This window comes from Camelus dromedarius, chromosome 15, assembly GCF_036321535.1.
Source record: "Camelus dromedarius isolate mCamDro1 chromosome 15, mCamDro1.pat, whole genome shotgun sequence".
In the NCBI taxonomy this organism is placed as follows: Eukaryota; Metazoa; Chordata; class Mammalia; order Artiodactyla; family Camelidae; genus Camelus; species Camelus dromedarius.
In genome coordinates this window covers 15697641-15841819 of record NC_087450.1, presented here as the reverse complement: position 1 = coordinate 15841819, position 144179 = coordinate 15697641, and the positions used below count along the sequence as shown (strand labels likewise).

At 40.5% G+C, this 144179-nt stretch overlaps 1 long non-coding RNA gene across 1 annotated transcript; it reads left to right on the top strand.

Annotated features, from left to right (window-relative positions):
- Positions 1 to 38294: 38294 nt before the first annotated feature.
- Positions 38295 to 105297, top strand: LOC116157505 (uncharacterized). Its single transcript, XR_010384026.1, has 3 exons — positions 38295 to 38607; positions 51220 to 51309; positions 104611 to 105297. It is a non-coding gene; the product is annotated as an uncharacterized LOC116157505 (long non-coding RNA).
- The last annotated feature ends 38882 nt before the right edge of the window (positions 105298 to 144179 follow it).

Below are 144179 nucleotides of genomic sequence, written 5' to 3'. Positions count from 1 at the left end.
TAAGAAAAATCACATAATCATATCAATAAATGTGTAAAAAGTTTGGCAAAATTTAATGCTCACTTAAGATAAAAACTCTCCGCAAACTAGGAATGGTTGGGAAATTCCTCAACTCAATAAGGAACATCTACAAAAAAACCTACAGCTAGTATCATACTTAATAGGGGAGAAACTAGAAACTTTTCCTGCTAAAATTATGAATGAGGCAAGGATGTCCCCTCTCCTGACTTCTTTTCAACATTGTACTGAAAGTCCTAGCTAATGATATAAGTAAAAAAAAAAAAAAGGGAATAAAAGACATACAGATTGGGAAGAAGAAATAAAACTGTCTTTGTTTTTAAATAAATGTCTATGTAGAGTATTTGAAGGAAGCTGACTGAAAAGTTGAAACTAATAAGCAATTATAGCAAGGTTGCAGGATACAAGGTTAGCATACAAAAGTCAGTCACTTTCCTATATAACAGTGGTAACAAGTGGAATTTAAAATTTAAAACAGGAAACCACTTACATCAGCACCTAAAGATAAATATTTAGGAATAAATCTAACAAAATATGTACAATATGTATATGAGGAAAGCTACAACATTCTAATAAAAAAATTAAATGAGAAATAAATAAATGGAGAGCTATATTCCATTTACCTGAATAGGAAGACTCAATATTGTCTATACCTTGATCGACTGATTCAAAACATCCCAACCAAAATCCTAGCAAGTTATTCTGTGGATATTGTCAAACTGATTCTAAAGTTCATATAGAGAGGGAAAAGACCCAGAATAGCCAATTCAATATTAAAGAGAAAGAACAAAGTCAGAAGACTGACACCACCTAACTTCAAAACTTATTCTAAAGCTACAATGATCAAGACAGTGTATTACTGGCGTAAAATTTGACAAATAGATCAATAGAATAGAATAGAGAGCCCAGTAAAAATCCATATAAATATAGTCAACTTTGTTTTTGACGAAGGAGCAAAGGCAATACAATAGAGAAAACAGACTTTTTAACAAGTGGTGCTGGGAAAACTGAACATTCACATGCAAAAATACGATTTTAGACACAGACTTTACATCATTTACAAAAATTAACTCAAAATGAGTTATGGACTTAAATGTAAATGAAGAAGTATAAAACTAGGAGATAACATGGGAGAAAATCTAGATGACCATAAACATGATGAGTTTTAAATACAAAGGAATGATTCATGAAAGAAACAACTGATATACTAGACTTCTTTAAAATTCAAATCTTCTGTTCTGCAAAGACACTAGCAAGAGAATGAGAAGATAAACCACAGACTAGGAGAAAATATTTGCATGAAACATACTGGACAAAGGACTGTTATCCAACATATAGAAAGAACTCTTAGAACTCAACAATGAGAAAATGAACAGCCTAGTTAAAAAATCGGCAAAAGACTTGAACAGGTACCTCATTAAAGAAGATATAAAGATGGCAAATAAGTGTATGAAAAGATTCTCATCATCATTTGCCACTAGGGAATTGCAGACTGAAACACTGAGATACCACTACACACCTACTAGAAGGATCAAAATTCAAAACACTGACACCGTCAAATGCTGGTGAGGATGGAGAACAACAGGAACTCAGGAGTTCATTGCTGGTGGGAATGCAAAATGGCACAGTCACTTTAGAAGGCAATGTGGCAGTTTCTTACAAAACTAAACTTACTCTTGCCATATGATCCAGCAATATCACCCAGGAGGTGTTTATTCAGATGAGTAATGTCCATGCAAATGAGTTTATGCCCACACAAAAACTTGCACACAGATGTTTATAGCAGCTTTATTTATAACTGCCAAAACTTGTAAGCAATCAAAATGTCCTTCAGTAGGTGAATGGATAAGCTATACTTTATCAAGGGAATGGAATAGTATTCAGTGCTAAAAAGAAATGAGCTATCAAGCCATGAAAAGACACAGAGGAACACTGAATGTGTATCCCTAAGTGAAAGATACCAATCTGAAAAAGCTGCGTACTGTATGATTCCAACTCTGTGACACTCTGGAAAAGGCAATACTATGGAAACAGTAAAAAAAAAAAAAAATACAGATATATCAATGGTTGCCTGGAGCACATTTTTAGGGCAGTGAAACTACTCTGTGTAATACTATCATGGTGGATGCATGTCACTATACAGCTGTCAAAGTTCATAGAATGTGTAGTATCAAGAGTGAACCCTAATGTGAACTAACTAATGTAAACCCTGATATAAAGTATCATTCATTACTTTTTATTGGTTAAGTCTGGCAACTCTATTCAATGTATATTAGCAGAATAAATGTTCAGTACATCTGCTGTGTGCCAGGCAGTCTACATCTTCTTATTAAATTATTTGTGCAGTTACTTGTTTTAATGGCTGTCTCCCACACTGGAAGTTAAATTCTTGAAGGGCAAGGACTATGCCTGTCCTTGATTGATAGTGATGTGTCAACGTAGGTTCATCGTTTGTAACAAAGGTACCACTCTGGTGGGGGATGTTGACAGTGGAGGAGGTTGTGTGTGTTGAGGGGGAGCAGGCGGGATGTGGAACCTCTTTGCATATTTTGTTCAATTTTGCTGTGAACCTAAAACTTTTCTAACATATCAGCCTATTTAAAAAAAAAAAAAAAAGGAAGTCTACGTAAGTCTCAGTGTTTACTCAGGTCAAACTGGAGAAGCACTGTGGTCTGTTTATAGTCCTTGTTTTCATCCAGTTTAGATGAGCTCTCTTTCAGTCCACGTGGCCCTTCCTCTGAGTAACGTTTCCCCAACTTCCCTAATACATAGAATTCATAGCCTTTCTTGGCTCCAAAGACCTATGGTAATTTCCTTTATCCTAGACGTGAAAGTAATATTGCCACAATTTTGAAGTGAAAGAAAGCACTGTTAATAATTATACCAAGACAACAGGCATACGCTTGGACTGTCCAGGGCAAAACAGAAGGAACGTCCCCCAACCTGTTGTGCTGAGCCTTCCAGGGAGAGCTGAGCCAGGCGGTCGTGTGTGTCTCTGTGGGTAGTGGGTGAGTTGAACTAAAATTCATTTTAGTAGCAACTCTTATTATTTTCCCCCTTAAGAAGTGGGCTCCTTGGGGGTGGGCTGTTTTATTCTTCTGTGTACCTCCTTTACTTTTGATGGGTCTGACATGTTTCATTACTTAGCAAGTGTTCATTGAATGAATGAACCTGCTAAAGACTTAAGTTACATTTCTCCTTTGTTTCTTCTGCGTCGCTCCCTCATTGGAATTTCTGACTTCATTTCTGAGTCTCCTGTTTCCTTCAGCATCCTTCCCTCCACCCTAGTGATATCATTCCTCTTTAACACGACAAACTTTGTAGCATTTATCGCTCATGCTGATTTTTCTTTCCGATTTCTTGCTTTGCTGGCTAAAGCCACACTAACCTGGTAATTGTAGTAGATATGTGTGTCAGGATTTGGAGTTTGGGTTGGTGAAGTTTGGTAGAGGAAGGCTTACAATATAGTGCATTTAGGGGCAAATTCCAAAACACTCCTCTCAATTGGGAGGAATGGCGGACTGGAAAGTCACAAAAGGTTTTGAGATTGCTATGGTTATTGTATTTAGTGTGTATATTAAAAGGGGAAATCAGAAGTGGAGCTTATTTAGAGGCTCCTGCAGAGTTGATGGAGAAAAAAAGACATGATGAGGCCTTTTTTTTTTCTTTTGAAGGAGGCTAGATTTGCATTTTATTTTAAATTTTTTTTGATTGAAGTATAGCCAGTTTACAATGTTGTGTCAATTTCTGGTGTACAGTGCAATGCTTCAGTCATACATGAATATACATATATTCGTTTTCATATTCTTAGCCATTACAGTGAAAAAGAATATGATGAGGTCTTGATAACACAAAATACTTTTAGCCAACCCCCAAACAAACAGATAAAATAAAGCATCCTATTCTTATTACATGGGTTAGATATAATTGTAAGTCTGGATTAAGCTAAGCATAGGCGAGATACAGTATGACTAACTGAGAATCTGGAGAAGTACCCTGGGTTGCCAGCTAGGAAACCTAAATCCTAGCCTTGGCTGGGAGGAGTGGCTCTGTGACTTAACCTCCAGGGGTCTAATTTGTATTTATCTGTGACATGAGGTGTTGAGATCACTTACTCTTTATGACCTCTTGTAGATTTAGCAGTCTCTTTTCACAATTTTTGGTAGGTACTTAGGCTGGAACACTGCAGAAGCAGAAGAGGCAGCTCATACTGTGACCTAAATCCAAAGAGACATTGACTTTCCAGACCCGTACAACTCTGCTCGTAGTTGGTAACCTTGGACCTTTTCGTGTCTTTTTTTTTTTAAGTGACCAGAAGGGACTATTAATAACTCTTAGAGATGGGCTTAGAATTTCCCAGCTTGGAAACATTTAATTCAACCCCATAATTTCTCAGGAGAGAAGCTGATGTTCAGAGAGGAACATATCTAAACCTGCAGGGTCATGTCATAGAAGAATATTTGGTAAAACCTATGTTTCCTGATGTAGCTCAGGTCTTCTAACCCATTCATTCATTCATTCATTCAGTACTTTCTGAGCACCTGCTATCCGGTCAACATCTTTTTCACCTGTCAGGAGTCAAAAAGACATAAGAAATATGATCTTTGTTTAGAAACATGGTTTACTTAGGCATATGCATTGATGAAATCTCATTGTTGGCATTTTTTAATTTTTAGTAGTTGTTTTTATTCAGCACCTGGTTGCCTTAGCTTTCTCACTGAAGAATATTTTACATTAGTTTTTCTGGTATATGGGCAGTAGGGCAGAATGGTAGATATTGCTTGTATTAGTTAAGATACACTAAGCTGCATATCCCCTTCTCCTTGTTCCCTGCCAAATATAATGGCTCAGAGAACAAGAATTTTATATATTTCTCATTTAACAGGCAAACAGTTCTGCTCCTGGTGGTTTTTATCAGGGCCCCAGATTGGCGGAGGCTATGCCAGCTTCAGGACATCCTTGCAGGATTACCCTGGGTACCAGTATCTGACCAAATGGAGGGAAGGGGCACAGATGACTGCCTCGCCATGGCGCTGAGCGCTTTTGCTCACACTCTGTTGGCTAGTACTTAGTCACATGACCACTTGTAAAGGGAAGGTAGGCTGGAAAATGTAGTCTATATTGTTGCCAGAAAGAGGAAAAAATTGCCAACAGTCTTTGCCACATGGCTTTATGCTTGGCCACATGTTGAAAAGTGTCCCCCAGCATCACCCTCCATTCAGTCAGTGCATGAATTCCAAGTTAGATTTAGTTCAAGTTTGTGGGGGATGATTTGCCTCAATTGTTAAGGGGTGTATGAATTCATCCTCATTGAAAGTCATCTTACTTGCTTCTTTTCCTATGGCTCATACCAGATATTTTTAGAATTCTGCAATAAATTTAAGTTTCAATAAAAAAATAGTCCAAAAAATTTTTAAAAATAGTTAGACACAGAACATAAGTTGTAAAGTTTTGTCTTTATGTCTCTCAATTTTTTTTTACCATAGACAATGAAACATAATTACAGAACATCTTAAATAACCTACGTATTACCCTTTATTAGAACAAACAAACAAAAACAACAACAAAAACACTGCTTTACCTTCAAGGTAGTCCTGAGGGATTAAAGAAAGATAGCCTTAACTACACATATTTAAAAAAAACTAAATTCAAGTTTACTGGAGAAATAACTTCTATTTCACAAGAGGAATACATTTGTATAATCATGGAAACATGATTTTGCCTGCCACTAACAATTCAACATTAGAAAATTCTCCAACTTACCAAGAATATTTTCAATAACTCATGTGACTAACCATTAAATCTGAAATGTGGAGGTTTGATAATGACATAGACATGAGGTAGTGGCAAGATTACTCAACCCCTTCAAAAACACGCAAAGGGAATCCTGGACGGAGGTCTTCATGGGGGTCACCTGAATATAATTTTAATTTAAAATATCCCATTAAACAGTTAGGACTATTTCCCTAGATTTCCCAATGGCTCACTTCTGTATTTTAGTTTCTGCTCAAATCTTTTGCTGAGCAAGGCCATCTCTGACTACTCTATGAAATATAGCCTCCCGCATTACGCTCTGTCCCTTTTCTGGCTTTATTTTTGTTTTGTAGCCCTTTTTTGCTATTGTGCATCATATTATATATTTACTCTTTTATTTGTTATTGTTTCTATGAGTCACTAAAATGTAAGGTCAAGGAGGGCAGGAACTTGGTCTGTCTTGTTCATTAAAATATTCCCAGCACCTTGAACAAACAGTACCTGAATGAGATTAGGTGCTCAATAAACTTAGGTGGAATAAATGACCTGCTGATTTCATGTAGAAACAAGGATGCCCTACACATATGACCCAGACATTGGTCATTGGTTATCACCCACTCTGCTGTCATAACCTCGTGTCAGTTAGCTTTTGGTGCTAAAATAACTGCCCCAAAATGGAGTGACTCAGAATAGTGATTTATTTAGCTTATGATTTTCTGGTTTTGTAATTTGGGCTGGGCTTTCAGCTGGGTAGTTTTCTTGGTGTTGGCCTCTTGGTCTTGGCTGGGCTCACTCATGCATCTGTGGGCAGCTTAGAGTCAGCTTGGTGACTCTGCTTCTGGGAGTTGGCTGGCTGTCACCTGTGGTGATGGGGGTGATGAGGAATGTGTCTTATCATCTAGCATGATGGCCCCGGCTATTTGCATGGCAGATGCTCAGGATTTCAAGAATGAGAGCAGAAGGTGGACAGACATTTGAGGCATAGGTTCAAGACCATTACAGTGAACCTCTGTTAAAATCTATTGGTCAAAGCCTGTTGTCATGGCACCCAGATTCAAGGAATGGAGAAATAGATTGCACCTCCACAATGGATGGAGCTGCAAAGCCTACTTTTAAGAACGTAGATACAGGCATGGGAAGGTTTTGTGGCCACTTTTGGACTCTTATCACCAAGCCATCGATGTTTTGGCCTGGAGGGCCTACTGACCCTGATCCTAAACAAGTGCCTCTTCCACTAATGCATCATAAAATCAAAGCAGCCTAATACAGAAAGTTCAAATGCACATCTAGGGGCAACATCCTCATCTGCATATTTGAAAAGCCTTCCCTGTGAAGGAGGACTGATTGTCAGCCATCTAACAGCCATCTCCTTTTTTTTCTCCCCCACAATATTAATTATGTTCAATGCTGCACGCATCTCTGCTCAGCTATCTACCTTACCTCTCAATAAAAAGAGATGCTGTTTCAAAATAAATAGCCTGATACATTGTAAAGAAGCCACAAATACTTAGGAACAATGTTTTCTAAATATTTATAAACTATATTTCAAAATCTGTTACATTCAGTGAATTGTGTAAATAAATATCAGACCTGCAAGTCACCGTCCCACAGTGCCAGTGCAGCTAGTCCAAGTACTCATCTATAAACAGACAGGTCAACATTTAAAGCTCTGTCCTCTGTCTTACAGCTGTCTTTGGATTCAAACCAAAGAAACAAACCCAAAGTGTAAATTTATTTTTTATTACTAAAAAAAAAAAAAAGGGTACCTTCACTTCACTATGAAGAGGAATGGCAGTGTTTTTTTGTGTCATTTATTTTCTAATTGCTGTAGGACATAAGGGAAGCCATCCAGTTAAACTGATCCAAGTCTCAGTGGGAACAGAGCAGAGGGACACAGGGGAGGGAACAGGAGGTGGGAATAGGACAGAAGAAGCAGAGTCTTTTTGCATAATTTCCTTGAAAAGTTCCAGCCTTGCAGGGCTGCAGTCTGGAAGGACAGGTCAGCCAGATGTGAATGCTGTGGTCACTCTTCTGGAACAGTGTTCCGGTTCTCTCACATGGGATGGCTGCAGGATGAGGATGAAAGGGAAGCAGGAATAATTAGTAGAGAAATGCAAATCAAAACTACAATGAGGTATCACCTCACAGCAGTCAGAATGGCCATCATTAAACGAGGGTGTGGAGAAAAGGGGACCCTCCTACACCATTGTTGGGAATGTAGTTTGATGCAGCCATTATGGAAAACAGTATGGAGATTCCTCAAAAGACTAAAAATTGACTTACCAAATGATACAGCAATCCCACTCCTGAACATATATCTGGAGGGAACTCTAATTTGAAAAGATAACATGCATCCAATGTTCCTAGCAGCACTATTTATAATAGCCAAGACATGGTAGCAACCTAACTGTCCATCAACAAATGATTGAATAAAGAAGTTGTGGTATATTTATACAATGGAATACTATTCGGCCATAAAAAGAATAAAATAATGCCATTTGCAGCAACATGGATGGACCTGAAGATTGTCATATTAAGTGAAGTAAGTCAGACAGAGAAAGAAAAATACCGTATGATATCACTCATAGTGGGATCTAAAAAAAGACACAAATGAACTTATTTACAAAACAGAAACAGACTCACAGACATAGAAAACAAACTTATGGTTACTAGGGGGAAAGGGGGTAGGAAGGGATAAATTGGGAGTTTGGGATTTGCAGATACAAACTACTATATATAAAATAGATAAACAATAAGTTTATACTGTATAGGACAGGGAACTACATTCAATATCTTACAGTAACCTATAATGAAAAAGAATATACATATGTACATGTATGACTGAAACATCATGCTGTACACCAGAAAATTGATACAATATTGTAAACTGACTATACTTCAACTTAAAAAAAAACCCCAAAACCCAATATGCATATCAAAAAAAAAAAAAAGGACGGGGAAGCAGGAAGACCCACAAGTAAGTAATTCATATTATGTGCCTGTGTAGAGCATCCACACTGTGACTTCTCTGTCTGTCCTGGTTACACTCATCTTCCAAGAGACCGGATCCAGATCTAAACACAGAGACAAGGTGTGCAATCAAAGCTTGGCTATAGTGAAACTAACATACGGAGTTTAAACACAAGTCTGCAAGGTTTGGGGGAAGGATTGCTCAGTGTGGTGTGGAATTGTGGAGGTCTTCAATGGAATCTTCAAGAGTAGGTTGCAGATGAACCAGGAAAAGACATCTCTGGCAAGATGGGGAATATTGAAAAGATAGGAATAAATTAGGGTATATATAGACAGTGAGAAAGTGGTCCTGAACGCAGAGGACTTTGGTCTGAATGCAGAAGGGTTTGTGCTGGGGGGTGATGAGAGGTGCAAAAGCAGAGTACAAGGTGAGGAACCTGGAACTTACTCTAGCTGTAACTGAAAACCACTGAAGATTTTTAAACCACTGTCTGGAAGTGAATGTGTGAGAAGATGTGGACAGGAATGCTGTGCTAGGCCTCCTAGTGGAATTTAGAGTCTGAGCACCAGGATCCTCATCCTCAGTGATGAGTGTTGGCAAAGGTAGAAGGAACAAAACATGCCCGTTGACCACCTGTAACCCACCAGATTGAGCAGAAGTTCCTGTGTCCATGCAAGATACTCATTAACAGGGGAAAGAGGTTGAGTCTCTCTCTGCTTTCTTTCATGTTCTCTTTCTCTGTCTCTTACCTGAGAGGTTATACTTCAGGACACAGTCAGATGGACTCTTCTACCGGAAGCTCACAGTACTGGAAAACTTGAAGTAATCTTTCACTTTAGTCTCCATGTCCCTCCGTGTTTGATGCTGGTATCGCACTGTAATTCTCTCTAGGCATGATCTTCAAACAAATATAAGAGCAAACAAGCAAGCCTTCTGAGCTAATGAAATACCCTCACCATCCTTCCTCACGCTGGCTTCTTTTCTGTTAATTTGTTCAGATCAATCTTTTTCTAATTATTTATATTGGCTCTCTGTTTTCCACTTATTCTGAGGCCGTTTACTGCCTGGTACACGTCCCTACTGATATTTTACCTGCATTTTTTCACTCTTACCAGTTCATCCCATGTGTTTCCACTGTCCCCAGTGCAGACACAACTTCTAGAAGAAGGGTAATACTTTCTATTTTGTGAAGAGATTTAAAAACTCCCTTTAACTGATTTTGGAAATTTTGTTAGAAAGTTAGAACCAATATTTAAAAAAAAACTTTCCTTATTATGAAATAATTATCATTTATCATAAAGATTTAAATTACAAGAAAGTAAGAAATAATGAAATTACTGAGAATTCTAATTTGCAGAGATAAGTGTTAATAATATATGGATTATCATATCTCCTCTCTTCTTCTATAAAGTTATATGCACAGACATACCCGTATACATACAGATTTTGATCTAGGAACCAGAGAGAGAGAGAAAAAAAAACACCCTAGTTTTATTTTTCTATTTTTTAGGGAAAAAACCCTAAGTTATAGTCATCATTACTTAAAATGAGGGGAAAAATATACGGCATGAATATTTATACAGAGTCCATCATGGACTTGAAATTCCAGTCTTTTCCTGTTTCACTCAAGCTTGACAGAGCTTAGAACTTCTTTACCAAGTTCAATAATACTACCTTAAAAAAAATCAAGGTTATAATAAGTGCTTCTGGAGAGGGAAAAGAGAACACCAGACAGGCTGGTAATTACAGTGGAGCCAACTACCAGAAAGGGTTAGGGGTCTCAGTAAGTCTGCTAGCATTTGTGGCATTGCCTGCCCCCCTTCCCCAGTTTGAGACTTCACAGGCTCCACGTAAATACTTTTATTAAAGACCCAAATTGGTTCTTCAAGGTGTGAATGACAGAGGGAGTTTCCTTTGTTAAAAAAGTATCCCATTGTTTAGAATCAGCTGACTGCTTAGCCTTAAAGATGCAGTTTCTGCAAAGAAGAGAAACTTTGATCAATATAACCTATAACTTTATTGATAACATTTTCCTCTGCAAAAATGTAGGAGTTAGTGAAAGCATCTATCCAGAAAATTAAACTACTTAGAATGCCATAAATCTATGGTCTTATTTCCTAAAAGGTTTATTCTGAGTAAAAGATGCCTTTGGAATGTAAAGGAAAAACACTTTGGAAATTAACATAAACTAGGAAGAAAGCTGGTGGCTGTAATTAATCTATACTCTCAAGGAACAGAGCAAAATGTCAGTATGGGGTGGGGCATATTTTTGTCTGAACTCAGTTCTAATTCAATAAAAGAGTTTTGTTTTTGTTTTTTTGGTTTTTGGAGGGTTTTCTTTTTTGTTTTGCAACAAGTCATACTAACGCAACTTAAAAAAGTTTCTGGAAATATTTATTGTATACAGCCTAGAAGATGAAAAGAATGTAACTATTACTCTTGGTTTGTTTTGAGGTTATTTACTTAGGGCTAAGCACCTCATTTTTCTTGTGTACAAAAAGTAATTATTCAGTCAAAAGAAATATAGCTCATATACTTCAAAACATATGAAAAATGTAAAACTTTATTACACACATTAATTTCTAACAAAGGACATCTCTAACATCAGTGTAACTGGGACAAGCCAGATAACTGATGTATATATATGGATGGCTCTCCCAAATGGGTTTTATAAAGGCAAACAAACAAATAAACAATTTCTTGTTTTATGTTTGCCTCTCTTTTATAAATTTTTACTTCCCAATATAGGCATTAGTTTTGAGGAGGTTTTTTTTTGTTTTTGTCGTAGTTTCGTTTTTCTGGTGTTTGTGTGTATATTAGGATATTCTATTCAGACTCATCTCTGTAGCCTCTATTCCACCACCTACCCCCCACCGCCATTTTTAGTTTTATTGTTTCAAGCTACTCAAGTGGAATACATTTCTACACTGAGCAAAGCAAAGACATGAAAGCTTACAAATGATCAACTACATAGGTTGATGGTTTTTCCAGCTTGGATCTTGCCTGTTTCGACCTTCCAGAAATGTCAGCATATTCTTGGAAAGCCAATTTCAGTGTGAGCCAGGTCTGCTCTGTTTTCCCTCATGCTTTCATTCCCCAAGGAGCAGCTCCCAGATAACACGATTTGGATTCTTGCCACTCTTGGTGGGAAGACTTGTGGGTTGACTTCAGTTGTCTTGGGGTTCAAGACCACTCAGATGGCCGATTCGCTAGGGACATCATGCTGCACCTTAGGGTACTCAGCTAATGTGAAGAATGGAGGGGCAGGGGTGATGCTCACCTTGCATGTACTAACTCATAACTAGAATAATCATTTTATCACTTAAAAGAAAACAACTGAAATAAAAGCAACATAGCAAAGCTGATCTCGTGTAGGGCAGCAGAACTTGACATTTGGAACTGTCAAGCCAGCAGTTCAATGGAATCTTCTCATTCTGGTTGTCTCCATGTTGGAAGCAATTTTTTTTTTAAATTAAACAAACTAGTGAATAAAACAAAAAAGAAACAGATTCACAGATCTAGGGAGCCAGACTAGTGGTGACCAGCGGGGAGAGGGAAATGGGGAGGGGCAATAAAGAAGTAGGGAATTAAGAGGTACAAATGATTATGCATAAAATAAACTACAAGGAGATATCATACAATATGGAGAATATAGCCAAATACTTTATAATAACTATAAATGGAGTATAATCTTTAAAAATTGAATCACTATACAGTTCACCTGTAACTTATAATATTATATATCAACTGTACTTCAATTTTAAAACAATTACAAAATTTAAAAAAATTTAAAGACTGCTCCTCAAGTTTGCCTAAGTTTTCGTTGTCAGGTTATGAGCCATTGGTGGGGATGACTCCAGGAAATGTAAATTTTCCCATGGAGAGATCCCTGAAGTCCTTCATTCTCCATTCAAGGCCAGCTGTCTATTATATATAATGCCGAGAGCCACAATACTTTTAGGGGCCCACAAAAAAATGTCTTAATTTCTTTAAAAATTAGAACAAAAAGTGAGCTTATAGGTCAAAGAAAATGTCTTAATATGTAACATTAGGATATTCTTTGTACCAACACAGTCATAAAATATAATTTAATATTTCTCTTCAGAGGACATGGTCCGCAAAGGCAAATGTGTCTTGAGGGCCCGTTAGAATCTGAAATTCCTAATGTGGCCCCATCTCCATTCACTGCTTTCCACCCTAAAATCTGCCTCCCAGTTGAACTTTTTAAATTCATGGACTTCAAGTTCTTTATCTGCCAAATGCAAGTATTATGTCATAGGGCTATTCTGAGGATTAAATAAAATAGCAAACTCAAGAGCATTTTGTAAACTATAAAGAACTTTCTTAAGTGAGATCACATTATTGTTTTCTTGGTCATGGTCATTATCATCCATCTAGTCACTGAAGCTAGAAATCTGGGATTAAATTTGAATCCGGACTCTCCATCTCTTCTTCCAAATAGCTGCCAGCATCGTGGATTTCTACCTCTGCCATGGCTCTGAAATCCATGCCTTCTTTTCTGGTCCCACTGCAAGAGTATTCTCTCTATTTCTCTTTCAAACTTTTATTATGGAGAATTTGGACTTACACAGAAGTACACAGAAGAATGTAATAAACCCCACATAACCTGTTATCCAGACCCTCAAATCAGTCCTGCCCTATGTCCACATCCCAAACTACCTTGGAAGCAACTCTCAGGCATTATATAATTTTATCCATAAACATTTCAATATGTTTCTATATGGGATAAGGATTCTTTTAAAAAAACAAAACCACATGATACTATACTCATTCCTAAAAATAGCAATAACTTCTTAATTTATCAAATATCTAGTCGGTACTCATATTTACAGTTGCCTTATAAATGTCAAATGTTTTTTAAAGTATTTTCCAATTAGACTCCAAATAAGATCCTAACATGTTTTATTGATCTGCGGGTTCCTTGCTAATCTCTTTTTTATTTCTCTCTTGTTTGTTGACTGACTAATCTCTTAACTACACTGTTGCTGTAGTTCGACTTCCTGCTTCTACACGTTTTCTCTCTGATTTACTTCCCATCTTGCCACTGATGTTATCTAAGATGGATTCCATCACATGATTCTTCTCATTAAAAAAAGAAACTCCACGGGCTTCAAAATGTATATAGGGATGAAGCCCATTTGTTGATTTGTTTGTTTATTCATCCATTTATGCAGTCTGCTGAAAGCCTTCAGTAACATGGTATAAATACACTTTTCCAGACTAAGTTTCCAGTTCCTCTCCTGTGCCTTCCCCCACAGCCCTCCACGTTCACCCCTTACTCTCTGACCCCCGGTGCCGTATTCTCTTTCAGGAACTTTGCTCAAGCTGTTTGTACTGACTTTGCCAGAAAACCCCTCCTCTTTCTTTGCCTGTCAAAATCCTGCTTGTCCTTTAGAGGCCTTTGCATTTCACTTCCTTTCCAGTGCCTTTCCAGGAAGCTAGGTTTAAATCAACCTTCAGCCTCCCGGTTCCTGATAGCATTTTCATAGTACATCTCTAACGCTGATTATTGTAATGACGGCTTCAAAAATCTTTAAATGCCTAAAGTCATTTGATGTTCTCAACCACCTTATGGAGAAGGTACTATTATTATTCCTATTTACAGATTAGGAAACAATATTAGCTAATGTTTACTCAGTGTCCATTAGGTCCCACTCACTGTTCTTTCTGAATAAAATTTTAGGTTCTGTTATTATGTCCATTATATATTTGAAAGCAAATGAGGCCCACTCTTTTAGCCAAAGTCTTACAGCTAGTTAGTGACAGAGTAAGTCCTAAAACACAGGTGGTTTGGCTCTGGGAACCATACCCTGAACCACCGTGCTAGGCTGCTCTGATGAAGAAATACAGCTTTTATAAAAAAAAAAATGTGTGTGTGTGTGTGTGTGTGTGTGTGTGTGTGTGTGTGTGTGATTTTACAGCTCACCCTCTGGAGTGTATCTTCTCCAAGGCCAGCCCTTGGCTAATTCTCAGCACAGTCCTGCATACATACAGTTTAATGTTCGATGAATTAACTATCTTGAATTAATCCTCAAGTATTTGGTAACTGTAACAAAGAAAGATTACTCGAATGAACAGCTACAATGAAATTCAATAAAATTCAATGAAAAATCAAGACCAACTTTACTAAAAGCTTAAAAAAGGGGAACGACTTAAATACACATTCTAGCATCATGTCTATTATGTAAAGCAATGCCTCCTACCATAGAGCCAGACTATTCCAATAACTGAATTGCATGGTTTTCCTCTGCAGTTCTTTTAAAGAAATGTGCAGCAGAAAATATGGACCATTAAGCTATAAAATCATGCCTATTCCCAAGTTTGCCCTGATAGGAGGTATTTCAGAAGCGGGCCCATTGCCATTATGTAGGTGTCCAGACTGTAATATATGGACTGTTTCTTCAGAGGTAGACAAACTATTTCATTTACTCAAGTGGCAATCAGGGCTGAAACTTGAAAAAATTTGGGGGAGGGGTTGGGATAAATTGCAAAATTGTTTTCAAGACTGCTTTGACTACTCCAATTTAAGAAAGAAGCAAAGCAACCCATGTCTCCTCCCAGGCTCTGAAGCTGTCATTCATTTGAAATTAAGATGGATTATGAAACTACAGATTCACTGGTTTTAGGATGATTGAGAAGCAAGACAGATGCCTTTTGCATCAGTCTTGGCACCATCTTAGAAGACTCCCCAGCGTGATTCTTGCAGCTTGCCAAATTCTGTAGGAATATCATTGCTTTTCTAAAGAACAATAATTCAGTTTTCTTCTAATTGAAAAAAAAAAAAGAGTTGGAGAACTTTACAGGTTAGAAATAGGGGCCCAAAGTGATTATATAGGCTTTTAGCTCTGAGATGTCAAGTTCCCCAATGACATTTAACTGAGAGGTTTTGTAATCTGTCCTCTGAATGCTCTTCAAAGACAAGGACTATGGCACGGAAAAGCCCTCAGCCCCAGCTACCATGGGTAGGATCTACAGCCCTGATTCCTAATGTCTTGACTTCACTTTGCAGGAAACATTTTCTACTTTTCCAAAGCATCAGGAGAGAGAGGGAAAGCCCTGATATTTGCAGACCCCGTCTCCCTGAAAAAAACTTGGCCTAGAAACAGAACTTCAAATCAGAACAATTTTGGAATCCCTGATGACTGATATCAGAGCAAAACTCTTCTTCGCTTTCTGTCTTCTTGATTTCCCAGCAGGCAGTACCCCCTTAATAACTACCTTTAGATGATTTGCACCTGCTGGCATGGGCCCTCCTACATGTCTTTTTCCAGGATGTTGCCAACTGCCAAACTTCCTAACTATGCCAAGTCTATAAAAACACTACTTCTGTTGCCCGTCCATCTTTGGTTTGAGTCTAACAAATGGAAGCAAATTAAAAAAAACTAATTCATCATTTGCTAGGGTTTGAGACCTGACTGGATCCCTGGCTGTATATCTTCATCTGGGTCGTCAGGGAATAAGAGTCAAATTTTTAGTTCGTTTTGTTCTAAGAAATAGATAAAAACAATTGGTTAGTGCATAAGGATGGTCTTTTGTGGACATGTCACTTGATTTCCCATTAATAACTGATACTCACTTTGACAGAAAATTTTTTAAGCATTTTTTTAAGAATTACCAGGTTCAGTATTATATATAATGTACAGGGATTATGTGTTTTCAAGGTTTTTAGAGCCAATTTCACACTGTACTCAGGTTTCTTTAGTTTTTATATAATGTGCTTATGCTGTGCTAAGGATCCCATCCAGGATACCATGTTACATTGATTTGATTTTTTTTTTTTATGGATAAATTCATCCATCAGAAAAGTATCTTTTGTCAGACCATGGTGTTGGCCTTTTTTTTTTTTTTAACATTTTTTATTGATTTATAATCATTTTACAATGTTGTGTCAAATTCCAGTGTAGAGCACAATTTTTCAGTTATACATGAACATACATATATTCATTGTCACATTTTTTCCTCTGTGAGCTACCATAAGATCTTGTATATCTTTCCCTGTGCTATACAGTATAATCTTGTTTATATATTCTATAATTTTGAAATCCCAGTCTATCTCTTCCCACCCCCTGCCCCCTTGGCAACCACAAGTTTGTATTCTATGTCTATGAGTCTATTTCTGTTTTGTATTTATGTTTTGTTTGTTCGTTTGTTTGTTTTTTGTAGATTCCACATATGAGTGATCTCATATGGTATTTTTCTTTGTCTTTCTGGCTTACTTCACTTAGAATGACATTCTCCAGGAGCATCCATGTTGCTGCAAATGGCGTTATGTTGTCGGTTTTTATGGCTGAGTAGTATTCCATTGTATAAATATACCATATCTTCTTTATCCAGTCACCTGTTGATGGACATTTAGGCTGTTTCCATGTCTTGGCTATTGTAAATAGTGCTGCTATGAACATTGGGGTGCAGGTGTCATTTTGAAGTAGGGTTCCTTCTGGATATATGCCCAGGAGTGGGATTCCTGGGTCATATGGTAAGTCTATTCCTAGTCTTTTGAGGAATCTCCATACTGTTTTCCACAGTGGCTGCACTAAACTGCATTCCCACCAGCAGCATAGGAGGGTTCCCCTTTCTCCACAGCCTCTCCAGCATTTGTCATTTGTGGATTTTTGAATGATGGCCATTCTGACTGGTGTGAGGTGATACCTCATTGTAGTTTTGATTTGCATTCCTCTGATAATTAGTGATATTGAACATTTTTTCATGTGTCTATTGATCATTTGTATGTCTTCCTTGGAGAATTGCTTGTTTAGGTCTTCTGCCCATTTTTGGATTGGGTTGTTTATTTTTTTCTTATTAAGTCACATGAGTTGCTTATATATTCGGGAGATCAAGCCTTTGTCGGTTTCATTTGCAAAAATTTTTTCCCATTCCATAGGTTGTCTTTTTGTTTTACTTCTGGTTTCCTTTGCTGTGCAGAAGCTTGTAAGTTTCATTAGGTCCCATTTGTTTATTCTTGCTTTTATTTCTATTGCTTGAGTAGACTGTTCTAGGAGAACATTTTTGAGATGTATGGCCTTTTGATTTCATCAAGAATTGTCATTGTATTTGGGAAGCCTGCCTTCAAGAAACTTATAATCTAATAATTGTGTTTAACAATTCCATATGAAATTTAACAACTTCCTGATATGTTACATGCAGATAGTTGTGGAAATCATGAGTGACCCAAGAGGTGGTGGTGTTTGGCAAAGTAAGACAGAGTGGAAAATAGGTAAAACAACAAGGACCTACTGTATAGAACAGGACCTGTATTCAGTCTCTTGTGATAACCTATAATGGAAAGGAATCTGAAAAAGAAGATACGTATGTATAACTGAATCACTATGCTGTTTGCCAGAAACTAACACAACATCACAACATTGTAAAGCAGCTATACTTCAATTAAAAAAAAAGGAATGGAAGTGATATATCCAAATAGAAAAGACGACAAAATAGGGCATTCCTATGCACCAGAATAAGCCATTTGTATTTGTAACAGTGAAACTAAAAGATGAGAGCCACCCAAGATTGACACCACTGAAGGCAGATGCAAAGAGGAAGGTAAAGTTCAGGAAAGTCCTTAGAAATACAGGCCCCTCTTGGAACTTCTTCTCCAGAAACATTCTTCTCAGCAAAGGGGGGAAGATGAATGTGCAGAGTTTCTGGCCTACAGCCGAGAGCTTCATTCCTTGAATTTACACTCCCTTTTCTCCCTTTTGGCTAATCTTCAAACGCTATGAAAGAATGGAGGGGTTGAGGTCTTTCTTAAATACGGCCTCTCAAAAGTTGATTTTTGTATTTGTTTTTCCTGTAGGACTTTGGTTGATGATGGAATGCTCCAAAATTCTCTTTCCAAATTCCCAGACCATCTGCACTTTCTACCAATTGTGATTTAGGACACTTGATTTTCTTGAGTGTGTGTCTGTTTAAAAGAATGAAAAAAGTATTACTTAGCTGTTTTGAAGACAACCAAGAGGAGGTTTTTGTTCTCCCTTGATTTACGAAGGTCTTCAGGTTTAGGGAAAGGATGTAGGTAAGAGAAAGTGGGGTACTCTTAGAACCAGCTCTCAGCTGGCATTGAAGAGAGCAAAAGAGATTTTTAACAATTTTTTTTTCCCTCTTTCCTGATGAACTCCGTGATCAAGTCTTTCCTCCAACAAATTTTCCTCACTATATTCATTTTGCAATGACCAAAAAAAGGAAAAATATCACCAAGGAGTCTCAGCCTTAACTTTTAATTTCCTGGTTTTTGTCAGTTTATGTCACAACATTAATTTTATTTCCACAAAAGAGGGAGGGTGGCAGGTAATTAATAGTACTCTTCTGTACTCCTCCCAGAGGAAAAATACCCTGTCATTAACACCGAGTTGTTAAAGCACAGAACAAAAGATAAGTGAGTCTGAGATGTAGAAAGAACTTTCCCCACGTGTCCTTATACACATGAGACCGGGTGGTAGCTCACTGGCAGTGTGTTACTGGACTCTGGACTTGGCTTATCATTAGGCACTCCTACTTGCTAATTAGATAACATCCCAGCCAGTGCTGTGAAGCTACGTAACCCTTTTAGAGACCCTGTCACACCTTGGTGGGTGGGGAATTTCTTGCTTTCCATTCTTCATGTCCCCATCCTTTATGGACCAAACATTGTACACCTGAAAATTGAATTTGATGGAACTTGATGGAGCTCTTAGAGGGATTTTCGTCCTCCCCTTTCTGAATTCAGAGAGGCTGAGCAAAGCCACGTGTTGATGTGTTGATGCAGTCCAGGGTGCTCAAGCATTTGTAAAATGCCTTCAAATGAAAGAGGAGTGTCCTGGTATCCTGCTAAACCCTGTCTGTAATCTGCAGCCTTACAAGGGGACAAAGGAGCTCGGGCACGTCCTCCAATACAGTTGCAATGAAGATAGGATGATGGGCTTCCAAGTAAAGATAAAATAATTGTACGTAGGGGCTTATGCAAAAAGGCTTTGTTCCTAAATACTGGAAAGGCAGTCACCCTGAAACAATGGGGCAAATTAGCATGCAGCCAGCCCCAGGCTCTTAGCTGCACACACACACATACACACACACACTCTCACTCACTCACTCACTCACTCACAAGCTCGCAGTGACGGATGCTTGCTGCTTGCTGGGAGGTCAGCATGAAGAATCTTTCTTGGGAAGGCAGCATGTCAGATTTCAGACACTCTCCCTACAAATGGCTTTCATTGCTCAAAGGGGGGGGCTTTCTGATCCAGATAATAAAATCCATTTACATGAAAAGATGCCGCTTTCAATGACATGATTAATTTCGGAAATACCTGGCATGTGAATGAAGCCGAGGCTTCAAGAAATGACGGATGATGAGAAAATATAATTAGGCAAATGTCAAGAGTTTTGCTTGGTGACGGAGGGGCTGGCCTGTCTGGGTTATCATATACTCTTTCCAGATGGAAATGAAAGGCCTTTGTGGGAAGTTGGGGATGATCTACCCACAGTTACACATCAACTCTCCTCAGCTCGTGTTTCTCCGGGTTTTACTCCATCCTGACCAGTGGGCAGCCGGCGCTTACCTTCAATGACTTCTCAGTGAATCCTAGACAAAGCTGGCGTTGTTTTCCACGAGGCCTGAAAAATGTAAATTTATCTTGCTGTCCATGTCATTTGTTCAAAAGTGACCTCTCTGTTCTGAGCCTTTTCAGAAATCTCATTGACTTCTCCTCCCCTCCAAAAAGAGGAAAACAAAACAGGGAAAAAGCCAAACACCATTTAATACTCTGCAGAAAGGACTTTGAAGACAAAGGCTGAAGTGGGAGGTAATGCAAATCTACTCCCCCACACTCATTGTTTTTGAAACCTTTCTTCATTTTTTTAAAATAATTTTTTAAAACGGTAGCTTCTTTTTTGTTTTTACTATTTAAAAATGGTTGGGTTTTTTTTTTTGTTTGTTTGTTTGTTTTTTCTTTTCTTTTACTATTTCTGAAAAAATGGTAGTTTCTCCATTGGTGAATTGGAGGATGTCAATGGCTGGAGATTAGTGACCCCACCTCCCCCCCAGTGTAGAGCTGACAGAAAGCAGGGCACTCCTAGTGGACTGATGGAGTAATACTCCAAATATTTTTAGAATTAAGTCTTTAACAGTGGCAAGAGAGAGGGAGTTTCTTTCCCTATTTTTTCTGTCTGACAGTACATCTGAATTCCTCCAACAAGATAGTCATTATATATTAAATATTTGTAGATATACCATGGTCCAACTTCTCCACTTTATTCTTTTTTCTTCCACCTGGTTGGCATCTAAAGGAGAAAAGTTCCTCCCTCTATGATGCCAATTCCAGGCCATGGAACTCCTCCAAGAAGAGGGGAAAATCCATAAAAACGTCCTAGCTGGCAATTTAGTCCTGAGTCTACCAATTTAGGTTTACATCTGCTATTGATTAATCATCACTGTGGGTTGAATTGTGTCTTGAAAGGGCCTCAGAATGCGACTTTCTTTGGAAATAGGGCTGTTGAAGATGTAACTAAGAAAGATGAGGCCATTGCTGGTGTAGAGTGGGCTCTTAATCCAATATGGCCAGTGTCCTTATAAGAGGGTGATGTGAAGACACACACGGGAAGCCACTCTATGACTTCAGAGGTTGAGACTGGAGTTACATTGCTGCAAGCCAAGGAAGGCCGAGTATTGACGGCCACCACCAGAAGCGAGGAAGAGACAAGGAAAGAGTCTACCCTACAGATTGCAGAGGGAGCAGGACCCTATGGACTGTTCTGGACTTCTGGCCTCCAGAGCTGTGAGACAGTAGTTTTCTCTGTGGCCCTTTGTTATAGCAGTCCTAGGAAACTAATTATGTAATTTAACATCGCAGGCCCTGTGCTGAACTGGCAGTCTTCTCTTTTATCCTGTCTTGAACACTTACAGCCTTTCCCCAGCTCCATCATGGTGGACAGATACGGGTTTACTAAGAGACAGTATCACCTGCCACAAATGGTGAAAGAGGAATGGCTCCATATTCACCAGGAACAGAGAATCTGTCTCGAAAAGGCTTGACTGACTTTGAGCATACTCCCAGTCATCAATGTAAAACGGCTCGCCAGTGTCACGGCAGCAGCCCCCCCAAACGGAGTGCTCAGTGTACTTCCTGAAATACTCTACGCTGAGTACATTAAGCGCACTGTAAGACACTCATTACTCTATGTCATAAAACACCCAGACATGAGGGGATAAACAAACCTGTGTGTCAGCCAGCTTTATTCCTTGGGAGAAAATACATTAAAATACATTCATAGCAAATATGTGAAGTCTTTGGTGAAATCTGTTTCTACTAGTGCGATAAAGCTGGAAAGAATTGAAATTACCTATTGTGTGGAAATTTCTACTTAAAAAGGGGCAATTCCATCATCGCAGTATAGTTTTAAAAAGCTATTTACCCCAAATAGGAAAGTGTGATTAGTACTATACTAGTAAATAATATGTGTAACTTGATATGAATTAATTTCCTTCAAGTTTTCAAAACTTGCTTTAGAAATGACATTGCTTTCTGGCAGTTTTGTGCAAATGACAAAATATTAGCAAATAAAAACAAAAAAGGTTATTCTACTGTTTATAATTCATTTAAATGACATAGCATATACATATTTACTGAAATATGCCATTTCTTTGGTTTTGAGTGTTTGCTACTGTTCAAACCAACTATCATGACAGCTCAACAATATTAAAATATAAAGATGCTTTTCACTTTGGGGAGTAGAAAATTGCAGAGATGGGAGCGGGTCCCACAATCCAAATACAATATGGTTGTGTTGTCCTATTTGCCTTTAATCATCTGTAATTCCTGAGATACTTAACATTTTGTGTTTAAATATTATCTCAGTACAAAGCTTTCTCCTGCTTATGCATAATTTCATCTAGAAATTAATATCTCCCACTTATAATGCATCAAAAACTAGAAACATTTTCCTTCCTTAATGGTGTAGGAATTAGTGTAATTTTAAAGCACTCAGGATGTAATTATTTACATGTACTAGAAATATTAACTAGAACTATCTGATCAAGGTATGTGGAAAGTTGGAGAAAAGAAAAAACATCCCTTGAAGTTATAAATAGCTGGTTATTTTAATGTTACTTAAAAAGAAATAATTAGGTTATGTGAACATTCCAGATTGTAGAAAAATGTGTTCCTGGAATCCTTTGAAAATCAAATGTTTCTGTATTTTTAAAATACTGTAAAGTACTAAAAGATTATTTATTTTATTTTCTGTTAAAGTTAATAGGTAAGTATATATGGCTTTGGTACTGTTGGAAGTGATAGAAATAAATGAAGTGTTAATAAATGTGTTGCCAGTTGTGCTAAAATTGAATGTAATGTGTATATGTCAATTGGATGTATATACAGTTGTAATATTTTTTTATCATTATTATGAAGTGTGCTTAGTTTTATAAATGCATCTGCTCATTGTGATGATTCCCGTGCTCAGCTTAAATGGAAGTTATCATTTTTCTTCTTTTGTTTATAAAGATACAGTTTATATTTCTTCTGTGATAGATTATATTCCTGGAAGGTCTTGTGATTAACAATATAGTATATATTTTTATTGAGTTATTTCACACACAAATGGCAGGGCCCAAAGGGTATTCTGGGTTTGCAGGATTTTTCTGATACATATGTTCCCTTCTGTATTAAAGCTGCTAATTAGTGCTTTTAAACAGCTCAACATTGAATTGTTGGAAGGCACCTTATCAGGGGTTAATATAAAACTGTTTATGTGGAAGGATATATTAAATAAGAAGGTGTTAAACCCAACACAAATTGAGTGGCAGTGGGTTCCCACCAGTGCGAATTTTATGTTTGTTTTGTCTCATTTAGAGTTAAGATGCCTGTGTTATCATTGTGATGTGGGACATGCTGTACATACAGATGGACTGAAATGTGTCAATTTATAAGCTGCATTTATCTGGCAGAGAAGTCAGTGAGTAGCTTTATCAGGAAATAAGTATTCCTAAGCAACACTGGTTTTTTGTTTTTAACAGAAGGACATATGGGCATATATATATGTGTATATATGCATATATATGTACATATGTATATATGCTTTTAAATATGTTGGTTATGCAAGACATACTAAAAGTTCCAATTCCTGCTAAGCATGTTCAGTGAGCTTTTTTTAAAATAGCATTTTGATATGTTTGTCTAACAGGGCATAATCCATTAATAGAATTTTGAATTTTTCAAGGTAGTTTCACTACTGAAATTCAATGTACATGTGTTTAAATAAATCCAAAAAATCTCAATATTATAAGTCAGATTCTATTCTCAGTATTAAGAATGAATCAAGTGAGAGGAAGCCTTAAGAAGTCATCTATTTCAATCCAGTACTCCCAGCTTCCACACAGATAGACCAGTTAGAGAACTTTCTATTCTTAAGATCTTCCAGGGAACTTTATGGGTGTCCCTCATCATCCCTACCAGAGTTTACTGATTGCCTTCAGGGGATGAGAACTTCATCATTTTTGTACTTCCCTGACCAGACTATCTCATATCAAGTGAAGCACAGAGGGACCACTGGACAACCTACAGGAAAGCATTTTTACTAGTTATCATCACTTCTTGCATCAAAGCACACTAGCTTCTGTCTGTCTGTCTTTATTCCTTATCATAATGCCTTCCATTGCTCTCTATATAAGTGCTCAGTGTTAAAAAGGGGGTTTTATTTGATTTTGTTTCATTTTTTAGTGTTTTTTAAAACTCTAATGCTCTTTTGAATATAAATACTTGGGAAGTCCATGATACTGGATGTGGGAAAGGATATATTTCTTTGGAATGGTCAACTAGATTTTAGAAATGTTACATGGCAACCACAAACTGGATCTTAAAAATAAAAAAAACCTCATAATTGATAAACTCTTAGCAAGTATGATGAATAAAAAAAGAGGGCAGTTGTAAATAACCAACATCAGGAGTTAAAATAAGACATCATTACAGGTTCTTAGCTATCCAGAACATAGAAGACATAGAGCTCCTTCATGACAATAAGGTTGAAGATTTGGAATAAAATTAATCACAAAAAATGCAGAATATACCCAACCTGACAAAAGATGAAATGGAAAATATAAATAGTCCTAGATATACTAATACTAATGAATCTGTAATTTAAATCTTAGCACAGGGAAATATTTTGACCTAGATGGTTTCACTGACCAATCCTTCTACAAGTTTAAAGAAGAAATAATGCCAATTATTACACATGCATTTTTAAAGAATAGGAAAAGAGGAAACAATTCACAAATTAATTTACGGGATCAGTAATATCTTGATATCAAATCCTGACAAATAATATGAGAGGTAAATTACAGGTCAACTTCTCTCATGAACCTAGATACAAAAATCATAAAAAAATCTTTAGAAAATTTAATCCAGTGACTTATAAAAAGGATAATACATCACAAACAAGTAGAGTTTATTCACATGTTGGTTTGACATTTGAAAAACATCACTCAGTGTAAAGTTACCCCCACTCTCACTTCTATGTCTTTGGATGAAGTTCACAATAGGTAGCCCACACTTAAAGACTGGAAGTTTATGCTCCCCTTTGTTGAGGACTGGGTCCTACCAAAATTATTTTTAATTCTTCTGCACGAGAGACTTGTCTTTTCCCCTTCATTTGTTTATTTATCTACTCTATGTTGATATCAGTATGGACTTACGAGTATTTGATTGAACTTAGGTGTCAGTCGAATACTGCTTTACTTTCCATCTGTCCCAGCTTTGGGAGCTCTTTCGGTTGGCTCCTGTGTCTTTTAACAAACTCATCCATGTTGCTTTTTTCCCCCACTTTCTTACTTTTTGGCACTCTTAGTTGCTCTAGGTTCATCTTGTATGTTTCTTGCTCCAGTTCTAGAATTAAGCTTCTCTCGAAGGATCCCTGGCATTTTTTTATTGTATTTTTGTGTACTACAGTGGTCCTCCTCATCTACAGCTTCACTTTCCCTGGCCTCGGTTACCCACTCTTAACCATGGTTTGAAAATATTAAGTGCAATAAGAAATAAACAGTTCTTAAGTTTTAAATTGTGCAATGTTCTGCGCAGTGTGATGAAATCGCGTACAGTCCTGCCCGGGATGAATCATCCTTTTGTCTAGCGTATTCTGCCCGTTAGTCAGTAGCCCTCTGGGTTATCAGATTGACTGTCAAGGTATCTGATGCTTGTGTTCAGGTAACCCTTATTTTACCTAATAGTGGGCCCCAAGTGCAAAAGTAGTGATGCTGGCAATTCGGATATGCTAAAGAGAAGCTGTTAAGTGTTTCCTTTAAGTGCAAATGTTGCAAATGTGAAAGTTCCCAACTTAACAAGAAAAAAAATCACATGCTGAGGTTGCTAAGATCTATGGTAAGAATGAATTTGCTACCTGTGAAACTGTGAAGAAGGAAAAAGAAATTCATGCTACTTTTGCCGTCACATCTCAAACCGCTAAAGTTACGGCCACAGTATATGGTTCAGTGCTTAGTTAAGATGAAAAAGGCATTAAATTTGTAAAATAAGATATTTTGACAAAGAGAGACCATATACATGCAACCTTTGTTACAGTATATTGTTATAATTGTTTTATTTTATTATTACTGTTGCTAATCTCTTATTGTGCTTAATTTATAAATTAAACTTTATTGTAGGTATGTATGAATAGGAAAAAGAGTTGTAGGTGCAGGGTTTGGTACTATCTGTGGTTTCAGGCATACACTGGGGGTCTTGGAACAGATCCCTCACGGATAAGAGGGGGCTAATATACTAACAAAAATAAAATAAAATAAAAATTTTTAGAATTAAAAATTTCCCAATACCTAAAAGAAAATATACCAAAACGAGATTCAATATTTCTATATGAAAAGCTTCAGAACATTGTTGAGAGATATTAAAGAGATAAATAAATAGAGGAACAGAATATGTTCACATATTAAAGTTAATTCCCCCCAAATCAATCCACAGATTCAATTCAATCCCAATCAAAATCTTAGAGAAACTGTTGTAGAAATTGACAAAGTGATTCTAAAATTTATAGTTGAAGCAAAGGGCTGAAAACAGTGAAGATAATCTTGAAGAAGAAGAATTTAATGTAAAGCTAAGATAAACAAGATAGTGTGGTATTAGCTGAAGAATAAATAAATAACAGAATAAAACGTTATCATTTAACAAAGCTTGGTTGTCAAGTATTTTTTGTCCATTCAGTCATCATATATTTATTGCATTTCAAAGTAAATTACAGATATTACATATCCTAAATATTTCAACATGAATACAATTAACTAGAATTTAATATTTCTTTTCAGTTCTTTACTTCTGATGTAAATTTTACATATAATGAAATGAGAAGTTAAATCTGTTATAATATATTGGAAGTAATGTTTGCCTCAACCAATGTGTGGTTTTTAGGGGTAGTTTTATTCCTGTCTCACTTTGAAAGGCAAATAAATTTATAGGACATTTCATAGAAATTTGTTGGTTTGCTAATTTCAGATATTTAGTCATGACTTACTAGGGCATCTTAATGATGTGGTTGAACTGGCAGTTGCCACTAAAGCATGGTGCATTGCTTTGCTTCTCATGTTGACCTAAGTGCTCCTGGAGATTAGGTGGTATGCTGAGTAAAGAGGGCTGGGTGTCATGTAATGAATGCTACAGGACAAACATGGCAGTGTTTCCAGGAGCATCTACCTTATGTAAAGATCTGAGAGAAAAAAATTGGGGGAGTAAAAGTGGTTTTGCATATACAGAAAAATTAGCAGAATTCCATTTTCCACGTCACACAATTTTGAATTCTTCATAAAAGCACAGAAAATAGGACACTTATGCACAGGGAATAACTGCAAAATTTAGTACTTTGGCATTATCCACTCATTACAGTAGTGCTGCAGATCCATCATCGAGAACTGAGGATTCCTTTGAGGGAGGCCATACAACTATGACATAGGTCCAGTGGGCTGGTGCTCCGTCTCCTGATATAACAAGCTAGAAGGGTGATTTCCTTGTGGGACCCAGAAGGTTTGCATGGCTAGAATTTTGAGAACATGAGTTTGTCCCCCGAGATCTAGTGTATTTAAATTTGATTATACACATACACAATGTTTCCCATATATCTGTTCAACTTTCTGCTATAATTATACTCAAATGTCTATTTACAAACATTCCCATTTTTAGTTCTGTTTCCTTCCACAGTGGGTTCCTTGGTAATATCAAAGAACTAATAATTCTAGAATTTGGCATTGACATGTTATATTTTATTTGCCTTTAAAAAATTAAATGATGTAAACACACTTGGAACATAAATGTCCCAACAACTGCTGAAGAGAATTCCTCAATGAGCAAAACAGCGATGTTTAGAACCCCTGGAAACCACGGAGGGTGTGGCAGGTAGTACATTACTGCCTGATGATCCTAATAATGAATTTGAAAAGGCTGATGAAGCTGAGTAAATAACATCTTGAGAAACTATAATCAAGATAAATGGCAGTAAACCTATGGAATGTATTTAGATGCTTTTTTCATATTTTGTTGTTAATAGAGAGGCAAATTGCACTATACTTCGGTATTGCACAAGAAACTTGTGAGCAAAAACTACAAAGCATTGAAACTATAGATCAATTTTAGGAGAATTGGTGCTTGCCTTATCATTATCAAGTCTTCTAACCATTAACATGATATAGCTTTCCATTTATTTAAGTCTTATTTGATTTTTTCATCAGTGTTTTATAGCTTTCAGAAGACAGATTCCGAATATGTTTTATTAGATTTATATTTAGAATTTCATTTTTTTATATCCATTGTAATAGGTATTTTTTAAAATTTGTATTCCAATTGCTCATTGCTAGAATATATAAATACAATTTATTTTTGCTTATTGACCTAGTATCATGCAACTTTTCTGATAAACTCAATTATCATACCTAGGAGCTTTTAAATAGATTCTTTGGCATTTTTCATGTATATGAGCTTGTAGTCTGTGAATAGAGAGAGTTTTATTTTTCCCTTTCCAGTCTGTATGAATTTCATTTCTTTTTCTTGCTTTATTGCACAGGATAAGGATACCAATATAATATTGAACAGCAGTGTTAAGAGAGGGCATTCTTTCCTTTTTCCCAGTCTCATGGTAAAAGCAATGAATCTTTCAGCATTTCGAGATTCCAATTATACACACATTAGGTTGTTTGTTATTGTTCCACAGTTCTTGGATAGTCTGTTCTTTCATTTTAACAGTTTTTTCTGTTTGTGTTTCATTTTGAATAATTTCTGTTGATCTATCTTCAAGGTCACTGATTCTTTCTTCAGTTCTGTCAAATTTACTTGAAGATCTCTTTGAAGGCATTTAAAAAATTCTGTTACTGTATTCTAATTAATGGCATTTTCATTTGGTTTTTTAATATCTTCCTCCATGTTGAAATTATCCACCTGATCTTTCTTGTTTTTTTCCGTTAGAGATTTTAATATAGTTATCATGGTTATTTTAAATTCTTTGACATTTCTAACATCTGTTCTATATCTGAGTGTGGTTTTGTTGATTGTATGGTCTCTTGATGATTTTTTACTGCTTTTTTTCATGTCTCATAATTTTTTTGTTGAAATCTGGAAATCATGTGTAGAATACCAGAGACTGAAGTAAATAGTTTTATGTATGGAAATGGGCACCTTTTGCCTCTCATATGCCCGAAATGGCTCTACAGCCTCTTGTCAGCCTACAAGCATTCTTCACAAATGTGCTAACAACCCCAGCTGATTGTTCCTTACCTGTATCTGTGCCTGCCCCAGGTAAGCAGGGCTTGCATCCTGTCACTCCCTGCAGCCACCTGTCTCTCTTTAGATTTCAGACTTGATAGCGCTGTGACTACAACTCTCTAATGGCTTTGAGAGAAGTTGTAAACTAGTGATTTTTCTGGTTTTTTTTTTTAATTGCAGTAGTGAAAGTTACGCTCTTTTTAGTCTCTTTACCCCCAACCAGCGGTTTAGATATTTTTTATTTTTTGAGAGATGATACAATTACATTACTCAAAAATATATAATACCAAGTTTGAAAAGTCAAAAACTGTTTAAATGAGAATCTCACTTTCACTCATTCCTCATCCAACCTATCCCTTTTCTCCCCTTCTAATTTTTAATTTCAGTGCTACTTTTTAAAAAAATTCAAAACTCAGCAAATACATGTGGATATGCTGTTTTTCTGTCTCCCTTTCTCCTACCAAAATTTTTGTCCCTTGCTTTTGCCTTGACGGTCTTTTCTAAGAGGCACATAGAGGCCGTCTTTATAATTTTCACAACTGATGGTATTCTTTGTGGGTACTTTATTCAACAGTTGCTTATTCTAGGCATTTAGATGGTTTCTAATCTTTTGCTATTATAAATAATATCACAATGGATAATTTCCTTACATGTGCGGATTGATCTGTAATACAAATCCACAGGAATGAGATTTTTTAGAACAATGCATTGATAATTTTACATGCTGTTGTCTGATTCAGCACCCTTTTTCACCAGTATCTTCCCTATTTTGCGGTGGAATTTCAGATGACAGCTAAATTAGGCACGTGTCCTTGGTCTACCATCGTTGCCCAGTTTTTCCCATTTATTCTTCGATCATTTCCACCCTAGTTTCTGCCCTCAGTGCTTCATTGAATCTGCTGTTGTTAAGGTCAACAATGACCTCCATGTAGCTAAATCCAACGGTTACCTTTTTAGAAGTTACCTTTTGTGACCTCTCAGCAGCGATGGAAAACTATATCACTTCTTGAATGTTATGCCCCCCCCCTTTATTTTTATCAGGCTTCCACTTTTTTGACAGTCTGTTTTCATTTGTCTTGCCAGCTGCTTCTGTGCATCTCAATCTCTTACAATTTAGAAGTTCTCATTTCTACCCACTCTCCTGCTAATACTGATGCGTATATGAATAGGAAGTAGATAAATGGAAGAAATTCCAGTTATTTTTGTAGGATTTAAGACTAGAAAAGAGCTGCATGTCATCTCCCAACTGGTGGCAAGCCTCACAGAAGTCCCTGTATCCACACAGCAGAAAAGCAATAGAGACAGGTGTAAAGTTTCTGATCAGACGGCTTAAAACAGCATCCCGCACACTCAGTGCTGTGCAAGACACAGTCAGATGTGTCCCCTGCTACCAGGAGGGGTAGGGGAGTAGCTGAAAAAAACAAAAAAGCTAGCAAAATGTACTTTCGTAACTGATTTGCCAAAATGACATAGGACTTTTTTTTTTTTTTTTTTTTTTTTTTTGGCTGAAAAGCTATATAAAATTCAGAGAGATTGTATTTTGACCAAGTTTCACACATATTTAAATCCAGGAGGAATGCTAGTTATTTGGAAGGCACAGTGAACGCTCTTCTATACCTCTGAGTTCTGACCTATTAAGAAATAAACCAAAAGATACACAAACAGTATGACAACTATGGGGAATCCTATTAATTCTTACAACATATTAATATAATGTCAGAACATTGAATTACTGAAGTGAAAGCGGTGGTGAGGTTTCAGCCAATTTCATTCACAGTTAATTTGAGTAACAGTATTTCTAATTATTGTGAAATTTTGTTTTGATGGAGCCCACGTTAGACAAAAGAAAACAAATACTTGCCATACATGTGGGCCCCTCTTTCTCTGCCGGGAGAGGACAGATTGTGGTTCCTGTTTAAGACAGTCTGTAGTTAATATTCGTGGACGGCTTTGTTGCTGTCACTATTTTTGTACCATTTCTTATCTTGGTGTGGACTTCTTGCATGGTACAGGAACTGTCTTCTACAGAGAAAAAAAGCTACTATAGGTCTGTTTTATAAAGAGTTTGTAACAATATGTGTTTACAAATTGGTTACTTTGAGATGGACAGGTGAAAGTTACTATGTAAGTGCCAAGTATTATTATCTGTCTAAATCTAGCTGAGCGAACAAATCTTTTTAACACCCATCTTAATGACACAGTTGCTCCATATGGTAGACTTCAAATGCATAAAACAATCCAGAGTTAGTACATTCCCTGGAGAGAACCAGATTGTCCAGGTGTGCCATATTTTAAACTCAGGGTGAAATTAAGAGACACAGCTTTTCAAAATTCAGGCTCAAACAGCAACCCAGACCAAGTTAATGTCTCTTTTTATTGTTTCAGACAACACAGGGCTCTTTCATTAATGAAACAAAACCATGTATTACCTACTTAAAAGCAGATCCTAATCATGTTATGGTGTTTGGGTCTGTATGGATTTTGATAAAAAGAAGTTCTCTGGAGCTAAGCTACCGGGATTGAGTTATTTGCCTACGTTTGGTTAAGTTTGGTAAAGACGTGGGTTGGGCTTCTTTCTGGGCAAGGCTGATTCCATGAAGATCGTATTTGGTGGTATCTTTTAGGTCTTGATTCATTTTGTTCCTTATGGTTCCAAGCTCCTTATGGTCTTTAGCTTGGCAGGTGGAATAACTAGACCCAGGCAATGAGGTTTGTCAACCTTTGAAAATCATGGTACATTCATAAAATAGAATTGGCTTGAAGAATAGTCTGATTTTCACTGGACAGATTTTTCCCTTCTTTTGCTTTGTATTTACTGTTAAAGTGTATCTCTCTTTTTCTGATTGATGTAACACTTCTCTTGCAAAATAACTCAGATGTCCTATGTGGCATCTTGGGGACACCGGCTAGTAGTGTGACCATGAAGGACAGGAGGACAAAATTCTGAGTGAGAGAGTGAAACCAAGGTGCTTGCTTCTTTGGGTGCTGGTGGAAGGCTCTGATTAGCTTGGTGGGGTTTATGTCTTGACTGCTCCAACAGTTAATGCACAGTCATAATGAGGTGGGAGTGAACCACAGTGATTCCAGATCATGTGCACAGATCACATTCTCCACCCTAGTCGGAAAACGTGTGCTTGAGTACAGAGAGGACCAAGGAAGAGATGTCAGGCCTTGAAACATGATTCAATGGACCTAATTCCTCATCCTTATTCTACAGCTGGATAAAATGGTCTTTGAGTTCCCTTGTAATTAGAACTTATTTGTGTACAGTTTACAAGGAGTCAGGTATCTTAAGCCCAATCTAATGCTTCAGCCACCATCCCATGTTGTGTACCTGTCTAAGAAGACCTTAAATGATATCTGCTCCAAAATTCAGAGAACTATGGCATCTCAGATGCAAAGGATAACCCCACGAATAATGATAATTATTATGATGGAGACAATGACTGCTAAAAATTTACTGAGCACTTATGATGTGAAAAGCATTCGCTTAAATAACTTGCCTTTAACTTTTGTGAGTCATTTGGTTTGTACACCACCCCACAATGAAGCTTGTGCTAATTAGCCCCATTTCACAGATGAGCCCAGAAAGTTGAAGTCATATTGCCCAGCTAATAGGTGTCGGGTCCAGAGTTCAAACCAGGGAGACTGACTCCATGTCATGGGCCCCTAAACAACTCATAATGGAATTGCCAAAGAAACATGGATTCCTAGACTGGATGGGGAGTTTTCTAATGTAACTTTGAAATAAAGTAAGGGTCATGGGGCAGGGGAAATTGACAAGAGTGATGACACAAGTCCTATTAACTAGTTTGTTGCAGGAAGGGAGGGGAGGTCTGGGCAGGCCTAAGAGCTCCACCTGAACAATGCTGTCTTCAGTCCAGATTCTTGCTGAATGAGGGGGAGGGACAGAGTGGTGAGGTGATCAAAGGCCTTTCAGAGAACGACATAGAGTGGCAGCCACCGGCTCTTCCCTGTCTCCAGAAGTTCACTGCAGTGCATTTAATAATCGCTTCCCATTATTGCCTGACTATCCTTTCTAAATACGTCCACCTGATTGTGATAGGTTTAGTGTGGGAATATCTGTTCCAGCCTATTAGCCAGCACCTTTCTTGACATTTTCCTGTCCACATTTATTAAGGAGACTGGGTGATAACTCTGGCTGGGTTCTGGTTCTTCTCCTGGGTTCAGAATTACAACCATGAGGGCCGATCTTCCACCTGAAAGTCAGCATTTTGTTTTCACACCATCCTTGTCCCTTCTGAGCTGCAGAGGCAGAAGCATCTTGCCTTGGGTATGAAACCAGATTATCAACAATCAGGGCTGTTGGTGCATTTCTGAGAGTGGGAGATTTTAGGGGCAAGTTTTCTTCTTGTTGCTTTTATCTTGCTCTCTGAAAGGGACTATATTTCTAGCTAAACTGGAAGCTTCCACTATGATCAAGGAGACTCTTAAATAAACCACTAGAGCCAGAGGAGAGGGCACCGGCGACTTTGCTTGGGATGATATAGAAAAAACCCTCTCTTCCATGTAGGAAGTTGAATCTTCACAGTGTCCAATACTCTGCTAGTTGCACAGATGTTTCTGGGTCTCCTCAAGTTCAGAACTCATCACCAATGCATGATCCAGCCTCCGGAAAAGTGGTGATTTTGTTCTAGGAATCATGGTTCCCATTACTATTGATATTATTATTATTATTAAGCTCTTAATATGAGCCAGATACAATTCAAATCACTCTTTGCAGTAATTATTCAGCATTCACTCTCCCCCTGTAAGTAGATATTATGATTGACCATCCCCATTTGGCACTGATGGGAGTCAAGGCTTAAAAAGACTAAGCACTTACCCAAGGTCATGTAGCAAGTCAACTGGCGCTCAAACATAGACCCACCAGACCCCGTGCTAGTGCTCTACTCACTCCCCTCTCCCACCTTTTAGCCCCAAATGGGTCATGGAACAACTTAGGTGTCAATGAAATGCACCTGCACAGAAGACGAAGTTAAAAAAAAAAAAAATGAAGAGAGCAAAAGAGAGAAGTGAAATGGGATCATGGCCATGGCAATCTAGAAAAGAGTTTTGGAATGTGGAAAATAATCCAGCCACACTGCCCATGAGATTACACTTGAAGAGAAGAAGTAATAAATCATAACATTTTCTGAGGCAGCAGCGCAGACACGCAGTTCCCAGGGGTAGCCATTATAGGCTGGACTTTTTCCTACCCATCTCATTTAATCCTCACAACCTCCCATCCCCATTTTACTGACAGAGACACTGGGCTGAAGTACTTATTTGCCAAGTCTGCAAAGTTAGAAAGTATCAGGGCAGTTACATAAGCCCAGACCGAAGTGGTTCTGGGAGAGTCCAGACGGGAGAAGGTGGAGTTTAGCCAGTAAATACTTCAAGAAATCATTCTGGGGTATGTTTCCATATAAATGGAGATAATTCAAAGAACCAGCATGAGATCTGTTTCTGTCCTTCTTTCTGTGTCTGTGTCTCTGCATCTCTCTCTCTCTCTCTCTCTCACACACACACACACACACACACACACGCACGGGCCTAGTGCACTTCAAAAGTAAAAACCTGAATGATGAGACTTTTGAAAGAGGAAAACAGTGTGGTGCTACTGTGTTACTTTTCAAGTTCTGTAATTCCTCACGGCATACTTAGAAAAGCAAGGAGGTTTCAGTGAGAGCGGTCACTGTGCTTTATCTAGAATGACCTTTGGTGATTTGATGGTAACTTTGATAGTGGAATTCAACTTTTTGACTCTTTGAATATGTTAGAATTATCCGTGGTATGGACCTAATCCCACGTAATGTAAAAGTCATATTTAATTAAATTAATGTAACTGAAATAGTTCAGTTGGCTTAACTTGTTCATTTCCTCTAACTAAATATCAGCTTACACTAAAAATTTTATTAATCACAGTAATGAGAATTTTTATATTAAATATATATATTACATTTAGTTTAAACGTTAATAGTCTACATTATTTTAATAAATTGTGCGAAGGGAGTATATATGAAATAAGTCTCTCATGCAGATTTTATTGGTTGCTGCATAGTTAATAGACACTAATGTGATCAGAGCCTGGATGTGATCATAAGATCAGTAGTTAAAATGATTGAAATATAAATTAGGAGCTGGAATAATTGTTTGTTAGAAGCTCAGATAATAACTGTTTGGTAATGCTTGGAGGGTCGAAGAAATAAAACATTCAAATGTGCCGCAGTAGCAGGCAAGAGAAGCACTTTGAGGCAGACAAAGGCATGGATGCTTTTCTGCTAATTGCTGCTCTCTCTCTCTCCCTCTTTCTCCAGGGAGGCCTGACATGCACCTCCCCCTCCTGTATCGCGCCCCATCTTGGTTCCTCAGTGAGCCTTCTTCCCAGCAACCAGACCTGCTCCATTCTTTCTCTCTCTTTTGCTTCTCTCCCCACAGTCCATAAGTCATCACTGATGATGGCAAACTATCTTGCCGCCATCTTGGTGTTAACATGGCTGATTCTTTGAGAAATGGTTGAAAAAACACCCTTGTTTTCGGTGGGCTGGTATTCTTTTTCTTCCACGGCTGGGATCAACAGGCTCTTTCTGTAAAGGGCTGGATGATAAATAGTTTAAGTGTTTTGGACCATATGATCCTTATTGCAACTACTCAGCTCTGCCCATGTAGACACTGGAAGCAGCTGATAGATAGCAGTAAGTGAGGGACATGGCTGTAGGCCAAGAAAACTCTATAGAAAAAGATATCAAGTTGAATTTGGCCCACTGGCCAGAGTTTGGCCATCTCTTGTTCTGTGTTATCAAATATTCTTCTGATCCCAAGACACACTGAGTTTTTTCTCTCAAAAGGATATTCTCAGTTGAAATATTTTTCTCAACAATAGGGCTGTAACGAATTTCTTATACCTGTTTGTGTACTGTGCAGTCCTGACGACGTAAAATTGGTGACCACTAATAAAATAGAAGCAATCAACACTCCACGACCCAGGAGGCCCAGAAGTTAATTAAAAAAGAGTGTGATCATCTTTAAGAGACTTGATCAACTTTTCTGTCTCGTGTAGCTGTGAGGACTTCTTCCAGATGGGATTTGATGGTGACCAGTTCTAATCCAGCAAACAGACTGGGTAATTTTGAGAGTAAATTTCTCTCTTATCTGAACTTTTTCTCCCAAATTCCTGATAGAGTTACTGGAAAACCATTTTTTTTTTTTTTTTTTTGGTTTTAGTTTCTTTGTTTCAGAGCCTTTGCCTGCTCCTCATCCTCTCCACTCCAATTAATTCACCTGCTTCCTTCACCTTTTGAAATATTTTTCTTTAGTTATTTATCTTGAGGGCTTGACTGGGCGGAATGTTCAGCCTTCTTTTCCATGGAGGATTTTTGGTGGTTTCGAGCCATGTGTCCCCTCAATCTCTTTAATAAATTCCTTCAGGAAGTTGGGGATTTCTGACAGCGATTTTTGAATAAAGAGCCCCCAACTTCCTTTTCTTCCACTCCTCCAGAAACCAAATAATTCTAACATTGTTTCCTCTTGATTGCTTCTACAGGTCAGCTATTTCAACTTTCGACTTTAATTATTCATGTCCAATGCTTGTGTATGTTAAATTCATTCATTTCTGTTAAATTCCCTTAATTGACCCACTCTGGTCAAAGTCCTGTGAAAGATGATATTGATGGAGACAAAGGCATTTAAAATAGTCTCTGCCCTCGAGGCACAAAGTATTAACCTAAAATACCAGGTTGCAGGTGATAGGCACTATAGGAGTGACACAAAGAAAATTAGGAAACGTATAAAGGATGTAAGGTCGTTGTTCTCTGGGGCTGGGATGCAACAGCAGACGCCGGCTGATTTTTCTGTGCGGTATCCATGCTACTTTTATGTACGGGCTGTACTCCAGCTTACTCTGAGGTTACCGTGCCTCTTCACTCCCAGCCCACATGCCCACGTGGTGCTGACTTTATTCCCAGGGGGATCACGTACTCCGAGCCATGCTGATGCTCCCAGTACACTCACCTGGCTCGAGCTGGCTTTGCTAGTAAGTACAAAACTCCAATCTGGACTCCAAATACTCTTTTTGTGCCATCCTGGAAATGGTTTCTTTCTCCTATTGGACTGGATTTTTGGGCAAAGGGAGCAAGAAGTTGCTGTGGCCCACCATGCCAGATCCTTGCATGTAGCCAACACAGGGAGGCTCAGCAGAGAGAGCTGGGTCCTGCTGACATCATTTAAATTCTCCACCAGCTTGGAACCGAAGGTGAATTAGACCCCTCAGCCACCCAAACCATATATATATATTTTTTTTCTTTTTTTTTTTTAGCTTAAGCCAGTTTAAGTTGGGTTTTCTGCCACTTGGACCTGTGCACCTGATAATGGAGCTTGGATTTGAAAGATGATAGAATCTTTAGAGGTAAAGACAAGGTCACAGTTTTCAAACAGTTTAATCTACATACAAACTTCTGCATCTGACAGTGTCGAGTGCAGTTTTCCATTTAGGGGAGGGTGTGGATTTAAAGCTTGCTGGTGTTGGAAGTTCCCTCTGTGCTGTACTGCGTTGCCCATGGGTGCTTAAACCCTGCTAGGAATCTGAAATAATCAAAGCTGGAAAGGGCATTTCTGAGCACTTCAGCACATTTTCTTCTGTGACCCACTCACTTTCCCTGGTGACGTCTCCACAGGCAATCTGCGTCATCCTTCAAATTCCCTGGAGACGGCTTAGTTTTCACCTGGCCTTTCTGAGCTTCCATCGCCAGGAGATTTCTGAGCAGAAAATAGCAGTTTTTACCCTTCTGTGATGTACGAGAGGAGGGAAGAAAATGAACATATTTAGAAATCTCTGTGTCATGATTTATATTTTATCTCATTTAATTTTTTTGCCAGAAGTCTAACAGGAAATTACTACTTTTCTCTTTGTGAAACGAGGGAGGCTTGAGCAAGGCGTATGTGACTCATCAAAGTTCCATAGCCAGGACACGGAAGCCTCCGGATTTGAGCCCAGGTCCCTTGGACACCAAAGCCCCGGCCGATTCCTCTGCATCATGCGCGTGCCATTTTCTGCGTTACCCCTGGATAACAAGCTGACCAAACCTCACCTTCTCCTTCTCCCCACGGACCAAAGCCCAGGAGCTGGTGAGATACCAAGGAGGGGTTTCTCTGGTTTGGCCCCTCTGACACTCCTCACAGGGTTAGGCTTTTATCATGGTCCAGTGTCTGCGCTCCTTTCCACACGTTTCAGGGGTCTCTCTGTACCTTGCATGTCTGTTTTGTGTCTGTCGTGGTTGGTGGGTGTAACTTAAGTGTTGTGACAAGGCGTAAGGCTGACAGTGTGGTAGTGGCCGTGGCTCCTGGCTGCCGTGAATCTCTGTCGTTTCTGTCGTCAGTGGCCGCAGCTGCTGGGGAGGGCGCAGGTCATCTCTGCAAGTGCTTCCGGGCCCCTCACAGCTGGACCGCCCGGATCCCGTCAACACTCCTCCGAGCGCTGTTCACAGCTGGATCCCTGCTCAGGCCTGACACCGTGCAGCTTTTTCAAACAACAGCACTTTCAAAAAACATGTTCAGAGTCTGCCCTCCCACCATCCCCCTTTGACTTGAGCCTTAGATTCATGTCCTGTCCCTTTACTGGCAAGCCTGAGGGACCCAGCGCGCCTGCTCAGTGCAGCCCAATGGAGGCTTCTAGGGAAGTTGGCAACTCTTCCTTATTCCTCCGACTTTATTAATCGTGCAAATCAAACCCCAGGATCAGCCTTGAATATCCAGCCATCTGCCGGGATAGACACAAACTAAATTTTGGTGATCCACAGCCCGGACTTGGAGCTGGGAGGATCTGGATTTGCATGCGAAGCCCAGCACTTAATCAATATGTTATTACTAGAGGTCTCAGAGGTATTTGTGGACAAAATAAGGAGGCATAGATCTTACTTCATAGGGTCTTTGTGAAGATTAACTGAAAAAGATACATAAAGGAACTAGGCACAGAGTATGTACTTAGCACAGAGTAACTATTTTTCCTGAGTGTCCTTGGTTCTACTATTATCTTTCCATCTTCAGTTGATATAAATTTCTTTAGTGAATGAAAACACAAATTGTCTCCCAACTTCCATGACAGATCTTAATGTTTTGCACCTGAACTTGCTAGAAGAGAGAAGGAAGGACTTTGACTGCTCTAGGGTATATCCTGAAGGTATCTTTGGTTTTGTTGAAATCAAACAGCTCTGTCCTAAGTGGCAACTGCCTGTTGTCGTATCACAGCCTATCCCTGGCAGAGGTGAAATACACCGCCCTGTAGAGTGTCTTCTGCCAGGACAGGTGAGTTTCAGGGCCAGTGATTAAGGCTTTTCTCTCTTGATTTGCAAAGTTCATGGTCCTCAAAGGGACAGCAAGACCTTTACCCCAAGTCCCGTTTGCTCTACAGGCAGAGTGATGCTTTTAAGTTGGTACATTTTTTTTTTTTTTTAAATTGAGGTCCTGTCATCTTGAGATTTCTGAAGTATTTATTGCTGCAGTATTTGTTAAACTGGAAGTCAGGCACCAGGTTCATCCAGGTTGCTGAGTAGAAGGAATCTTAAGTCATTGCTCTCAGCTTTGAGTCATGGGACAGGCGTGGCAAAACTGAAAGGGAAGGGCCTCGTGGGATTCCCTGGGATCTTGAGATGATTCTATCATATTCCATCTTTCTTGGGCCTGATTTCCAACTCAACCTTGGACTGATAGGAAACTATCACCTATTAAAATCGAACCCCTCCCAGGACGACAGGAGATACCTCTGTTCATCTTCTACATCTTGCCACCATGCCGTTCTTGGCAGTCAGACCCCAGGCTCAGCAGCATGATGCGGTACCAAAGAGCCTTTCGGGTAGTTTCCAGTTAAGTAAGAATTAGGCCGTGGGGTTGCTAGTACTTATAGGGCACCAGAATTCGGGCCGAGAAAGAATATTGTTTGATCCTCTGCTGAAAATGTGATGAGTAAACTGAGTGAAAGGGAGGATCATTTGAAGGGTTCTCCCTGTTGTGGAGACTGTAAGGCTGGAAGGAAATATAAAGCTCAGTTTCTGTCCTTAAGGAACGTGTGTTTGTGTTGGCCAGGCAAGAGTAAGGCACACGAAGCAACAAGCTAGATGAAGGAGTGTGTGATTAAGTGACAAGCCAACAGTTCAGACAGAAAGTGCTCTGGGGGCCGGGCCTTGGGAGACATGGCGGAGACGGCCAAGTGTTGACAGGTTTGCAGTGATCTGATGTTTTTGTGAGATGCTTGCCCAGGGTTAGAGATGCAGTTGTGACTGTGAACATGCCAATTCCAAAAACCACATCTCAGGGATTGTTTCATTTTCTCAAGTCCCGGATTCCTTTTGATTGAGGAAATTGCACTGGAAACTTTTCGGGGTCACAAGATAGTATTTTGTGCTTTCTAAGAAGCCATTTAGCTAAGAGTTTTAACAGTTCTCAAGCTCGGGGAGACTTGTAAATTTCTAAATGTATGAGATCAGGGTTGCCTTACAGCCTCTCACTGACTGCATGACCTTGAGCTTGTAAACCTGCTAAGATCCACTTTCTCTGCTGAACGAGAATGATAATACTATCCTTACAGAATTGTTAGGAGGACCACAGGAAGCTAATGGACACAAAGTGCTTGGTACATGGAAGGAATTAGTACAAAACAGGTCTATCATGGCCCCTGGTGGGGCTGGGAGGAAACACCTTTGAAATGAATCTAAAATCAGAGAACGTGGGAGCTGTGTGGGATCAGAGTGGTCACTTGGGCCAACTCCTCATTTTATAGATGAGGAATGGAGGCTAAGATAAACTGAATTATCTGCTCAACAACACACACCTCCCAGCAGTAGAGGTGGCCTGAGCCACCCTGTCTCCTAACCAGCATTCCACTGTATTTCTTTACTGTATGGCTTTCTGTGCTGGATTGATACAGTCACTGGGTTCAGCAATCCCCTCTTCCTATCTGCCTCTTTCTTTCACTGTCTCCCTCCAATACTGTCAACTACTTTGTGTTTGGCACTGGCAGAGGGGCAGGGCAGGATTTAAAAGTAAATAAGATGTAGTTCTTGCTGTCAAGGAATTGGCATCATAGATGGCTCAGCTGCCATGAAGGTTCTCAGATCGACGAGGGGTTAATGGGGAAGTGGACTGACATGGGGCTCAGGGGTAAATCAGGCACCAAGAGGGAGGTAAGCCAGTAGGGCGGTTCAAGTTGGAGTCTAGAGGCAGGCAGATTGGGCTCACATCCTTGTCTTAACCTTGAGCAAATTACTGAAACTCCATATCTGGATACCAAACAGAGATGATAAAAAAAAAATCTACTTTCTAGGATTGTTGTGAAGATAGATGAGAATGTAGTATAGTGCTTGGCACATAATAGGCATTCAGTCAATGAGAGCTGTATTGCTACAGGAAAGACACTACAGGAAAGACTCAGTGGAGAGGACAGAATAGTAAGCGTGGAATCACAGAATCACAATAAAGGATGTCTGATGCTAAGTAGTGAGTGATTCTGTTCCAACCTGGGGAGGAAAGTCCTTGCATAACGGTGACTGCTTTTCAGAAGTGAGTCCGAAGGTATTACACAACTCAGAAGACTCAAAGTTACCAAAGCTTTCTCCAAAGAATGAACCTGGCCCCCCACCACGCTTAGCAAATGCAAGACCACTTGAATTTTTTTGGGAAGTCAAAAGTGGTGAATCTGGACTCTTTAAAAAATTGTTTATTTTATTTTTTGCCAAACTGTGATTTTTAAACCAGTTTCTGATTAGCAGCTTCATCTGGGCAAATGAGCTCCCCTTGTTCCTTACAGGTCTATTTCAGATCCGTTTTTCATCAGCTCTGTTATTACACATTCTTTGCAGACTTGCTCTCAATGTAATAATAATACCCACCCTTTCCTTTACAGTGATTTATGACTTTATTAAAGCTCTTAGATTTCTGTTCAGATTTCTAATCTGTTGACTTGGGTCACTTTGTATAATTTAATTATCGTCAGAGGTTTTGCTATAGGTAGGGACACCTGAATTTAATTAATGCACTGTTTGCATATTTCACATCATAAATAATGATGTCCAATAAATTATATCTTAATATAAATCCCATAGTAGCCCTCAAAACAACTCCCTGCATTGAAATCCCAGCCATGGATCAAATCTTCACCGATGGTACTTGACATCTAAATTTTTCTCCAGGACCTTTCTGACCACTCTGATGCTTCTTTTCTTTCACTCACTTATGTAACAGTTACACCCAGAGCTTTTAGATGTTGACCAGGAAAGACAGAGAGCAATGCAATCGGATTTTCTTCTCTGAGATTTTCTTTTCTAGATATACAGATATCAAGAACGTAGAGTGGGTAGGAGCCAGCTCATCTCTTTCTGGTTTCTTAATTACAAATCTACATAAAGATGGCTGCGGGTTATAGCGGAGTGGATGAGCCACTGTCCGGAATCCAGTTCCTTCAGGCTGTACAAATCAAAGTCACCCCTTTAAGAAAGTATTTCAATTCTAGTCTCATCAAAGAGTTAAAAAGCCAAAGCCTTTTAGTGTCTCGTTTCACTTACACACATAGCCCATTATAACCTGCATAAACAAGGATGACAAGTTGAGATTAATGAGAGTCCCCAAGTGACAGAACAATTTAATTGTCAGAAATCACAGGACCTGAACCTTACCAGTGTATTTATATAAGACAGCCATCGTCTAAAAACTTCCCTAATTGATTATGACCAATAAGTAATAACTTGGAAAGCAGTTTTCTGGTATACAAATAACAAATGACTCATAATAGTTAACTGAGGTATTAAGATGCATAAGGGAAGAATATTAGATTGACTAGATAAATGATTCATAATGTAAGGCAAATAATTGGAGAGCTCATACTCCTAAGTAGGATACAGCTCATAAGCAATGCTGAAAGTACATCAAATAAAGGGAACTGTGTTTGCTAAATGAACTCCCAGCTAATTGGGTATCATAGCTACGTTGCCTCTAGGCTCTATTGGGTCCTTCCTTTCTTTCAGGCACAGAAGCCCTCTGATGGATTCTTCTAAGCCACAATTCTTATTTTGGATCCTGCTGCCCTTGCAACACTAGGGTTTGGGGTCTGAGAGTAGGGGTGGCGGGGAGAGCGCCAGACACAGGCAAAAGCTGGACCGCATTATGGCGGAGTGTGTAACATGGCACCCGATCCTTCCTTTCAAGGCTTGGACTCTGACTCACCACGGGTCCAGCTTTGGGGATGCAGGTCAACCAGTGTAATGTCCCTCAGCAACCTCTTTGCTGAACTTACTAGCAGATGGAGGCAGCTGCTCGTGTAACTTTGGGGATTCCCTGGACCCGAGTATCTCCGTACCTCAGTCTGTGCTAGATGGCTCTCCATCTCAGATCCCAGCAGGCTCAGCAGCTGGATCAAGGTCACAGCAGAAGTAAGTGGCTATGCCCAAGCTTTCCAACACCAGGTTATGTTTTCTGTAGTCTCCGCTGACTATAATTAGGAATAGTTCCTCAAAAATGGGGTTTAAGAGCAGAGATCTTTTTGGCCATTATCCCTCTTGCCTTTGTCTGTACGTTCAGGTTCTAGTGAGTGTTATACACTACTTACACGTTAGAGGGGTACTCGAGTTTCTCCTTGGGGATCTTATCTGGAATCCCACACTCCCAATGCACTCTGATTGACTTTACATTCTGGCTGCCCACAGGTTCCATGTTCTCCATTCTTTCTGAACGTCTTTTAAAATCCTATTCTGCTGATGGTATGTAGACGGGACTACTTTGCTAGTAAACTGGATACCTCCTTGGCTGCATCTTAGTTTAATTTTAAAATAATGACATCTTTCATCAACTCAGGGGAGAGATAAGCAGCATTTGTTAAGTGACGAGCTGCAGTATGTGTGTATGATGTTTGGAACCTGTGGGCAGCCAGAACATAAAGGTGTTTGACACATTATTCCATTCAATCCTCACCCAGTCTTTGAGAAATAAAAGATATTCTCCTTTGGATTTGCAAACGAGAAGCTGGAAATTGAGCAAAATCAAGTGACAAAACTGTGTATCGTACACCATCCTCCCAGCTCCCATGAAGATCTCCCAATCCAATGAACAAGTCTTCATTCCCAGCTGTGTCTGGTCCGTTTTCAGGCACAGGAGTGGGCACTTAACAAACACCATTAAAATTCAATTCTGCAAATGCTTGAGTTAGGCTTTAGTGTTAATGGGAGAATAATGTTTGATGGAGCAACACTGTCCTGTCCTTCCAACTAGAAAACCCATACTCAGTGCCTGATGGCAGTTTGGTAGGTATATAAGCGTAGGAGACTGTGCTTACATACATACGTATTTTAACTGTCCAAAGAAACCTTTATGGATGTTAATACAGGTTTTGAATTTAGAAAGATGGTCAGGTCACCACTCTTCTCTAGGCAAATCCCTGCAACAAATGGCTTCTTGTCCTCTTAGGGCAAAGAGCCACCGTCTTTATAGCTACCTGCTGTTCCTTCAACCCTAGATGCGCTCTCTCCCACATACCTGCATAGCTCACTCCCTTACCACCTAGAAGTTTCTGCTCAAATGTCAGTCATTTTTTCAATGAAGCCTCCACTGACCACTTTAAGAGAGCAATCTACACCAGTGCCCAACTCCAACTCCCAACTTCCCAATCCTTTAGGCTGTCCGACTTTCTCTTTCTTCCCTAGCACTTAACATGCTTTAATTTATAGGAGAATTGTCTGATGTCTTCTCTGTATTGTTTATTGAGTTTCTCCCACCATGAAAATGTAAGCTCCAGGAGGGCCTGGTTCCACCTCTCTTATTCACTGATGTATCCCAAGTGCCTAGAGAAATGCCCAGTCAATAAGGGCTGAATGAATGATTGGATGATAATAAATACTTGCTAGATGACTAGAGAGTAACCTGTTTTTTCCTTAGGTAATTCAGGGTTTGTAATGAGGTTTAAGCAGCACTTTGACCCCAGTATTCTCATTATCGTGGAGTTAGTAATGATGCGCCCTGGATTGGTGTTTCTTTTCAAACCTTCCTCATTTTATTAGTCATTCTGCCTCTCAAATTTCAGCTGAAGTTGTGAAATGATATAGACACTATTCAGTTCCTTTTTGAGCACAGGAAAACAAATATTAAACACTTGACGTCTCGTTTTTAGTAGCTACCAGATCCAGAGCTGACATGCCGCCATCTTGGTCTGTCCTGGTTGTTGCACAGACGAGGTGATCAAAGCACTAAGGCAGTGAGTGGGGCGCTCAAGGTGGCCCTGTTGGTGAGTCGTGGGGATTTGAGGAGACACTTGAATGCTGGTGGTTAGCCTCTCAGTGTATCCTTGTTGGACTGTATCATAACCTACCAATCTGGCTTGTGTGTTTATAGGGAAATTTATTTTTTAAATTGTATGAGTGTCTTTCCTCCCTCTTCTCTTCTTCCATCATCTCCAAGACAAAAGCTGCCATTCAAGTGACCAGAGTAGTGGGGATAGTTCGGCTCAAGTCTGGCCTATTTGCTTGAGAAGCTCAGAGCAGTTCTTTTTGACTGCTTCTTCTGGGCATGCCTGAAAAATAACCCAGCTAGCATTCCCCTAGCGCCCATCTATGATTTCATTGGGAAACTATGCATAAGATACTTTGGAAATAAATATACACAAGAAATTACAACTCTGTTTGAATGACCCTCTACCTTGGAATGTCTAGATCTGTGAGAATTATAAGGCCAAGAAATATGTCCAGGCCTGCTGGCTTGAAAAGTTACTCTTCCTTATATGGAATCTGAACAGCCAGGAAAGCTGAAGTTGTATAAACTAAATGGAGATTTTTTTTTTTTTTTTCCCAGCCACTTACGGGCCTCATCCTTGACCTACTTCATTTATAGGCTCCTTTAAGATACTAGGCCTTGAAAGTTCATTGCCTCCTTGATGGCCTTCCAACAGTGAATTTCAGAACAGCCAGTGCTCTACATGGACTTCATATCAGGAGGATCCAAGAATGGATGGACCCAGAAAGGGTCAGGCCAGGAATATGCACCAGTGCAATTATATCTGTAGAATGTGGGGCCTGCTAACCATGTGGGGGGCTGGTTAGAGCACCCCAGGTACAGTTTACTCATTACTGATGGAAATTTTAAAATGTAGACTTTCAAAATGTTTAGTCTGGTTTTCAGTAAGAAAGAAGGGCAAGGTGATTCAGACAAGGACCCACAGCACAATAAATATTTCTTTTACTTGGTTTCCTTGATAATGGAGAACATGGAGCAATGGGCTGCAAACCTAAAGCTAAAAACAGAAATTCTATTTTTTTTTAAAAAATAGGGGTAGTTCTTTTCTCTTACACAATGAATGGGAACATTTTGCAATTTTGGCTTGCACAGACTCTCTTAACATAAGCAACTCAGAGTACTGACAGCGTCTGTTGGAAAAGGTTGTGTTTTTACTAACCCTCACCGGCAGTTCTGAAGTCTGCCTAGGTTCGAGTCCCAGCTCCACCATTAACCAGGTTAAATTTCTTTTCCTCCCTAAGCTTCTGCTTTCTTATCTTAGACATGCATATTGAAAAACAGTTCCTGACTTACAGAATTGTTGTGTTTAGTAAGTTAAAGCAACAGAAATACAAAACCTGATGTGTACAGAGTGGTAAATAGATACAGTTATTACTTTTACCAGCCGTATTATAGATGGCCAGACTTGACGATACTGGAGTTTCTAAGAAGTGGAAGGTAGATCACAAAATGATTGCACACATATTGAAAATGGCCCCCTTAGTGAGAACTCATTTGTTACTCAGGATCCTTCTCCTTTTCTCCGTATAGGTCCACATTTTCAGTGAAAGTGGGGAAGCCTGATAGTTACCTAAATAATCCAAAGGAAGTGCTGATTTTGGCCTTTGTTGCTGCAAGTTTTTGGACGAGAGCTTGCATTTCATAGATGCTTAGAGTATGATCTTGTACTTCACTTCGCCGCATAGATATGTAGAGATTAATCTGCACATGGACCTAGAGATAGAGAGAAGATTGTAGCAGAGAGCCCATCGCTTCTCCTCCCCAGAGCCTACATGTCAGTGCTGGCTCACACTGCTTCCGCTTCAAGGCAGTCGCTCTTAGGCGGACTTCGTGCAGGGGACCCTGAAAGCACGGGGAGGCGTCCCGACCCCTCAAACAAGAAAAGCTCAGCTTTGAGGAACATACTAGAATTTGGAAATGAGTAAACCTACAAAGAAGATGTTTTGGGTTTAGCATACCTAAGAGGTCTGGGGTTTAAGCTTAGTGTTTTATTTGAAGTGCATGGCAGGAAGTGGAGTTAGTGCCGTGAGCTTTTCCTGTACTAGTGCCCCTGCAGATCTGAATCCAGCCCTGGTCTTCCAGATGATTGGAAGACTTTTATAGACATTTAGGTATTTTGTCACCAAAATAAATACATATTTTACATTTAGGGACGGCTAAAGGAAGGAATCTCAAATTGGTTTATAAGCTCAGTGATGGAAATAGAATGTGTATTAAATATTTCCATTTCATTTGAAAACACTATTTGCTGTTAGAGGCTTTGATATAATTCAGGCTCTGGGTAACTGACTTTGGTAAACCTGATTTTCTAGTTTTTAAATCTCCAATCACTAAGCATCTGGGTTTTGCTCTTTAAAGAAGCTAATACTCTGATAATGCTTAATATTTGCCATTTTCAGCAAAGCCAGCTTTAAATATTTCCGAAGGCTAATGCATGATTTGTCTAAGCATTTTAGCTACATCTAATCTTTCATTACTGTTGAAGCGCATCTCTATTTCAGACGGCTCATTTGCTGACTTTCTGCAAAGTTCAGTTTTTGCTACATGTCTGATCAAGCTTAACAGTAATTTCCTATATTATATTAGCCAAAGTAATGTTTGTTTATGAGCTTAGAGTCATATTTATTAACATCCATGATTAACTGAAAATTGCCCCATGTGGTATTTCAATCCACAAATGTGTTTTGATTAGAGAAGGGACAATTATTCCATTTGCATTTGATTCTAACACAAATGGTATAATTTTCAGCTCTCTTAGTCAAATAGATAGTAGTGGAGGAAAGAAGAGGTAAGGCCTTGGAAAGATCGCCCACATGGCTGCTGCTTTCTTTCTGATCATTTAGACCCTAACATAATTTTTTTTCTTTGTAGCACATTTCTGTAAAATAGTTTTTGGTATGGATAATTACCTTAATTGTTCATATACTCTCTAAAGTTTCACTGGGGCATTATCTATTACGCTGCTTGAAATTGGTCATTGTGTGCTTCCTAATATTATTCATCTCCTTTAGGATTGGATGTCTGACTATTTAGATTTAATACTTGACAAATATGATGTGTCTAGAAATCTGAAATAAGAAATAAGGAAAAACATACTTTGAAAAGATGATTTATGTTCTCTTTAATTCTGACTACTTTTCTCCGATGCTGTCTTGACCTGATACAAATCTCCAAGTCTGCTTTTTTTTTTTTTTTTTTATCCAGTAGAAGAGAATTTAGACTTGCACAGATTACTTGGACACACAGGGAGGATTCTGTTTGAGTGTCTGATACTGCTGGAGTCTGGAATCTGATTTTCTGATCAGAGGCTCGGGGTGGTATTTGGAAGCACTGTCGTTCCAGCATCGGGTATAACAGATGCCCAAGGCATGACTCGGGGGAGGGTGATGTTGGCCATCCCAGACCTGCTGACATGGCAGTCATCTGGTAGGAACTCTTAGCAGACTGTCACTTTTGCTGGAGATAAGAACCTCCCTTTGGGGCCAAAAATCTCTGTCCTTTCTGTCAAACAGAGGAGTCACTTTTATTTGCAATTCAGAATGGTGACATATAAGATGATCTGACTTTCATGGCCTTCCTTGGGCTGAGAGCTATATAGACCCTTAAGTTTTGTCCTATAATCTTTTAAAGCTGGGTAGAGCAGAAGGACAGAAAGACAGCAGTGCCTAGCACAATTCCCAGCCCTCCCTGTGAGGTAGATTGAATGAGTGAACGAATAAATACATGAACTGTTCAGAACATCCTATGTGGCCACAGGCCTGGTGCTCCCATGCCAAGCTTCTGTGCTTTGGATGTTTCTTCACTTTGTTTGTACAACCAGTTGTATCCAAAAGTTTAACTCTCATTCCTAAAAAAACTTCCTATGGATTGGGAGCGCTTCTTAAATTTGTTTTGATCAGCTTCAATCTGCATAGAACCCCCTTTTCGTGCCAGAATGCCAGCTTTAATAAATCAGCCGGCTCAAATTGAATAAATCTATTTAAATACTTATAAAATATTAAGGATGCATTTGGGAAAAGCCTCTAAGGTTATTGTGGCACCCATGTACCTCACAGTAACTAATTTATTAAGCAGTTTGCAAACCTGGGAAGAAAGGAAAAAGAAAAATGGTTTCATAAACCAAGAGCAGAAGCCAATTTTTCAGCTCAGATGATGAAAGGAAGCATGCATTTCTAATCAAAAAGACAGATAAGCCTTCTCTCTCCCACCATTCCCTCACCGGCAAAGTGCCTTTTCATCATCAACAACACTCCATTCCTAATGGCTGCCTGGGCCTTTCTGCACCTTCTCCATACGCTGGTAATGTACACACAGCATCCCTTTGAAACGAGAGCCCATTAGCTGTGGCAGACTACCTTTCCACATGACGTTCTTCTGTTGCAAGTCGTCAGCGCAGTGTTAAATCATCCCTACTGGGCATGCTCGGAACCCCATCAGAGGAATAAACTGATATTTAGAGCCATAACATGAAAATTGCTTTTCAGCCCCCTTGAAGGACAGTTAAAAAAAAAAAAAAAGAGGAAGAAAAGCAAAGGGAAAAGGTCATAAACTAGACAGGTAACACCAAGCTCATTCTTTTACCTTGGAGCTTTCCTTCTTTGGATTTCTTGGGGTGATCATTTGTGACCCTGAGTCTGATGCAGGTCATGGCTGTCTCTTTGTGCAAAGAGTAGGGTCAGGGCCCCCATATCCCTCTTGTTCCGTCTTCTAGGTCATCTGACACCTAATATTACCTCCCCTCCCATAACAGTGCCATAAACGTTTGTATTAGTGACAGATGTCATTTTAAATGTGTTTGGTCTGTCCTGTGAGGTTCTGAAATCTTGCCTTTCTATGGTTCTCCATGCTATCTTGCACACGCATTGCTGATTGCAGCAGTCGTGAGGGCCTCCGGAGAATCCTGTATACCTGGATCCTTCTTCTTAATGCCTTAATTGTCCCATCCTGTCCCACAGGCTACCCTGGAAGGGCGCTCACTTGTCCCTCCTGCCTCTCCCCACATGGGTTTATTAAGCGTGTACCGACATATAATAATAATTATATTATGTTTAATACAGCAGATGTGAAACACATGGAAATGGTGGGGGCAAGGAAGACAGAAGTTGTAGGAGTCACTTGGTGATTTCTTTCCAAGGGCCAGTATCAACAAACTGCATGCTACACCCAGCTCTGGCTTATCTTAGCATCATCTGCCAAGTTGGTGCAGGGAATAATAAACGTGGCGCCCAACGATGCCTCCATCAGGTCAGTGATGGTTTTTACAGACCCACTGCCTGGACAAAGAGAAGATTTTTCAGGGTAGCCCATACCTCCTTCTACCCAGGGTAAAGGTGGGGGGTGGGTGGGACTTGATTGCCCACAAGCTACACAGCTATTTAGAGTCAAAGCATTTGTTATTTTAGGTCTGGACTCCTAAGCACATTTTCTCAAGGTGTTTATGTCAAGCTCTTTTCCATGTTTTTCTCACTCCAGGAAATGGACATGCTTAAAAAACAAGACTTTGGTGAATTGTTTTCCTGCCAGTGACTGGTGGAAGGAACTGGACTCATGTTTACCAGCAAGGTAGGGTGACGGCTCCCAAATCCTCTGAGATTAAGACCACGCTGAGGCTTGCTGTTCCTGAACATAATTCATTTTCTTGTCATTGTCAGTGCCTTCGAACACACTCACCACATCCTGGACTCTTTGGAGGCACAGCCCTCCTTGGCTGTAGTGGCTCTGATCTGGGTCAGTCCGGTTCCCCTGAGCCGTCAGCACGTCTGAGAGACTGGGTCCCTGAGATTTTTGCCTTTGATGGGTTTTGTCCCTTTTGTGGTCGCCACTTGAATCAAAGTTTGGTGGAAGCTTTGAGCCAAGTAGAGGGCAGAGCTTTAAGATCAGGGCACTGGAACTGTCTTTTTCCACCCCAGGCAGCGACTCCCTGCAAGGGAAGTGGTAAGAGGACGTTCAGCAGTTTCTCTGGGCTTCTCTGATGGTAAGATTCCCGTGGTCTCTCCAGAGAGCCCCATCTCCCAGGGAAATTCAGATTCAGTAATTCTTCTTTGAGGCCTGAGAATCTGTTTTTAATTGGAGTTCCAGGTGATTTTCCTCAATAGGAAAAGTTCTTTGTAAGGATTTTGGGCAAGTTGTTACTGCTAAACACATGCTGAAAATTCCTGCCTCGACAGTAAATTGAAGAGACTTTTAGTGCATTGAAGGAAGGCAAGCAGGCAGGCAGGCAGGCAGGCAGGCAGGCAGGCAGGAAGGCAAACTTTTATTCCAAGTCCAGCGACATAGAGTCTACTGGATAAAATAGTCCCAAAGACAAGTCTGTTGTATGGGGAGGATAGAGGGAGGAGAGAAGGATGTGATTAGATGAGAAAAGTTCTGGAAAACACAAGGCAGTGTCAGGGATTGGGGGTGGGAAAGGGGGGAACTCAAGGAGACTTGAGCCCCAGGACAGTTATCTCTGCCTTTCACAAGGGCTGGTTTTAATCACTCCCTTGTACCTTTCGCTAGTGTCATTTGTCAAACCTTCGCATAAAAGTTGCAAAGTGAGGTTATTCAGCGGGTACCATCATCCATCTCCCATTATTGACCGGAGTGGGAGGTGGTGTACCATTCCTCTGTCTCCAGCCTGCCGCCAGCTTTTGTTCTGTCCTGAAACCCCAGCCCCACGCTGGAACAGAGTGGGGCCCCTGGGCCTTTCCAACAAAGCCCTTTGCAGCCCGTTGCGTGTGCCTCCTGGGTATGCTCTCCCGGTGCCTGCTTTAGAGACTTCCTCTGCTGGGGATTTATCCGATTTGAGACAAATCCCTCAGCTTTGGTCCCGAATCCCATAATTTTAAACTGTGATGATCAGAGTTGTTCATCAAACTCTAATAACAATGTGGTAGGAGCAACTTTCTTCCATCGCTGGTACGCTGCCTGCTCTGTCTTTGGTCACCCTGGCTGCTCTCTGCTGTCACGCTGATCTCCCCAGTGGGGGAGAGAGAATAGGCCCCAGTGCACGGGTGGATGAGAACAGGGGTGTATCCTCACATACATGACTTGCCCCCCCCCCTTTAAACCCAAAGACCACTGAAAATCCAGTACGAAGCAGCTAGTATGTGCCAGGCAGTATTCTAGGGGTTGCATCTGCGTTAATTTGTTAATCCTCAGAACAACTCTACAAAGTTGGTACTATCATCAACCACACTTTGCAGATCTGGTCCATGATCACAGGGAAACAGATTCAGGCCCCCAAGTCTACCGGCTTACCTACCTCTGAGGGCCTGGCCCCGGAGAAGTGGTGGGATTGCGATGGATGATGATACCACCAGTCAAAGGGAGGGAGGCACACGGGACATCGTGGGTTGGTTGGACAGGTAGTAAGAAAGCTCCCAGAGACTCATTCTGAATGACAAATCTGCGTAAGATTAAAAAAATAGTGCCAGCAACTGGAACTGTAAGTTGACTGGAAATTTCCCTTTGCCCTGGACCAGCTGAAATGCATAAAGGTGAGGCGAGTGGAATGATGGAGAAGGAGACAATGAGGCCCAGCAGCAGCTCCACCCAGGACACATTGTGGGATCATATAATTAGCATCTGATGTCAGTGAAGAGCGTACGCTGACATATGAACTTGATAATACATACTTTGAAACTCTTTTTTTTTTAATATTTGGCCCTTTACCAACTTTATAGTAACTTTATTTCTAAAAAAAGATTTCTTTGGTTTTACTTACATTTATTTTTTATTTGATAACAAAAGGTGACGATACTGGCCCCCTTGCTGAAGGTACCTATCTCCTGGCCCACAGCACGTGACTTTCCTTTTCAGCCTTTCTTAAAACTGATGCTTGGGGGGATAGTATTGTTTAGCACATCAATGCTTAATAGAAATTTAATGCAGAACACATAGGCCACGTTAAAACATTTTTAAGAAGATACAGCTGGTTTTAATAATATATTTTGTTTAATCCAACATATTCAAAAATATCATTTCAACAGATCTCTGGAATTTGGGAGTGTCTTTTACACTTACCACATATCTCATTTAGGACTAGTCACCCTCCACGTGTTCAGTGGCCACATGTGGCTCATGCTGTCATGTGGGAGAGTGTAGGTAAAGCAGTTACGGGGCAACCAAACTGGTCATATTCTGGCCCTTTTGGGTTTTTTTAGCTGCTCATCCTTCAAAAAGTTAGTTTACCTCCCAAGGCCTCATTTTTCTCACTGGCAAAATAGGGATGGTAATAAGGACCAAATGAATTCGTGCATGAAACCACACTGCACCCGGGCAGAAGCACTCGGGAAACGCCAGCAGCGCCAGGACTGTGACAGCCGGGCTCCCACCCTGGCTTCCTTCTCTCCGAACCTGTGCAGGCTAACGTTAACGCTCAACTTTTAAAAACATCGGGCTCCTTATTTCTGACTGTAACTGTTGATTATTATACATCTACACATTAGCTATCTATGTATCATTCTTATGTTCATCTGGTAACTCTCAAGGCAGGGCATCTAGTGAGCAGAGGCCAGGGACACCCTACAGTGCACAGCACGCCCCTACCCTCCCCCGGCTGTCATAACAAAGGGTTACCTGGTCCCACGTTTTCATAGTGCCACTGCTGACTGCCACGGTTGTTTAACCAGACTAACCTGTGTGCATGTGTACATATGACTGTATTATTCTTTGATCCTTTTGAAGCAATTTAGACATGGAAACAACCTAAATGTCCATTGATGTATAATTGGATAAAGAAGATGCAATGTATATGTGTATATATATATATACACACACACACATACACAATGGGCTAGTAGTCTTTTGTATGGACTCGACCATAAAAAAAGAATGAAACAATGCTGTCTGCAGCAACATGGAAGGACCTAGAGATTAAGTAAAGTAAGTCAGACAGAGGAAGATAAGTACTATATGATATCACTTATATGTTAAATCTAAAAAAAAAATGATTGTTTCTATGTTTCTATTGTTTCTATGTCTCAAAGACATAGAAAACAAACTTATGGTTATCAAAGGGGAAAGGTTGAGGGTCAGGATAAATTAGGAATTTGGGATTAGCAGATACAAACTACTATATGTAAAATAGATAAACAACAAGTTTCCACTGTATAGCACAAGGAACTACATTCACTAGCTTGCAGTAACCTATAATGAAAAAGAATATAAAAAAGAATATATATGTATAACTGAATCACTATTGCTGTATACCAGAAACTAACACAACACTGTAAATGAACTGTAATTCAATTAAAAAAATAGAATATAAATTATAAACAAATGCTGATAGAAGGTACCATCCCTGATCCTTGAGATGTCTCTCACTTATTTGTACAGAGGGATTCTGCACCCCAAATTCCAGAAATAGTCTTCCTCGGGCTTCCCAGAGGGGAAGTGCTGTGACTCATGCGGTCAGAGGCAGGAGGCGATGGGCCCCCACGCTCCTGTGGCCTGCCACCAGTCAGCTCCATCATTGTGGGGCTGATGGGATCACGTCAAGGGTTTGGCTGCCACTGGACTTGCTCCTTTGCCAGAACTGAGTGCCATGGGAAAGCTGACAGCGGCCTTCCTGGGGTCCACCAGGTCACAGGACCCAAGGAGGAGGAGCAGGAGCCCCGCGGTGCCAGCTCTGGGGCAGGTGGTCTGCCCCTTTCTCTCGCTTATGTTGTGACGAGCGAACTCCATTTACTCTGAGCTCTTGGAGGGACTCTGAGAATGATGGTTCTACCGCCCCGCCTTGAAGATAGCTTCTGAGTGCCAATTTCCTTCACAGGGGGTCCTCGAGGACTTTCGGACTTGCTTTTTCTCCTCTTTTTTTCCCCTCCCAGGCCTCTCGTATCATTGCCCTAATTCCCTTGAGGTCTTCCAGTGAAAGTCTCTGGGGTTTCTCAGATTCACCTTGGAAATGGCTTTGTACCTGGTGGAGGCATGGAGCCCATGTCACTGAAACCCCCATCAGGCATGGGTTGCAAGTCCCCTTGGCTCCTAATTGGACTGAAACCTCATTTGTGACTCTCCTTGCTGCCAAAAAAAAAGCCGCTTGGATGCCCCCTTGATTTCTGCCTTCCAAGGAGCAGCTGTTTTGTTTGTTGGTCTGTGTTTGCGGTTTCCTGGTGAGGCTCGCTGTGGATGGCGTCTGTCATCCCCGTGCCCAGAAAGCATCCCCCGCGCCGCTCGCTGCTCCGTGCGGGCAGACGTGGCACTGGAGAGGAACACACCATGCAGCTCCCTCAGCTGCTCACGCCACACCTGGCAGCCTGGGCTGAGGGGGGAAGAGATGCCCCGATGCAGACACCAGCTGCCACTTATCCCAGTGACCTAGTTAACTCCCCTGGTCCAAAGACCACTCTCCACAAAAGAGCACGAACTGACAGCAGAGTCCTCTGGCTCTCCATTAAAATTCAAAGTCAGTATGAACCCCAAGAGGAAAAGCTCTGGCTTGAAGACCACGTCTGGTGAACAGATGGATGACGGCCAAGTGGCTGGCTCTGTGCTCTTGCCGGTGCTGGGGAGCTGTTCCTCTCCCGATGGCTTCCTCTTTCACCAAACCATCAGCTTCCTTCTGGCCACCTGGAAAACACAGAGTCAAACACCTGTCCACATGGATATGCTGAGCACTGGGCCTGCCTCCGCTGCTCAGTCTGTAGTGCCCGCCTAACTCAGCATTCACCAGCTGCTTTCCTGAGCGCAAGGCGGGAGCTCAGGCTTTGATGAGGGCGTCAACGACACACTTAAACCACCACAGAGATGATGCTTTCCACGTCGTGGGGAGGTGCCGCCGGCTTGCAACCCGGGGCCCGCCAAGGTTTGCGCAGACCTTGGGTGGGGGAGGGAGGCTGCAGGAGCACAGAGCGAACCCGAGTCCAAGTCTGGGCCCACCCAACGCGGGCCTCCGGAGCGCTGGGGCTGAGGAGCAGATGGTGGCTTGTCTAAGCCGGCATTCTGCTCCCAGAGAAAGGAAGGCATTCTGTTGGAAGCAGCCAGGGAGATCATCATTTTATGTAGAGCACTTCTGTCCTTTGTCTTGGTGGAGCTCAGTTTATGGAGAAAGCCCAAGAAAACAGAAGAGAGGAGAGATGGTTTTGCCTCCGCCTTGATGAATGTGTGGCGTTTGCATCTCCTTTTTGTTTTTTTGGCAGGCTGCTGTTGAATCTGTGCTGCTTTCATCTCCTTTCATTTTCTTGTCACCGCTCTCATCCTGATAAAAATGATTGTTCAGCGTTGTTAACTGTGTGGTTCAAGGCGAGCAGCACGCTCTATCCCACTGTGAGATGCCCGATGTTCTCTGAAGCAGGATGCAATTTGAGGGACTGTCAGGTCATTTTGGACGGTGGTGGTACCAGAAGAAATACCAGAGTCTGGTTTGTGGAGACATTTATGAATAATTAGTGGTAAAAAAGGAATCATTGCCATCTTTTTCCCTGGCCTAACACCTGCATCAAAGTGGAGCAATGGATGGACCCCAGCATTCTACTGAGTGCTTACTGTGTATCAGGCACTGTTCTAAGTACTCAATTCTAACAATAAACTAATTTAAATCTTTACAGCCCTGTAAGGGAGATATGACAGTTTTATCAATGAAGAGTCTGATGCACAGAGAGGTTCGGTAACTTCCCGAAGACCACGTTGGCCGCAAGTGCTTGGAGGCAGGGCAGACCGGACAGCACCCCAGCCTTCTGGAGGCCCTTGGTTGTCCAGGGCTGGAAAACAATTATGAATTACATTCATTTACTTCCTAGACTGCTTAGAAACTCGCTCATTTTAAAACATTTTACGACAAGACAATTATAAAATTCCAACATTTAAAAAATTCCTATTTCAGGCAGCTCTTTCCCAGACTGCCTAAGTCATTTCCCCACGGGTCTCACTCAGGCCTCTGGGTTGGAGGCTTGGTCAACGCCTCTTTTTAACTCGGTCCTCACAGACTTCAGTCGCTATCCTAGCCTCTTGGGCGATTTCCAGTCTTGTCTCCTTCTAAACTGCTCAGAACTCTGTGAGCAAAATAACTTGGTGATTTGTGCTGTGAAGTCCACGTGGGCTCGGCGAAGTGTGGAAAAGCAGGGGCACAGTTACAGCTGCCCACTGGACTGAGCAGGGAGAGACGAGGGCCTCCCCACTCTGTCTCCCCTCTTCCCCTGGTGCCCTCCTCCTCCTGGAGTTGCCTGTCCCCTGATGCGTCCCAGGTACCCACTTACTTCATTAGCGCTGGGGAGCAATTATCTCCAGCTTGTGAAGTGTGAGTGTTTGACCCAGGACCCATATCAAAGTCTTTAGTCACCACACTTGACAAAGAGATTTTTCACTGATGAAAAGACAAGTCCATCTGCTGAAACTTCAATTGGTGTTTCTCTGGGAGTAGTACCGATTCTCAGAGGTCACACTATAGTGTTAAAAGACCAAGGTCTTCCAAGACCAGCGCTATCCATTCTGGCCCCCTCCTTGCCAAGAAATATCCCTTATTGACTAATACCATAAGCAGCAGAAGGCGATGGGGAAGCCCTCTTTGCAGTGAATTAATCTTCCACCAGTGTTGGCTGACTCTCAGGCCTGCAGACTGGGGGCCACGATGGCCGGAGCCTTGGTAGATATGCCTATGTGCTCGATTGGTGATAGAAAAACTTTGATTTTAACTATATGATAAAGGTAGTCTATCTCCCATATTTTATTTAATTCAGTTCCAATGGCAGGAAGGCAGAAGACCCAAATTCAGAAGGCATGGCATCTAACCTCAACTCTTCACTAATTAATTGTGTGACCTTGATAAAGTCCCCTGAAGCCTCTTGGCTCAGCTTCCTCCGTCAGCGGATGAGGGGGTTGGGCCGGATAATCCATCATCTCCTGCCTAGCTATCATAGTAACGGTTATTGGTTCAAGGTGTGTGGGTGGGGTTACGTTTCCATTTTACTTTGGGATTCTAAAGAAAGTTAAAGACACTTCAAATGGTGAAAAATGTAAGAAGCAAGCAAGTTTATCATTTTCACTGCAGACTGCATGTATATAGATGTCGAAATACACAGTCAGCAGCTGGAACACAATGTAAAAAAATTTTTGAGTAATTTCAAAGCATATGCCAGGCGCTGAATGGAGATTTCCAGGACTTCCACAATCACTAACTTCAACACTCACCTCTAATATATTCCGACTTAAAGTGTGCAACCTTGTTTAAAATGCACCGCTAAAGCATATATTTTCATGTATTGCTATGTCTGAATGCATGATAACCAGGTTGAAAATCAAATTGTCTGTGTTAGGGTGAATATGATGGTGTGAATACTGCCTGCTGTGCTGTGAATGAATCTTGTAAACACAATCAAATGCATCTTTCCCTTTTGCCCACGTTCAGCCACCCCCCAACCCCCGCCCCCGAGAGACAACTCTTCCTCTTCCCTTCCCGTCGTCACAGCAGTTCATGTTTATCGTGAGGGACAACTTCAGCTTCAACGCAGCGTGACCTCTGCCGTGTTGGAACCGCTCTCCTAACCTCAGCCTTTAGAAGAAAGCCGCTTCATGAATAAGGGGAAATAAATAAATAAATGTCACCCTCTTCCCAGAGGCACGTGAAGTGCTTTGTCTGACTCCAAGTGTCGGCTGAGGAAGTTCAGGCCCCTCAGACTGTTCTGTGGAGGGCAGAGAGTCGACATGTCAAAGAAACCACGTTTGTTCCATTGCTAATTTACGAAATCATCCAAACAGGAGGGGAGGGGTGTGCTGTGTGACTCTGGGATCGGACCCGGAACTTCAAGCCCCGGGCTTTCAGAAAGGGGAGTGAGCGAGTCCCGTACTGTCACAAGCATTGCGTTCCTTCTCCAGTGCCGTCTAAACACTTTGTGGAGCAGCTGTGACAGTCATTTATGGAGTGCGTGGCTTTAGAAACTGACGGGGGATTAACGGAGGACTTCATCTGGTGGAAGGAAAGCTATGATTCCAATGCCATACAAGGCGAGGTTGCTGTAAGAGCCGAGCAGATGATGGCCCCTGCAGGGTTGGGCTAGATCTTTCCTCCCGTTGGCAGCATCCTTGCCTAATGTTGCCAGATCGCCAGAGTTCACAATTGCAACTTCCAGAAAGGGAAGACAGACTCCATGAGTTATGGGCTCACCCTGACCAGCTCTTTACGTAACAAGGCAGCTGGTTGCTCCCTCAGCAAAATAGCGAAGGTGACGGTCTTTGCAATGAACTTCTCTCTCCTTCTCAGACTCTTTCTTTCCTTTTTTTCCCTTCCTTGTCCTTACCTGACCCCCAGCACTTACAGGCCTGTAAAGGCCCGATAGCTCTCAAGCAGGACTCCCTGACCCCTACCCTCTGCAGAGCCCCACCCTTGTTTCCCCAGGACCCTTACCCTGGTTCTCTCCCATACCCAAGTTCCCCTGTCTGTGGACCTCTGAGGAGTGAGCACTGATGGAGTCTCATAGCTCAGTTCCCAGGCAGGGTTTTATCCGAGGTCTTCAATGCCATGATCCAAAGAAAGAAGCAATGGTGACATTGTAGATCCTGGGGGCAGGGACATAAACAGTGACGTAAACAGCCTATGATCCTTTAAGCTCTGGAAGCATTGCTCATAGGCAGCCACCTAGCCACAGAGTCAGCCTGGCTCTTCCCAGGACACATCTTTGTTGATTCATAATAAACTTTGAGGGTTGAATACTTGCAAGCTCTTCTGAGAGTAGCAAGGATCTGGAGTCGTCTTTCAGGGACATATATCCTTCTCCAGCTCTCAATTCTTTTCATGCATAGAACAAAATGAGGCAAAAATGAGCCTCCAATTGAGTCTTAAAGAGGAGGAAAATATCACAAAAAATATCCTTTATGCCAAGTGTGGAAAAGAGAAGGGGTCCTCACGGATAATACTGCTGTGTTATCAGTAGGCAGCCTGTGCATCAAGGTGAGGACCGTCCTTCCTTCCATTCGTTCTTTCTTTTTCTTTCTTTCTTTCTTTCTTTCTTTCTTTCTTTCTTTCTTTCTTTCTTTCTTTCTTTCTTTCTTTCTTTCTTTCTTTCTTTCTTTCTTTCTTCCTTTCTTCCTTTCTTCCTTTCTTCCTTTCTTCCTTTCTTCCTTTCTTCCTTTCTTCCTTCCTTCCTTCCTTCCTTCCTTCCTTCCTTCCTTCCTTCCTTCCTTTCCTTCCTTCCTTCCTTCCTTCCTTCCTTCCTTCCTTCCTTCCTTCCTTCCTCTTTCTTCCTTCTTTCTATCTTTCAAGTATAGTCAGTTTACAAGTTTGTATCATTTTCTGTTATGCAACATGATGGTTCAGTCATACATATACATACACATATTCATTTTCATATTCTGTTTCATTATAGGTTAGTACAAGATACTGAATGTAGTTCCCTGTGCTGTGCAGTAGAAACTTATTTTATCTATTTTATGGATAGTAGTTCGTATCTGCAAATCTCGAGCTCCCAATTTATCCCTTTCCATCTCCATTCTCCCTGACCCTGGTAACCAAATGCTTGTTCTCTACAAATGTGAGTCTGTTTCTGTTTTGTAAGTAAGTTCATCTGTGTCATTTTCTTTAGGTTCCACATATGAATGATATGGTATTTTTCTTTTTCTTTCTGACTTACTTCGCTTAGAATGACCATCCCCAGGGCCATCCATGTTACTGCAAATGGCATTATTTTGTCATTTTTTATGGCTAGGTAGTATTCCACTGTATGAATATCCTATAGCTTCTTTATCCAGTCATCTGTTGATGGACATTTAGGTTGTTTCCATGTCTTGGCTATTGTAAATAGTGTTGCTATGAACACTGGCATGCATGTATCTTTTTGAATTAGGCAAGGGCCATTATTCTGATAACCAGCTGGCAAATGATCTCCACTTCCCATGGAGATTCCTCTTCTAGGCATTGACTGGTGTTGGAAAAAAGCATCTCAGGAAAATACCAGGGAAATGCAGGGATGGGTCTGCTTTGAATAGAGCCTGGGAGAGGACAGTGTTCCTCCATTTTCACCGTGTACCCTCCTCTGCATCCCTACACACGTCTCCCAGACGTTCTAGTGTGCAAGCTGTTTTCCCTCAGACCCCTTCCCTCCCTAAGAAAAACTTATTTTTCTGAAGCAGATAGATCAGGACTCCTCTTCTTTGAAAAAGTCCAAAAAGCTCAAAGCCTGGTATTTCTGAGTATTCTGTCTGGGGGAGTTCAAGATGGACAATTGTTCAGAAGCCCCAGAGGAACTGGGAAGTGGGATCGCTCGTGGCTTCTCAGCTCTTGCTTCACTTGCAAACCCCGCAACCCCACAAAGGGTGGAACCCTAGGGGGAGAGCAGGTTTTCTACGCTCTAATAATAGAAACAGTAATATCTACCGTCTACTTACCCCGCACAGAGCGCCAGGTACTGTGCTGAGCACTTCACGCTCACTGCTTCAGTTAATCTTTAAACGTTTTCGCTATTAGCCCCCTTTCACAGATAAGCTAACAGAGGCTTAAAGAAGTTAAGCAGCTTGCTTAGAGTTATGCAATTAGTCAGTGGCAGAGCGGAGAATTGAACTGAGACAGCTTGACTCCAGAGAAGACAAAAACAGTGTGTGTGTGTCTGCCCACAAACCCAAAAAGTAAACTCCCAAAGGACAGGGCCATTGTTTTGTTCTCTGCTATAAGCTGCTACCTGAAAAACAGTCCTGGGCACCTAGTAGGCACTCTAAATATTCGTTGAATCCATGACGAGAGCTTGGATTTACCTAAAGCGTAACTAAATTCAAGATTTAAAAAAATGAGATAGGAACTAATATTTTTAGCATTTCAGATTAGTTGTGTGTATCAGCTCATTTTATTCTCACAGAAGCCTCCGTAGCTGAGATGGCACGAATTGAAGGAAGAAACTGGAGCTCGGAGAGTGGAAGGGACGTTGATATTTATTATCATGGCGAGTTAGTGATCATCATAAAAAAGGCTAACATTTCACCGTTGCTGTCTGTGCATCAAGAACTGTGCTGTTACTTTACATTTCTTAAATTATTGAATCCCCATCTTGGAGTAAGAGGTAGTTTCTCTTATTAATGCATCTTTATAGAAGAAGGAACCAAGGCACAGATAGGCTAAGAGCTAGCATTTAGAGATTTTCCGTATGCTACGTGCAAGTATTAAATCTGTATGGAGCTAGGACTACCTCCTGTGTCTAAACTGTTATCCTTGCATTTTCATTCATGCAACATTTTACCTGAAAGAGGTACCTAGGGGATTATTTAATCTAGCTTCCTCTGAGAGAATTTGAGGCTCCAAGAAGGTGACAGATTTTCCCAGTGTTGTACAGCTAATGGCGTAACCAATGGCCACACTGAGACTGGAACTGTGCTGTCCAGTGGGGTAGCCGCCAGCCCCTGGTGGCTGTTTAAATTTAAATTAATTAAAAGTAAACAGTTAAAAATTGAGTTCTTCAAGTTGTGGTGGTCACATTCCATGGGTTCAAATACCACACGTATTTACCAGTGACCGCGTTAGATAACACAGATTATAGGTTTCACTGCCTCGCTGGTTTGATCTCCTAACATAATCAGGTTCTTTTTGGTAGCTCTACATGTGTGCCTTTCCCCACTAGATATGACTGTGTGCTCTGCAACCAGTGCTCAGCATTTATCCATTCATTCTTGTCTTCCCTGTGTGGTTGTAGACCCACCATTGCCTTAGGCAGCATGGAGCCCTGTCTTCAAAGAGCTCTGTGTCTTACTTCAAGAGCTAAAGCGTTCATTTCTGAACCAACCAAAGAATCATTCTGAGCCATCGTAAGAGTCAACAAAAAAACTTCCTACGTTGATGTTAATAAGAGTGTACCAAAAGCTTTCATAGGCCTTTCTCTCATGTAAGCTGCAAAGTAACCGCTAAGTAGGAGAGCAGACATTACTGGACTGATTTTATAAATGAGGCAGCTAAATCTGCGTGTATAAGTAACCAACTCAAGGCGGCATGTCAAAGCCTAGATTCGACAACTCATGTATCTAAAGGCACAACGGAGGAGGTCAAAGCAAGGGACATCACCAGGGAAGGAAACTGTGATTTTCCTTGTCGATGTCTAGTCCGTGTCCGGTCTAGGAAGAGTAGTGGTGAATAAGGCATTCATGAAGCCTGGTCTCTGCCCTCTCAGAGCTTAAAATCGAATTGCGAAGTGTAAGTGCCATGTGTCAATAGACAAAATATAAGTTGGCAAGCTGCACACGTCGTGGTCATATGCAGTTTTGCCCCTTGGTGCAACCTCACTGCCTAGCCCAGCGCCCACCACATAGTAGGCACTCAAACATAAACATTGGTTGAACAAGTTTTTGTGAGTATGTAGTCTGTGCTTTAGGTCCAGGCAAGGGAACAAGGCAATGTACATAACAGTTCAAGACTCTGAAATGTGACTCCGTCTCCATCTATTTATGTAGTTGTCAGTTAAAATGTACACTGACTTCTCTCATTGCTTGAACTGTTTTTCTGATAGCAATTTTTATATAAACACATCTTTACCTCAGGAAATTGGCTAGGGCATTAGATTACCAAGAAAGGCTAAAACTATTGTGGGAAACAGCAAAAGAAAAAGTTTGCATTGAAAGTAAAAATAGGAGTGGGGGAACGATACAGGAGAAGCAGTCACAGACGGCTGCTGTTGGGCCCAACATGGGAGAGTCTTTTGGAAAATGTTTGGGAAGATAAGGTTGTCATTTGATTTGGGTATTTCTGTCCCTTGACCCAATTGCTAGGGGAAGGACAAATTTGATTTTCTTAAAGTCTGTTGAAAAGCTTCTTGCACGATTCCCCGCATCCTAAAAATATTTTTGAATTGGGTACAAACAAACTTTATCAAGGACAAACTTCGGAAGATACAAGTTAATAATAATAATGTCAGTGTCTCATTGGGAGGGTCAATTCTGTTTTTGAGATTTTGAGGAAAATTTTAATAATTTAGTGGGTCTATGTTTATTCATTTTCTCCATCCTAGTAGAGAATGAATGAGTAAGCAACTATATGAGTTATCTTGGGGAATATTTGTAATCTAAGTCCAATCAGAAATAAAGATGCCATTGTAAACGATCAGGGCCTGTCATTTTCTAACACATGCCTTTTCAGGCTAAGATGTTTATGGTTGGTACAGAGGGAAGCCTAGAAGATGAGGTAGCTGACAGCTCCCTCAGGACTTACCAGTCGCCTTAACCTCTTGAGTGATGCTGCCCCCAAGCTGAAATAGTGCAAGGCCTTGAATTAAATGTTGCTTAATTCTAATACCCATGCTCCTCCTTAAAAAGCAACATGTGCACGATATCTTCACAGGAGCGTCTACAACCTAAATCAGTACACAGAGCAAGTCCCTAGGGGATAATTCTCTAGTAGCCTAAGTGGACACTGCCATTCCCCTCTCTTGTGAATTCCTATACCAGCCTCCTAACAGATCCTGCCTCCAGCCCTTGCTCTCTGCAACCCATCCATCTTGCCCCTCTGCAAACCAGCTCTGCGTGGCTTATAGAATAAAGTACAAACTCTCAAGCCAAGTAATCAATGCCTGGCACCGTCTGACACCAATCTGCTTCAAAAACCTAACTTCTCACTTCTCCACTTCAACAAACTTCTCTGCTTGTTACTTTATAAATATATTCATATTTAGGACTTTCCAAGGTTTATCCATGCCATCCCCTCTCCCTGAAATTGAATCTCTAGGTCTGTGCATTTCCGTGGTCTGTAGTAAGATGCAGTGGTTACTGGATGGACAGACAGATGGATGAATGGATTTCATCCTTGTGTTTCTTCCAATTCTAACTCTTCTATAAATCTTTTACTTTACTAACACATTTTGCATTTTTCTTGTCCTGCTTTGAATCTTAAACCACTGGTATTTACCGATTATTTGGCACTCAGCATATGCTGATTTGTGTTAATTATTAATTAGCTAACTCATTAATTAAATAAACGGGCATTTGTTGAGTGCCTATTATGTAGCAGGCACTGCACTAGCCACCAGGGATGGAGACCAATGAGCTTCCCGTCCACCCGTAAGGAGCTTTCAATCCAGCAGGGGAACAGATGAGAAAATCACCGGTCATTGTTATAAAACATAACACAGAGGAAGTGCTGTGTGAGTTCATTGGGAGAATCCAGATGATGGTGATTCAATAAAGTCTGAGGGACTCAGGAAATGCTCCCAAGAGGTGATAACGTTGGATCTGGGGAATGTTTTGATGTGTCTTTTCTCTTCAAATCCACCTGAACGGGAAATTTTGTTTTGAACAGGGCCTCGTAATTAGTAATAATATTCATCTTTTGAATTTTGAGCTGCCTTCCCAGAATTAAAGAGATTTTAGACTCATCTCAATTAATTCTCATAAAACCCATCTGACCTAGCTGGTCAGGCAGGGACGATCACAGGACCCAAGAGCAATATTTATTCAATTTCAGGGTCAACATTTATTGACGAGGAAGGTTTTCTGATCCCTATGAGACCTTGAAATCCTACTGGGCAATTTGAAGGGATGGGATTATTAAGGAGGAGTTTGGATTTTCTGGTCCGTCTTTCACGGTGCTGAGCTGAATCACTATGGCTGATCCAGGCCTTGTTTTTGTGGGAGTGAGGCCCAGTGACTAGGGAGCAGGTGGAAAGACACTGGGAGAATCCAACTTCAAGAGACATCTGGGGACATGGGGGTAGATAAATGATGAAAGCAAGAGACATCCTTTTTCAAGTCCATCCTAAGGAAGTTATGTGGCTGGGATATTCTCATCTACAGAGGAGAACGGAGGTCAGCCCAGGAGTAAGGGAAGAAGAGACATTTATGCCGACGAGGAAAGGCCAATATCAAAACCTCTTAAGTTTAAAACTGGAAGTTAAATTATGGCGAATTTTAAGGCGAACTCTCCTGCCAGGAGAGCCTCGCCCTCTAAATGTCAGGTGACTCCTCCCTCACTTCTGCTTGTGGAGTTTTCCTTGTCTTCAGGGAAGTGCCATATAATGCTATAAACATGTCAGAAATATGTTCCTGGATTGTAAAAGGAAGAAAAAATTGGCTTTAAGTTGCAGCATAGTGAAAGTTTGTGATCCAAGCACTTTTCTCGGGCTCTCAGTATCTAATCCTTGAAGCCACTTGGTGAAACTCAAAGATTACACGGTAACTTGACTAATAATTTAAGAGCTGCCAAAAGAAAAAAATACAGTCCGCCTTTCTTCTAAGGAAAGATTCCCTGAGTCATAAGCCTAAAAGCTCCAGTCTTGAAGGTGCAAACGTAGACATGCTGAGCAGAAACTACCCAAACTCCTGTGAAACAAAAATAAACCTGATGCGTCAAAGGCACAGATTTATAACCACTGCTCATGCATGTTAGGTCCCAGGATATTCATGAATCTGGGATGGTCCAGACCAGGATTTTCGATTTTGAGTGGGACAACTTTTGTGAACAAGGGGCTGTGAAAATGTTGGAAACATTTCCTTTCTTCACGTTGCTATTGCCTTGTTTTCACCCGAGAGAAGATTAAAAACACACCAAGCTTTTGACTCTTAAACCTGGAGAAGTATTCCTCCTGGTAGCTTTGTTTTCCTGCAAAGTGTGTTCTGGTCTTAGGTTGCAAAGGAGTGAGACCTGCCAAGATCGGTGCATGCATGCTAAAATGGATGCATTAGCTAATTCGTGGTGGTTTCTTAGTCTTTTGTAGAATGTGCTGTTTTATCCATGTTTTGAGGAAGACGGGTTAGAGCACATTAGGGGGATTGAGAGCCTGGGTTTTGAGATTAGGCAGATCTGGGTTTGAGTCTGGCCAATCTGATCATTAGCTTCATGACCTCAGGTGAGTTTTTTAACCTTTCTAAGAATTAATTTGTTCATCTATAAAAATGGTGATAACACAACCTTCCACATGGGATCACTAGGAGGATTAGATGAGGTAATGCATATAAAAGCCTTAGGGGGGTAGCTGGCATGCCACCAGCCCTTTATGCGTAGTGTTGCTTTTGCAGGTACTGCTTTTTCTACCGTCATCTGAGTCTTGCTGAATCCACACTCTGGTCTAAGACACCAGACTCTTTTCCTGCTTCTGGTGATGGTGTATTGGTACTTCTCCATGCATTGAGCACATGCGGGGCTGTCATCATGGGAATTAAGAGTCCCCTGGCTCTATGAATGAGCTAGAGGATAGTAGAGGATAGTGTGCCCTTCTGGTTGAGGCAGTTAATGAGAGACGAGGACACTTTGAAGCATGTCTAACAGAGTCCCTGAAGGATGGAGAAACTGAGTCAAATGCAGGATGATGGCAAACCTGAAGGTATTTAGCAGAAAGAAAACTTAGAAGGAATAACATAGCCCTTTCAAATATGTAAAGGGCTATCGTGTCAAACAGGGATTGGACTAGATTAGAGTTTCTCAATCTCAGCACTAGTGACATTGGGGACTAGATAATTCTTTGTCGTGGGAGTAGTTTGGTGCACTATACGATACTGACCAGTATGCCTATCAGTAGCATTTTTGGTAGTTTTGACAACCAAAAATGCCTCTAAACTTTGCCAGACGTCTTCTGGGGGATGCAGTTGCTCCTCTCTTTGTTGGAAAACCACGGGATAATCTTACAGAGTAGAACTATGACAGCTTATGGGAATGCCCATCAGGAAGGAGTTTATTCCTTGCTGCTAATCAGCAAGGTCCCATCACAGAACAGTGAGCTTCTAGTCACAGAGGCATCCAAGCAAAGACTGAGGGACTATCAGGGTTTTTCTAAAGAGAGTATCTATTCTGAATAGATTGTTGGTAGTTATAATTTCCATATTCCTAGTTCTCCCATACTCCATGTTCTTTTTTGGGGGGGTTACCAGGTTTGTTTGTTTTTTTTAATTGAGGTATAGTCAGTTTACAATGTTGTGTCAATTTCTGGTACAGCATAATGTTCCAGTCATATATGTACATACATATATTTGGAGATTCCTTAAAAGACTAAAAATAGACTTACTATATGATCCAGCAATCCCACTCCTGGGCATATATCTGGAGGAAACTGTAACTCAAAAAGACACATGCACCCCTATGTTCACAGCAGCACTGTTTATAATAGCCAAGACATGAAAACAACCTAAATGTCCATTGACAGATGACTGGATAAAGATGTCATATATATATATATATAGTGGAATACTACTCAACCACAAAAAGGAATAAAATAATGCTATTTGCAGCAACATGGATGGACCTGCAGATCATTATTCTGAGTGAAGTAAGCCAGAAAGAGAAAGAAAAACACCATATGATATCACTTATGTGTGGAATCTAAAAAAAAAAAAGACACAAATGAAGTATACAAACAGCTCATACAGTTTAATATAAAAAAAACAAGCAGCCAAATCAAAAAATGGGCAGAAGACCTAAATAGATATCTTTCCAAAGAAGACATCCAGATGGCCAACAGACACGTGAAAGAATATTCGACGTTGCTAATTATTAGAGAAATGCAAATCAAAACTACAGTGAGGTATCACCTCACACCAGTCAGAATGGCCACCATTAAAAGTCTACAAATAATAAATGCTGGAGAGGGTGTGGAGGAAAGGAAACCCTCCTACACTGTTGGTGGGAATGTAATTTGATGCAGCCCCTATGTTCTTTTTGAAGCAAATTTCTATCATCCCATATGGGACTCCTTAACTGAGTATAGACCATCCTCAGCACACAGTTAAAAGGAAAGAACCAATGTGCCAGAGAGGACACCAAAACTTTGGACTCTGATCTACTGTACATGAGTTACTAAACCTCTCTGGGTCTCAGGATTCCCAGTGCTTTCTTGGTTCAAATCCAACATTCTATGGCTCTGGAATGTTACCTCCCAACTGTGATGTCAAACCATTAACTTTTTCAGTCACTTCTTATCTTTTAAAATGAATGGTATAATTGATAATCCTGAGAAACTCTGATCTACTCAGATCTAGATATTCTGCCTACTGAGGTGATTAGATCTTAAAATCTGAAGGAGAATTATAAGACAAAGTTGTATGCGTTTTCGATGAGATATAAGTGAATATTGCCTTTTACTAGCAAATACGGAATGTGGGTGAGCCTCAAAACTGTTTCCTGCAAAAAACACAATGTTGTGTCATAGAAGATAATCAATTGGATTAAATAAGATAAAAGTTCCCTGCTATGCAGTGGATTTTATGCCTAGAAATCCAGCATTTACTCTGATTCTTGGTACCTTCATGATTCCCAAATATTGTAAGTTTGATACTTTTTTCTACATGTAGTCCCTAAAAAGATTATGTTATACTATCATAGGTCCTTCTTGCCACATGACTCTTTGATCACATCTTTCTAATATTAAGAGGTAGCATCTATATACTTTCATATAAAACTGGCTAAATGTGTCCATTGTGAAGATAAATAAACTGATTTTCAAAGAGGATAGTACATTCTAGAATTGTTATATCCACAGTTGCTTCTTCCTGTGGAATTAGCCTTATCATCTTCTGCCTAACATTTATTCACTTGTGAGGCCTAGAGAGCTGCCCTACCTGGTACCCGACTTGAGAATGATCAGACCAATAAACCAACGATAGAATGAAGCCAACCACAAATGGGCTAGAGGTAAGAAAGAGATCATGACAAGAGGAAGGAAATGTGTGAACTTCATAGGCAGGGATGCTACCCACTCTTAGTTTTACTATAGATTCTTAAAGTGACTCAGCCAGAATTGGCTAGGCTAGGATGATGCAGTCACAGGTGAGCCCCGAATTTCAGTGGTTCACAATAATGAAGGTAATTTCTTGCTCATACTCATCTTGGGTTTCCTTTGATACTGCTCCACATTGTCTTCACTCCAGGGCCCAGACTGGCAGAGCAATTCCTCTTGGGGACATTGCTGATTATTAAGCAGGAGGAAAAAGAGAGCCTGAGGACCACATACTGGCTTTTAAAACTTCTACGTGTCAGTGACACACATCACTTGTCACATAGTTCACTGGGTAGAGTGGATCGCATGGCCAAGCCCTGTCAATAGGAGAGTGAAATATGATTCTCCTCCAGGGAGGCTGCTGTGACTATTTGTGAACAATAATTTAAGCTGCCATAGTTCTTTCCTGCAGAATCCACCACTGCTCAGAAATGCACTGAAGGATGAAAGCCTGAAAACTCAAGGCACACCCGTGTGTATCCTTGAGTGGAGGATACATGGGTGGAGAATTTGGAAGGGCATTTCTCTGTCTGATCATCCCACTTTTCCTCCTGCTGAGTGCATGGAATGTCTGAAGCTCTGTCATCTTCCCTACAGTCTCCTGTGAAGTTGGGGAGAGAAGACACCGGCTGTGTCCCCTGATGGAGTGGAGATGGCAGCTGAGAGCAGAAACACCATGTTTTCTCCTGTAGTTTTGCTGTCAGGGCATCTGTGGGCGGGTGGACAACTTGCTAACTAACCACTTGTAGAGACATTCAGGAATCCATGTGTCTGGCCTTACTATGGCCAGACTGGTCCACTGGCACTGCGCATGAGCACGTGCTGCTGATACGCTGCTGTCTGTCTAGTTCATTTGCCTTGTGGGCTTCTCTTCCCTTCTAACCCCCATCACGTCTGACATGTGTGTTGTTGAAACTGTGGCAGAGTGAAAAAATCTCTCACTGACTGTAAAAGGAGGGAAAACAGGCAAATGCGGCCCGTCACTTGTCTACATAAATCTCCCACGTTGCCTCAATCCCTTATGCTGCAGGAAAACAGCTCATCTAGAAGTTCTGTTCATTGCCCATCAAAACGCAAATTCATTGTTTTTTTCCCCTCTGTCCCATAAAACAGCAACGCCTCCTAAGGACTTGATAAGCTGTGACTCTGCAAAAGCTCCTGAGTATCTGCAAAGAACAAACTAGGAGTTCTAAGAGGAGAGGATGTCAAATGCTAAATAGCCTCTTGTTTGGGCAGCTGGAGGACATATTTAGATTTGAAGTTGTCATGTATCATCTACGAAATTCAGGATTTTATGATATGATTAGGCAGGCTCTTCTCTGCATGGCCTAAAAATAAGATAATGCAGTGGAAACTGAATTCATTGGGTATATAAACATCCCTGGCTCTAAGATGTGGCTCTCTCTAGGTCAGGTTTCTTGTGATTGGCGGGAAGCCGTGACAACTCATATTGTCCATTCCTAAGAGGAGCCTGGGTAGAAATGGTCAATTAGAACTGCCACTCAACCTCTCCTCACGTTGACTGCTAGTGGACTGCCCCTTGGGCTCTGAACTAGCTGTTAGGATGGGGAAATTCTGCTCTCCATTGTCATTGAGTTAAGTGGGGGTGATTCCAGGAAGATCTTAATTGCATGCCCACATACCTACAAAAAGGAGTTACAACCCTGCAAAAATGAGACCACTTACACTGTGGGGTAGAATTAGCCATCCTCCAGTGGAGGTACAGGAGTTTTTTGATTGGAATATTTTCCCCCATTTTTCTCATGACCACTAAGGTAGGTCCACCTCTAGTCTCACTGCAGAGCTTTTTCCTCTGTGCACAAAAATCTTGCCTCACTCCCACTACACACAGTCACGTTCTCTCCCAGAGGGTGTAGCAATGCCCTGCATCCGTGGTTTTCCTTTCCCCTTCCTGCTTCTCATGCCCTGATTTCCAGGAGAATGGGGTCAGTGCAGAGAGCAGCTGGGTGGAGCTGGCCCTTTGCTGATTTCCTCCTTGAGCTTTGAGGGGTGTTGCTGAGTCATTCATCTCACCCTGCATGTCTGTCGAAATGTGGCAAAAGCAAATTGAAGGAGAGTTCAGTCCAATGTGGGAAACTTGACAAACAAAGGGGAAAACGTATGAACATTCTGTCGATGCCATCACAAAGAAGAATATCATGGTGTTACTGAACCAAACTTGGGTCTGCTTGTCTTTGTGCAGTAAAGCCAGTCTACTGACAACAGGCTGTGGTAAAGGACAGTGCAGTGTTTACTGCAGTGTTTACTCCAAGCAAGGAGTCCAGGTAGCTAATGCTTGAAACACCTGAACTCCCCGAAGGCTTTCAGGGAAAAGATTTTTAAAGCAGGGTGAGGTAGGAGGGTTGCAGGGTGCGTGATCGGTTCGTGGACATTCTCCTGATTGGTTGGTGGTGAGATAATCAGGAGTCAGCATCACCACCCTTCTGGTTCCAACTGATCAGGGGTCTACGTGCTTGTGGGCAGCATAACAGTTAACTTCTTCCACCTGGTGGGGGTTTCAGTATCTGCAAACAGCTCAAAGGATCCGGCTCAGAATATTATCTGTAGTTCTTGAGGAGAAACGAAAGATTGTTGACTTTGTTTAATGGCAAAATTGTGATTATTTTGCCTTGCTTGACTGTTTTCCTTTCTTTCTGCATCTTTCTGATTAAATGTACTCTTTGGAACTTGGAAAAGCCTAGGAGACTAAAGTTTTTCTACAGACAAGAAGCAGGCAGAGGACATGGAGTGGGGTCTCTTCCAGGAAGGGCCCATAGGGTCCTGCTCAGTTACAGTTGTACTGAAGGTGAGCTTGGGAGAACACTGAGTTTGGACCCAGAAAGTAAGATTTCCTCTAGGTGAGAAAGATTAGGGGAGGAAGAAAGGAAAAGAAGGGAGAAGGAGAGAGGAGAAAGAAGAGGAGAAGGGAAACAAGAGGGGAGAAGAGATGAGAGGAGTGAAAAGTGTTCTAATCAGGAGGAAATGAAGGGGCGAGACCTCCCGTGCGTCAAAATGGCCTGGAGCCTTTCCTCCTGGATTGAGTTGAGAGGAATAAGGAGGCACCTAGACAGAGTGGGCCTGGGCGAGACTGAGCAGTGCAACAGGTGAGCAGCAGATCCTGAAGCAGATCACAAGGACGTGGAGCGTGTGGGAGCACACTTCCGGGGGCGGCCCCTCACTTCTGTAAGTCAGAGTCCATGCTGCAGCCTCCTGGGGCCAGCTGAATGTGGGGTAGTGAAGAATCACTCTCCCAGCACTGTTGCCCGACACTGGCCCTGTTTTCCAGGTACTACTGAAGCCATCTCTGTGTACAGGCAAGAATGGGTAGGAGGCTCCGGCCCTCCAGCTGTTCACACAAGAGGGAAATCCGCCAGCAGCTCCACCCGCCCTGCTGCATGAGGTCCAGTCTGAGGCTCTCACTATGATGACTCGTTTAGAACAGGAGCTTATTTGGGGTAATTCTATCAGAGCTTGAATGCTCTGTCCTCTCAGATACCAAGGGCTCTCCTGGGGATTTTGGTGGCTCACTTCAAGAACCAGAACTCCTTGTGCTATATGAACTCGAACAAGGCTAAAGCTCAAAATAAGTCGGAGGCTGGTTGGCTCTTTTGGAGGAACTTGTGCTCCAGTCAAAGAGGAATGATGAGCTCAGGCGACACAGCAAGAGATGGCTGAGGTTGTGCTCGAGGCCTGCTGAAGTTGTGGCCAGACGCTTAGAGCCCTTTGAGGACGGAGTGCGGTTGCTCAGAGAGGCCCCTTAGAAGAGCTGAGACCTGGGACTTGGATTGTGAGGTGGGACCTAGACACAGGAGAGGAGCAAAGTGAGCATCCCAGCTCAGACTGAGGCTGCTGGAGCATGTTGGGTAGACTGGGAGTGACACAAGTCTGTGGAGACAGAAACTCAAGAGTTGGAAGGGATTTGTTAACATAAGAGAGTTGAACACCAAGTGCTAGGGTTTCGCATCCTCAAGATGATAAAAGACGCAGGCTTTGGATGAAAGACTCAGGCTTTTAAAATACTTTTTGAGTGGCTACTGAGTGCCTGGGACTGTATCAGTTCCTGTATGTATAAAAAACTAACGGCAATGCCTGGAACACAGTAGTTCCTCAATGCATATGTTTGGGCATGATTGAATTATCTTTGGAATTGTGGGGAATTTTTTTTCTTGATAGTGGAGGAAATATTACCATGGTATGCTGGAGTAAGAGTTGTCTCTCACTGCTGCATGGGGTGAATTAGAAGATGGTGGGAAGAATGACCAGAGCTCTAGTCTCCCACATTGATCTGCCCCTAGAGACGTTGAATTTAGTTTTCCAAAACCATCTTGAAATCAAAATATTCAAAACAGAATTCATCCTCTCTCCCTCAAAACTCAATCTCCCTCCCAATCTTTTTAGACTTTTTGACATAATGACATTTCATTCATTCACCCAGATTCCAAACATCAATAACGAGAGAGAGAGATTATAGAACTGAAATATATAGGATATATTTTGTATTTATAAGAAATAAATATCAAGTAATTAGCATTGCTGCTAAAGAGAAAACTGGAGTCATTTAAAGATGAAAAATTAATATTTTATACCAAACACACATCAGGATATTTAGAAAAAAGGAAATAGTAAAGTTAGTAAGGGATCTTAGGGTCTCCAAGAACCTCATGAAAACCATGGCAGACAGTAAGAGAGGTATTTTCCCATGACACCTGGCTTCTTAAAGGTCAAGAAGAATTAATGATGACTCAAAGGTTATGCTGCAATTGACTTAAAAACACTTCTGGGACATGGTCCCAGATGAGAATGCCAGCTTTGTTTCACTTAAAGAGGAAAGGATTAGGGATTCCTGATTTAGAACATTCCTGTCTATGAAGGGGTCCATGAACTAACAAGGAGAAGTTGCTTTCTGTCTGGTGATGACGTCGGGATGGACTTAAGACACGAAGAATACATTTGTGATGGGGGGAGGGTCTCAAGACACTGAAAAACGACCTCTCTACAAAATTTTATGAGTTATATTTTGGAACCTGCTTTTCCTTTTCTTTTGCCTGTCTATCAAATCAGCATCCTCTTATCATCTAATTAGCTTCTGAAATATCCCTTTGGATGTAAGAAGCTTCTTTGACTTGTCAAGTATCTAAGGGGACATTCCATGGCAACTCTTTATAATTTGCCCCACAACTCCCTCACTGTATGCTAAGTATGTTTTGAGCCCCTGCAGAGCAACTGGCAATGTTGTAAACTCTGGAAAGTTGGGGAGGAAGTTCATTTATTCATTTGTACTTAACTCAGTAGCAGCTGCTAAAAGCCTTGGGGGGGTTAGCACTGAAGAAAGCAGACACAGGCCTGCCCTCATGAGGCTTGCAGTGGACAGGGCAGACCGAGAGACACACTCCCAGGTGTGTAGTATAATGACAGATAATGGTCAGTGCTAAGAATATGGTGTGGGGTTAGCAGGTACAAACTACTGTATATGAAACAGGTAAACAACAAGGACCTACTGTGTAGCACAGGGAACTATGTTCAATTGCTTGTAATAACCTATAATGAAAAAGTACATGAAAAAGAACATACATATATAAAACTGAATCACTATGCTCTACATCAGAAACTAACACAACATTGTAAATCAACTATACTTCAATTAGAAAAAGAAGGGTGAAGAATGTGATGGTGGCTGTAAGTTTCTATATTTCATGTGGGTGTCAGGGAAGGTTTCTCTGAGGAGCTGACATTTGGCAGAGATCTGACAGAAGCAAGGGGAACTTCCAGGTAGACCTCTGAGCAAAGAGCCTTCAAGGCAGAGGGACTGGTCAGCAGGAGATTTCTGAGTAGATGTATCCTTGGCCTGTTCAAGAAATAGCTTGGAGGCCAGGTGGCTGAACCTGGAGAAGGAGGGGTAGGGAAGGGACAGAGGGACATTAGGCTTTATAAAAGATCTTGTTGAGAGTTTTTGTTTTTACTCTAAACACGATGGGAAATTATTGGAGGGTTTTGAATAGAGGAATGACATGACCTGACTTATGTGGAGAATGAGGTGGGGCAGGGTGGAAGCAGGAAAGTTAGAAAACCAGTAAAGCTCAGACCTTGAACAAGCCACAGCCCAGTGAGGAAGGAGATGTGCCAGTGAGTGCTCAGAGCACAGTGTAAGGTAGACTCAGTAAAAACATGTTAAAGCGCAGGGGGTTCCCCAGGGAGGTGGAATTGAACTTGGCCAGTGGACCCAAGGATGGTCCCAGAGAGAAATCACATCCTAGATGCATCTTGAAGACTGGGCTTTTTCAGATGGAAGAAAACAGAACAAGTATGGCTGACGGAAGGAGCTGCGGATGCAAAGGCATGGAGAGGCAGAAAAGAATGTCACTTGTTTGAAGGATGCCAAGCAGTTAGGGATGACTGAATGTCTGGGTGTCAGGTGACTGTGGTGACTAGAAAGAAGGGTGGTTGGAAAAGCTAAATCATGGCGGACTCTGGAAAGCCTCACTTGTTTGTGACTTTATTGTACAGGCAATGGATTATGAACCATTAGACTCATGAGCAGAGAGTTATATAATGACATTTGGACAATTACCCTGCCTCTAGTGTGAGGGCAGGTAATTATTTCTCTCTTTTCTTTCTTCCTTTCTTTCTTCCTTCCTTCCTTCCTTCCTTCCTTCCTTCCTTCCTTCCTTCCTTCTTTCCTTCTTTCTTTATTAAACTGAAGTATAGTCAGTTACAATGCATCAATTTCTAGTGTAGAGCACAATGTTCCATTCATGCATATACATACATATATTAATTTTCATTTTCTTTTTCATTAAAGGTTATTACAAGATAGTGAATATAGTTCCCTGTGCTAAACAGAAGAAAGGTTTTAAAATCTAATTTTATATATAATGGCTAGCGTTTGCAAATCTCAAACTCCCAAATTGACCCCTTCCCTCCCTCTTTCCCCAGGAACCATAAGATTATTTACTATGTTATGTAGATGAGTACATAGTGTCTTTTTTTCTTTTTTTTTTTAAGATTCCACATATGAGTGATATCATATGGTATTTTGCTTTCTCTTTCTGGCTTACTTCACTTAGAATGATGGTCTCTAGATCCATCCTTGTTGCTGCAAATGGCATTATTTTATTCTTCTTTATGGCTGAGTAGTATTCCACTGTTTATAAACATATCACCACTTCTTTATCCAGTCATCTGTCAATGCACATTTAGGTTGCTTCCGTGTCTTAGCTATTGTATATAGTGCTGCTGTGAACATTGGGGTGCAGGTATCTTTTTGAATTAGAGTTCCATCTGGATATAGGAGGGATACACTCCTGGAGGGGTGTATTCCTCCTTTAGAACACAGAATTTGGAATCATACAGAAGTGAATTCAAATCTAGGTATTACCTAGAATAGGTGATACCTCGGTGATCATAGGTAAATTTTGTAAAATCTCTTAGGCTTGGTTTTCTTGTCTATAAAGTGAGAAAAGTAATATCTATTTCAGGGGAATTGTGAAGATTTGTTTTATTTAAAGTGCTTTGCATAATGCCTGGCCCATTATAAGGGGTCAATTACTTATAGAGTTACTTATTTTTTTTTTTCCTGAAAATTGACTACTGCAAGGACATGAACTTTTCTTCTGTGCCATCTTCTAGAAGTTTTTCCCTTATTATTGCTTTATTGTTTGCTTTTAGGTCTACAATTCTCCTAGAGTTGCGTTTTGGGAATGGTATGAGGTGGTGGTCAGTAGTCATGTATTTTTAAAATACAGCTATTCAGCTGAACTGCCACCATGTGGAAATACCATATGTCTCCATCCTTCCCCCCATTTTGCAATATTATTTTATTCATATATGTATGTGTGTGTGTTAAGTCTCATTTTTAGTATGGTAGATGCTGAAGACTTAGTTCTATTATTGCAAAGAGTTGAGATGGAGAGAGACGGGATGCAGGCATACTGCTGAGGAGACCATCACATTAGTGTAGGGGACACAAGCCAAAGACCCTAACTCTGACAGTAGGAAGAGATGGGGATGAGAGGAAGATTTAAGAAATATTTATGGACTGCAATCGATAGAGCCTGATGACTTTTTGGCTACAAGAGTTGAGATGCTGGGAAATGAAAATGGCTCTAGCTAACACTCAAGGAGATTGCTGTGTATTGTGATCATTATTAAGACCTGGGAGAATTAGAAGGAAAGAGTGTCCAAGGACTCCTTCAACTCTCTAGCAGAATGTTGTTTTACCACCCACCAAACCTACTCACAATGGAAAAGAGGTAACTCCCCCAAAGAAAATCCAAGAGCTATCAAGAGGAGGAAATGGGCATGAGGTTAAAAAAATACAGATACCCACTATCATGTCTTAGGCTGGGTTTTTCTAATGGACAAGGGTGAAGTTTCGTACACTTTATTTATTGATGTCTTAAATAAGGAGGCTTTTCTGGTACTATTGACAGGTAGGCATTTAGTGAATGGTCTCTGATTCCAGAGCTGAAAATGGTGGTGTTGATGATGCTGACCTTGATCTTTTTTAAGATTGGCTGATAAATTTCCAGAGGAAAAAGAGACCAATTTCCAATCTTTAAGTACAAAGAGAGGGAAGAACCTTAGTTAAGTATTGTTTATAATGTTTCTCTAAGTTCAATTCAGCATAATGAATTTGGTGACACCCCAGGGAATTCTGTAGTAAGGTAAAATTTTGCACCCAGGCTGTTTTTTTTTTTTTTTTTGGTGGGGGAGGGTAATTAGGCTTGTTTGTTTGTTTGTTTATTTTAGAGGAGGTACTGGGGATTGAACCCAGGACCTTGTGCATGCTAAGCATGCACTCTACCACTTTTAGCTATACCCTCCCTGTTTTTGTTTTGTTTTTTAAATGGAGATACTGGTGATTGAACTCAGGACCTCGTGCCTACCACTGAGCTATACCCCACCCCTCAACCTGTACCCAGGATATTTTATGTACACAGCATATACTTAGAGCTGAATTTTATAAAAACATGCATAGAAGAATTCAGTATAAAATGCGGGCAGTCTTCCAGGAGGCATTGATGGACTTAGATAAACCTCTGTTAGCCTCGCCACTGCTGTGATTCTTTGATGCAGCTCTGAGGTCTAATGTTACCGTGTTATGAAATGAATAACCACAGGCAGTGCCTCATGCAATGGTGCCACTTCCAAAATGATTCTTAACTCAGTCCCAGAGCTGGTAGAAACTGCCATACAAAAATCACATTTCTCTTTCCTCAAGGATTGCCATGTAAATAGTAGCAGCACAGGCCACGTTCTAGATTCTCTGAATGGACTTCAGGATTGGTGCGGAGAGGGGAGACAGCAGAGCAGGAGGTACAGACAGCAGTTTGGAAAAAAGGCTTCATTCTGCCCATTTCCCTGGGTCAACCCAAGCTAAAAGCCTGCCCTGCAGAGCTGCACTGAGCACATCATTTTGCCCTAGATAATTTCTTTGATATCAAAGAATCAAGTTTATACAAGCCTAAGCCACATTGCAAACAACAGTACTTCCTGGACTGAGTATGAGTAATTAGCTGTGAGAGTCATGACCGCTTGAACACAAACCATATTGACATTTCGAGACGCATTATAGAAATCCACATAGTTTTCATAACATAAAAGGCTAACCCCTTAATGAACATCTTATCTGGGAAGTCCAGCTACAATATATTTCTAGAACCTCATAATGATCACATTTACTTTATGTTTTGGTGGTCTGGAGCTGAAAAGAGGGGGAAAAATGGATGGAGAAAAATGTTTAAGTTCTGTGGTAAGAGCAAAGCAAAAACTACTATGATGTTGCCACATGAGAATGGACTGCACAGCAAAATACATGCAATTATTGCTCATAAATATTCGGCAGAGTCTCTGCGTTTTCCTTGAAGTGGCGGCAAATCCAGAAATGGAAGGTCTTCTGTTCTCCAGCTGCTTCTGAGCATTGTTATGGTTGAGCATAAATTACAGAAGCCGCAGTTTTAACCACGGTGGAAAAGACTATAAAGATTTCTGCCCTTTATGAACTGCCATGTGACCACTAGGTTTATGAATGGAGTTAAAAGTTCTGAATAGCAACAAAAATGTGGTAAATACTCTCAAAAGCACTATGAGGAAATGTTTTCACAGTAGTGGTGGCCAGGCAGAGAGACAGAGAAAGAACAGAAACTGCAGATCTCCCCAGGGCTGGCAGTGGCCACCGGCCAGTCATGGCAAACAGAGGTGCACTTTCTGTGCTAAATAAACTTAATTACAAGTTTGTAAGGCCACAGAAAGTATAAACCAAAAGTTTTGTTCCAAGATGTGAAATGTCTCCCATGAAAGCTCATGGAAATGAGGGCTGTCTTTTTAAAAATCAGAACTGAACTGGTTGGAGCTTGTAACTGCCCAGAATAGAGCCCCAGGGGCCAGTGGTTAAAAATACGATTTTTATAAACAAGTCTGACATTGCAAACTTAATGCAAAATCCTATGCATATAGCATGACTTAGGTGCGCAAACTTGTTTAAATAGGAGCCGCTGGAAAAAGGAAGTAAAACTGACACATTAACCTTTTGTTTAACATTTTCAGCTGTCTGTATTTTGAAGTAGATGGTGTTGTTTCTTTAAGCCTTCCAAGAGTTAAGAATCTGTTGGCATTTTCTTCTGAATTTTTCTATGCACATTTTAAGAAAATCCAGTTCTAAGTATATGCTGTATACATAAAATATCCTGGGTACAGAATTTTACCTCCCTACAGAATTCCTTGGGGTGTCACCAGATTCATGACATTGATTTGAACTTAAGGAAATATTACAAACAATACTTAATTAAGGTCCTTTTTTCCCCTTGGACTTAAAGATTGAAAATAGAGGCGGTTTCTTTTGCATTTGGAAATCTATTAGCCAATATTCCCTTCACTCCAATTCAATCTCCTTTGGTATTTGAAGAGAAACCACAAAACACTAGATGTTAATATTGTTTTAAGTCTCACCCTCTTGCTCCCTTGTATCTTTGGTTAGATCTGCTTTTAATATGTCACTTTGCAAGTTTAATTAAAATCATAGCAGCTCAGTCCTAGGAGTTTGGACAGCCCTGGATATCAACACAGATTTCAGGAATTATGACAGAGACATGAAAATCTCTCCTAGAGTTGAACGGTTGGTTTACCAACAATTTAGATGGAAAAAGTCTCTTTCTTAAACACGTAAATATTTAACGCGATTAGCATTCATTTGTTCTTAGTGCCATTATTCCAGAATATCACATGTTGCTCTCCAGAGTGTTGTTCTGAACCGTCTGGTTCTTATTTGAGTTTGGATTATCTTCCTCGTGCATGAGGTCAGCCTGTGAGTGTTCTTAGTTATGACCCAAAACACACCGCTGTCTCACCGCCCCCCTTGAAAATCCAAGTCAGCCGGTCGTTTGTCCCCCTTTCCCCTTTTCATTCTTAAGCTGACAAACATTTTTGAGTCTTTTTAGACGAGCAAGAGGATTCTGTGGTGGTTGTTGATTTGCATGTAGATTTTATTACTGACGCGGTGGAACTAAAGCTAGCTTTATGCGCCCAGAGGGTCAAGGATGGTTAAGGATGGCCTGGTGCAATTTGAGCTTTGGAAGAGATTTACCAGATGGGATGATTTTGAAGAGGTTCGGTCATTATCTTGGATGTGGTACATGTCGTCCTTTCTGCATGATTTCTCTAAAGCGATTAACCATTGTATTGCTTTTTTTTTTTTTTTTTTTCACAGTGCATTCTGTGATCTTCTTGGAAGCATGCATGGTATGCTTAGTTCTACTCTATTAATTATATGGGGTATCCTCCAGTCTTTCCTCTCTTGTTTTGCTATTAAGGATTAACGAAACATTTTCTCTGACCTGCTATTCATTTGTAAGCCTGGGTCCTTCCCCTTCTCCGAGCCTCTGCTCTAAGCCCAGAGAGGAATATTTTTGGAATCTATTAACTTTATACCTCTAAAATGTGAAGAAGAAACCCTCGAATTAAAATTACAACATGATTTCAACCACAAAAAAAGACATTAACATTCCATTTAGACATCAGCTGGAATGGAATTGATGTCAAAATGGAATTTAACATGATGAGATAGACCCACGTAAGGACTGGGAGGTGAACTGAGGACAGAGGAGCCATTTTGATTCTAAATATTACTGGGTTTTGTGGGATTCAACCAAACCCTAAATGCTAGAAGAACATCTCTTTGGATTAAATTGCCACGGATAAATATTCAACTCTGGTTCAGTTTACACACAGCTATTTTGTTTTCATTCTCCCAGGTTCCTAGTAGTTACAGACATGCTGGCAAAAGGGAAAAGGCTTCATGTGAATGGATCCTATTCAGAAATATTCCTGAGTGATCACCGCCAAGGTTTTAAAATGTGTTGTCCTGAGAAATTCAGGCTTATATTTTGGTCAAGGTTGGGACAAAAATTATTAAACCTTTTTTTTTTTCTCTATACCAAGTGAAATCATGCCTAGGTAGTAATTTACTTGCATTAGGAAGCCAAGTAGGAAACTTGCCCTGCTTACACCCAAGCTTCTCATTGGACAGTTTAGCACATCTATAAATTCTCTCTGATGGGTTCAAACAGGATTTCATATGGGCAGGAGAATAAAGTATCATCGTCTGATTGTTGCCTGTCTGACCTTGAATGCAAAATGGGTGCCGAGCCATAATTTTTGGGCCTCTCATTTGTGCAACAAAATGAAGAGTCAGAAAGGATTTATTTTTAAAGACAGGTCACAAGGAGCATTTAGAACCATTTTAAATTATTTCCTATTTTTGAGGCTTAACTACCTTGCAAATACTGCTGATACTTCAGAGAATATTTTTCCACTTCCCAGGGCCAGCAGGGAACTGGATCCAGCTCAGGTATCCATGCTGATAGCTCATGTTGGATCCAGAGTTCAACGTTTTCAAAAAACATTAATGGTCATGTTAAATTACTGCGTTTCATGTCAGCTCTCACTGACTCACGCCGGCCGATGAGGCTCAGCTTTGTTTAAAAAAAACAGCCTACCTTGTATGGTTACCACTACCTATATATCCAGGGAAATATGCATATCTGTAGGATCTATCTCTGGGCAGCTGTTTTGCGATTCTCTCATTTTGTCCCAAAGTGTCAATAGCAGTAATTAAGTTTGAACATTTACTATCAGTTCTGATCTTTGGTATTAAAAAAATCCATAAAATTCTGAAATCAAAAAATTCATCTATCTACTTGTCAGAGCTTAGGCTGGCATTTCTTCTTTTACTTTTTCTTTCTTCTTCTGTAAACAGTATATGGTATCAGGACTAGAAAATGCATCTCTTTTTCCACTGAAGAATAACAAAGATAATTTACTTCTATGAATCAGGGTTATTTTGTTTAGCTTTAAAATTTTATGGCATATAGCTTTATCATTTGTTTATGTATTTTCTCTGATGGCAAAGCAATCTTTTATTTCTTTTTTGATGTAGACAAAGTTGGACAGTATAGCAAAAAAAAAAAACAAACCCACAAATGTATTATTCATTTTATTACTCAGAGAAAACAATGTTTTTAAGATTTTTGGTATATATGCTCTAGTCTTTTTGAAAAAAATGAGTATTTATTTTTCAGAAATGGTGTCAAGTTACAAAGATATTAGACACCATATTTTATTCACTAAACAATCATTCTCTGTATTTTCATTAATGTTTTCTTATACAGCATATGACTATAATGGAAGCATCGTCTTTTGTGATACAGTCATACCATGATTTGTTAAGACAATTACTTATTTCTATTCATTTAGGCCGTTTTCACTGTCTTACTGTTGTTTGTAGATACTGTCACTTTTACTTTAAATATTATCAATGTGACTTGTGTGGTAAAAATGGTAATTTGTTAATTAAATTCACTAGCAACAAATCTTAACTACTTTTATTTTTTATTTTTCATTTTCCTTTTCATACCCTTTGCCTGTCTGTCACTTCTTTTGCTTGTAATTTGCAGCAATTACAAACAAATGTTCTGTATATACTGTGGATAGAAAAACTTGAGAAACTTTTGACTTTTTAAAAAGAAATTTCCCCCAATTTTGTTTATTTTCTTTTTAAGGCTTTTGCCGTAGGTTTAAGTTTACAATGTTTTCAACCACCATAAAATTATGCCTGTTTTAACCTATAATTATTTTTAGTGGCTTTATGGTTGTTTGCTTTCAATTTAAAATGTAATTCACTTCTCATTTCTTAGGGGTGTACTATGAAATTTATATTTTCTAAACGTTAGAAAGTTACACTAATCTCCTTATTAAGTAATCCATCCTTTTTACACTTACGAGAAAGTGATCAGTTGTCCCATATTTTCACATTTTTAAAGTTTGTACGTCTTTTACTTTCTTGTATCATTACATCAGAACCTCCAGAACAGAAATAATTATTGAAATATTAGCCTTATCTTGTTTTGAATTTAATGGAAGTGATGTCAGTATGACACATTAATTAGGATTTTGAGTATGTGTGTGTTGTGATAGACTTTCTAACTTTGAAGGAATTGCCTTATTACCCCATCTAGCTGTTTTTAGAAATCAAGTATGAATGTTCATTATTATCAAATCCTTCTACAACCCCTGTCAAATGATAGTGCTCTTTTTTTATTGAAGTATAGTCAGTTATAATTTGTCAGTTTCTGGTATACAGCATAATGTCCCAGTCATGCTTATATATACATATATTCATTTTTATATTCTTTTTCATTAAAGTTTATTACAAGATATTGAATATAGTTTCCTGTGCTATACAGAAGAAATTTGATTTTTTAAATGTTAGTGTTTTTTATACTTTGATTTTCTGTGATACATTATATTCATTTTCCAGAAATAAAGGTGACTTGCTCATAGTTTATAATTCTTTTAGTATAACGTTAGATTCAATTTGGTAGAGGTCATGTATGTGTGTGTGTGTGTGTGTATTGCCTTCACAACGATAGGTTTTATAATCAGGGATATAGGAATTTTTGGAAAATAAATTAGAGAGATTTCCATATTTTTGATACCATGAAGTTACTTAAATAACATAGAAATAAACTTCTTAATTGAAAACACATTATTATTTGCTGTTGTTCTTTCTATTGAAGTGTTATCTGCAGAGGGAAATGCCCTGACCATTTGATCCGTGTACAGTTCATTTAGTTTTGTCAAATGCATACACTCATGTAAGTCACACCCAAATCCAGACCTAGAACATTTCCACCATCCTGGGAGATTTCATCATGTGACTTTCCAGACAGCTCCACCTCGCAGAGGGGTGTGCTTTGGTTTTCATCATCTGCCCGTTCTTGTACTTCGTATAAATTAACTCATACAGCTGAGTTTCATGTTGTTGCATATACTCATGATTCATTTCTTTGTATTGCCAAGTCATAGTCCATTGTATGAATGTGACCCAATTTGTTTATCTATTTCCTTGTTGAAGAAAATTTAATTCTTTCCAGCTGTAGGCCCTTGTAAAGTTGCTTTAAACATTCTTATACAAATTTTCGTATGGCTATCTTTTTATTCCTCTTGGGTAAATACCTGATACAGAATTTGGGGGTTATAAGACAGGTAATGAGTTTAACTTTATGACAAATTGCCACTTTTCCAGAGGTTGCAACTTTTACACTGTTGCCATCAATATACGTGAAATCCATTTGATCCACATCCTCACATTTGATATTGTCAATCTTTTTAATTTTACCATTCTAGTAGGTGTGAGACACCTATGCCACTGTGATTTCAATTCGCATTTTCTTGATGACCAGTGATGTTAAGCATCATTTCATGTGCACTTCTGCTATTCATATATCTTCGTTTGTGAAATGTCCATTTCAATCTTTTGCCCATTTTTAAATTGGATTGTTTGTGTTTTTACTATTGAGTTGTAGGACCTCTTTACAAATTGTGGATACAAATCCTTTGTGAGACGACATGTGTCCTCCAAATATTTCTTCTCTGTCTTCAGCTTGTTCATTTATTTTCTTAACATTCTGATGTAGTAAGTTTTAAATAGAATATTTAAGAAGATATATCTTATTTTATATATGTTTAGTTACATCTTTCAGAGCACATTTTCAATCTTCCCTCTTATATAAAGATTTTCTTGATCACTCCTCCCTCAAGTGACCTACCCCGTGTTTATTCTTCTCCACTAGTTACGTAGCTGTTCCATTGGGCACTTACCTTTTATTACCTTGTACTTGTGGGTTATGTTGGTAGGTGCTGGTATCTGACTCCCCCAGCTAGAGGATGGACTCTGAAGGCCAAGGTCACACCCCAGTTGTTGTTGCTGTTGCTGTTGTGTATTATGAGATTAAAAAATCCTGTGATTCCTAGCAGAGCACCTTGCCTTTATTGAGTCTGCAGTAAATACTGACTGCTAATATTGGATGATAAACATGAAACTCACCCATAATCTTTGAGTATATCTATTTCTGATCCTGGTAACCTGTTGCTTACATCTGAGAAAAGTACAAAACAAATTGAAAATCAGTCCCTAAACGAAACACACCTTATAAGAGGGTTTACTTCTGAGTGTGTAATGAATTTTAATGCTCCAACGACACTTTAAACAATTATTCTAGTTTCTTGTTCTAAGTTGTAACTCTGCAAGAAAGCATTGGTGTGTTCTCTCTTCTGACTCTAGTATCTAGTCAGTATCTAATCTCTGTTCTTTGGCAGAGATTACTTGAATGTGTCATAGTCTCTTAACTCAGCTTGGAGAACCCGAATTTGATGGCAGTTCCCACACCTTGCTCACCTATTAGGTCCAGAGGCTTTTAAGGCTAAGTCAGACAGAGTAATGGTTTACATGACCTAATTTTTTGGCAAGGCAAATGACATCTGCAGAAAGATGAAAATTCTTCTTTAACCTTTTTTTTTTTTTTTAATTGAGTTACTGCAGATGGAGCTGGTCATTTTCCCTGGCATTGGATTTTATGTCACACAAAGACCCGTGCTCTTCTAAAAACATTGCCACAATTTGTTGACTCTTTGTCAAAAGTTTTGGCAGTTTGTTGGCACGTGATATATCCCTGCACCTGTCTGGATGAACTTTAAAATTTGTGTATTTAAAAGAAATATTTATAAATACTTCAGCATTTAACATGGATTTGAACATATTTCATGATTATTTAAAGCACCTAAATTTTGAAATCGAAATCCAATCCCAGGTCTTTCTGGGGAAGTGGTTAACTCAGTTTCCTTGGCAGTCGTAATAGGGAACGAGAGGATTACCTTCAAATGGCACAGTGGATTTTTCCAGGGAGCCTTCAGACTCATTAATTTTCTTTCTCTTAATGAGTATGTAAAAGCCCTTGAGTTGTTCAGAATTTTTAAAATGAAGTGTTTAATATGCCTTTTACAAGTTCAAGGATTGAAAAAAAGAGTTCAAGGATTAAAACCCTTTCTGTGGATGTTCCTTTTAAATCTGTGATTACAACACTGAATACTTTTGCCCATTCTGTCCATTTACATGGGTTAAGTGAGATTTTTTTAAAAAAAATCAGGATACAACACCGTTGGGTGATCTGTAAGTTCTGGCTCTAATATGCTGTGAGATTTTTTTTGGAGGGGGGATGGGGAAGAGTTATCTGTAACATCCCCTTAGCTGGGGATTGAGTAAGGACAGCCATGTGGAAGGAATCATTAAATACCGAGCGAGAAGAATTTCATACCTTGACCTGTAACTAAGCACATGGTTTTTGCCATCGCCACTATCATATTTCTGGTATTTCAAAATAGTTTAAATATTTTATAAAACAAAAGTTACTATGCATTATCCATCTTTTCACCTCATCAGTCGCAGGATTTCCTGAGATGGAGCATGGCATAATAAAATTGAACTGGGTTCCAGTTCTGACTGCTGTGTGCTGGCTGTGAATCTTTAGACGAGTCACTTGTTTTCTTTGAATCATCTAATGTTCATACAGAGACGATATGAGGATCAAGTGAAATAATACATACGTAAGGAATAAATTGGTATTCCTGTTGGCTATAAAGAAGGGCCACGTGTAAGCTCCTGGCTAGTTCAGAATAAGGGTGTGTGATGCATCCTTGTGGCTGATGGATGGTGATGGATGGAGATGAGGCAGCTCTTGAAAACTGGAGTCCAAAGACGTAGAACCGGGTTCAGCTATGAAGAACAAATATCCTGCATCAATCTTCCCATCACTGTTTCCATCACTCCTTCTATTCCTATAATTAAAAGAAAAATACACTCAGGGAAATAGTGGCCCACACCTCTCTCTGGATAACTGCATTTCTGACAGTGCTGGGGAGCTGCTGCACATCTAGGGACAGACCATTAGAAAGACTAACTCCCCTGAAATTGATCTCCAAGAGGATTTTGCGTGGCCAGAAATTTACGTTGAATAGAGATGTAAGAGAAGTGAAAAAACAGAAAGTATGTATTCCTATTTTTAAATGTAGTTGAGAAGTTAGGAATAAAATGAAGACTGGCTGTTGACTAAATGCTTTAGCGCTGAGGAAACCACGCAGGTGATCTGGTCTTGCTCTCAGCGTTGTGGATAACGGAACTGAAGTTCCCAGAGAGGTTGACTTGCCTAGATTCTCAGGTGAGCTTATGTCCTGGTTAGCTCAGTATACACCTGTTGCTCTAGCTTAATGTTTATTAACACCTTTGTCTCACACTCGGAAGTGTCCTGTTGGAACATGAAATTGTGTGGCTGCCCCCAGTAGTGGTGGCCTCAGGACAGCAGGGCCAAAACTGCTCTCCACATCTCGAGTCCTAGTCCACAGCCCCTGCAGCTGCCCTACTGTCGTGCTTTACTCGAGTGAGCTGGGACACACTCTGTTTTTGAAAAAGGAATCTGATTATTTTGCTCATGTGGGTCCAGAGACATTCAGAGATGTGTGTTTAGAACTCTAAAGAGGAACGTGAAAGACGTTGTGGACAAAACGAAGAGAATTAGGGTTAGAAATTGACTGGAAGAGAATTTATGGTGAACGTGGTCAAATATCACACTGAGTATTCAGTCAGGAGGGATTTCAGTCCCTTTATGTCTAGCAAACTAAGTGAGAGCTCGCCAGTCAGTGTTCCATGCACTCTTTTTACATCTCTTTTTTGTCAGGTAGACATGATTACTGAGCACTTTCTACATGTGGTGAAAGAATCAAAGAAGCGATGGATGTGGTTGGGAGACTGCCAGCAGCTGAAGATGCACAACTGGCATCTTTATCCTGTGTATTTCCACTTAATCGGGTAGCATCCCGTGAATGGTCAGCATTCCCCGTGTGGATTCCATTTGTCCTCTTGACCATTCAAGAGGACGTGGTGATCAGCCGGCAGTCAGTGATCTGGGAGATGTTTTAAGTATTTGGTAAGGTGGTGGCTGGGTGATAGGAAAAGGAGGAGAAGGGAGAGAATTTCTCAGTACCCCTTGAATCACACCATCTAATTTGTTCCCTACATGAGCCCAGACCACAAGGTGAGGCAGCACCGCCCTTAGACTGAACAAAAAGCCTTGTGTGTTAACGGCACGGGGCTGAGGTGCCAGTTACTTATCCCTGAGAGGTCAGGAGCACGTCAGAAAGTCTCCCACTGCAGCGGGTGAATAAGAGAGCTCTGAAACATGAGAACACGAAACCGAATGGCTTAATGGTTTTGGCTCTGTCTTGGTTTGCAGGGACCTATCTTCTTACATAGGCAATGAGCTGTTTCCACCCTACACTTGATTCCTTTCGTGGAGGGAGAAAACAGATGCGATGTTGGCAAAACCAGAGTCTAATCCAAACATCTAAACAACACCACTTGGAGGAATTCAGAATGGGGTCCAAGAGTAGGAAGGGAAAAAGATTCGAGAGCAGGGACTCTTAAAAGTTTACTTTCCCCCTTGTCTACTGTCTTTGGCACTGTGTAGTCATCAGTAGCAGTCATCGGTGGCTAATGACCCGAAAGAGGCAGCAAGTCTGGGTGGAGGTAGGGTCACACATGATGATCTGTGGCCACTTACAAAGGGGCTTTCTTAAGTTGCCTCCCCCATGACATGGGATGGGATCTTTTATGAGTTTGAATCAAATCCACTCAAATAGCGTTTCCTAACTTGGCACTGTGCCAGCCCTCCAGAGCTGGAAACCTATAGGAGTTAGACGTCTTTCAATTTCCAGAGCTTTATTGTGTGGTATAAGGGATTCTTTTTCCTTAAAGAAGTACTTTCAACAATGTCTCGAGAAATTGTATCCCACAATTACTAGGAAATGTTTGGCTTCTTATCAGTTGAACTGAGTGTTAATTTGTATGTCGAAGACACAGTTGAAATAATTAAGGGAAAATATATGCTATCATTAAAAAGTCTATGTACTTGTAACATTTGAAATTCTTTTAAAAAGTTGTTGTGTGTGTGTGTGTGTGTGCGTGCGCATGTGCACACACTATGCCCTAAGACAAAGAGAGCATCTAGAAGCCAGTAAGAATCCTGAATTAAATGGGAATCCTTGTTAGTAACTTCCCTGTTCCAGCAATCGTGTGATATGTGTAAGTCTCACTTTGGCATCCACCCATACATACAAACAAAAATATTTATCATTGACCGTGCATATAATTGAAAGGGTGGACACCAAGGATTCCTCTTTTCTTATCTGTATGTAGCTAACCTCAGATAAAGTCCCATAAATCATGGGAAATAATGACAGAATAGCTTGCCATCTTAGAAATCCAGAAAATAGATTATATCTCTAGACTGAGCAAAACATGCTAGTGTATAGCCATGAGCCTTTCCATCAGAATTGTTGGTTAAAAAAAAAAAAACTAGCACATTGATACAAAATTTTATAAAGTGCAATGCAAGCTAATATACAGGGAAAGAAAACAGATTAGTGGTTGCATGAAGATGAGATTGGAGGTGGGAAGGGTGGATATGAAGGGTTGTCAAGCACACAAGGAGTCGTGTAGGGATGATGGATGTATTTACTATGTTGATTGTGGTGATGGTTTCATGGATGTATGTGTATTTCAAACCTTATCAAATTATGGCCTTAAAATGTGCAGTTTATTGTATTGATGATACTTCAATGAACCTGAAAGCAATTGTAAATTGTAAAAAAAAATATAATAAAACCAGCACATGACAAGCTCCGTTAGAATTTTAAGGCATTTTTTTTAGGATGGCCCTATAATCTCCCTTAAGGATATCATGTTGCCTATTAGAATGACGAATAAGAGATATTTCCATGAAAGAAAAGTGCATGTCTTATTGATCTCAGTTGCTAAAACTTTAAGTCTCAGCACAGGTCCTGATACGTAATAAAGGTACATAGTATATTTTGATTGAATAGATAATAGAAGCAATATAATCCCGCGGTGCACAGGGAAGAAGGATACACTGCTTAGGATAGGATGATGTATCAATTAGATTTGGCTGCTAGTAACAGAATCTCAAAGCCATGGATAAGTCAAACAAATACTTCTTCTTTTGTGCAAGAGAGGGTTCAGAGACAGACAGCCCAGGGCTATTTAGTGGCTCTCCAAAAGCACTAGGAACTCAAGACTCTTCTGTTTTTCTGCTTCACAACTCATGGCTTGCATCTTCAAGGACAACTAATTTTCCCAGATGACAGTGGAAGTCCTAGCCATGATCACTGACTTCTAGAGACAGAAAAGAAGTTGGCAGCTCTTTTGTGCTAAGACTGCTCCTTTTAAGTGAACTTCTCTGAAGACCCACACAGCATTTTAAAATTTTGTTAGCCATATTTAGTATCAAGGAAGGGTGGAAAACGTAGACTGTACGTCAGATGCCAGTGTATGCAGGTTAAAAATCAGGTGTTGGATAACAAGAAAGAGAAAATGGGCATTGGGTGGCAACCAGCTGTCCCTATCATATGGGGCCTCAATATTCCTTTTGTCGTGATCCTTCCTCCTGTTATTGGAATTGGAGTTGAGTAGTAATTAGAATTTAGGGAGTACACACCTAGGTGTGGCCTTTAACCACTCAGATCTTTTATTTCCCCATAAACGTTTGGCAGATATCAAGGGAACTGAAAAGGAGATGGCTCTACCTAGAGGAAACTAGCAATGCTGAATTCCAACTTAAAGATTCATTCTTCCACCAAGCAAAGAATACAGGTCAAAGGCCATTGTAATAAGAAGATTGTCTAGATTCTTCTATTTTGTTGCACTGCATATTTCTTAAGACACATGGGTTATTGCCTAGGGCTCAGAAGTCTTGGGCTATATAGGGATTTTTGTCACAGTAATATTTGTTGTGATGAAATTTGACCTATATTATATTTCTTTACTTCTACTGCCTAATTTCCCTTAGGGTTGTGGTTTTCAAATTTTCTTTTTTTTTTTTTTTTTTTAGATGGGGAAATCCTTTGTTGGAACCAAATCTTGTGGAAGTATACAAATAAAGCTGATAAAATTGATGTGGCTCTGGGTGAAGGATTATGAGTAGAAATAACCTACAAACCCCAAGAGCTCGTCCACTCTCCCACCCTCTACTTTAGCACATGCGCATGTTTGCGCCATGGTTTAAGATGATGTCAGTGATTTGTCTTTAGTAAGATTTAAATCCATCTGGTCAAGAATCAGTAAAAGACCTAGAAAATATTCTCCTCCACCAGCTCGTTTTTTTTAGACACTGAAGTGACCACTTAAATCTTCCAGTTCGTACATTGCTTAAGAATTTGAGAATCAGTAACAATTTGGTGTTTTTTAAATAGTGTCTTGGCTTGAAAAACAGAAGTTAATCAACTGCTGAGTTGACGCTGTTGTAAAACCTTATTACGGCGTGGAAATATAGCCCCTCCCTGCACTGTTAGAACCCACACACACGTCCATTCTAATGGGAGAGAAATTACTACGTTGATCACTCATTTAAGCAGCAGTTTTTCGGAAAATGGATGCTTTTGTTGATGCTGTTTGTTTTGTTTTTCCTGTCGTGGCCGTAACTAAGAACTGTGGGATTACTCAGAAATAAAACCTGAAGTTCTTTCATTAAAAAGAAACATGTTTTAAAGAAAAAATATACATTTGGAAGTAAGATCATCAGAAAAACCACCATTTTTTATTATTGAAAAATAGGTGCTATGTGGGTTTTTTTTTTGTTTTGTTTTGAGAAAAAAAGAACATGGGCACAAGAAGTTTTAGGAGTCAATTTGGAGTTTTATTAAAACTTACCAAAGAAGTTCTAATTATAATCTAATGGCATGCATGACAATTTCCATTTTTACTGCCCAAAAGTTACCCTTTAAAAAGCTGCTTTATATTCAATCATTAGACTTCCTTATGTTACGTACACATTTACATTCTTGTCCAGATTATTGATGTTTAAAGGGGGAAGTGCTGTCCGCTCAGAAAGCATTTTAGAAATGTACGTGAGGGTGGATTTAGACTGTTACAGCGTTTGGGCTGTGCAGCTGGCAGTTACCAGGTGGGGGTCAGGGACGTTACATGCCCTACAACGTGCTGGAGAGTCCTACAGAGTAAGCCCTGGCCCGTGACCCGCCTCCTGCCTTTCTGGATGTCCCACTGGACACCTACTCTGTTCTGCAAATAAGTGGAGAGTATCTTTGCACGATCTCAATATATACTGACAGCAAAATTAGTGAGATAGGTTATCTCACTTTTTCAAAGCTTTATCAAGGTTTGTTCGCCATTTCAGAAAGTCACGTCATTGTCAGCAAAAGCTTTTGTGGTACGTGCACGGCTACCAGCCCTCCATACATAGCATTTATTCTTAACGACGATTCAGTGAGTAGGTGCAAGCACCCGCTCATGTACCTGTCTCTGAAATTTATATACTGAACTACAGATACATTTCTTATAAACTGTTTTATTTTTATGTCTTCTTTGTGTTTAGTTACGGATGCAGACAATCATTCCTGTGGATTTCATTTCAGGACAGTAAAGAGTTATAAGAGCCAATGCTGGTTCTGATGCAGTTGGCATGTATTAGCCCAGGAGTTCTCAACCGTGGTATCAGGGACATTTTGGATCAGATTATCATTCCCTGTAAGGATCTACCCTGTGTGCTGTAGAATCTTTAGCGGCATCCTTGGCTTCCATTCACTAGTTGCTAGTAGCATTTCTCTGACATACACCCAAATTGTGACAACCAGAAATTTCTCAAGACAATGCCAGATATATCCCCTGGGGGACAAAATCATCCCTAATTGTGAACCACCTGCATCAGTGTAAGACATCCCCTGGAATCCTAGAATTGTCAGGCGTGCTCCTTTTTCTTGCTCACCATTACTTACTAATGAACAGCTTCCCTCTATTCTTTGAAACTGCTGTCAACAGTTCCTTGGTGCACCCCCATCCCAGTTCCTTTCAGTAGCTTCTCATGACTGAGCTAGCTATTGCTTCTTTCAAACCTTTCAGATTTTTGCTTCTGTTTTAGGAGGAAGGAAGCTGAACTTAGAAGGGCTGAGATCAATCCCAGTTTTTCCATAACTTATTCATGTGACCTTGGGCAAATCATTTCACCTCTCAACTTTGCCTGTAAAATGAAGAATTGGGCTAGAAAATCTGGGGTTCCTTCAGCTTTGAAGGTCTTCGATTCATTTCTCTCTGACTCATCTCAACAACAAAAAAAAACCTGTTTAACTGTTGGCAATTCTATGTGTGATTTGGCCGGAGACATCTCAAACGTGCTCAGAAAGTGTAAGATGCATTTAAAACAGTGATAATTCATGAAGAATATCATCATTCAGAATTTTAAAATAGTCCAACGGAAGTTAGCAAAATAGATTAATTGCTGCTTCACAAAATCTAGATTTCTTTAAAACCTTCTTTTGAAAGAAACCTGCTCTGAAATGGAGCAAAAAGACTCATTAGGATATTAACAAACGCATCCGCCTGGACCTCTGGAGGGGGCAAGAGTGAGTCAGTAGTTTGGCCCGTGATCTAGGCTGATGAGAACAGAAAACCTGGAGACTCAAAATGACGTTGGTATCTATACTGATGACTGTTCCTCTAAGAGGCCAAGCCACATGGAGGACAAATGAAAAAGTCATCAAGTCATATACTGTTTCTCCCACATGGCCAAATACCTGGATTTTTGGAGACAGAACTTACAACTAATTGAATTTTCACATTTTCCTTCCAATGGCTTTGACATGAGGAAGATGGAGCTCACTTTCTAGTGTTGGCAACAGGTGCCTCTAAATCTAGGAGGTCTCAACTTTAGGTATTCCCTTTTTCCCCTCTCCTGTTAGAGAAAAATGCTCTAAGAGCATTCTATTGGCTAACGGTGACGATAGCTCAGAATTAAATGCCAGACCGAAAAGGCATTGCAGTCCTGTTGACGGGGAAGGAAACTTAATAAGCACCACTTGTGAGACAGATACTACCTCTCATCCTCAGAATGGTTTTCAGAGCAAGCACTGCCGTTCCTGTTTTACAGATGAAAAACTGAGTCTTTGAGATGACCTGTCCAAGGCCATATAACCAGAAAAGGGAGCCTGAATCCTTCTGATTCAAATGCCCCCACTCCTTCCACTGAGCTATGAAGATACCCTTATGTTAGCTGAAGGTGGCTACCGGGGTTAGCATTGCTGTTTCCCAGATGCCACCTCTGGTTCAGGCGTAGAAGGAAAAACTGTAAAGTCTGTGTAGCTTGTGTTTCATCCTCCTCCCTCCTTCATTTTCTGTCTGTCCCCTTGAAGGTCCAACTCTACTCCAGGCATCAGTATCCCCAGACTGCTCCCTAGACGCTCACAGGCTTCTACGGCACCATACTCGGGCAGGGCAATCATGCCAGCATTCTCCGAGAATCCTCTCCTTGTCAAGCCTTGCCCAGCCCAGACTCCACTTCCCTAGACTGTGCTCTCTGCCAGATGGTGTTGTGTGGTCATGGCTTTGCAGACACTGCCTGCTACTGCATTCGTTGTCTAGCCTTCCAGGGGTCTTAATCAAGATACAGATCCACCTAAGAACTTTCAAGAGAGATTGGAGTGATGTTGCCAACGTCAGGGTCTTGATGACTAAACCGACCAAGAACCTCTCTGCCAGGGGCTACCAACATTTTCATGGAGATAAATCCCTGAGCTCACGTGGTAAAATGCTGATGAGACATTTCAGGGCAGTGATTTAAGAGGGGCAAAAAAGGGATAACTGTGCTTTTTGGGGAGTCTCTTAAAATATACCTTACACTAGATCAAAATCTTCCTTATGGTGAGCCAATTCTTGAACAAGGCGGTAAATACCCAAGGAGCCTATGTTTAAGTTGGCTCAACTGAAAAAAAAAAAAAAAAGAATGTAAGATTTCAGTGTTCCAACATGATACAAATAGCAGCAACATGGCTTACTGAGTTAGGCATGGTCTTTGGTTCTGCATAACAAAGATGTCAGTTGTTCCATTGGACACAAAGAGCTTCTATTAGTCAATTGCCCAGTACGGATTGAGTATTTGCTGTATCCAAGGCTTTGTATTGGAGTCAAAATCTTGCTAATGTGTAAAGAACTTTTTTTTAATTGAAATACAGTTAGTTATAATGTGTCAATTTCTGGTGTGCAGCACAGTGTCCCAGTCATTCATGTACATAAGTATGTTCGTTTTCATATTTTTTCCATTAAAGGTTATTACAAGATACTGAACATAGTTCCCTGTGCTATACAGAAGAAATTGTGAATACCTATTTTTATATATAGTGGCTAACATTTGCAATACTTTAATATATTTACAATATCATATAAATCAATGCAAGTTTTGCAGCAGGACATGCAATTTTTATATATATATATGTGTGTGTGTGTGTGTGTGTATATATATAATATTCACTTATTTGCGCTCACTTACTCAACAGATATTTATATGAGGCATCATATAAATATTTTCCAGGCACTATGCTAGATACGGGGAGATATAACTGAGACTGAGATGGAGTCTGAAGCTGAAGGGCCAATTGTCTGTGCAGGGACAAGGGTCCAAGTATGATGATTCCACTACAGTGTGATCAGTACTGGAAAAATCCAGGCAAGTTTTGACATGACAGCACACAGATGGGGCAGCTCGCCCTTGTCTTAAGGTGATGAGGAGAGCATCCTGGGAGACACGATGCCCAAGTTGAAACTTAGAGGATGAGGACTGAGCCAGACAAAATGTGGGGGAGCCGAGGTGAGAAGACAGAGGGACAGCATGGGCAAGGCTGGGAGACAAGAGAGAGGCTGGCCAGGTGTGAACCATTAATAGTTCAGTATGGCAAGAATTTAGAATTTAAGATATGGAAATAGTGGAGGATACAGGTGGAGAGGTAAAGACAGACTAGGTCATGAAGACTTTTGAATGCATGTAGGGGAGCTCAGATGTCATCTTGGGGACAATTGGGCTCCATTGATGAATTTTAATCATGGCAGCCATTTCTGTGAGTCTAATGTAGTACATAGGAGAAAACTGAGTAATTTTGCTTTTCTGGAAAATATAGCAGGAAAACAGAAATGCCTGAAGCCAATAACCAAGTTATCCTGAAGATTTTGATTCATCTGTGGTGGTGAACGAGGCATAAAGTGCTCATATATGTCCTTTCTTCTCTCCATGGTGGTGAGATTCCTTAGAAAATCAATACAGGGCATTTTTTTTAATAAGAAGTTAGTGAAAGTCATAAAAAGACTTGAGTTAGAACAGATATTTTGCAGCTGTTTCTGGCTGAAACCAGAAAGTGGAAATTAAGCAGCTGACACATCTCCCTTTATAACATTTATTAAGCAGACAACCTCCCTTCACTCTCACTACCTCTGTCTAACCCTAGGCCTTTTTTTTTTTTTTTTTAATGTGAAAAGAACTTTTTAACAAATGTTTTAAAGTTAATAAAATATACAACTTGACCTGGTTAATCTGAAGCAGTTTGCAAACTCCCTTTACATTTGGATAAAAAAATAAACCCTGGGATTAACAAACTCTTGGCAAATTCCCTGCTTCTCCTGTGAGTGAATTCTCTACTAGTTACATTTCCGGGCTCCCCAGATGTGGAGATGAATAAGCCTGGATGAACCAGTCTGTAATTGTAGTAGGCTTTTTTTTTTTTTTCCAGTAAGAAAAAATGTGTCATGGTGTACAAAAATCCTTAAGGTGACATTTGCTCTGATCTGCCAAGTTTGGGGCCATGCCCCAGATCCTTGAATCCAATAATAATCTTTGGCCAAAGGCACTTTCTACCTTCCTGATCATTACAGATTTTGTCATTTATGAAAGTGGTGATGGTGTTGGCTAGACACATTGAAGGGTGGAGATGAGCTATGCAGAGAGGACCTGAGTCAATCCAAGTTCGCAGACTCCAGCCACAGTGTCCCTTAGTTCTTAAGAAGCCAGGCTCTGGGGAACAAATGAGGGGAGGTGCACAGACGCTGATACTAATGGCCGACTGTACTCTGCCATTTTATGCAAGAGACTTGAGCATCCATGGATTTGGGTTTCTGCAGGGGTCCTGGAACCAGTCCACCACAGATGCCGAGGGGTGACTGTAGTCTGGAAAGACTTGTCATCCTAGAGTTGGGGATAGTCAGACAATCCTCTCATCTCTTCCCTAATGTCTGCCCTTCCAACTTTGCCCCATGACTCACCTTGTCCAGAAAGAAGCCTTTCCTGGTGAATCTTCTTCCATCTCAGTCATTTACTTGGGGTTATTATAATTTAAGTGATACAGTATTTCTTTTTAGCTTACTTTAATTCTTGTACCTTTTTTTCTTTTTTTCCTCTTTCTTTCTCTGCAATGGCTTCACGTCTTCTGCCTTTCTTTTGGCACGGGGCTCAATGCTTTTCATGCAGTATGTGCTTAATACTTTGTTGAGAACATTATGGAAGATGTTAATGCTCAGAAAGAAAATGTGTAATGCCAGTCCCAGCTACCTTGCAAGCAAATTTTCCCTGCATAATCGCATTTATTACTCTCATAAAATATAACACTATCCTTATTTCTTTTGGCAGTAAAAGAAAGCCTCTAATGTATACCTTTCCTACCACACCTCACACACTTAACTATTAAGGGAGTTCTAAAGAGAGGGGTGGAAAGACATGGAAAGGGCTAGATTCTTCCAGTGGGAGCCAAATGACTGGGAGTATAGAAGTTTGATTCTGAACTTAAAATGGTCTGGGAAAACATAAACCTTCATATCTTAAGTGTGACCCACTGGCCCCTCCAGTGTTTTGGAATGGAGTCCTTTTTTCAAAGTCTTCCCCTGGTTCTTCTTTGAGGAAAAGTAGTCTGAAGCTTACTTTCAAAGCCCTTAAGTGTAAAAATAAACAAGCATTCAGTCAGTGGGGTCCCTGATGTCTCCCTGTCCCACAACACATTTTTGAGTCATAAATCATGGCTCTGACAGGTCTATGATGATGCATTGTGTTAATATATCATAATGACAATGCTGATGATGTATTAGTGCAATATATCCTGAAAGCCTATCACTTTAGAATTCTGTGTTTATAGATAGCCAAGGAAAGACTCGAGGCTGGCAAAATGGAGAAACAGGGAGGCACAAGGGAGGGTTCAGGATGATGAACATCTTTTTCTGACAGACCAACAACCCAAAAGGCAAATCAAAAGCTTCCCTCTCCCAGGCACCAACGCCTTGCCTCTCCCAGGAGCTGTGTCATGGATGGAGATGTTGACTCTATCCAACCAGGAATCATGGAACTAGTATTGGCCGGACCAGACTAGATGCAGATCTTCTGAGTCTTGATCCTACATGCTTTCCAACACCTCTGAACTTTGAGGTGAAGAAAATATACTTTATGAACATGAAATAGGAGCCCTGTTTTAAGTGATCTCCTTGGCCAAAATGTTTAGGTCAGACGTGAACATGCATGTGTGTTAACATCTGTGATGTTTTGCCGTCAGTGGTCTGTTCCCCCTTGGCCTCTGGGAAGTGATGGAGTTCAGCGCTCGGAGTAGCAATGCAGCCATTCCATTGGTTGGGTGTTCACTATGACAGCAGACTGTGTCGTGGCATTTACTACACAGCCATCAGACCAGACCAAGTCCTAGTTGCCTGTTATCCTCTTCTTCAAACCAGTTCAGCAGGGCTATTTCTCTCTTTTCAGGGGAACATCTGTGGTGACTTAATGACAAAAGCAGTGAGTCCTTCAGTTCAGCACATCAGCCTATCTAAAAATAAGTGAACTATAGAAAAGTTGTGCTGTCTTCTTCATAAGAAAAACTGGGAAAAATGCATCCTCTTTGTGAGGGAGAACTCCTAATACATCATATCTATCCAATCTTCAACTGTCATTTCCGGTCAGTCCGTAACTGGCTTTGACAATCTTCATTTAAATGATCTCAGCTCAATTTTAAATTGTTCCTCAAAAAACAAAACAAACAAAGTAAAAGAAAACAAACAAAGAAAAAAAAAAAGGAAAGAAAGAAAAAAGTATGTCAAGTAGAAAGATAAAAACCAGTTAGAAGTGCAATGAAAGCAGGGAAACAGAGTCACAGACTCAGTGGAATCGATACATCTTTGAGTAGAAAATAGGACGAGATCTATTTTTATATCACTGAAAAGTACGTTAAGACACAACATTGTAAAATGACTGTAACTCAATAAAAAATGTTAAAAAAAGAATTTAAATTAGATTATAAATGGCTGGTATAATAGTCAACCAAGTCCATGTTTAAGGATGAGTAATATTTTCAAATTCAGATTAGGACGGTATGAAACTAGAAATCAACTACATGAAGAAAGCTTGGACAATCACATGTACGTGGAGACTGTAACAGCATGCTACTGAACAACTGTTGGGCCAGTGAAGAAATCAAAGGAGAAATTTAAAATTAATACTGGACAGCTACATGCAAAAGGATGATACTAGACCACTTTCTCGTAACATACACAAAAATGAACTCAAAATGGATTAAAGACTTTAATGTAAGACCTAAAACACAAGAATCCTAGAAGTAAATAAAGTCACTAGACTCTTTGACATAAGTCTTAGCAATATCTTTCTGGATATGTCTCCTCAGGCAAGGGAAACAAGCAAAAATAAACAAATTGGACTACATAAAACTAAAAAGTTTCTGCACAGCAAAGAAAACCATCAATAAAACAAAAGGACAACCTACCCAATGGGAGAAGATATTTGCAAATTGCATAACCGTATAACCAGAAAGAGATCAATGTCCAAAATATATAAAGAACTCATACAACTCAACAACAAAAGACAAACAACCCAATTAAAAAATGGGCAGAGAATCTGAAAAACATTTTTCCAAAGAAGATATACAGATGGCCAATAGGCACATGAAAATATGCTCAACATCACTAATCATTTGGGAAATGCTAATTAAAACCACAATGAGATATTACCTCATGCCCATTAGAATATCTATGATCAAAAAAGCAAGAAATAATAAATTTTGGAGAGAAGGTGGAGAAAAGGAAACACTCATACACTGTTGATAAGAATGAAAATTGGTGCAGTTACTATGGAAAACAGCATGGAGTTTTCCCCCCAAATTAAGGATAGAACAACCATATGATGAAGCTATTTCACTTCTGGATATTTATCTAAATATATTACAAAAGCACTAATTTGAAAAAATATATGTACCTTTGTGTTCATTGCCGCATTATTTACTGTAGGCAAGATATGGAAACAACCTATATCTTGTCCATCACCAGATGAATGGATAAAGAAGTGGTATATATACACAATAGAATATTACTCAGCCATGAAAAAGAACAAATGAACAAACTTTTGCCATTTGTGACAACATGGATGGACTTTAAGGGTATTATGCTTAGTGAAATTAGTCAGATGGAGAAAGACAAATACTGTATGATTTCACTCAGATGTAGGATTAAAAAAATGAACAAACCAAACCAAACAAAAATATTGATACAGAGAACAGAGTAGTGGTTACTAGAGGGGAAGGGAGTGAGGAAGAAGACAAAATGGGTAAAGGGCTCAATTGTATGGTGACAGCTGGAAACTAAACTTCTAGGGGTGAGCACACGATAGTGTATACGGAAGTCAAAATATAAATGCTGTACACATAAAACATATATACTGTTATAAACCAACCTTACCTCAATTAAAGTAAGTTCAAATTGCAAATGAGTTTACTGAAATACACAGATAAGTGTATTCTTAAAACGTGCAAAAGAACATTTCTTTGGCAACAAATCCTGGAATTCAGATTTTTCCAAATTAAGACAAGTGCCCACAGACCATGAGGGTCTGCTGCATGTGAAAGTCAGGCAGGAAAGAGGGCAATTATCTGCTGACAGTTTGCGACACTAACTAGAATGGAGTGTTTTGTGAGCACATATCTTGCTGCACATAGAGGCTGTTTCTTACGGACTTGTGTGTGCTGTTTCTCCACAGACTTGCTATACAGACGTGAGTGGGAACTCTCCACTCTCCACACTGTATCTGTGTTTCCAGTGTGTGGACCTTCATACATATCTACCACTGATGTTGATTTGCCAATATAATAGATTGTGGATGTCTTGACTTACTCATCCTCCCCACTTCCAAACTCGAGATTTCCAAGTGTGCTTTGGAAAAGATTCAATAAAAATTCATACTGGATGGCTTTATGGACATAATGACTTATCAGAACCGGATTTCGTAGTTAAAAATACTCCCAGGTATTTTCCGTTTGGCCAGTTTCTGCCAGTAAGTGTGGCAGACCAGGGCAGGAGGAACTTTCTGACCTCCCACTGGGTGCTGGGGAACCATTAGGTAAATGACTAACCTCACTAAATGCCTGTCTTGCAGCCTGATGGACTGAGTGTCCAGAGAGGGGCATTAACCACCAGAGCTCAACAGCGTGCCTCGCTCCCGCCTGAGCACGCTCTGTTGCCCATCGACTTCGACAGCTATTGCTGTCCTAGGAATTTGAAGGTTGCTGTAGAGACTGATGACAAAAACCCAAGGGTCTCGTGGCAAACCTCCAGACCTTTGAAGATCCTCCACTCTCCGACCAGTGGGATTGTGGTAATGTTTGTTGCTCTTGGCCTTGAAGCCAATCTGTCCCACACCCAAATGGAGCATCTGGAGAAAGTACAATTTCCAAGAACTGTTCCCAGAGGCCATATCTATCTCTCCATTACCAGAATAAAAATATCCCAGCTACAACAAAGTACCCAGCTAATGAAAAGCTGTCTTATTTGGCCCAGCTGGATTATCCCAGTGATCTATAGGTCAGCTTTCCCCTGTCCTCTTACAGCTCCCATCGAATCAAGGACACAGAATACTTAAGCATATGTTTAAAAAATCCTCCTTGCTGTCGTTCCCCAGGACCCAAACATCATTTTTGCTCTTATAAATCTACAAGGCATTAGTTCATGAGACCCAGGGGATGGGAACATGGGCATACGAGGAGAAAACCTCCCTTTTCCTGCCCCAGGGCCACCAGCCTCCTAGGGCCTCAGTTTCCTTATTTGTAAAATAAAGGTTTGAATTAGGTGGGAATTAAGGTATTTTAAGCAACATCTTATGCTTAGTGTGTACATTGCTATAACATTTAATAGGAAAGAGAAAAACTATACTTATCACAGTTACGCCTCTAGAAGACAACTTTGAAGACTAGACTTTTCCAGCAGCTGGTGATGATAAAGCTGCATTCTCTGGTGAAATGACAGAACTCCCCCATCCTACCCTGCACCATGAGAAACACATTCCAAGGCACTTGGCTCAAAGCAGTCCCTCTCGAGCCGAATGTCCCCACACTGTCTTTATTAAAGGTTTGGTTCATCAATGTGGAATTACTTCCAAACTGATTGAATAAAGACCGTTCACATCTAATAACATGGCTACAGCCTGTCCCCACTGTGTCAGTATTCCGTGTAATTCTTCAGCAAGGAGCCAAAATTCTAGGTACACCTTCTACCTGGGGGAACCCAATCTGCCAATGTGTATTTGAACGCTCCTACATGTCCAGGTTTCTCTTTTATGTCCTAAGAACTGAACTGAACTGAACTGAACTGGGAAGATCCTTTTCTTGGGCTATTGTTGAAATAGTTCTCTGGTCTATTACTGTTGTGGGGAGGGGAAAAAAAATTTTCTTAAAACCCAAACCGCCTCCTCTGGAGGGTGGATTCCTGACCTGGTGGCTCTTTTGCCAAGGGGCTCAAGGAGGTGGTCTCAGAGACTTTGGAAGTGAGAACTGCAAAGGAGATAAGAATGTGGGGTTGCTGGGGCCCTCTTGAAAGCCAAGGGGAAAAGAGAGAGGCAGTTGGATAGTAACAGGCTGGGGGAGGGTTGCTGTGAAACAAACAGTGTCCTCCCCTCCGCACCGCACATCCCATTTTGAATGAAGTCTCTGTGCATGTTAGTATCTTGGGATAACACAGTGACTGTGGAGGCGGAGGAAGGGGCTGAGTTTCCCATTTCGATCTTCTTGGACACAGCAGGTCCAGGATGGGAGGATACGCTACACACTGAACGTATGCAGGAAAAGCAGGAGTTTCGATCCAGAGATGATGGGAAGAGCACAGCCTCTGAGCATCTGCAGAAATCGCGGGCACTTTTCAAGACTCCCACAAGCTACGGAAGGTAAAGCCTGAGACAGTCTTATCTTGATTATCAAGGAGAGGGGGACCCCAGCTGACATATGGGTTCCATTATGGGGACGGGTTTTTGTTACACTGGCATCGGGAATTAAGCTAATCTCCTTCTATCGGACTTTGTCCGTCTCTGGGGGATATTTTGTGGAAGAAGGTAAGCCCTGGGACATAGCCACACGTGGGTGACAAGAAGTGATTTTAGGACTCAGTTTTCCTCCTCGTGTTCTGACGCCTAATGAAGATTTGACTTCCGGGGCAAAACCCCTCCTCCCTACCACACCCTCCCGACACACACAGAGAACAAACCTTAGTCACCACTTCCACGTCTAGCCTGATCTGAATTCAGGTGAAGCCCTGAACTGCCTCCTGTGCGGGTGGAAACATGATCCCCCTCCTCTGGGGGGCTCCGTGCTTGGAACCGTTTCCCCCACCCTAATTCCCCTGTCGCGGGCCTTGTTGGCTGCCTTAGCCCTGGGTTATCCTTACGGCCAGCCCCTCCTCTCCAAAGAGGGGCTTTGTTTCCTCCTCCACTTCAGTGAACCGCAGCGACCTTTGGGGCTGATGCAGGGGCGTTGGGAGACCAGTTCATCAAGCGCTGCAGACAGGAAGGGCTGGGGTGAACCATCAGCCCCTCAAAACTATGGTCTAGAACTGCCCTGGACCAGATCGGTAATGGTGACCTGGAGGTGAAAGGCTCTGCATTCCATTACCAGCCTCCTGAGTAATCTCCCTAATTCAGTATCCTTTCATTTAATTGAAACATTATTTTCTCTCTGTTAGCCAGGGCACTCAAGCTGGTAGAGCAGTGTTAATCTTTCAGCTGATTTCCATCTTTGCAGAATTACCTCTCTAGCAATTAGGCCCACTGGTATAAATTTGCCTTGCTCCTTCACGGAGTTCAGTGTTAAAATGGAAATCTCCAAGCTCAATGCGTTTTCCTCCAGGCTGACCCAGGGCAGATATTAATTAACTGGGGTGTCGTGAAAAGGTTGAGCTTGAAAAGCCAAGTAGGAGAATGCTTCTCTTGGGATGTCACTGCAGCTAGTAGATGTTCTAAAGAGGGTGAGACCTGGATGGAGAGGAATCCCATTTAAAAGTCAAGTGGAATGACTGCACTGTTAGTGAACCAGGGAGCAAAACAATGGTGACTCTGGAAATGTATCAGGACTTCCGCGTAACCAGGTCTTCTGCATCCTTTGTTGAAGTCTGAATATAGCTCATTCGTGAACATTCTCTAAGACGGTTCACAGTCACAGTGACCTGCCATCTCAGCTTGCCTGGAACTGAGGGATTCCTGGAACCAGGGGCTTTCCAAGCTGAATCTATGAACGTTCTAGACAAATGGGAACAAGTTGGTCACCCAACTTACAGTCCAATTTCTGAGAAAGGTGTGTAAGTCAGTTGATTGCTCACATTTTCTGCTAGATTTCAAGAATGAGTAGTTTATAACCTCCATTGTACATGCTGAAATTTAACTTTCTCCGAAATCTGGCAGCTGCTCCTGCAATGGTTGAGAAACTGACACTAGATTTTCAAGGTTATTAGGACTGTTGATGGTCAAATCCAATGACCTTCACTTAGACCTTGCCCTCTCTCTAGCAGTGGACACCACTGAATGCATTGCCTTTTGCAACTCTCTCTTCGCTGGACTTCTGGGGCACTTGACTTTTTCTGGTTCGTGTTTTTCTAACCATTTCTCTTTTTTCCATTGCTGCAATTTCCACCTTCATCCCTGTTCTCTCTCTGCAGTGACTCCTGTAGACACTGTGCTGGTGAATTACCTGTCTGTTCTCAGCTCTACACTTTTATATTTCACCCTGTGCCGCTGGGACTGGGAGTCAGCAAACTTTTTTTTTCCCTGGGCTTCCTTGCCAGCTGGCTCGCTATTATAGCTGATGGTAGAGGCACCTGGGGGAGACCAGAAAGCAGAAGAAAGATAGAAACTCCTTCTCCTGGTCCCCGCAGTGCAGCGCTCACTCCAAGTTGTGGGTGGTATCTGTGACACGCAGTGATTCTGGTCTCCAGTGGCCGCAGCAGGGAAGCACCTCTCCCAGGGACTCCAGCCCTGGTCAGTGCTGGGTCCAGAACTGAACTTTGACAGCCTTTGCAGCAGCACTGAAGCTGGTGAGGCTTGCAACCACAGAGGCTGCCAATTATTAATAACATATAAAAGACTGCATTTTAGACTTACATCAAAAACCTCTTTCAGGACTTACCATGTGAATATATACTAAGTCTTTACTGTACTAACCATCTTCCTGCAGACCGGATCCTCCTTCCTGATTCCTAGAAAAACTTCTAGTGATGGAGCTGCCATGCTTCCAGTTATTGACACTTGCCTTTTCTGTGCTTCTAAAACCTAATGTGGGGGATAAATTAGGAGTTCGGGATTTGAAGATAAAAACTACTGTATATAAAATAAATAAACAACAAAGCCCTACTGTATGGCACAGGGAACTCTATTCAATGGCTTATAATAACCTATAATGAAAAACAATATGAAAAAGAATATATACATGTATAACCGAATCACTATGCTGTACACCAGAAACTAACACAACATTATAAATCAGCTATAGGCCCAGAAAAAAACTAATTTGTCTCTACATCTTGTCTTTTTATAGAAAATTCAAGGTATTTTACATCATTCACTTTGTCTCCTTTCCCTAGTTGTGCCCTCTATAACCTCACGTCTGAACATCAACGTCTTTCTCATTTGTTAAGAAATAGGACTAGTAACTGCTCTCCTGTAAGGAAGGACTGCTTTGTGCCAGATACTTTATGTGCATGATTTCTAAACATTGTGATGACTCTCAGATATTATGCTTTTTCCTTCTACAGATGAAATGACTGAGCTCAGAGAGGTTAGTTAACTTTCCAAAGGTCACACAGGTGTTAAGTGGAAGAGATGGATCTGAACCTATGTCCTTCTAACTTCAGAGCTTGTGCTTTTTCCTTTAGTTGCTTCTCTTCTAGTTTCTTTGACTTCCAATTTATCTACACATAACCAGCCTAGATAATTTTTCTAAATTTTACTTCTGAAAAACTGATCCACAGTTAGAATCCAATCAGTATTTACTGAATGAATTGAACATGGTACTCCTCTAATTAAACACTTTTTACAAGATTTTAACAGCTTTATTGAGGTATAAATGACAAAATAAACTGCACGTATTCATAGTATACAGTATAATAATTTTTGACACATAATGCACCTGTGAAATCATTACCATAATCAAGACAATGAACATACCCTTCACTTCCAAAACTTTCGTTGTGCATCTTCCTAATTTCTCATTCTCACCCCTCTCCAGCCCCACCCCCAGCCCATCTGCCATCAGTTCCTAGAAAACCACTGCCATGTTCGTGTCACTGTAGATTAGATTACATTTTCTGGGAATTTATAGAAATGGATCATGCAGTGTGTACTCTTTTTCCTCTCGCTTCTCACACTCAGCGTAATTATTTTTAAATTCATCCCTGTTGTCACATTTATCATTACTTTTTATCACTCAGTATTTTTTCCGCTGTATGAACATACCACAATTTGTTGATGCCTTCACCTGATGATAGACCCATCCGTTTCCAGTTTTTTACTTATTACCAATACAGCTGCAATGAACATTCAGGTAGAAATCTTTGTCTAGACACATGCTTCCATTTCTCTTGATAAATGACTAGGAATGGCATGGCTGGGTCATGAGGTAGGTGTATGTTTAACTTTTAAAAAAACTGGCAAACTGTTTTCTAAAGTGGTTGTATGATTTTACATTCCCACCAGCAGTGTATGAGAATTCTAGTTGCTCCACGTTTTTGAAAACATTTGGCAAGATCAGTCTTTTTAATATTAGCCATCCTACTACTACTACTACTACTTAAAAGATAAAGTAGAATCTCATTGTAGCTTGGATTTGCATTTCTCTAATGACTAATGATGGTGAGCATTTTCATGTGTTTTTGTCATCCGTATCCCCTTCTTTGCTAAAGTGTTTGTTCAGATCTGTTGCCCATTTTTTACTGAGTCTGTTTTTGCTTTTTTACTGTAAAATTTAAGTTCTTTTTATATTGTGGATATAATATATCCTTCCTTATCAGAATGTGATTTGCAAATATTTTGTCCTAGTCTTGTCTTATCTTTTCATTCAGAGTGTCTTCCAGAGAGCAGAATTTCTTAATTTTGATAAAGCCCCATTAATCAAATTTTTTTAGTGATTTATATTTTGGTGTTATAGCTAAGAAATCTTGGCCCACCAAGTTCACAAATATTTTCTCCTATTTTTTTTCCTAGAAGTTTTAGGTTTTACATTTAGGTCTAGGATTTATTTGAGTTAATATTTGTATACAATGAATGTTACTGATCAAGAATTTTTTTTTTTTTGGAACTGGATGTACTATCATTCTGACACCATTTGTTGAAAGCATTATTTTCTCTATTGAATTGCCTTTGTGCCTTTGTTGAAAATAATTGATTATATTTGTATAAATCTATTTCTGTTTTCTCAATTCTTTCCCAGTGACTTATTTGCATATGTTGATGTCAATACCACAATCACTGAAACTTTTGGATAAATCTTGAAGTTATGTCCTGTAAATTCTTCAATTTTGTTAATCTTTTCCCAGGTTGCCTGGGTTATTTTAGGTACTTTGCATTTCTATATGATTTTGAGGATTAGCTGACCAATTTTTTACAAAATCTTGCTGGGATTTAATTTGAATTGTATTGAATCTATAGATAAGTTTGGGGAGAATTGATACCTTGATGATATTGAGTCTTTTGGTCTATGAACATGGTATGCTATGTATCAGTATTCATTTCCTTAGGTCTTCCTTAATTTCTCTCAGCAATGTCTTATAAATTTTAGAGTATAGGTTTTGCATATATTTTGTAAGCTATATCCTTAAGTTTCTCATCTTTTGATGCTGACATATATGTTAACTTTTAAAATTCAGTTTCTGATTGTTCATGGTTAGTCTAAGGAAATGCAATTGATTTTTGTTTTATAAACTGCAACCTTACTAAACTGATTTATTAATTTTATTGGCTTTTTAGGAGATTTCATAGAATTTTGTATAGGGACTATTATGTCATCTGCTCATAGAGTTTTACTTCTTCCTTTACAATCTGGATGCCTTTTGGTTCTTTTCCTTGCCTTATTCAATGGGCCAGAACCCCCTACAGTATGTTGAGTAGAAGTGGTGAGAGTGGACATCCATGTTTTGTTCCTGATCTTAAGAGGAAAAGCCTCTAGTGCTTCAAAATTCAATATGTTGTTCACTATAGGGTCTTAGTAAGGATAAGGGTTTCACCTTATCCTTCTATGCCTAGTTTAGTGAGAAGTTTATCACATACGCATTGCTGAGCTTGGTCAAAACTTTTTCTCTTTCAATTTCGAGCTTTTGAATTTCAGGAGTCTAGGACTCATGGTCATAAGAAGAATTCATAGACAAATGAAATAGATTGTGCTCACTGCTTCCTCATCCATCTTGGCCTTCCCTGATTTGCTGAGGAGAAAAGATGGGAAGTACAGGAGAAGGAAACCAGCCCTGCCGACTTTCTGGGCAGGGGCTGCTACTCCTCTGAGCCTCCAATCCAATATCTAGGAACTTCCTGGCACCATGAGCTGGCCAATATTCTATTTTTTTATATTAATTAATTGATCATTCTATGCCTTTGCTACTTGTTAGTTCATCTTATTTTTATTAACTTTGTCATTTTATTGGTCAAGTGGCTCCTTTGCTTTTATTTTTATTGAATGCCACCTGGTTTTCCATTATTGACTTTAAAATTGAAAAAAGAAACAACCCACCTTTTCACTTAAGAGAATTTTGGTCATGTTCGTTCACTCTTGAATGTGATGATTTTATTATCTGTGTTTCTGTTTAGCTTATTTCACAAGTGCAAGCAAGAATCCTTGATCAGAGGGTAGCATCTGTGAGAACTGTCTAGAGATTCCCGGATGGCTGATGGCTTTCCCCCTCTTGTTCTCTCTAGTTGATTCTTCAAGCCCAGCCCAGTGTGCCTCAGGGCTGCAGCCCTTCAAGAGAAACCATTCAAAACTGTGTTCTATGTAAATGTCAGAAGGCAACTGCTCTAGGAATTCCATTCACACACAATAATAAATGTGAATAATGCTCCCGAAGTTGTGCAACACTGATACTGCCCACCTTGCAAAGATGGTATACTGAGTTCTAAAGTTTTTAAAATGAATAAAACAATAGCTGCATGGGCCAATCTCCGTTTGCAAAGATTGCATTCATCCTGCATTCAGTCACTGCACAGCTGAACCACCGAAACAATGTTGTCTTTTTATATCACAAATCACCCAACCCCTTCATAAAGATATGAATTATTTAAATTGATGATCTCTATCAGTACAACCACTGAACATCAGGTAAATATATGGTTGCATAATAAAGGAAGACACTGTTTAGAAGGGTTCCAGCCAAATAGGACTCTCAACTAATTCCTTTATTACTTAAACATTTTAATTTTGTTTATAATTTCTCAAAAATAAATCAATATTATTTTTAGTTTAAAAAGTGGATATAATGCAGAAGGGCAAGATAAAATGTAGAATTAAGAATGAAAAAGGAAAATTAAATTGCATGTGTCATTTAAGTTTCATTTTGATAATGATTCAGATTACTGTAAAAGAAGCAGCTGCCAATAGTTGCTTCTTCCAGGAAGGATTTTAGGCAATTTCTCTAAGTGTCTAGACTGAAACCAGAAAAGAAGTTCACGAGAGATAGAGCTAGAATTATGCTTGATAATACCATCCAGATGAAGCTGGCTCTACCAGTGACGAACAACCTGCTATAAACAGCACCCTTCCCACCCAAAACAGAATTACACTGAATACCTACCCAGCTTTATTCCATCCCCATAAATCACAGTCTCCTGTGGGCTACCCCTAAGGGTAAGTGTGTGAAGCCAGGTCCCTCCACTCTTATTAGACATCCCAAAACGGGAGACAAATGTGAACAGACACCTCTCCACAAAGTAATTTGGTTGACATTCCCTACATCCTCCATAGAGCTTATGGTCTCCCATCAATGAGATTCTTGGCAAGCAAACCTTCCAAACACCCCGTCTAAGGCTTGTCCCTGTGAAGAGCCTATCTCCTCTGTGGGACCGGTCTAACTGACACCCTCATTAACTACTAATGTGCTCCACTTTTCCCTGAAACTTTATCCCTTTCCAGATGGATATAGCTCTGTGCTGGGGGTGGTGGAAGATACCCTATGGATGAGCAGTGAGGATCTTGCCCTTCAGAAATGTGCAGTACAGTGGAGAGAAAGATTTGCAGATAGAGAAGTAATAGAAAAATCAAGTGGGCAATATTCTGTAGCTCATGGGAATCCATAAAAAGAAAAGGAGGTGAGCTGGGAGGACTAACGAAGTTTTCCTAGAAAAGCTGATACCTGGCATGTTGTGGGCTGATAGGTTTCTGATCACCATGAGCTGACACCCCATCACTCATTCATTCTGAACATAACGCAAGAAACCCAGTATATCCAGAAATAGTAGCATTCTGTGTGTGCCTGTTTCTGTACCTAAATTTCCTTTTTTTCAAGAGAGAACTGGTCCTGTTGGACTAGAGTCCACCATAATGACCTGGTTATAACCTGATTACCTCTGTAAAGAACTTACTCCCAAATAAGGTCGCATCCTGAGGTACTGGGGGCTAGTACTTCCACATACCTGTTCTGAAGGGATGATTCAACTCACAACAGCATCCTAGGAAAGAGGTCTAGTAAACAGTTAGATGTCAATGAAGTAAAGTTAGGAGGTTTGATCTAGAGACAAAAACGTATGAGTCATCAGCATTATAAATGATGTAAATAAGACAGAGTGAGGTCACCAGCAGGTGAGCATAAACAAAATAAAACCTGAAGTCATTTAGAAGTTGGAAACTGTGGAAGACATGTCAACATCTCATATTGGGAAGATGTGTTCTAGTTCCTCGTGTCGGTGGAACTCATAGTATAAACATAATGAGCTTGCAAACCCCAGAAAACCCTTGAATGTGTTTTCTTTTTCAACATGTTCAGAGAGCTGGTGCTGAGTTTAAGTACTGCATCCCATTAAAGCTCATTAAAGAATAAAAAATGATAGGGCTGGGCTCTGCATAATGATAAAAGAGTCAAACCTTCAGTGGTTAGAACTTCAGTCATCATTTATGAACATGTTTTGAATTGTATGGTCACAGACATAAAGTTTCCAAAAGTAAAATTTTCTAGAGGTGATGGAATTTAGAGTCAGTTCTAGATCATCCTGTTGGCCAATGAAGGAGGGGAAGCCTGGCGCCATGAAGCCACTAACCCAACCAAGATGACATGCCTGGAAGGGCATGGACCAGGGCAAACAGAGTCCCTTCACTTCAAGTTCAGCATACTTTCTACCACACTGTATTGCTCCACAATTAACAAAAATAAAGAAAATTTGTGAGAACAGTCATAACTTAAACACAAGCCAGTCTTATTCTACCAACAAAGTAGAAATGTATGAAGATGGCAATGTCATCTCTGTATACCATTGATCTTTGCAGTTTCATTGGACAGTAGGTTAGCCTGAGAAATCCCATTTCAAATTTGTCAGAAACAAAAATAAGATTAAGCTGCCTCCACTTAAGGTAGATTTGTGTGAAAGCAAAGAAGAAATTGGAAATCTTCCATAAGACTAATGCTAGCTTAATTGAGCATATCAATGTGACTTTTTTCCCCTTATTTTTTGTTGAAGTGTAGTCTATTTACAATGTTAGTTTCAGGTGTACAGCAAACCTATTCAGTTATACATATACATATACATACATATTTTTTTTTCAGTTTCTTTTCCATTACGGCTCATTACAAGAGATTGAATATAGTTCCCTGTGCTATACAGTAGGTCCTTGTTGTTTATCTATTTTGTATATAGTAATGTATATTTGTTAATCCCAGACTCCTAATCTATCCTTCCCCGCACTCCCATTTCTCCTGGGTAACCACAGCTTGTTTTCTATGTCCGTGAGTCTCTTTCTGGTTTGTAAATAAAATTTGTATCTCTCTCTCTCTTCTTTTTTTTTTAGATTTCACATATATGCAAGATCATATGATACTCGTATTTCTCAGTCTGACTTATTTCACTTAATATAATAATCTCTAGGTCCATCCATGTTGCTACAAATGGCATTGTCTCATTCTTTTTTATGGCTGAGTAGTAGTCCATTATATATATATATACCACATCTTCTTTATCCAGTCATCTGTTGATGGACATTTAGGTTGCTTCCATGTCTTGGCTATTGTCAATAGTGTTGCCAGGGACACTGAGGTACATGTGTCTTTTCAAATGATAGTTTTCTCTAGATATATGCCCAGAAATGGGATTGCTGGATCATATAGTAAGTCTATTTTTAGTTTTTAAGAAACCTCCATACTAATGTGACCTTTTTTTTTTTTTTAACCCCAAAGAATATGATCATCCCCTTCTCCTTATGAATAACCTTAAACTATATCAGTATCTTCCACTCTGTACTTGGTACAGGCTTAAACTTACAGCATCTATAATAAATGTTCACAGAACCCTCTCTCTTTCTGTCAGTATTCCTCAGTAGAAAGTTGCTCAATAAATAAAAGTGAAAAGAAGTTGTCATCTTTGGAACTGAACCTAAGTTTATGCTTTAGCCCTACGGTGGTTTGGTTTTATAGCATTTCCAAATTTCTCGATTTCTCTGAGGCTCAGACGTCTCTTCTGGGAATCGGAATAATTTTACTTATAAAGATGGTTGTGTAAAATAAATGACTTAGTTTAGATATGGGATCTCTTAACACAGTACTTGGTCCTTAGTAAATATCAACAAATGGTTTTCCTGATAAATCACGCTTGTCTTGGGCGGTTTTCTTCTCTCCCCTTGCTTCCTTTGTAGTATATCCAAGTTGTTTTATTCACTACATTGTTATGGATAGTAAAAACAAACAAAAGTATGTTTTATAATGTTATGTTCCTTTTTATCCAAGAACTATAAACATTTACAATCCTTCAAACACCTTTTTGGGTGATCTCTTTTCGTATTACTTGATTTCCATTAAAGTGGCAGAATGAACTCCTCTTGTTTATGTAACATCACGCATCTGTTTACTACTTAAGACAAATACTGTTTCCTTCCCACTGAGTAAAAGAAACAGTTTCTCTTAGGAAGTATCAATCTGACTTCATTCAGTGCCTTCCCTTCACCCTAACTGAACACAGATCCCACCTTTAGGCTCCATAGTGTGTAATCAATTGAGAAAAAAATAATTTTGAAAAATCACCCCATTTCATTGTGATTTCTCACATCCTTCTAACTTACTTAACTGTTTCAAGAAATAGCGGGTTAAAAGCATCTTTCAAGGAAAACATAAACCTTTCCTTTAAACAGCACCAGGCACAGCAACCAGCCTGCCTGACTCACCCATCCTTGAGGCTTAGCCTGTTGTTTGGTCTAAGAAATAGCTTCTAAATTTTGTTGGAAACATAAACAGGCTGAAATAAATCTGCCCCTGCCACTGGAGGCAGTTTTGTAAAAACGCAAAGAGGAAATGGAAATGACTTCCAAAAATGAACACTTCTGCGGTGTACTCAAGCTTGACTTCCCTTTAGCCTAAAGTTCCGTTTTAAAAAGAACCAGCTGTGGGAGATTGAGAGCCAGAAGTCCAGCACCTTCCGCCTGCACGCTTGAGGACTGACATGAGTGCCGGCTGCACATCTGATGGCTGGGGAGGCTCGTCTAGTGAACGCTTCATCACCAAGGAAACACTCCCATCGGATCAAGTCTCGCGCCTTCGCGTTTACAACTCATCTGACAAGCACCAGCTGCAAATAAGTTTGCACTCAAGATGAGGAATATGTGGAATCCCTCACTAACACCCACCTACCGTAAGAATTACAAATTGCCCAATTCCAGGATGGACCGAGATGCTTTAACAAAAGTTCAGAACAACGGCAGGTCTGGCACCGAATCTATCGCACGCTAATTGTTTCACTGCGGTAATTCTGAGATAATGACGTTCCACCAACCCGCGAGTAACCTCGCTCAGGCTGTACTTAATCCAGTGTAGCTTGCTATTTCTAAAAGGTCAGGAAATCTCTTTCCTCACCTCTAACTGCTCACCTTTCTTGGATGCACTATGGGGATGCATAATTCCAATAGAGTAGAAATTCAGTCGGTAAATGAAGTCTAGACATAAATATTCATAGCAAAAATTTTTCAAAAAGAAGTCAAGAAATGAGACTAAGTAAATCACAGTCCCTACAGAGATGGCTAATATATACTCTGACAGTTTACATGGATTTGCTTAAAATTATACTCTGTTATTTGCAAACTTGTTTCATGGCAACTGACATACGTGCGCCAGTATTTGGGTACCGTCATGCTTTGCTCCAAGTGCACTTGGAGCCTTTCAGACCCTTCTTACTCCTTGTGATGCTTCCTTCCTCCTCCAAAACTTTGGTCCTTAAAAAACAGATTAAAAAATTTATTCATGTTCCAGTGTAGCCAAAGCTGCCTCAACTTACATAAAATTACTTGGAAACTTGGGATTTGTTTCATACTCTGAAGTCTGCTATTGAAATCACTCACTATCAAAACTGGCTAAACAACTTTCAAACGTTGAAATGCATTCTATGCATTCTAAAAATTGCAGATTCTACATAGTCAATAACCCTGTCCCCAGTCCAAAAATGTATGTGTTTATAGGAGGACTTTTGGCATATTTTATTATAAATGGCAACCACGAATTAGTAATAACAGCAACTTATCTTTTTATCACAAACATTAGCCTTAACGTTTATCTTGTTTAACCTAAAGATGCTCTCAAAAGGTTTCCTTTGGTTCAAGAATCAACACACACAAATCTCATGATGTGACTACAATTTAAGAAACAGTCAATAAAGGAACACATTTTACAACACAGATTTGTACTTTATCTTCTTAAGCCTTGGGAAAACTGCTAAAAATTTCCCTTGTCAGGGCGAGGCATCCACCAGGAACCATCCCAAGATGAATGAGAACTTCTGGTACTTTTTGATATTCGATCACCAAAGGATGCCAACAGCCACACCCTGCGGCTTGATGTCATGGGACTTTGCCTAGTGGCTGTCAAGGCCTGAACTTGCCTGTCGCAGTTTATCAAAGTCAAGATAAAGCAGAATTTGTTAATTCTATGCAAAGTAGTTAAAATATTCAAATACCAGTAACTATTTTGTGGGTTTTTATTTTTGCCTTCCATTTTATTCACTTGTTTCTTCATTTACCATTGGCTAATGTAGAAACTTCATTGATCCGATGAATTTAAAGATTGAACTTAAGAACTAAAAACCCAACTACCAGATAGAATTTTGAGAATTCTAGTATGATCTGCCTGGTAGCACTTTTCTGGGTAGCCCTTTCTTTTTATTTTAAGTATAGGTTAGCCTGGAAGGAGATGTATGCCTCTAGCATGCTCCAAACCAAATGCTGGTGGAGGTCAAGTATGCCTACCTTATTCCTTACAGTTTACCCTGCTCAGCTGCAAGGTATACAAAGGACAAAAAAATCTTTCCACAGCTCTTGTGATGTTCATATGCATAATTACATACATGACTTTAAAGTAATCAGTTGGATTAATTTCCTGAAAAATTAAGATTAGGACATTGAAAAGTCTCTTCTATCTCTCTACTGCCAAATTGTAAAGTAAGAGGAAGGCAACACTTGCATATTAGCTCTTATAAATGAAGTTCCATGCCTGGCAGTTCTCGCGTTTGATCATGGCCGGACCCCAAGACTGAAGGAGAGACCCATCGCTTCCTCTCCTGTTGGATGTGTTTCCTTACTTCCTTCCTGTAGCTGTTGGGTTAGCAGATGCTCAAGAAATAGTTTGGGAAATGACTCTTTTCTGTCTTAAAATCCACTATTTTATTTTATTTTTACTAATAAAATTTTTTTAATGAAGTGTAGTTGATTTATAATGTTAGTTTCAGGCGTACAGCAAAGTGATCCAATTATACATATACATACATATATATTTTCTTTGCAGATACTTTTCCATTATATGTTATTACAAGAAATTAAATAGAGTTCCCCGTGCTATGCAGTAGGTCCTTGTTGTTTATCTGTTTTATATATGGTAATGTGTATCTGTTAACCCCAAACTCCTAATTTATCCCTCAGCCCACCTTTTCCCCTTTGGTAATCGTAGTTTATTTGTCTGTGAGTCTGTTTTGAAAATTCAGTATTTTAGATGGGCAAAAGAATGAATGTTCCTTCTTTAGGATTAGGGCCTCCCTTCTTAGAAGCTCTATTTCCTATCATGTTTTCTATAGCACACACTTATAAGCCTTAGGTGAAAAGCAAGCAGTTAGCTTTTGGAAGTCCTTTAGGTAATATGCAAACTTCCTAACATATAAATTGTTTTTAAATGGGTTTGGTGAGACATGAATATACTCTTCCAAATTCAAACCCAAACTCAAAGTCTTCTTTCCTGCTTCCTATTTTCCAGGGATTTCCAAGAACAGCCATTTCACAGTTCAGTTGTGAAATAAAATCTTATTATCACCGTCCAGGGATATTAAACCATAACTAAGGGCAACTAGAAAATGTATAATTTGTTCTTGTGTTGGTTTTCTAAAGAAACGGAAAGAAAGTAAAAAATTCCCTCCTCCCCTTTCCTCACGCTTGCTACCCCCTCCTTTCATCCCTCTGACACCCCTCCTCCCACCCTTTTTCCTCTGTTTTTTTGTTTTGTTTTTCTCTGAGTCCACATTCCTATTTGTATCCTTGGTTCAACCGGCGTTCTGTTTTCAGTAACGTCTCATTATGCCAAAAAACAAAGAAACACAACCCAACCCCTGCTAAAACTTTGTAACTTCTGTTTTGATTTCATGAGATTTCTTCCTTCCTTCCTTCTCTATCTCTCTCTCTCTCTCTCTCTTTTTTTTTTTTTCCCCTAATATACTCACTTACTACTAAGCATTCTGGCTTATTAGAGCATAAAAGATTCTGAAAACACAAATCAAAGAGGAATGCTGGTTTTCAGTAGGACTGTCTTTCCAATCTCCTCTGCTCAATCTTCCAGTTTCATAAAAGAAGTGATGTCATAATTTATGATGTTACGCTGACTAGTGACATGTCATTACGCAAGTGATGTTTTAATTGATGATGTTAGGCTGGTTAGCCGGAAAGTGTCAAATGTCACTTTTGTGACATAAACTGGCAGTTACGATTATATAATATCAATTATTCTTTGGAAAACTGCATTAGATCGGTTACAGCTGAACCAATTTAGTTTGAGCTGGTTCATTTTTTTTTTTTTTCCTAGCTGTTCATCCAGTTCTAATTATTAGGAGTGAAATACACTTTGGATGTAGTTTAGGCTTCCCTAATGTCCTCCCTAGGAGTGTAATAGGTGTCTTATATGCCCTTGGTATTGTACAAAGAGGTGTAGGAAAAACCTGTACTGACCTTCCAGAGAGGAGGCTGTACCTTAAATCCTCTCCTCCTTAATTGAGATTCGTGGAATTATTTTGATCGTTAGTTGAGATTGAATTGAAATATGACGTTGTGAAGGAATGAAGTTTAAAGAGTCTTAGCTTATCTGGTTTTCTATGAATGTCAGCTGCTAAGTTAACTTAAATCAAACCCAAGACTTCTAAGAATACTTAACCTCTCTCCCTTTCTTTACAAATTAAAATAAAGTGAAAATAAGAAAAAAAAAAAAAAGAAGAAGTAAAGAAACATTTTCTTATATTTTTTGTCCTTTGCTATAGAGACCATTTTGAAAGTGTGATGGGTTCACTAGAAGGATTTGGGAACTCAAAAGCCAAATGATAAAAATATGAATAATAAATCCCATGATAGCAGTAGCTCTCTCATTTATTGTAATTACCACGTGCAGGCACCATGCTCATCCTTTACACATGCTGTCTTACATAGTCTTCGTAACAAATCTGTGAGCTGGATGTGACTAGTGTCATTTTGCACATGAGACAAGTGAGGTTTACAGACACTTCAGCATGCATCAAAAAACAAGCAGTTTGTAAATGTTAAGTATTTCCAGGAATATTGAAGTAATTTGGTGGAAGATATGCATCATATGCGGGAGAAATGCATCAATGGAGTGAGTCGTCCTTTGCAGCCTCTGCCATCCTTAATCCCCGGGAGAGACTCAGGAGCTGAGCCCCGATGCGAGAACCAAATGCTAAAAGAATGAAGAGCAGGGGGGAGTTGGTGAAGTTGGGGCCAAGTGCATCTATCTATGTATGTATGGCAAGTTGCAGCCTCACACCTTCCCCCAAAGAAGAAAGCCATCAGTCCCGGTTAGGTCATTGTCAGGCACATTGGAGGGAGAGCTCCAAGGCCATCCATCAGAAAATCCCACCTGTCTCTTTACAAAATATAACAAATGCACAGTGGACATTGGTGACCGTCTTCTAGTTCTTCACCATTTAGGATTAGTGATAACCTTTTATCAGCGTGGCCAAGAGAACGTTCCTGAACTGTTCTGTGTTCTCCTTGATTTGCCAAACATGGCTCCTGTCACACATCATTTGTGCCTCTTGCTTGGGCAAAGTCTGCATTCTGGTTTCAATGGCTTTACTGTTAAGTGTTAGTCTTGCTTGGGCCCTGGACAAGGGTAGAGTCTTCAGCTAAGAGTGTCCATCAGGTGACTTTTCACTGAGGGCTGTGCTTCCATCCATCTGTGCTCTGTGCAGTGCAGGTTGCAGCTGGCTCCCGGTTGCTGCAGCTCCCTACTTCTCTCAGCTGCACTACTGTGCCTGCCATCTCCCTGGCTGGATCATGATTCTCCCCTGGACTTTTGGAAGAGGCTTTGTGTATATTGGAGACACGAAGGAAAAGGACATTACATCTATTTTTTTTTCCGGAAAGAATAATCTTTTGCTTATATTTGGGAATTGAAAATAAGTTCCTATTTTTGCACTATATCATGTACTTCCCATGAATAACATCATTAAATTTCCTGCCAGTCACCCTGGCATAAGAGGAGGTCCAAGGTGCTACCATGTCATTTTGTTGGCTTGTAGGTTTCACTAGGTGCCACGATGAGTATGTCAAAAATAGGGGAGGGGTATTCCTGGTACCTGAGAGTCCTCAGTTCTTTTGGTAGGAAGACCTCCTATAATAGCTCCCAGTGATCCCTGCCTCTTGCTATTCACACCCTTGTGTATTCCCAACCCCTTGTATGTGGGCTAAGCCTAGTGACTTGCTGCTAACACAAGTGATATGATCTTCCCCTGTTGAGCCTTGGGATGACCACAGTCCTGGCTGACCTTTGACTGTGACCTGTGAGAGACCCTGACGCAGAGGACCTAGCTAAGCCAGCTCAAATTCCCAGCCCCCGGAAAAATAAACAGCTTTGAGATAAAGAAATAATTTGAGAGTTATTCATAACACAGTAATAGGTAACAAACACAGCCCCCTTCCAAGTACAGGCATCAGGAGGCTGTGTCTCTTTTTGTGAGCCATTGTAACAGCATCCTTTGGTTGCAATACCCAGGAAATGTCTATAATCTATGATCTCCTTTGAATGCAGGCAGCCATTTTCCACTCCTGGATCACTAAGCAACATTCAACCTGTCAGAAACTAGGGCATACAAATTCTATTATAGCCACTATATTTAACACAGGAGCCTGGCTAATAAGGTCAGAGATGTATTTTACAGCCTTCGCCTGGCATCCCATCTTTTCTAGACTAAGAGCACTTTCTTCAGTTCTGATTGAAAATAGCAGTTATTTTGTTCTTTCCCCGGATCGGTTATCTTTACTGAAAACGTACAGTGCTGTCGCTTCTGACAAGGAGGACATGTATTAGACACCATGGGCTTGCACTTGAATACCCAAGTGATGCATTACATGAATATAATTTACATAATGAGCCAGGGAAAAAGCACATCTTAGAGTGTGCATGCTTGTCAACATTTAAAAATGCTGAAATCTTGACAGAGAGCTGCCTCTTAGGGTGAAGAAAAGAATGAGACTTAACCTCCTCCCTCTTCAAGTTCTGAGCTGGTACCGTGCCCCAAATATTACTCATGGATGGAGCTCACAGCAAGAAATAAACCTGTCATGTGGTCAAATGTTAATAAAACTGGTACACTGGACTCACCTGGCTGCCTTGGAGCAGATTCCTTCTGGTTTTCCAATGAATATGAAAAGATTATATTCAAGCACCAAGTGGATTTTATGATTAAGTCACTATTTATAAGTGGGCATTAATTAACATCGGATAAAAAATGCAGTTCCTAAGGAATTACATATTGCCTTGTCATTAGCGGCAGGATTATAATTATAAACCTTGCTAGAGTGACTAATTAAGAAATTGTAATAAATGGATATGCTATAGGAAGGCCCTTGGATAATGAAAACAGCAGTGTTTGACAGAAGTTTTAGTAAATAACTCTTAGACCTGGGTCAAATGCATTTCCCATGGCAGCCATTATAACTTCACAATGATTGATTGATTAGACTCTAACAATTACACTCGAATTTCAGAATTATTTTAACTTTTTATTAGACTTGGGTTTCCTGAACTCAAGTAAAATGAACTCTAGAAATGCAGGTAGAATTTTTAGATTGTAGGTAGTTTTGAATAAACTTGTTTATGGACATGAATTGAACAAATTGCCTATATCAATCATGAAGTAAAATAGTTTTTATTTTGCTTTTTGTCTATAGTGTGAGATTTAGGGTTGTATCTATATGACACCAAAATGTGTCTTCTTGATAGAAGGAAAAAAACCTACCAAAATGGCTATTTGGCTCCTGAGAAACTGCACCCAATCTTACCCCCCCAATCCACCTTGTTTTATTAATTCCACCTTTTTAAAAGACAGTACATTTACTTATGCTTATTGAAAAAAAGCAGAAGGGAGAAATCTTTTAAAGGTGATGGTTGTTTATGGGGTTGTAGGTGGTGACAGTTTCATGGGTACGTACCTTCAAACTCATCAAGATGTACATTAAACACGTACAGCTTTTTTGTTTGTTACCTCAATTTAAAAAAAGAACAACAGCAAAAGGGCAATAGAGTTTATAAAATAAACAATATTTTGTACCTTTTTTCATTTCTGGTAGTAAATAAAGTGTTTGGAAGAATTTTTTTGATGTTTTAAATACCTGCTATTATATATCAGGAGAAAACTCTAATTTGAAAAGATACGTGCACCCCAATGTTCGTAGCATCACTGTTTACAGTAGTGAAGACATGGAAGAAATCTGTGTCCATTGATAGCTGATTAGATAAAGAAGATGTGGTATATTTCTACAATGGAACACTACTCAGCCACAAAAAGAATGAAATATTGCCATCTGCAGCAACATGGATGGACCTAGAGATTATCATACTAAGTGAAGTAAGTCAGACAAAGACAAATATCAGATGATATCACTTATATGTAGAATCTAAAAAAAGATACAAATTAACTCATTTTTCAAAACAGAAACAAAATCTTAAAAAATGACACAAATTAACTTATTTACAAAACAGAAACAGACTCACAGACAATAGAAAACAAACTTACGGTTACCAGAGGGGAAGCAGAGGAAGGAATAAATTAGAAGTTTGCTATCAGCAGATACCACCTGCTGTAGACAGAATAGATAAACAACAAGGTCCTACTGTATAGCACAGGGAACTATCTTCAATATCTTGTAATAAACTATAATGGAAAAAAATCTGAAAAAGAATAAATATAACTGAATCACTTTGCCGTACACCAGAAAATAACACATTGTAACATTGTAAATCATTGTAAATATGTTGATAAAATAATTTTTTTTAAAAGGGCTGCTATTACCTTGATCCAGTTACTAAATATTAAGTGTCTAAATGTGCAGCCCTAGGCTAGGGGTTACACCATCAGCTTCCCAGCCTAGATCCAGTACCTGAAACAAGAAGGCCAGAGGAATGTAAGAAGAATAAGGAATTCTGACATCTCATGGCATTTATTTGCCCTATAACCTACTGAGCTTGGCGAATTTCCTGGGGTGGGAAAGCATGAGCCACATGTTGACCTAAATGAAATCTATCAATCCTGCTCGAATGTTAGCCAGCTAGTAATTGCCTTACACACTAACCATTGAAATGCCAAAAGAATCAAAAGGCCTTCCCTTTTGGAATAAAAAGGGGTCACTAGTGCTTTAGGGGGAAGTGGCCATTACCAGTCTCTGGTACTAGAACACAAGTGGACGACAATGGGGTTGATAAACAGGGCTTTCTCCAGCCCAGCTGGCTTCTGTCTTTACCTTCACTTTCTGCCTCTTCCCACCTCAAGTCCTTGCACTGGCAGCTCCTTTTGCTTAAAATGTCTATCCCCAGATCCTCCTATGGTTGCCCTCTTTCCTTTAAGGCCCTGGGCCACCACCACCCTCTTGTGATGGTTCATTCAAACTTTTCAATTACTTTTGGTTTTGGGTTGGATGCATTTCTTTGGTTTCCAGTTCCAGATCCACTATTAATAGCTGTGTGAACTTGGCCAACTACTGAACCCCTCTGTATGTTTAGAAGTATGGATGGATGTATTCGGGTTTAGCCTTCATTATTCCAAAAAGGATTTAAGGCAACCAAGTCTATTTATATTATTCAGGTGTTTTCCATTGGGATTACCTTGATGTTTCCCTTTTACTGCCCAATTTTCCTAATTTGATTCCAGGAACAATCTAACTTCTGGGTTTTTTTTTTCCCCCTTCACATTTTACTATTAGGCCATAACCATTTGCTTCTCCTTGTTGTAAGCTGATAATGAGAATTTATATATTAGTCAGCAAAGGCTCTCTCAATGGGTTAGATGAATTGAGAGATTGAGGCCAAAGTGTAGACAATCTAGACAAATAGCTGTAACTAAAAGTGAAAGGAGAGGGCATGTGAATACATGGCCCGCCTTTCCCAGACTAGATGGTCTGTGTTGCTGTATTACCTGAAGAATTGCTCAGCATTTCATTTTATCTCAGCAGTATGATTACTTGGGAATTTGTAAGAATTGGGAATATTTGATCCACTTTGAGAATCTGATGTGTACCTATGGCTGAAATTCAATGGACAAGGAATTGCTGGTCATTGGCTGATGACATTTTTCAGTGTCACTGTTTGGTGATGTTGAGGACATTATAGTTTTAGCTGTGACCTGATCAGTGAACCAGAAAATTTGAAGAACTGTATGTTTTTCTCTATGAGTTGTTGCAGCTCAGGCAAGCTGCTGAAGCTTTAAACATTGCCTCATGATATGATTGATTAAAACCAGTTTTGATTGTTTGTTTTTATTGTATTGTTTGCTGATTTTCAATGAAATGATGTAGTATCTTTTGAAACAAGAAGGGGAAGATAAGTTGTACTCTGCCCCATCTCTGTGTAGTCTGGTTGACTCCTAAGAGAGGAAGGCAATAATAATTAATAACCTGCAATGTGAAAAAATAATCAGCTGATTAAATTTGTACTATAATATAGGGGGGCTGTATTAATGAATTGCTGAGTTTAAGACTCTTGAGACATATGCTTTGGAAGAAAAAAGTTAAGTGAGAAATGAGATCCAATGGTCTCAAGATAGGAAAAGCGTGCTCATTAGTGGAGGAGAGACTTGAAACTTCCACCAATCAGGTACCAAAGGATGCTCTTCTACCTGACTTGTTTGAGTAATTTAATTCTGTTTGACCCATCAGCATGTTTTGTTTGGTGAGTGCAATTAAAGAGTAGCAGAATCAGCAGAGACATTGTTCTGAGAGTTGGAGTCAGAAACGAGTATTTTTCCCTCTCTCTCAAGTCAATCTTTTCCTGTGGGCAAAAGTTATCGATTCCCAGACAGCCTGTGTCAGTCATTGAAGTCTGCCGCTGATTGTTTTGTGAAATGAGTGCTGGACCAATGGACGTAAAAGTATTGCCTTTTTCCATTGTTTAAATACTTCAGAACATCATAGACAAGTCCTTTATCTTTTAAAGAATCCTACTACAATGTCTTCACTAATTAATGAATCCCATTAAGTATCTTCACTAATTTGAGGAATGGAGGACGATAAAGTCAAATACTTTCAAATAGTGAAGTATATGTTCACGGTGGGGAGGCTGGGAGTGGTGGAAGAACCAATGAACGTACTGAATGCTCAATTGTTACAATTAGTTTTTGTCTCCTGTTAAGTAATCAGGGTGTTTATAGACAAATTTTGTTCATGTGCCATTTTCATAAATGTCATCCATACTAGAGAACTTCTCTAGTATGCTTTCCTAAATTGGTTTGCATCAAGTCAAACTTTCCTTAGTCCCACTTTAAGAAATATTTTCCATCAAAGCACAGGTTCGAAGTGCAACTTATAGTTCCTTTACTAAACAAATAAGAGCAAAACAGCTCCAATTAAAAAAAAATCTTTTATGTACTATAAACTGCACATGTAAAATTGGGAAATACTGAGAGACCTAGCTGCCATTCTATCTTTGAACTCTGAAAACATTTATTTGCCTTGGACACTACACCATTCTCTGAATTAAACAGCCCAACCAATCCACGGAATTCCAGGACTTAAAACAAACAAAAACAGAGCCAAGATGTTTCTGGGTAATGAAGGAGTTGGAGAGTTTATTTTAGGATTTGGCTTAATTATTTTTTTTTCCAGAAATGCATTCAAACTCCTTGACTTGAAGAAGATGAGATAGGTTATATTATTTAACATGTTTTTTGTTAGATAAAGAAAATAGTCACAACAACATAAGGCTTTTTATTATTTAGTTTTTAAAATCCCAGGGAATGATGTGGTTTTACATGATAATTACTATTGCCTACCTGGCCAGCTGCAGTTGTCTGTCTGTCTTCTGTGAGAAGGTACATTTCCCTGTCACCTTTGTCCCATCCAAGAAATCCCATCCATAAGAATGATCCTATGACACCAGGACCAATTGAACACAATTGAACACATTCCATTGTATGCCATTAACCTTTATCCAGGACGGCCCTCCTCACCGTGGGTGCACATTCAGGTCACCAGCAGACAGCTTTTAAAATATGCCCATGCCTGATTCTAACCACAGAAATCTTAATTTCATCGCTCCATGGTGGAACCCAGGCTATGACATTTTTAAACACCTCACTGAAGGTTTCTTTTGTGGAGTCAGGTTGTTGATTGATTGATTGACTCTTTTTTTTTTTTTCTCTTTCCAATTGTTGGGCACCTTTAAAGGATCAGGTAGTCTCAGCCATGTTCAAGTTCAGATATGGGACTATGCAACAGGGAGACCGCCTACAACACCAAGTCCCTGTTTTTATAACCTCTCCCTCGGCGTGAAGAGGGAAGCAGGCGATTGAAGAGCATTTCCTTGTAACAGGCTTCTCTGTGTTGGCAAGATGTCCCGGAAGAACCGGGCTCTCTGGCGTGCCCACAGTGGAATGCAGTGTAGACCTTGACATCAATCAGGCTGTGTCTTTTCCTTGTCTCTACAAAAGAACAGCCTCGCCATAAGGTGAACAGACAGGGCTGTTTCATCCTGGCTGGATTCCTCTCCCTCTGCTGTCGGGGAACATGGGGTTCTGAACTTGGAATGTTTACAGTGACATTCAGCAACCAGTAAAGAGCCCTGGTCAGATTTCTGGAGGGAAAAGCCACAGGAGGTTGGAAGTCACCATTTTATTCTCCTTTAGGAAATGAAGCTTTTTATTTTCCCCCGGCTCTGTCTCTCCTGAGTTTTATGTCAGGAAACTTGAAGCTGCTGATAGCCTGTTGCTGAAATAAAGTTCGAGGTTTTTTTTTTTTTTTCTCCCTTCTCTTCCTCTTCCTGGTTTCCCTCCCTGAGACTTGGGTTCATGACAGCCTGTTGTTGGGCAGGGCATTAGCCTTCTGTAATTTATTGCTTTTAGATTAAATCTGGGGAAACTCAATATTGCAGTTGAATGATTAGAGCAATACCCCTTGGAGTAATAAATTTTCTTTGGTGCTGTGCATCTCCAGATCATGTTTCCCTTCTAATTACATTTACATAAATGATATTCTGCAAAATTAAATTAACATTCAAACGGTTACACTGGCAGAGAGAGACAAAAATTAGTTACCGAGTTGCATCTCCTAAAAAAAAAAAAAAAAAAAAAAAGAAACTAGTTCTTTTCATAATATGAATCTACCCTCTCTCAAGTGTCAGCAATCAAGAAAACCTCGGTTCCAGAACTGCACAAGAATGTTTGTCACCAGCTAATGGAGCTGTTTTGTTTCTTTCTTGGAGATTTAGACTGCGAAGCCCAACTAGACAGTGACAATCGTGACTTACAAACTTGACCACTGCTGAATTGCTAATCTTGCTTCAAGCTTCTCACCGTAAAATTCTGCAGTGCTCATGAAGAATGTCCACATGAAATATGCACATGGAACTTGTTCCAGTCTCTGCCTTCCTAACCACCCATCCCCATTCTTCTGTGAGCCTGGGTTTTCCAGTCTATGAGTTAACAGAAGACCGTTCACGGGTGACACCCAGAATCTCCCTAGCTTTCAACGATCTTTCTTTTAGACCCCTTCAATAGGTTTCCAATTTTAAGAGTTTGAGACTCTTTAGACATTGCACTATTTGGAGGGTTTGAATCAGGATCATCGGAAAATTTATCATTTCTTCTTCTTAGCTGAGAATGTTACCTCAACCAGGTTTACATGTATGATGCCACAACAACGTCAAGAACCATTTCCGTCATATCTTTTGGTAAAACCAACCAGTTCCGTTTGTGAGCATGATGATTTGATGTAAAATGTGATTTAATTTATGTAGTAAAAAATACATATGTATCCCTAGGGAAGCTGTTAAACCAGTAGTATCCCTGAGCGGTGTGATTTTTTCCCCGTTTGTTATTGTTTCTATTTGAATTTCCTAGAGTCACCATTTTTATACAAAATTGTAAGCTGCTGTTTACAATGAAGTGTCTTGAAGTTCTTGGGGTTCAGGTGAAGAAAGAGTTAAATGGACTGCTAACAGCCTATGCCTGGACTGCTTTTATTCCACCTGAAGTGTACCAGGACTTCATCACCTCATCATGTGTGTGTAGCAACACCTCGGGCACAGTCAGATCCATGGATCATTGTTGCATACATTGAAATGTCTGATAAAACATCCCTGTCAGGTGTCCACTCTCACAATAACACTTCAGGGTTAGGCTTATGACAGAAGATGATGACAGTACAGGAAGAAAGCCTCTTTTAAAGAAGCCTAGAGTTTGCCCATCCCTTCCTGGGGACTTTTGTGTTTGCCCTTCACTCTGCTCCACCTGACTTCTCACACTCTCCTCTCTCTTGGGTTTGCATTCACTTGTGCTTCGACTATTCATTTCACGTATATGTATTGAGTGCCTGGGACACGCCCAACCACTCTGATCGTCACCAGAGATAAAAGGGGAAGAAAAAGCCTATGCAGTTCTCATAGAGATTGCAGTCTGCATGGAAAGACAGATGTTACTAAATAATCCTGTTGATAAATTACAACATTTATTTATTTTTAGTAATTATTTAGATCATTTATTTATAAATTTAATTATAAACTGGGATTAGTGTGCTGGGAAGAAACACAGTCCTGGGAGAGCGTGAGTTAAAAGAATTTACCGTTGATGGAAGAGGAGTGGACATGGAGTTTAGGAGAAGCATTTCTAGGGTCTTGAAGCGAGATGTCAAAGGTGGGTCTGGGTGAACCAGTTGTCATGGGAAGTGGCTGCAGGAGGGGGGAGATGACCATCCCAGCCCGAGGAGACACATGAGCCAGTGCCCTGGGCCAGGAGTGTATGGTCAGGCCATTCAAGATGGCTGTTCTTCTGCCATCAGTACGTCCCCTGCTGGACCAGGCCCTGCTTCACCCACAAGACTATCCAATTCTCTTAATTATAGGGCTTAATTAGTCCCTGGTAACTAAGCCCACCTGGCTTCAATTCCCCCTGTAAAAGTTAACCTCCTTCTCCCCTTGGTAGCAAAGACTGCTGCTCTGTCCTGCCTGCCGTCTGCCGCTCACGGTGGGGCGTCGCTCCAGGACGCTTTGTGTAAGACCCGTGTCCAGTAAACCTCTGAAGTCTCTGTCACTGTCTCTGGGCTCTTTCTTTGGTCCTCGAGATGCGGCAACTATAAGGCGTGCAGGTCTGCGGGGTGCAGCCCAACAAGGTGGGAGTGTGGCAGGTTTGATACCAAGGAGAGGCCTTGGTGGTTGGATTACAGGAGGCTTGGGAGAAACATGGGTGATCAGATGAGTGAGGCAGGTTAAATTAGATGAAGCAAGACCCTTGATGCTAATGATTTTGGTTTCATTCTCAGAGCAATGGGAAACAACGGGCATGTCAGACCCAGAGGAGTGACACAGTCATGTTTTCATTTCGCAGAGATTCCTCTGAGAGAAGTGGTGTGGGAAATAGATTGTAGAGTAGTCAGAACGTCTGTGGGAGGACCAGCTGGGAGGCAACTACAGTAGTTCAGCCTCCCTACATCAGAGCGGTGGCCACCGAGATGGAAAAAAAAAGTGAATGCAATCAAAAGAGATTTCAGAGGAACATTTACATCTTTGGGAATAGTTTGGCCACAAGAGGAGAAGGCAGTGACCAGAATGCCTCTTGGGTTTCTCACTCTGTAACTAGGTAAGTGACCGATGATGGAACAATTAGAGAAACACAAGAGAGCGGGTTTAGAAGCATGGAGGATGGCACCAGTCTTGGGAACACTGAAATAGATACCCAGGGTCAAGGGCTGAGCAGGCAGATACATAAACCTAAATATCAGAGGAAGTCAGGGTAGGTTATGTAAAGATGGTCACAAAGTCATGAATGTATATGGGGAGTTATGAGAGAGCCCTAGAATGAACTGGATCGACCATGTCCTAAGCTCTCTGTGTCTCAGCCCAGGTGGTCATCCCAACTGGCGGTCTGGTTCTGCAGTGTTCCTTCCACCTCCGTGTGTGACATTATAGAAAAACTCCACATACTCCTTTGACCCTGCCTGTGATCATGACTCATTGGATTTTGACCCTAGCATCTCAGCTCCCTTTTTCCATGTCAGCTGCCACCATCCCGCTGTCTTGGACCTGGAGGAGAGCTATGGAGCCACTAAAGATGCTGCTGATCTTGAAACCTGGGTCTTAGTTCTGCCATCTTGGCTTCATCTAGAAAAGAAGGCTTCCTCCTCCTAATTGGGTCACTCGTTATTTCTGTGTGTAGCCAGAGAGCTGATTTATAGCATATCCAAACACATGTACTAATGAACCATGTCATAATGGAGTTCTATTACCCTGTGCAAATGCCCATAAATCATTTGACACCTCCTCTGTAGCACTTATATTACGCCATAAATTATAGTTACTTTCATCCCTGTCTTGTCTTCCTTACAAGAATTCAAACTCCTTGAAGACAGGGTTATTGCTTTATGGAGTTTTAGACCTTGTACGGCACCCAACAGAGGGCCTCTCACATAAATACACATCAACACGTACTCACAAAGCAGCTGTTGAACCGCCAGGAGCTGTGGTCCACGACAGAGAAGGAGCTGTAGTTCTACAGATGTGAGGTTACCAGAACCTGGGGTCAGAAATTGAGGAATGGTAGTATCTGGTGTAACATCATGCCTGATGGGGATTTGTTGACTGAATGAATTTTAGGAAGAGTGAACGAATACATAGGAAGAATATCAAAGTGGAGGATGGAAGTCAACGCAAAGTTTATCAAAAATGGCATGTTCTTTCTCTCCCCCCCCCCTCTTTTTTATCAAAGTACAGTCAATTTATAATGTTGTGTCAATTTCTGGTGTACAGCATAATGTTTCAGTCGTACATATACATACTTATAGTCATTTTCTCATTCTTTTTCATTATGGGTTACTACAAGATATTGAATATAGTTCCCTGTTCTATACAATATAAACTTGCTGTTTATCTATTTTATATATAGTAGTTAACATCTGCAAATCTCGAACTCCCAATTTATCCCTTCCCACCCCATTTCCCCCCTGATAACCATAGGTTTGTTTTCTGTGTCTGTGAGTGAGTCTGTTTCTGCTTTATAAATAAGTTCATTTGTGCCTTCTTTTTAGTTTCTACATATACATGATACCATATGACATTTGTCTTTCTCTGCCTGGCTTATTTCACTTAGTATGTCAATCTCCAGTTCCATCCATGTTGCTGCAAATGGCATTATTTTATTCTTTTTTATGACTGAGTAGTATTTCAGTGTGTGTGTGTATTTATTTATTTATATGAACCACATCTTTTTTATCCAATCATCTGTCAATGGACATTTACGTTGTTTCCATGTCTTGGCTATTGTAAATAGTGCTGCTATGAACATTGGGGTGCATGTATCTTTTTGAATTAGAGTTTTCTCCAGATTAGGATTGCTGGGTCATCAGTTTCTTAAGGAATCTCCACACTGTTTTCCATAATGGCTACACCAAACTACAGTCCCACCAACAGTGTAGGAGGGTTCCTGTTCTCCACACCCTCTCCAGCATTTATGGTTTGTCAGAAACACCATGTTCTTTCATGCCTCATCTCCTGCTTATGTTGTTCCTCTGCCTGCAGCTCTAGTTCATGCCCCTTCTCCATCCTGCAAGTTGCAGCCTAATGAGCACGCCCTGGGAAGCTCTTTCCCCATGGGTCAGTCAGAGCCGGGGGATCTTCCTTCGCGATCTCATTGATCACACAGACTATTAGCATGGGATGTGTTTATTATTTTTATGCTTACCCTCCAGCTCCCCCATTAGCTGTGCTCCTTGTGGGACTGTATGGGGTCAGCTTCCGGCACAGAAGAGGCACACGAGTATGGACCAGTGGAAGGACAGCAGGGCAGCTGGGGCTCCACACTGATGGCCGAGCATAATTTCCGGAGCATTTCTGATACCACCCTACTACTAAAATACATACATGTGACTGCTTACCTGCCTGAATTCCTTTTTAAAGAAAAAAACCTGTACCTTATCCTAGAATTAAGGTGCAGGTGAACTCTAGCTACAACTGGAATATAAGCCAGGGAACCTGAATTCTATCCTTTTATATTTAAAAATCTCTATGGCTTTGGGCAAATCATTCAAACAGTGGTTTCAGGGTGATTTTCTGTAAAATAGGCTTAATAATCTATCAAATTAGGCAACGCATATGAAAGCGGATTATCCACTGTGACTGTATGAACACGACAAGGTGTAACATCGGTGTTAGTTACCACTGCTGATGTGACAAAAATCAGGGGTGGGGGCCTTCCATCTGTCGTTCAGTCCACGCCTGATTACGAGTGTGTAGCGTGTGCTCAGGTTTGTGTTAGGTGCTTTATAAGGGAGGGGATGTTTTCGGAGACAACATGGTTTGCATTCTCAAATTGTTTGCAGTGTGCATCAGGAGACAAGACTGAAGCAAATCAGCTAAAAGCAGAATAGGTGCCAGTGCAGGATCATATGCGATCAGAACACCTGAGCCTTGCAGGCCTCAGAAGGAAGGGGGTTGATGAGCGTTCTCTGTGATTTTTGATGTCAGGAGAGGAATTTCTTCCTTCCACCTTCATAGACACCTCTGGATGTTCTGTGATCTAATCTGTGAGCACTTGCATCTGGCTTGATTAATTAGTACTGCCTTTTTTTTTTTTCTTTTTTCTTTTTTTTTTGCCATTCATCCCCTTTCTTGAGTGCAACTCAGCTCTGAGTACCCTACGCAGCTGAAGCCTTTGGCTGGGTCCCTCCAATGGCCACCTGCAGGCTGCAGAGGACCACTAGCTCCTCAGCCTTGGCTGTCCCAGATGGGCTGCTGGGTGCAGCTCTCGGAGCCTGATCCAACCTGCTGGCCTCTCGCTGCCTCCATCTGGGCCTGCTGTCAGTGGATGGATGCCCGCGGCACTGGCTCACCCACCCGAGGTGAACAAATGGGACCCGAGCTCCAGAGCTCCTCGGGGAAAGCTAAGGAGGCCGGTCACTGGAACCCATCATCGCCCGTGACTGGTACACCAGGGAAAGGTTAGAGAAATTTATGAGTGGGTACCATATGCCAGCCCAACATCTGCTTCCTCGTAAGGGGCATGAATGTAGGACAGTGCTAAGTGCATTAAAGATGAGCTTCAGGCATGAGGAAAGTGCAGCTTAACTGCTTAAGGCAGGTGAAGACACCAAGGCATGGAGAGGAGTTTTCATAGTCATGTTTTTATTTTTTTCTATTCCTAGGTTTTATTTTTCAGAGCAGTTTTAGGATCACAGCAAAACTGAGGGGAAAATACAGAGATTTCCTATATACAGCCCACACCTACACACACACAGCCTTCTCCATTATCAACAGCCCCCACCCACCAGACTCTTTCTATTGATGAACTTACACTGTTACCTACAATGACACATCATTATCACCCAAAGTCCACAGCTGAACTGGGACTCACTCTGGGTGGTGTACATTCCGTGGGTTTGGACAGATGAATAATGACAGGTATCCACCATCACAGTATCATCCAGAGTATTTCACTGCCCTAAAAAAAAAATCTGTGCTCTGCCTATTCATCCTTCCTTCCCCCATATTCATTTTTCAAAGGAAACTTTATGAAGAACATCAGGTATAAATATAGGTGGCACGGCTCTCTTTAGAGGTGCTGGGAGACCTAGAGCCCTTCCCTCAGTTTCCTTCCAGTGGTCCCTGAGCTCCTGCCATCCGTGCTGGGAACCTAAGAGGGAAAGTTTCAAAACTACCTTTCTAGTTGATTACAGGAAGGAGAGTTGATTTTATTTTTCATTATTTTCTGTGTGTCTAACATTGGGGAGAGGCTTAGCCCATTCTGATACAAGATGTTTAGACAAATCCTCCTTCCAGATTGGGACCTCGTTTATCAGTATCCTTGGCCACTGTGAGATTTACTTGAAATAAGTGATGAATTCGCCTCTTTGAATATGCTGAATGCTTGCAGAACGCTGGGGAGTGCAGTCTCGGTAACTGGGTGCTGGTCTTTAATCTTTCTGAATCTCAGACAGCAAAGATCACATTTATTCTCTGCTATTGCTCAGAGCCAGGTTGTGACATCCAAGTCTTGACTGAGAGTGTCACGCAGGCAGATGTGACAGTGGGAAGGGAAGTGATGGAATTTCAGTGATAATGCCACCCTCAGATTTTGCAACATTGGTTTCAAAAGTGATGATTACGGATGGCGTCCTGAAACCTTGAGTCATTTCCTCAGGCCTGCACCTGCCAGGAGCCCTCAGAGACGAGTCCGCCTCCCTGCTTACAGTTGCCGGCGACGCTGCAGTCAGACATGGCGAATGACCACCATCAGCAGGGTTGTCTTTAGGCATGAAAGTGACAATGGCACTTTAAAATATTTAAAAAACTTTTTAAACTTCTTGGTATTTTGAGGAAGACACATAAAACATATATAAGTGCTTTAGACAAGCCTGCTCAAAAACAGAGGTTAAATCTATTAGCTAATCATAAAAAAGTGAAAGAAAGAAGCAAATTCCAGGTAACTCACTAAAGATGTGATTGAGAAAGGAAAATATGCCCCAAAGTGATGCCTGATGGGGAAACCAAAAGGACACCCGTCAGAAGCAGCATGTAGAGTAGACAGAGTCGGACTGTTGATTGGAGAGAACACCCCAAGTTCACGTTCCTCCCGGCTCTGCTGCTTATTGACTGTACGGTGGGCTTGATCAGATACTTGATCTCTGTGGGCCTCCGTGTCCTCAGCGGTAAAAGGAAACTTCTAATTCCTTGTCATAGCCCTTGAGCGATCTGGTGAATGGAAGGTCCTTTCTGACTCACTCCTCTTCACTTCACCCAAAGCCAACGTGCTAATTGGATAGTCAGTTTTACGGAAGGCAGCTGGTTTCGGAGTCTGGAGGTAGGCAAGTTCCCTCAGTCTCCGTGAGTTCTTCTTTTCTCGACGATAAGATGAGTGGTTTGGAGTAATAATTAAAGCCTTAATCAACACTCAGTGTTTTGGGTCCCCTTTTTAATGGTGTTGGGGGAAAACAAGAACAACCATGACAGACATCCAACAACTTTAGAAAAAGCCAACTCCTGCAGGCACTGGGTTTTGTAGGGTGCTCTGCTGTGTAGCTCTCAGCTACAGACAGCCCCTGGTTTTCTGATACCCGTTGTCCTCCTTGGGATAAAGATGGTTTCCATTGTGTTAGTGCTCCAGGAAGTCCTGCAGCTGCAGAGCCAGGAGCCAGGAAGGTCTTCGGTGCCTCCTTTTCTCTGTTCTGCGTCTTTATGTCTCCACTTTCTTCTCACACTGGGCTCCCAGGGACCAAGAAAAAGCGAACATCCTCCCGTGAAATAGTTTCACATTTCTTAAATTCACATTAAGGAATAAATGAATAGTTGGTAAGAGAACCATCAACCCTCACCTTACCTCAAATATTTATATCAAACTTTCAGGTTAATAGGTGAAAACTAAGGATAGAATTTTTGGCACTAATTCGTGAGTGGAAGATCTTTTTATTTTTGTGGATAGAAGACAATTCTAAACCTTTGACAGAAGTAGATCAGAGATAATACTGTTCCCACAGGAGAAAACCCTGCTCTCATTTTTTTTTCCCCCTGAGGGAGCCAGGATGGTGGTGGTTCTGTCTGAACATCTCTGGTGATACCAGCATTTTATTACCTGGGCCCTCTCCAGCAACAATGTAACTGCTCCTGGCAAGGATGAAGAGGAGAAGGGAGAAGTGATCAGGTTTTACTATCATCTGATGCTGTCGGCTTGCTCTGGACTCCCAGTGCAACAGAACAGGGCCAGAGCCGCGCACGCGGTGCACCACCGGAGTCTTCTCGCTCGGCCCCAGCTTAACTTGGTCACCCTTGTCATGATCGTGTCCTTCTCAGCCTTTGCCGGCAAACGAAGGCTCCCTCTGAGCAGAGCCTGACTACATTCTCCACTCTGAGTCCCCAGCTCCCAGCACAGTTGCTGGCACATAAAAGACCCCAGGAAATGCTTGGCGAATAAACGGAGAATGAAATTATTCAAATACTGTCCGGAAGAAATAGAAGCAACTCTGTGATATCTTAGCCAACGAGAAGAGCTATTCAGACACCTCATTCTTACATAATTTTGACTTGGACATAATTTGGAAATTTTCCTTTCTTTTTCTCCAAATGAACTGATGAACTGATGAGGTGAGGAATGGATACCCAGACTCTCTCACTTGTCACGTGATGTTCAACACGCTTCATAAGCTCTCCAAGCCTGCGTTTCTTCCTCTCTTCAAGAAAGCATGACAATATAACCTGATTTGCCGGACGTGTTATTTGACTCCACGGTGGGCATCTTTTTACAACGTGTGTGTACATCAAATCAGCATGGTGTGTCCTTTAAATAGTTGACAGTTTCATTTGTCCATTACACAGCAAAAAGGCTGAAACGTAAACAAATAGATAATCACCGTAAAGGAAACAACACAATAAGATGGCCTAACTGATAGCGTAGTTGGGATAATTAAGCTCAAACTTAGAAAGCACTTGGAAAAGTGCTCAGCACAAAAGAATTTGTAGTTATGCATATATATATATATATATATATATATATATATATATATATATATATATTTTTTTTTTTTTTTTTTAGCAAGTCACTGTTTAAGCAGCATGGCATAGTGAGTTAAAATGAGAATCAGATGTGTGAGTTCTGGTCCTGGTTCTATCACTAGGTGTGTCCATGAACTGCTTGGGAATTTGGTCCCTTGATCTGCTGACAATGGGAAGAAACCCACCCCCCCACCCCCTGTTGGTGTCTCTGTAATCTCTGGTGAACAGTAATGGCAATTATTTTCCAACTCATCCTGTCACGAAGGTTATAGAGACATAACTGCCTGGCTGAACACACCTGGTTTCTAGGAGGGGGCAGACCAGCCTGTGTGTACTGGGTGGTCAGAGGACAGAGCCGTCACAGAGGTTAGGCCGGAACAGGAGTTCATTCCCGCCATCCATTTAACTAATATTTATTGAGCACCTACAGAGTGCGGGACACTGTTCTCAGTGCTGGGGATGCATCAGGAAACCAAAAGATCAGTTAGTCAATCAATCAGTCAATCCTTGCCTTTTGGAGCTTACATTTAGCAAAGTGTCAAAGAGACTGACAAGATTCACAGCACTGCAGGAGTCAGAGTAAACACGAATCATAGAGGAGAGTCAGCAACAGAACCTGGGCTGTCCCCTGCATTCCTCGAGGTATGTCTTTGTGATGTGGCCATAACAATATTCAGGACCCCCTTCTGATGAGAGGAAGAGCAGGTTTAGATGGGGAAACAGAAAATTGGATTAAAATCCTGGCTCTACCATCTATTTCCTGTCTAACTGCAGTCAAAAGTTTAAACCCTTTGCTTTAGGTTCTTTATCTGTAAGATGCAGATGAGAATGCCCATCACCCTATCGGTGGTGCAGATTAAGTCACGAAGTATATATAAATTCCTCTACAAGGGCCTGACTTATAGTAAAAACTCAATAATCTATATTTTTCTTTTATTTTTGGCAAACGTAGCTGTGTAGGGCAATCATGTAACCTTTTCTCAAATGTTTTGGGTGGACAGCATCAGCCATGTTATTACCTTTTGATATTGGAGGGGAATTGAGGTGAGAGCAACTGGGTGAATTCTTTGATTGTGGGTATTCTGATCCCTGCTCATTAGACAGCCTTCTGTAATAATCCTGCTTACTCTGCACACTTCTTCCCATTTTGGTGACTCATTTGAGGTTTCTGCCTTTGGGAATCTTTCTACACTTTTCTATTTATTTTCATCGCAATGTTTCTCAGTGCCATGGTTGACGTAAAACAATGACAGAAGAAGTGTGTGTGTGGGAGGCAGAAGGCGGCAGTGGGTGTCTGGCGTGCTTAAACGTGCCCTTGGATCTCTGTGGGCCTGTCGGGAGCTCTGGGACAGGAGGACCTCTCTGGGTTTAAAGTTAAAGTTCAAAGTGAGTAAACAAGCAACTTCCTGGAGCAGCCAGGACTCTCGAAGGAGGTAAGGTCTTCAGAGCCACGAGCATTTTGCTTGGCACGTAGTAGGACCTTGATGTTTCCTCCTCTATTCTGGCAATTCCATAAAACAAAACTCAGCCTTCACCAGATTGTATGGGCAGGTGAGACAGTTTTGAATATGCATTGTTCTGTATCAGGGTAGGCAAACGTGTAACTTCGTATGAACATGAGGCATTTGTGGGCCATAAGGGCTACGTTCTTCAGTCACACTGATACCCTTGCGGCTGGAAAGACATATTTTTCTTAAGTGGCTGGAGCTTGTCCTGGGGCTGGATTCATCCTATTTATGGTGACTTTCTCTAAAGCCATGATTAATGTGGGCTTTTAAAAACTATTTTTCTTTGTGTTATGTAAATAGGGTTTCTCTCCAGTATGGCTGAATGCTGGTTTTAATTAAATTTAGGAAGGAAGGAGGGGTGGGGGTTGGGTAGACTGACAAAGTTGAAGAGCGTCAGTGAAAATCCCATTTATGTTTGGAGCATGGCATTTGAAAACAGAATAAATAAAATGATAAAAGGTGGGGGGGGTGGAAATCTCCAAATGGGAAAATAATGAATACGCTCTAAGTCTTTTATCTTGTTCTCATTTTGGCTTAAGACAGGATTCTTGCTTTGGAAAGGAGAGTTTTAGTTTTTTAATCATCAATGCTATGTGTTTTATACATACCACGCCAAGAACCACCTTTCTTTTTGTTTTATTTTCTTCCAGAAAAAGGTCATTATTTTGTGAAAGTGAATTTTGCTTTTCAAGGAATTGTACATTTATTTGTGTTACTTTGGCCATAACAGAATTGAAATCTGGATCAAGGCTCATCTGCCCTGGACCAAAATTAATTATGATGTGGAGAGGAAACTACATTACTTTTGGCTATAATTTACCTTTACTCAACATACTCTTTTCTGACAAAAATACAAATTAGTGGCGCAAACATGATTAGAAAAAATTTGTTTTCAAGCACTAGAAGAACCTACATTTATTTATAATAGTTCTGCTAATTAGAAACTAGCCTCATCTATTTCTGAAAGCAGGTCCAGGATGAATGGATAAATTTAAATTATTGTGGGTCCTGGGGAGTCGTAAAACAGGGTTTCTTCAAAAATATTTTCTTATCTAGATTTTTTTTTCATGGTTTTGGCCTGACCTTCCCCTCTGCTAGTTCAAATAAGCAAAACTGGTCTGCATTCCTAAATCATCCCCGCAAGTTCCACCTCCCAGCTTCCAATCGAAGGTGCCTCCTTGCAGAGGGCTTCTCACCTGCGGCAGTGAGCAAGCTCACTGAGTCTGATCAGCTCCGCCTCTGAAATACGATGAGAGTTAAACACGTGCATTGTTTAATGGAAAGGAAAACTCTAAATTTAAGGCAGTCATGCTTCTTGTGGGGAGGTCAAAGAGTGAGTAGATTATGGGTTGAGGGGGATAAAGAAGGGAGGAGGAAGATTTATGTCCTCTGTGGTATTTGAAACCAACTTACAATTGGCCCCTAGAGTCCAGAGATTTGCATATTGTGTAGTTCGGACAAATGGATTTGAAATTTTAGAGTAACGCTCAAAAGTGCCTCTGATGAACTTTCTTGGTCAATACACACCCTGATTAATTTTATAAAGAGAAAGAAAAAAAATTAATGTTGAAAAAAGTCTAATTTGCTGGAAAGAACCATTTGGCCGGCAGTCATGGGGAATTGCTTAAAGGCACCGATTCAATTACTTATAAAGCTTTGTGAATTTGGGCAAGTTCCTTGACTTCTCTAAGCTTCATCATTATAAAGAGGATATCATAGGAAGGAATTATTTCATACAGACTCAGTGTACAAGAATTCAACACTGCACATTGGTTAAAAAAAGGAGGGGGAGAGGAAAATAATTCAAATCACAAGATAGATTCCATCTGCCGTTCCACAGTGAATATTTCCCCAGGTAAATGTGAAAAATAAGGGTACGAATCTGTTCTTCCTTCATTTGGTCTTGGTTCCTGAGGTCCTCATATGAAACGAGCATCTCAACAAACCGAGTGTGTTTCCACTGTTTAAAAAAAATCAGTACATTCTCTTGTACAATAGGGTCCTAAATGTATGTGGTGCCACTTCCTCTGGGACTCAACTACACGCTGAAGGAGGGAAAATTAGCTGGTCATCCTTATTGAGAGATGGGATTCCTGGCACTAATACAGTGTCTTTCCTCCTCAGGTGTTCTCAGTGAGAATATAGACTACGTTTTTCTGCCTTTTATGCTGACTTTAGAATTTCACCCCCCAGGGAAGATGTCCCTACACTTTTATGGCTACTCTTAAACGGTGGTTGGGTCATAGATAGAAAGTAGAAGAGTGGTTACGAGGGGTTGGAGTGAGGGAGAAATGGGACTTGCTGTTTAACAGGTGCAGAACATCTGTTTGGGATGATGGAAAAGTTCTTGAAACACATAGTGGCGATGGCTGCAGGATATCATCTGCGTGCTTAATGCCACTAAATCCTATACTTAAAAATGATTAAAATGGTAAATTTGATGTTATGCACATTTTACTATAGTAACAACAAAAAAAGGTAGTTTGGAAGGTCCCATGAGAACATAGGCATGTGAAGATGTCAGCAGAAAGCCGTGAACAGCTAGTGGGAATAACTACAATGATTGGATGGATTCTTTCCTGTTCCTGTATCAGGCGAACCAGTCTCTTTCCTGTCTTTTGACTCAGTTTAATTGATACCCTGGCCGGGAGGGGACGGGCTGGTTCTCCTGACCCATGGGCACATTTCTGGGCATAAATCACAGAACTGTCTGCAGCCCGTGCGATCCCTGCCCCTCCTCTCCCTACTGCCCACCTCTCCTTTGTTCCTGTGTGTGTCCAGTCCGGCCAGGCATGGTTTTGGGGTGTTTGCTTCCGTTTCTGTCTCTGTCATCACCGTCTAGACTTGTCTGCGTGTCTCTGAGCTGCCTCCTTTGTCCTCTTTGAAATCATTATGTGTTCTTCCTCCCTCCCCAGTACGGGGAGCCTTCGTCCTGTGATCTCTAGACACTCGTCAGGGACCTACGCTCAGGCTCCACCCCCTCGCTTAGGGAGATCAGAGAGAGTCTGCACAACAGGGAACCAGGGGGCTCAGGATTTACCTCTTAAAACCATTCAAGGCGGATGTTCTGGTTGGGACCTGCTCCTGGGTGGGGCTGGGAGAAGTGAAAGAACAGAAGCTGAGGGTCTGGTGTGGGCTGCCATCTGGATAAGCCGTCCAGGGGTTAGTGAAAATGGGAAGAGAGCCAAAGTCAGAAACAGAGAGTGGAATAAAGGTGGCAGAAAACACTGAGAACACGGAGAAATTGGTGAGGGGGAGGCCAGGGAGAGAGACAACGTTCTGCGTAGACAGTCTGATCTGAGACCCAGAGGCTAATTACTCCCAGGATGTAGCCACTTGTTTCAAGTTCCAGATCAGTTTTCTCCTCTGCTGGTCTTCCTCCCACTTGAAATGCCTGCAGCCGAGTCTTGAAGAGGACCTGCCATGACAGTGAGACAGTCCCGGAGAAGGAAAATGCTGTGCTCCAGCTCACCCGGGGATTCAGCAGCGAGGTCTGGACTTGAACTCACATCTCACGATTTTCAGTCGTCCCCTGGTAGCTTGCGGCCTTCCAGGGCTGAGGGTCGTGGCGGTGGAGCTGCGTAGAACCATGCTGACTGTAGCACCATATGTACGTGCTTCTTGACAGTAGTGGCGATGAAGAGGTGATGATTATGGCCACAGAGAAAGCCCCGTTTAGATGACATTACATGATGCCGCACGGAAGCGAGAGGAAAACGCCGTGCTATTTAATGCTGACGTGTAAGATGAATTTGGTAATGCAGCTCAGAGACTTATCAGGCCAGGAAACCGCATCCTTTCATTCCGCAGCCCTTAATGACCCACTTATTACTATTATAGAGGAAAAGATATACATGGAAACACATGTTACTGAATGTTTGGCTGCGAGAAATGCAACCAGTACAGCAGCTTGAGGGGTTAGCAACAGACGCTGTTTCTGTTCGAATGATCAGATTTGCTGCTTCCCAGCTGGAAAATGACAACTGAAGTAAAAGGGTAAAGGATGATTTGACTGTGCTTATACAAAAGACAGGGCAGGGGAGTGTGAAGGAAGCAGGTGGGGCTGGCTAGCTCTAAGGATCGCTACGGGGACCAGAAGACGGAATGGATTTATTTGTAAGTCTGACTTGTGCCTTCTTTTGGGATGTGTGTCACTAAAAGTATTCAGCTCTTCACTTGTATATATGACATTCATTTCTCTGATAAACTCAAGTATCCAAGAGACAGTTGCTGGCCACCTGGAGGTCGCATCTATTTGCAAAATCTTATGCATGTCATCCATCAGATTTCTTAAGTCCTTGCCCAGAATTTGTTTGACATCTAATCTCAGAGAGTTTACCTGGTTTCCTTGCTCATAGCAAATTATAGGCAGCACAGCCTGGGGTGGCAAAGACGTGTTTGTGGAAGGAGGGCTCTTGGTTTATAACCAGGGCAGGTGGTGCCTGGCAACCTGAGAGTAAGGGAAAAGAAAGGAACCCGTGAAACAAACAACAAAGTGAGATACTCAGCATGAAATAGACCACAGCGATGTGTTGCCGTTCAGGGTAGGGGCGCTCCTGCGTATCCCCACAGCCCTTGGAGTAATAATTGATTTGTATCATAACCAAAGGCGCTCTGTGTCCGTCATGTGATTTGAAGATTGAGATGGTTAGACTAGATAATCTCCAAGGTCTGTCCATCAAAAAAAAAAAAAAAAAAGAGGGGGGAGAAAAGACTTTGATGCTATCTTTACAGTAAAGACCATGCCCAGAAATGGTGAGGGAATGTGGGGTTTTCGCCCCAAAATAACTTTGGCACTCGAAGGATTCATCTCAGCTATCTGGAAACCTGCCCTCCTGGGAACACTGTATTCCACGCTGCTGCCCCCCGATGTCTTGGTTTGCTGTTGCCAGGCTTGGAGTCCTGCCACCATGTATTCGTGAACAGTCTTGGGCAATGTACTGCCCGCTTTCTTTATTTGTAAACTGGGGGTTGTAGTATCTACCACACAGGGGTGTTCTACGTGTTCATGGCTTGATTTATTGCATGTCTTATGTTTAGCTCTGTGCCTAGAATATAGGAAATTACTGTCCATAATATTAAAATAGAAAAAGCATTTTTCCCTCCTGGTTTTGATTATGTCTACTGTGCAGATGTAAGGGATGAAGTTGGCGGGCAGGGGGACCTATGACTCTTGAAGGGGCTACTCTATGGAAATACAGACAAAACAGCGTCTCACCCTCAAGTTAAGACATTGCCACCAACAAAGTAACCTTGGGCTCCCATCCCGAATACTCGAGATCCTTTCCGCTCAAAGCTCAAAGTGGTATATGTATGGTTTAATGCACTGCATTTATATGATAATTTTGCAAATTGTGTCTCATTTGGCTTTCACAGTAAGCTTGTGAGAGTAGTGCTTATCTGCCCCATTTCACAGATGAGGAGTGAGTG